The 144,179-nt window shown below is 43.1% G+C and overlaps 5 protein-coding genes across 6 annotated transcripts; 3 read left to right on the plus strand and 2 right to left on the minus strand.

Moving 5' to 3' along the window:
* Positions 1 to 10,030: 10,030 nt before the first annotated feature.
* On the plus strand, positions 10,031 to 25,163 carry LOC106567693 (uncharacterized). Of its 2 annotated transcripts, none has more exons than XM_014137281.3 (13): positions 10,031 to 10,647; positions 11,347 to 11,562; positions 11,773 to 11,934; positions 12,067 to 12,147; positions 12,345 to 12,510; positions 14,524 to 14,615; positions 14,734 to 14,813; positions 14,952 to 15,073; positions 15,168 to 15,267; positions 15,353 to 15,625; positions 15,776 to 17,431; positions 17,627 to 17,734; positions 21,650 to 25,163. In XM_014137281.3, the coding sequence occupies exons 1-13, from the start codon at positions 10,076 to 10,078 to the stop codon at positions 21,748 to 21,750; spliced, it is 3,729 nt and encodes a 1,242-aa protein (XP_013992756.3). In that variant the 5' UTR covers positions 10,031 to 10,075; the 3' UTR covers positions 21,751 to 25,163. The 2 variants fall into 2 exon arrangements, with proteins under 2 accessions (XP_013992756.3, XP_013992757.3); XM_014137282.3 differs by having other exon boundaries at positions 15,779 to 17,431.
* Positions 25,164 to 25,217: 54 nt separating this feature from the next.
* On the minus strand, positions 25,218 to 32,479 carry nsun5 (NOP2/Sun RNA methyltransferase 5). The gene is made up of 10 exons (NM_001139799.1): positions 32,341 to 32,479; positions 32,023 to 32,142; positions 31,624 to 31,795; positions 30,498 to 30,606; positions 30,266 to 30,401; positions 29,973 to 30,088; positions 29,058 to 29,236; positions 28,649 to 28,859; positions 25,933 to 26,091; positions 25,218 to 25,808 (listed from the first exon to the last, which is right to left on the minus strand). Exons 1-10 carry the CDS (start codon positions 32,431 to 32,433, stop codon positions 25,529 to 25,531), a joined length of 1,575 nt encoding a protein of 524 aa, NP_001133271.1. The 5' UTR covers positions 32,434 to 32,479; the 3' UTR covers positions 25,218 to 25,528.
* A 185-nt stretch (positions 32,480 to 32,664) lies between these two features.
* Positions 32,665 to 37,989, plus strand: LOC106567694 (transducin beta-like protein 2). Its single transcript, XM_014137284.3, has 7 exons — positions 32,665 to 32,952; positions 34,205 to 34,323; positions 34,546 to 34,730; positions 36,406 to 36,557; positions 36,720 to 36,846; positions 36,939 to 37,091; positions 37,204 to 37,989. Exons 1-7 carry the CDS (start codon positions 32,823 to 32,825, stop codon positions 37,661 to 37,663), a joined length of 1,326 nt encoding a protein of 441 aa, XP_013992759.1. The 5' UTR covers positions 32,665 to 32,822; the 3' UTR covers positions 37,664 to 37,989.
* Positions 37,990 to 38,841: 852 nt separating this feature from the next.
* On the plus strand, positions 38,842 to 42,656 carry LOC106567692 (B-cell CLL/lymphoma 7 protein family member B-A). The gene is made up of 6 exons (XM_014137280.3): positions 38,842 to 39,024; positions 39,462 to 39,537; positions 39,634 to 39,739; positions 39,841 to 40,005; positions 40,138 to 40,214; positions 40,407 to 42,656. The coding sequence occupies exons 1-6, from the start codon at positions 38,933 to 38,935 to the stop codon at positions 40,509 to 40,511; spliced, it is 621 nt and encodes a 206-aa protein (XP_013992755.1). The 5' UTR covers positions 38,842 to 38,932; the 3' UTR covers positions 40,512 to 42,656.
* A 1,382-nt stretch (positions 42,657 to 44,038) lies between these two features.
* On the minus strand, positions 44,039 to 118,937 carry LOC106567691 (uncharacterized). Its single transcript, XM_045693528.2, has 22 exons — positions 118,642 to 118,937; positions 117,414 to 117,504; positions 105,786 to 106,363; positions 86,623 to 90,052; positions 86,460 to 86,504; positions 85,128 to 85,243; positions 80,849 to 81,008; positions 80,161 to 80,300; positions 71,332 to 71,458; positions 61,028 to 61,063; positions 60,747 to 60,868; positions 60,149 to 60,278; positions 55,042 to 55,187; positions 54,678 to 54,804; positions 53,895 to 53,927; positions 53,661 to 53,770; positions 53,212 to 53,338; positions 52,705 to 52,832; positions 52,368 to 52,491; positions 46,023 to 46,181; positions 45,387 to 45,546; positions 44,039 to 45,026 (listed from the first exon to the last, which is right to left on the minus strand). Exons 1-22 carry the CDS (start codon positions 118,755 to 118,757, stop codon positions 44,938 to 44,940), a joined length of 6,294 nt encoding a protein of 2,097 aa, XP_045549484.2. The 5' UTR covers positions 118,758 to 118,937; the 3' UTR covers positions 44,039 to 44,937.
* Positions 118,938 to 144,179: the final 25,242 nt, after the last annotated feature.

Raw genomic sequence — 144,179 nt, forward strand, 5'->3', positions numbered from 1 at the left:
CCAGTGGGTCAGAGGTTTACATACACTAAGTTGACTGTGCATTTAAACAGCTTGGAAAATACCAGAAAATGATGTCATGGCTTTAAAAGCTTCTGATAGGCCAATTGACATAATTTGAGTCAATTGGAGGTGCACCTGTGGCTGTATTTCAAGGCCTACCTTCAAACTCAGTGCCTCTTTGCTTGACATCATGGTAAAATCAAAAGAAATCAGCCAAGACCTCAGAAAAAAATTTGTAGAGCTCCACAGGTCTGGTTCATCCTTGGGAGCAATTTCCAAACGCCTGAAGGAACCACGTTCATCTGTACAAACAATAGTATGCAAGTATAAACACCATGGACCATGCAGTCATTATACCGCTCAGGAAGGAGACGTGTTCTGTCTCCTAGAGAGACAGTACTTTGATGCGAAAAGTGTAAATCAATCCCAGAACAACAGCAAAGGACCTTGTGAAGATGCTGGAGGAAACAGGTACAAAAGTATCTATATTCACAGGAAAACAAGTCCTATATCGACATAACCTGAAAGGCCGCTCAGCAAGGAAGAAGCCACTGCTCCAAAACCGCCATAAAAACGCCAGACTACGGTTTGCAACTGCACATGGGGGTAAAGATTGTACTTTTTGGAGAAATGTCCTCTGGTCTGATGAAACAAAAATAGAACTGTTTGGCTATAATGACCGTTGTTATGTTTGGAGGAAAAAGGGGAGGCTTGCAAGCCGAAGAACACCATCCCAACTGTGAATCACGGGGGTGGCAGCATCATGCTGTGGGGGTGCTTTGCTGCAGGAGGGACTGGTGCACTTCACAAAATAGATGGCATCATAAGGAAGGAAAATTATGTGGATATATTGAAGCAACATCTCAAGACATCAGTCAGGATGGTTGGGTCTTCCAAATGGACAATGACCCCAAGCATACTTCCAAAGTTGTGGCAAAATGGCTTAAGGACAGCAAAGTCAAGGTATTGGAGTGGCCATCACAAAGCCCTGACCTCAGTCCTATAGAAAATCTGTGGGCAGAACTGAAAAAACACATGCGAGCAAGGAGGCCTACAAACCTGACTCAGTTACACCAGCTCTGTCAGGAGGAATGGGCCAAAATTCACCCAACTTATTGTGGGAAGCTTGTGGAAGGCTACCCAAAACGTTTGACCCAAGTTAAACAATTTGAAGGCAATGCTACCAAATACTAATTGAGTGTATGTAAACTTCTGACCCACTGGGAATGTGATGAAAGAAATAAAAGCTGAAATAACTCATTCTCTCTACTATTATTCTGACATTTCACATTCTTAACATAAAGTGGTGATCCTAACTGACCTAAGACAGGGAATTCTTGCTAGGATTAAATGTCAGGAATTGTGAAAAACTGAGTTATATACAGTTGAAGCCGGAAGTTTACATACACCTTAGCCAAATACATTTAAACTCAGTATATATACACACACACAGTACCAGTCAAAAGTTTTGACACACCTACTCATTCCAGGGTTTTTCTTTATTTTGACTATTTTCTACATTGTAGAATAATAGTGAAGACATCAGAACTATGAAATAACACATATGGAATCATGTAGTAACCAAAAAAGTGTTTGTCACGACTTCTCCCGAAGTCGATGCCTTTCCTTGTTCGGGCGGTGTTCAGCGGTCGAAGTCGCCGGTCTTCTAGCCCTCACCGATCCATTTTTCATTTTCCATTTGTTTTGTCTCGTTTTTCCACACACCTGGTTCTCATTTCCCTCATTATGTGTTGTGTATTTAACCCTCTGTTTTCCCCATGTCTTTGTGTGGTATTGGTAATCTGTTCATGTATGCGCACGTTAGGCTGGTTAAGTTGGGTTATGTTATGTTAAACCATTATTTGTATTTTGTGTTAGTTTGTGCCGTGTGCTTTTGGGTCACCAAATAAAAGGCTTCGTTTTGCTACCAACTATCTACTCTCCTGCGCCTGACTTCCTACAGCCCTTCACACATACCCTGACAGTGTTGAACAAATCAAAATATATTTTATATTTGACTTTCTTCAAAGTAGCCACCCTTTGCCTTGATGACAGTTTTGCACACTCTTGGCATTCTCTCAACCAGCTTCATGGGGTAGTTACCTGGAATGCATTTCAATTAACAGGTGTGCCTTGTTAACAGTTAATTTGTGGAATTTCTTTCCTTCTTATTGCATTTGATCCAATCAGTTGTGTTGTGACAAGGTAGGGTTGGTATACAGAAGATAGCCCTATTTGGTAAAAGACCAAGTCCATATTATGGCAAGAACAGCTCAAATAAGCAAAGAGAAATGACAGTCCATCATTACTTTAAGACATGAAGGTCAGTCAATCTGGAACATTTCAAGAACTTTGAAAGTTTCTTCAAGTGCTGTCACAAAAACCATCAAGCGCTATGATGAAACTAGCTCTCATGAGGACCGCCACAGGAAAGGAAGACCGAGTTACCTCTGCTGCAGAGGAAAGGTTCATCAGAGTTAACAACTCAGATTGCAGCCCAAATAAATGCTTCACAGAGTTCAAGTAACAGACACATCTCAACACAGGTGGGCTGTCATTGTAAATAAGAATTTGTTCTTAACTGACTTGTCTAGTTAAATAAAGGTTAAATAAAAAATAAACAACTGTTCAGAGGAGATTGCGTGAATCAGGCCTTCATGGTCAAATTGCTGAAAGGGAACCACTACTAAAGGTGTGTGCTTACTGGTAGCGAAGTCAGGTGCAGGAGGGCAGAGATTTGTGAACAGGCACACACTTTATTGAGGCAAAAGTGCAAAACGCGCAAAAACAATTCCAAGAATTATGTTTAACAATAAACATCTTCGTGAAATACCACGGAAAAACAAACCAGTCTGGCGCGTCAACAATAAACACGTAACACAAACAATCTTTCACAAAGACATGATGGGGAACAGAGGAATAAATACATGTAGATTGATTGGGGAATGAAAACCAGGTGTGCAGGGAACAAGAAAAAACAAATGGATTCATGAAAAATGGAGCGGCGATGGCTAGAAAGCCGGTGACGTCGACTGCCGAACGTCGCCCGAACAAGGAGAGGAGCCGACTTCGGCGGAAGTCGTGACAACACCAATCAGGAGAAGAGATTTGCTTGGGCCAAGAAACACGAGCAATGGACATTAGACCGGTGGAAATCTGTCCTTTGGTCTGATGAGTTCAAATATGGGATTTTTGGTTCCAACCGCCATGTGTTTGTGAGACGCAGAGTAGGTGAACGGATGATCTCTGCATGTTTGGTTCCCACGTGAAGCAAAGAGGAGGAGGTGTGATGGTGTGGGGGTGCTTTGCTGGTGACACTGTCAGTGATTTATTTTGAATTCAAGGAACACTTAACCAGCATGGCTACCACAGCTTTCTGAAGCGATACACCATCCCATCTGGTTTGCGCTTAGTGGGACTATCATTTGTTTTTCAACAGGACAATGACCCAAAACACACTTCCATGCTGGGTAAGGGCTATTTGACCTGGGATGATGGTGTTCATGTGAGCCATGACCAGCCTTTCAAAGCATTTAATGCCTACAGATGTGAGTGCTACGGGGCAATAGCCATTTAGAGAGGTTACCTTGGCGCACAGGGACTATGGTGATCTGCTTGAAACATCGTCAATGCACTTATTGATGAAGCCGGTGACTGAGGTGGTAAACTCCTCAATGCCATCGGATGAATCCCGGAACATATTCCAGTCTGTGCTAGCAAAACGGTCCTGTAACTTAGCATCAGCTTTATCAGAACACTTCCGTATTGTTCGCGTCACTGGTACTTCCTTTTTGAGTTTTTGCTTGTAAGCAGGAATCAGGAGGATAGAGTTATGGTCAGATTTGCCAAATGGAGGGTGAGGGAGAGCTTTGTATGCGTCTCTGTGTGTAGAGTAAAGGTGATCTTGAGATTTTTTTCCCCTCTAGTTGCGCAGGTGACATGTAGGTAGAAATTAGGTAGAATGGATTTCAGTTTTCCTGCATTAAAGTCACCGACCACTATGAGTGCCACCTCTGGGTGAGCATTTTCTTGTTTGCTTCTGGCCCAATACAGTTTGTCGAGTGCTGTCTTAGTGCCAGCATCGGTTTGTGGTGGGAAATAGACAGTTACGAAAAATATAGATGAAAAATCTCTTGGTAAATAGTATGGTCTACAGCTTATCATGAGGTATTCTAACTCAGGCGAGTTCCTTAATATTAAAGATATAACCGTGTGTTAGTGAGTGTTTTCTGTGAATTCATGTAAATTCCGAAGCTAATCTACATTTCCTGCAGTATAAGAAAATTCTCAGCAACAAAATAGTGATCAAATTAAGATCCTACATCTGTTCCGTTTTTTTCAGTCGCTTTGGTGCTATTTTCACAAGTATGTGGTGAATTTGAAAAACTAAGTACCAAACTCTAAACTGATAACACTTGTAATATCCCCTATCTTATGTTCCGATTCAGACCCTTTGATTGTGCATTCATTGGGGTTTCACACATCTTTCACCCCTGAGTTGTTAATACAAATTCAATGTTTTAGACCATGACAATATTTTGTTTAGTCACCATTTAGTCATTTTAACTACCATTAAATCCAATAGCGAAAAGATTCAAGATACAAATGTCAAAACTGTTCTTTTTGAAGTGCTGAATAGAATGAACAGTAGATAGTAAATATAACTTTACATTCAGTATTTGACTATAACTTGACATGCACCATTTTTTTTATCATTTGTATCCACTGGCAGGTTGTGAGCATGTTGAGAAATATGTCAGTCTTACAGTTGAATTATTCTTATACAATACATACCTAGGACAAATCATCAGAAATTCTGTATTGTGAAGCAGTTAGCTATTGTAAAAATGTAGCGCAGTATTGTATTCCATTTCTGCCCAATGCAACATTGTACAAGATCACTTTTATGTGACGTGTCAACTGATACAGTAATCCGGTATATCTGCTTGAAATTCATCAGCTTACAGTGTATCAATGACATTCATATAATTAGTGGAATATATTGTTATGTACTGAACATCCCAGATATTTCAGCAGTGCATTGTACACTACACTATAATTCCAAATGGTAGCACATGGAGTGAATCTTTCCACTTTGTCCTATTGAAGCACACTGGCTGATGGAGAATGATGATGTAGTATTTACAGCCACATTCATATATGATTTGATACATTTATGAGGTAAAAATATAAAATGTGTCAGTGTTCAGCAGTTATCAATATATGTTAACTATACACTGGGCACAGATGTCAGTTTCACGTCTAGTTTTGATTTACATTTGGTTGAATTCAAAGTGAAATCAATCAAAAATGTCACCCGTCATTGGATTTAGGTCAAAAGTTAAATGAAAAAAATACGAAATTCCATGAGGTTGAGGACTTTTTGCAAATCCAATCAGTGTTCCACCTTGATTCAATGTCATCACATTGAATTTTTGGGTTGAAATTACGTGGAAACAATGTTGATTCAACCAGTTTGGCCCAGTGGTGTAACGTCTGCTTCCAACTCACACCCTCAAACATGTAGGTCCCCTGAACGCAGCTCACTTTCCAGCCAACTTTCCAACTCACACTCTCAACCTAGATCCCCTGCACGCAGCTCACTCTCCAGATCCCAATCACCTGAATTCTAATCACCTGTTCACACACCTGTATGTCATTATCACACACTATTTAGTTGAGCTCTTTGCACCCCCCCTCCCCCCATCACTGTGAGGTATTGTTTGTTTTGTGACACATGGCTTTCAGTGTGCTGGGGTTTCCTGTGAGTTACTCCTGTGTATGGTAGTTTTTCCTCCCTCACTAAAGACACTGATTCTCTGCCTGTACTTTTGCCTATTGTATTTCCTGTTATCTACCTATTGCCTGATCTCCCGGACTATGTTACGAGCCTTTTCCCTGCCTGTACTGTTGCCGTTTTGGAACCCATGTGTATGACCTTCTGCCTGCCCCTGGACCCAGCTACCTGCCTCCTGTGGTCCTTTGCAATAAACACCTGCTGCACTTGAAACCAGCGCTCTGTCTCCCCTCGTTCATTACAAGCAGGTAGGCACTACATTTTGATTCAGTAGTTAGCAGTTTGATTAGGTGATAGTTAATTGTATTGTTAACAAGTGTCAAGAGAATCCATATCAGAAGTGAATATTGCAAAGCAGATACTGCTTTTGAAAAGCAGATACTTAGACTGAATATGATTGTGATTTGGTGCAGTGAATAACTGGCTTTGAATTTGTTTGTAGTAATCTAAATATTTGAAATCTAAACATTCATCTAAAAATAGCAGGTCATGTGTGAATGAAATGTAGGCATATGTGAGTCCTTGTATGAGTTCTAATGTGCAAGTCCTTGTTTGTTCTGTCCTACTGGCATTGAAATGGAAAAGCAAAACCCATCAGTGATTTAGTACAGTGTTTTCTCCCTGGATTAGACATGTAATCTCTACATTGGTTTCAGATTATACTGACTGATTCAGCTGTGAGAATTTTTGTGTGTCTGTATGTGAAAGACAGTTTTTGTGTGTGACTCTTCTGGCTCGTGCCAGGCTTCTCAGTGGTGGAGTTTAAAGAAGGCCTGGCGTTGGAGGGGAGAAGCATGAAAGGTGGCCGTTGTTAAACACTGTAACCATAACTAAGAGGCCCATCAGGCTGCCACGTGAGCTATCACACAGTACATTAAAGTACTGGTTCATATATATATATATATATATATATGTGTGTATGTATGTATCTATGTGTGTGGCGCATAGCTGTAGCAGTTTGTTAGCTGCACGCCATAGGGATTGGACTGAGGTGTAGGCTACAGGTTGCTAGTGCCACAAACACCCTTAATGTAAATACAAAGTATGTGTTATAAGTGGACAGAGCTGCTGATATTTGAGAGAATACTCTATATTCATACAGACTGAAGTTTCCGTGTTTCTAATGCTTTGTGTGGTAATACACTGAACAAATACAGGAAAAGTCCTTTCCTGCACTGCACATTCCATGGCGGGCTGAGTGTCTGCGGGTTTTCACTCCTCCCTTGTACTTGATTGATGAATTAAGGTCACTAATTAGTAAAGAACTCCCCTCACCTGGTTGTCTAGGTGTTATTTGAAAGGAGAAGCCACAAACCCGCAGACACTAGGCCCTCCATGTAATGAGTGACACCACTGCTGTTTGGGCTTGTTGAATGCTAAACCATACCATATAGTGAAGATTATTGTCTTGGTTGAGGCTGTCAAATTATGACTAGAACATCTTGCTTTTGTGTAACATGCACCAAGGACATACAGTAAGTCCTCTTCATATTATCAACATCTGTTTATACAAACACATGACTAAACCTTACTCTCATCACTGGACCAATATAAGTGGATGACTATTGAAATATTTACTGCACTGTAAAACTGTCACCATAGTGGAGGTCTTCTACAATTATCATAGCTTGTCCCCCATAATGGCTCTGCCTGGGTGTTCAGTTTCTTCCTAATCAGTTGGTTCCTGCACTGGCCCACTTTAGGAGAATGGATCCACAGGACGTAAATACGTCTAATTATGACTGACAGTCACCGTTGACTCGGTTCACATGCAATGGCCCTGGCCGACACTAAGCTGATCAGTCTGCTCAGGATGCACTAAAGCCATCTGTGTGTGCACACACATGTACCTATGGCATACGTGTGCGTGCACCACACACACAGTGATTTGAGGTGTCCAGCTGGCAGAATGACAAATGTGTCAGCATAAAGATTGGCGGGTCCCATTTCCATGGCATTAATTCCAGGGAAGGTCGGGGGAGGAGGTTTGGCCTTTATTTGCACCTGCAACTTCCCAAAGCCATTACAGATGTCCTGGGCTGTATCGAAGAAGACTGTTTGTGATGTCATTGGATGGTACATCATGGGTCAAATCAATGACATTTTCATTGGTATACATACAACTGAGTTTACTCAGTTGTGCTCCCGAGTGGCGCAGCGGTTTGACACTGCATCTCAGTGCTAGTCGTCACTACAGACCCTGGTTTGATTACAGGCTGTATCACAACCGGCCGTGATTGGGAGTCCCATAGGGTGGTGTGCAATTGGCCCAGCGTCGTCCAGGTTTGACTGGGGTAGGCCGTCATTGTAAATAAGAATTTGTTCTTAACTGGCTTGCGTAGTTAAATATAATTACAAAAATGACTCAGCTGGACTGGAGTGTTTTCTTCAATGACTACATTACCTGGTTCCTCTTGACTGTTTCTTCCTAGGTTCCCGCCTTTCTAGGGAGTTTCTCCTAGCCAGCGTGCTTCTGCATTGCTTGCTGTTTGGGGTTTTAGGCTGGGTTCCTGTACAGCACTTTGACATTGGCTGATGTAAAAAGGGCTTTATAAATCCATTTGATTATAATTAATTGAAAAGCCCTGTTTCCCTATCCCAATATCAATAACTCCTTTATCATCCTTTATCAAGAGGGGGGTAGTGAAGGTTGGGTGGTTAGAATGGGGGCCCATCAAAGTCAAGAGGGGTAGCTGCTTGGGTGGGGATGGTCGGTGTTTTGTAATTACCCTTCACTTTAGCAGATGGTGTTTGGGGGGGGGGGGGGGTCGACATAAGTACCAGAGACACAGCTGGGTAGAGGGCAGGGAAACTGACCATGGTAACGCTGCTTTTAGTTTACGACCCCCTTAAATATGACTCTTAGCAATGACTCTTACAACAGACAGTGAGGAAAAATACAAATTGACAGCAGCACAGAACTGAGGATGTTGAGAAAGAGAGAAACAACAGAATGTTGCCTATAATTCACAGATCTACATATTCCTTCCACAAAAAAAAACAGACACAAAGACTTACGTTTTCAGGCCCAAAACACCAGCACCACCCGATACAACATAAATAAGGTTCTTTGCAGACCATGTGTTGACTATGGTAATTGGTAAGTCAGACAGCGGGAATGACACAGACAGTAAATCGATGAAAGAGGGTGACCGAGTACCAGGGGTGTCCCCCTCACCCCACCAGGCACAGCCCGCATTTACAGCCCGCAATTACCAACCCAGATTAGGGTTGGTAATTGGCCCGGCCGGCCCCTCCTGTGGATGCTGGCTGGGGGTCTGGCAGCAGAATGCTAATCCAAGAAGTGCCAAGTTAAAGCCATTAGCTGAGCGGTTAGCCCAGCGCCATCTGCACAGAGTTGATTATGGCTAGTGAGAGCCTTGCCAATTGGGGTGTCTTTGTTCTCTGAAAGTACCAGAACTGGAGAGGGGGGGTTACAGGACAACAGTCTCGCTCAGAGGCAGCATCACCCCCATAATGTCTCATGTTGTCTCAGTCCCCTAGCGACACAAGCCTGATTTAGGGGGTGACCTCTGACCTGTGCATTAATAAAGATGAGCTTTGGGGAGAGAAAATGGATGGAGGGGCGTTACACACCTGCCCCTAAACCTGTAATGGGACAGCTGGTCCTCCATTAACCCTTAGACAAATCTCTTTCTATGAAGACACACACTCAGATGCACACACAGTGTACAATACAATGAACAGAGAAACTTTCACTCCTTTGAAAAAGAATAGACGTCACATGAACACTATACTGAGAGCTTGCTGATAAATGTGTGAATTAGACAATTTTTCTGTCCTGCTAAGCATTCAAAATATGAGTACTTTTGTGTGTCAGGGAAAATGTATGGAGTAAAAAGTACATTTTCTTTAGGAGTGAATTAAAAGCTGTCAAATAAACAGTAAAGTACAGATACCCCAAAATACTACTTAAGTACTACCTTAAAGTAATTTACACCACTGGAATGTGCATAATGTTGTAGGTGCAGGGCTATGGCTCTCATCATAGACTTCATTGTTTCTTCAGTCATACCTCAGAAGGCACATCTGTATGATTGACTAAGGAATCATGTTTTTTTTTTAAAATCCGGTGCGATACCCAAGTTAGAGCAATTACATTTCTGATTCTTGGGTGTATTTTTTAAAAAATATTGTAAACAGTAAAACATTATTTTACGAATCTGCGTTTATCGGGGCTCGCGAATAAATTATATTAGCTATGTTGACGCGCGGCATCATGGGATATCAAAGTCCTCCCGGCGGCGCGGCGCCGCCATGTCTTCAAGAGAGAAGCGGTTAATAGCGCTTATCTCTCTCGTGTTCTGTGCTACCGCAATATTCTCTCTAGTTCTCTATTATATTCCAACATTGCTTTACATAGCTTTCATTCTTGGAGTTTGTTGCGTCGCCTGTTATTATCACAGCGGAGAATCTCTCTACGTTAGGTTAGGCCCTCATCCACGCCGTGGTCTGACAATTCCACCCGTGCTGCGACGCTGGTTGCCAGGGATTGCAAACGGAGTACCCACAGCGGGAAGAGTTAGAAGTCGCACCGCCAAGGATTATGTTCGGGAATCAGTAGTATTTACTGACCAACGACGTTTCGAGAGCGCTATTTGTCGGAAAGACGCGGGACACAGTGACTCATTTCTTCTCAGTCCTCGGGATATACTCATGGGAAGTTACATTGGGAAGGCAGAAAGTCCTCCCTCAGTTGTGGGGAGGCCGCGAGCGGGTGCAAGTTCGGGTGCTAACCCCAACGCACGAGAACAACTAACTTTACGCGAAAGATTGGCTCGACCCAACCAGGCTGTCATTACTCCAAACAGAGGACTGTCAATCGGGGGGTGAGTACTGAAATAATATTTACTTAGCTAGCTAACATAACATTTCGCTGATCAGCTAACAGTGGCTAGTTATCCTAACACATCAGCTAACGTAGCTAGTTAACGTTAGCAGGTTTGCCAATGCAACGTGCTAAATTCTGAAGAAAATGTTTCGATTGCGGATCATGTTGCACACATGGTGCAGTTAAACGATTTTAAACGTTAGGAAAGTTATCATCGTAGTTAGTTATCAGTAAATATAAAAACATTTGTTTTGAAATGTATTGAGAAGACTTGCGGCTTCGCCGCAACGCGTCCTAGCATTCCCTCCAAGATTTGAAAATGTGGGAGTTGCTATCGGCTCCATTCCTTGCAAGGCAGGGAGTGTTCCTTCCCACTCAATTCCTGATTGAGACCATACGGTACTTTGGACTGTATGGCACTAACATGCGTTAACTAGTTACTAGAGTAATACACTTTTCTGTTGTAATGATCACTGCAGTTACAACTTTTACAGTCATTTTCAAAACATTGATATGGTTATGAGAGTCGATATGTAAATAAATGGTTGGTCAGAGCTCCCTCTTGACAGAGAAAATGTCCCTATTTTGCTACTTAAAGTCCTTGTGTGGCATATGAAATCAGCTTAGCAATGATCTATGCCAGACAGTTTCTTGTATAGAATGCATTGACCTAAACCTGTGGCCACTCTGTGTACAGGGAGCCCCTTGGCACTATGGGCAGGTTTACCATCACTCCCCTGCGCCACTACCCCCTCCAGCAGACGGGCACCTCCTCTGTGGGCATCCTGCCCCCAACCCAGTGGGACGGCTTCAGAAAGAAGAATATTCTCACCCCTCGCAACTCTCCGGCAGTCCACAGTCCAGTCACAGTGAAGATCGCTAGGCCAGATCACAACACCACTCGATCCCAGTTGTAAGTCATATTGTCTCTGTCTTGCCTCATTTTAATTCTTATATCAAACTTTTTGAAGATCTGTTAGTGATAATGCAAGCAGCTTTATCTTACACTTGTCATCGTTCTGTGGCACATTATTTTAGTGTGTGTGAAGCTTGAAAACATCCTTAGCTGTTGGATGGCCCCACTGACATTTGTTCTGTAATTGCTGCTGTTATGTGTGTGCAGATTTGATCATTTGAACTCCCCGGGAGTCCTTGGCTCTCCAGGCCTGGGGGCCCCTGCAGACCCCTGCTCCAGGGAGACTGTTCTGAGCGTGCTCAAAGAGAGTCGCAAAAGAGTGGTGGAAGATGACAGGAGCTTCACTGCAGGGCAAAAGAGCAAAAGGAGGTATGTGACTACCACAGGATTAAATGCTGTTGTATGGAATGTACCATTGTTCTTCTCACACTTTAGTGTCTTAGTCTTCAAGAGCCACACAATACCATGTCTACACCGTACACCTGCTCTTTGTTCACTTAGGCGCCATGACAGCAGTGGGAGTGCTCACTTGGCATTTGAGCCACTACTGCCCAATGGAGCTCCATCACAGCTGGTGCTGAAGTGAGTAGGAGCAATGCCTGTACAAAAAGTTGTCCGTCTCAGTGATTCAAGTCCTGATACTAAATTTGAATACAAATGTGCTTTCATTCAGTGGCTTCTTAATGTTAGGTGTGTGTGTATATATATATATCTCATACAAATACTGTATCCTCTCCAATCACTCCTGAAATCCTGTTTCCTCTCCTGTGTCGGCCCAGTTCTCTGAAGCGAGGGCTGACTGCTATGGTGGAGGAGTCAACAATGAAGAGATCACGCACCTCCTCCATCAGCTCTGTGAGCTGTGGCCTGACCCCCAGCGGCACCCTGGGCTCGGTCCGCAACTCCATCCGCAGCTCCCTAAGCTCGTCACAAGGCGTTACTCAGGTACCTTTTTATAATTAGGATGGGCAGTACACCTCTGATCGGATTCCTCTGTTTGGGATCAACAGCCATGAGTTCAGTTGAGAGCTCACCAGGGTTTCCATTAGCCATTAAGTGCAGTTTTTAGGAATAAAATAAACAAGCTAATAAATAAAATAGTTTCAGGCCAAATTGACCTGGAGAAAAAAAACAATCCCACTGCAAAATAATGATTTTAATCGACAATACCAGTCGATGGAAATACATTTGACAGTCATGCTTATCGATATATAGGTTAATATGCATAATTTAGTGGAATTGGCTTGTTTGCATTTTCATTACTCATGGTGTGTGCTATTTATCACACACGACAAACAGTAAATTTTGACCGGAATATCACCTCAGACAGCACTAGAGCGGTTTCTCATGTGGCTTCTTTAGCCATACCCCAAGACTCATATGGATGATTGATTTTTAAAAGCCGACTGGTTTAAAACCCAAGTTAGAGCAATTCATTTTCTGAATCGTTTTTTTTACAATTAACTACTGTAAACAGAAACATTTTTCCGCAAAATCTTTGCTCATAGGGGCTCGCAAATCAATTATATTGGCTATGTTGGGGTGGCAGGTAGCCTAGTGGTTAGAGCGTTGGGCAAGTAACCAAAAGGTTGCTAGATTAACTCCCTGAGCTGACAAGGTTAAACTCTGTCCTTCTGCCCCTGAACCACTGTTCCTAGGTCATCATTGTAAATAAGAATTTGTTCTTAATTCTTAACTGACTTGCCTAGTTAAATAAAGGTTAAATTAAAAAAATTTATGGGAGGCATCATGGGAAATCAGTCTTCCGGCGGTGCTACCATGTCTCCAAGAGCGAAGCGGTTCGTAGCACATAACACGAGAAAGATGAGCGCTATCGCAATACTTTGTCTAGTTCTCTATTATATTCCAACCTTTTATATAGCTTTCATTCTTGGAGTTTATTGCATTGCCTGTTATCGCAACTATACTCTACTCATCTAATACATTTGACCTTCATGCTATAAGTTAATTTGCGTAATTTAGTGGAATGAAATTGTCTTGTATGCGTTTTTGTCATTTATCTTATTTATCACACGTGCACAACAGACACCCTATTTTCAGCGGAACATCACCCGAGACACAGCAGCTGCAACTCCTCAGCTCATTGCTGCTGGAGTGAAATGTGCAGTCATTGTGCAGCAATTCTAAATGCAATCACATGTTAAGTTGTTTTGATGGCCACGATTAAAAGGAGTTATATTTTTTTTCTTAACTGATAACTGAAGCGAGCTTCCCATTCACCTTTCAAGTGCGACGGTAGGCAGGATATCAGCATGTCACCCACCACTTTGCAATGTTAGCTTGGAGGCAGTAGGCTATTTTGAAAACATAGATATTGAGGCATGTCTTACCTTGCTTCAAAGAATAGGCAAAATCAAACCAAACATGTGGAGGCAATTATTTTATAAAGACTTCCTTATATGCCATTGAAACCAGTTTCTCTCCTGTTCTATTTGGTTATCATAACTTTCTTTTGTTGTCCAGGAGCCAAAGGCACAATCCTACCGTAGTCATATTAACAACCCATCATAGTTATATCTTTAGAGTCCCCCTGTTTTTAAGTTTCTAACAGATTTTCATCTCTATCACATATGGAACCGCTTGCATCAGGTGCACTGTTTAGAACGGTGTTTTCCTGCAAATTGCATTTTGGGAAGTGTTTGAAAAGGATGTTTTATTGGCTGCTTCATTACAGGAGTTGCATGTTCTGTTAAGATGAATTACCATAATGTAACTGTGATTTGTCATTCTGAACACTGGGTGGACACCCTAATGGGTTACGCACCCAATGGATCTGGTATATTTCTCAAATGGCCGGTAAATTTATATCTTCCCTGTCACGTTGTTCGCCGCCACAATTTCCTAATGGAAACCCTGGAGCTGACCTACACTGATGTATTTTGTCAGAAAACTGGGGTGAGTGCCAACCTAAACCTAATTTTCACGTTTGTTTTAAAGTGGAAAAAAGCCTCTACCCGCAGTCTCTCCCCGCTCTCCAGCCCTGGGTCGTCCCGGTCCCAGACCCCAGAGAGAGCCTCTAAAAAGCCCAGGTATTCACCCTCTCCTCCTAGACAACATTTCTAGGTTCACACGTGTCCTGTGATGAAATGAGAACTGCCATGGCCGCTAGCAGTGTGACATATTTATTTTTTTCCCCCTGTATGTCAGGGAAGAGGACGCTCGCTCACCCAGCTCTGTGTCCTTGGAGAGGTCTGACAAGACGTTGACAGACCCAGCACCAACCACTGGTTAGAACATGTTTATGATGCGTTTTCCACTTCAGATCAGGTTCAGGGCTTTAGTCACGTCCCAAAAGAGACTTAAGTTTTGATTCAAAATAACGGTAGCCACCACATTAAGTCAATGCACTGTATGTCCTGTTACAGGGAAGCTGGCTCCGGCCCCTGAAGTCCCTGTGGCTTCAGCCTCGTCAGGCTCTGCCGGTAGTGGGAAACGGAAACGTAAGATTCCGCTGGTGTCCAGCCGTAGAGGAGACCTAATCTCTTTGGTGAGAAATACTGCATAATAGAACATGTCCTCAAATGGGACATGTAGCTAATCATCTGACAAACAGGAAGTCTTAACATTGATGTTGTCTGCAGCCTCCACCTCCTGAGTTGGGCTACACCATCACGGTGAAAGACCTGGATCAGGAGAAGAAAGCTGCTCTCAGCCAGATCAACACAGTCCTCAAAGAGCCCGGTGAATATTGCCAATTCCCAACTTTTCTAAACCAGTGTCCCAAAAAATATAAGATATTGATTTTGGGCCATTTCTTTTGTTCCAGAGCCAGAGAAGCCTGCTCCAGTAGTGACCACATCTTCTAAGCCTCCTGTGTCAGGCAACCCCACACCCACCCTGCAGGCCAGCCATCTTACCGTATCAATGCCTGCTAGTGTGGCGGCTCCTATCCCCGTCATCAACCTGGACCCCGTCCCCTCAAGCACTGTCACCATGGCCCCAACCTCCACAGCCTCCCCCGTCACCAACCCCCTCCTGGAGTCTCTGAAAATGATGAGGAACAACCCCCTCACCAGTGCTGCTGCTGACAATACTACAGGTCTGTTAATCACATAGCAATAATTTAAAGTTGAGAGCCACTTTTGTTTGGTAGTTGCCGTTGAGTGACGGTTCGTTTATCTGAGTTGTTACTCAAAAGTCTATTTTTCTCTTGTTTTCCCTCCCGCTCCGGCTGTCTCCTTGGTGACAGCAGTGACACCCCCTGCACCACTGGTGCCTGCAGAGCAGAAGTCGAAGACCAGCTTGTCTGCTCCCCAGCCTGCACTACCCTCCCTCTCCCAGCCTGCACTACCCTCCCTCTCCCAGCCTGCACTACCCTCCCTCTCCCAGCCTGCACTACCCTCCCTCTCCCAGCCTGCACTACCCTCCCTCTCCCAGCCTGCACTACCCTCCCTCTCCCAGCCTGCACTACCCTCCCTCTCCCAGCCTGCACTACCCTCCCTCTCCCAGCCTGCACTACCCTCCCTCTCCCAGCCTGCACTACCCTCCCTCTCCCAGCCTGCACTACCCTCCCTCTCCCAGCCTGCACTACCCTCCCTCTCCCAGCCTGCACTACCCTCCCTCTCCCAGCCTGCCAGCACCATGCCCTCTGCCTTCACCCAGGCGCTGAGCCAAGTCACCAAGGCCCCCAGCAGTGTCCCCATCCTGGGTGGAGCAAGCCTGTTTGGAATGGCCAATCCACTGACTGCCCCGTCCTCCTCACCGGCCCCCACCACAACCACAACCGCCACCACAGAAACAACCAGTAGTAATAATCCCCTCCTGGCCTCGGTGTTCAAGCCCATCTTCGGGGCCACGGCCCCAGCCTCAGAGGGCACACCTGCTCTTCCCACCTTTAAACCCATATTTGGAAGTGCCACAGCCACCAGTGCTTTCGGACAGCCAGCCTCCACCTCAGCCCCCTCCAATGCCAGTGCATCTGCCACAGTGTTCAGCAGGCTAACCAACAGTAGTACAGTGGCCCCAGCCGCCTCCCTGTTCACTGGGCTGTCTAATAGCACCGCCCCCTCCACCAACCCAGCCGCCCCGCCATCTGTCAAGTCTCTGTTTGGAAACTGGAGTGCGCTGCCTGCAACGACTGCTGCCACAACCACTGCCCCTGCCACAGGAAGTACCTTCCAGTTCGGCACCGCCTCCACCACAGCTCCTGGACCCACCCTCAGCTCCACCACAGCCGCCACCACTAGCAACAGCGGCTTTTCGTTTGGTGCGATGACCACCACCTCTGGCGCCACTCAACCTGCCCCCTCAGCCACCGCCCAGGGGGGATTCACCTTTGGCCAGCCTGTAGCCACCCAGAACTCTACCACCGCATCCTTCGGTGGCTTTGGCATGGCCACTGCAGCCGCAGCCACTGCTACTGCTTCTGCACCTGCAAACCAGTCCACTTTCACGTTTGGGAAGTCGTCGTTCGAAGCTCCGGCGGCATCGGCGTTCCCCAGTGCGATTCAGGCCCCGGCTGCTACTGCGGCAGCTAATCCTTTCACATTTGGGTCACCTGCCACTGGGGCCACCCCTGCTCCTTTTGCTTTTGGCGCGGCTGCCACTACGGCGGCCTCTACCTTTGGGACCACCACTAAGCTGGCATTTGGAGCAAACTCCACAGGTTTTGCATTTGGCAACACCACGGGCACCCCAGCAGCCCCGGCCTTTGGCTCTGCCACCCAGACTGTCGGCATACTCCCAGCCTCCGCCCCAACTTTCTCGTTTGGTGGTGTGTCCACACAGCAGGCCCCTGCTACCCCTGCCCAGCCAGCCACTGGAGGATTCAACTTCGGCGCAGCCATTTCAGGCACTCAGTTTGGAACCTCTAACCCCACAACACAGACGCCAGGCTTCAACTTTGGTTAGTAGATCTAGTATAATATAAGACCCACTCTTTTACTGATTATGATTTCAGGAATTCACAAATTTTTATCAATTCTGCATTTGGTGGCAGAAGTAGTACTTTACATTTTTGGCCAATTCATAGGACCAGTTCAAACAAGTTTGTATTTTATTTTAATCCCTAATTGTTCATTTATTGCTGTCACATGTACAGGGATGGCTACCCCTGCTTTTGGCCAGAGCACAGCTGCAGGTCCTGTCCCCTTTGGAAGCCCAGGAACTCCAGTCCAAGGATTCAGTGCTATGGGATCCTCATCATTCGGTAAGAAAATAACCGGGGGGGGGGGGTGTTATTATTATTATTATTATTATTATTATTCAGGTTATTACTTATAAATATTCATCAACAAATGAAGAAATGCCAGGTTGGAGAGGATCTGTTGCATTGTCATATTGACGCAACATTAATGGAGTCAAATAAAGATGTATGCTGTCCTTGTCTGTTGGCTTTCCTGTATATCATTTTGTTTAAATACAGATCCTATTTCGATGCAGAAAACCATTCAAATGAGGTTCGATGGGTTTCTCCCAGTTTTCCCGAAATATTCGCAAAAGTCACAACCCTGCTGCTGTGGTTATCTGGTGGCATTGACATATTCTTCAGAGAAGATGCTGTAATAATGTAGTCTAAGCTACTGAAAACAGGCCTTTTGACAAGTTACATCATGACGGGACTGTTTGAATTTTATTATAGAGATGGAGTCCAGGCAGGCTACTTTAGGAAGCTTTTTGAGTGGACATACACAGCGTGACCAAAAGTATGTGGACACCTGCTTGCCAAAGATTGAATTCCAAAATCATGGGCATTAACATGGAGTTGGTCCCCCCCCCCCCACCCTTTGCTGCTATAACAGCCTCCACTCTTCTGGGACGGCTTTGCACTAGATGTGGGAGCATTGCTGTGGGGACTTGCTTCCATTCAGCCACAAGCATTAGTGAGGTCGGGCACTGATGTTGGGCGATTAGGTCTGGCTCGCAGTCGGCGTTTCAATTCATCTCAGTTGCTTGATGGGGTTGAGGTCGGGGCTCTGTGCAGGCCAGTCAAGTTCTTCCACACCGATCTCGACAAACCATTTCTGTATGGACCCCGCTTTGTGCACGAAGGCATTGTCATGCTGAAACAGGAAAGCGCCTTCCACAAGCAGAATTGTCTAGAATGTAGTTGTATGCTGTAGCGTTAAGATTTCCCTTCACTGGAACTAGGGAGCCCGAACCATGAAAAACAGCCCCAGACCATTATTCCCCCACCTCCGAACTTTACAGTTGACACTATGCATTGGGGCAGGTAGCGTTCTATTGGCATCCGCCAAACCCAGATTCGTCTGCCAGATGAAGTGGGATTCATCACTCCAGAGGACGTGTTTCCAGAGTCCAATGGCGGCATGCTTTACACCACTCCAGCCCATGCTTGGCATTGCGCATGGTGATCTTAGGCTTGTGTGCGGCTGCTTGGCCATGGAAACCCATTTCATGATGGAAACCCATTTCATGAAGCTCCTGACAAACAGTTATTGTGATGACGTTGCTTCCAGAGGCAGTTTGGAACTCAGTAGTGAGTGTTGCAACCGAGGACAGATGATTTTTACATGATTCAGTGCTCGGCGGTCCTGTTCTGTGAGCTTGTGGCCTACCACTTTGCTCCTAGATGTTATCACTTCATAATGGCAGCACTTACAGTTGACCAGGGCAGAAATTTGACGAACTGACTTGTTGGAAAGGTGGCATCCTGTGACAGTGCCACCTTGAAAGTCACTGAGCTCTTCAGTAAGGCCATTCTACTGCCAATGTTTGTCTATGGAGATTACATGGCTGTGGGCTCGTTTTTTTATACACCTATCAGCAACGGGTGTGGCTGAAATAGAGTAATCGACTAATTTGAAGGCATGTCCACATACTTTTGTGTGTGTATATATCTCAGCAAAAAAAGAAACGTCCTGTCAGTGTCAATTGTGTTTATTTTCAGAACTTAACGTGTAAATATTTGTATGAACAAAATAAGATTCAACAACAGACATACTGAACAAGTTCCACAGACATGTGACTAACAGAAATTGAATGTGTCCCTGAACAAAGGGGGTGTCAAAAGTAAGTCAGTATCTGGTGTGGCCACCAGCTGCATTAAGTACTGCAGTGCATCTCCTCCTCATGGACTGCACCAGATTTGCCAGTTCTTGCTGTGAGATTTTACCCCACTCTTCCACCAAGGCACCTGCAAGTTCCCGGACATTTCTGGGGGGAATGGCCCTAGCCTTCACCCTCCGATCCAGCAGGTCCCAGACTTGCTCATTGGGATTGATCTGGGCTCTTCGCTGGCCATGGCAGAACACTGACATTCCTGTCTTGCAGGAAATTGTGCCCAGAACGAGCAGTATGGCTGGTGGCGTTGTCATGCTGAAGGGTCATGTCAGGATGAGCCTGCAGGAAGGGCACCACATGAGGGAGGCGAATGTCTTCCCTGTAACGCACAGCGTTGAGATTGCCTGCTATGACAACAAGCTCAGTCCGATGATGCTGTGACACACCGTCCCAGACCATGATGGACCCTCCACCTCCAAATCGATCCCGCTCCAGAGTACAGGCCTCTAACACTCATTCATTTGACTATAAATGCGAATCGCCCCTGGTGAGACAAAACCGCGACTCGTCAGTGAAGAGCACTTTTTGCCAGTCCTGTCTGGTCCAGCGACGGTGGGCTTGTGCCCATAGGTGACGTTGTTGCCAGTGTTGTCTGGTGAGGACCTGCCTTACAACAGGCCTAAAAGCCCTCAGTCCAGCCTCTCTCAGCCTATTGCGGACAGTCTAACTCGGGGCAGTTGTTGCCATCCTGTACCTGTCCCGCAGGTGTGACGTACCGATCCTGTGCAGGTGTTACACGTGGTCTGCCACTGCGAGGATGATCAGCTGTCTGTTCTGTCTCCCTGTAGCGCTGGCTTAGCCGTCTCTTAGTACGGACATTACTAGTATGGGCATCTTTCTTTTGGTGTTTTTCAGTCAGTAGAAAGACCTCTTTACTGTCCTATGTTTTCATAACTGTGACGTTAATTGCGTACCATCTGTAAGCTGTTAGTGTCTTAACGACTGTTCTACAGGTGCATGTTAATCAATTGTTTATGGTTCATTTAACAAGCATGGGAAACAGTGTTAATCCTTTTTACAATGAAGATCTGTGAAGTTATTTGGATTTTTACAAATGATCTTTGAAAGATCAAGTCCTGAAAAGGGGACGTTTCTTTTTTTTGCTGTGTGTATACACAAACACGTATAGGCCTATAGAGAATCAGCGAACATGCACGAATTTGTCAGTCAAAGCCACCAGTGTATGTCAGACACAAAAAATATTTGTCCTTCAAAGTAATAAAAAAAACCTAGGCCTACCTTAGGCTTTCCGAAAGTAGGCTATAAGATAATTTATTGACAAGGAAAGTAAAATGGGGACAGACATGCATGTAACCAAATGACAGGGATTAATGATAAATTGCCTGTTTTACAAACGGTAGGCTACCACTTGGGCATACACAAGTGCATTGCCGGCCGACACTATAGCCTAGGCTACTATTCTACTTTGCGTGGATTGGAGGGCAGCAGTTTTTTTGGTGTCGCCTAGGTTGGCATAGCGGCCGGGCCTGATCAGTCTAGAAATGTAAAAGATTCCGTATCAGACTATATCATGACAGGTTGGAAAGGATTGGCGCATTATCCATTTGACACATTAGCGCATTATAGGCCTCATAGAATGAATAATGAATGAATAGTCACACATCCAACCTTAAAAAATATATATATATATATATATTTACTAGCAAGCAATGAAAACCTGCATTGTATAAGAAGTCTACATGTCAAACAATTTTTATACTGAAGTGCCACAGCCCGTAGCGTTCTACAGCCCCGATCATCTAGTGGATTAGCTGCTCCAGCATCAAAGGAAAGAGGCGGCGACGTAGAAAGTTTAATAGATTGTGTAAACTCCCACTATTAGGCAAAGTTCATCTACATGAAAATAAAGTTCAGAATTTGAATTGACAGTTATTTTGTTTTCATGGTCTTCCATAAGTTACAGTAATTCAATTACCATCATCCTTATTTCTTTTTGACTCTGATAAACTGTGGTGGTTCTAGTCAACAGCCAGGTGCATTTTTGTGTTGACATGCTAACTCTCTTGTTCTTTGTGACCAGGCTCTCCATCAGCTCCTTCGTTCTCCATCGGCGCTGGCTCCAAAACATCAGGGGCACGCCAGAGGCTACAGGCCCGAAGGCAGCACCCCAGGAAGAAGTAGCCTAACCAGGTGTGGTAGCATCTGGCATAGCCTGGAAGCCCTTACCCATTCAGCACTGCCATGACATCCTCCAGAGGAGCTGAACTGATACTTCCATTGCTAACACATTGTAACCCCAGTCAGACCAACAGCCCTCCCTAGCCTTCTGTTCCCCTGGCCGGGCTGGCCCCCTTTGTGGTACAGGGTTAGCAGAGGAGCACACACTCCTACTAGGCTGTCTACCGCTCTACTGACAGTGTAGCCACTCTCACAGTGACGAAAAGAAAGGGGGATATGAGGCAAAACGATAGTCTGTTAAACTTGAAAGAGAAAAGACTTTGAGGGAAGCATATCCAATTAAAACAACTTTCTGTCCCGGCTTTAGGATTTCCCCTACTACGCCTGTTTCATGACACATTTTTGACAGTCGAATCGAGACGCGTGCTTACACTTGTTAATGTATGAAATTCTAAGCAGGGCTGTGTTAATGGCTATAGAAGAGCTGAACGTGTTTTTCTGACATGTGCCCATGGTCAAGATGGGGCTCACATACAGTATGATCTGTGTGGATTTATCCAGCTGTACATGGTAACCATACTATATAGGAGATGTTGACAGTTTAGAGATAATGAATTGTTTATTTTACATTTGAAAGACATTTTTTATTTGGGTTAATTTAGACGTATGTGGCATCTCTGCACTAGTTAGGCCTTAGCTGTTTTGAATGAGTGCTTGGTGTATTGGTCCCAGATATGCCCTTTTTATTATTGTACAGTATCACAGACACTGGGAAGCATTCCTGCAATGTAGTTTTTATACTTGTTTGATCCTGAATGACAGAATAAGGTGAACAATAAAATCCTTTATCAGAATGCCATCATGGGATCAGTTAAACATAACACATGTATACATAATGTGGAGTCCCAGGGTAGTAGTCATTAATGGGTCACCATTGTGTTGGTGTAAATAGGTTACCCTGGACTTGTGCTGAAAACCAAAGCCAATACTTAAGGTTTGACCTACAAAATAATCTCTTCTACCACTTAGACCTTTCATGGGTCCTTTTTGTACTAGACTATCTCTCCTTTTCCCCACTACTCCTGCTCTCACCATAATGATGGGAGGTGGGGGCATTCAAAACAGATCTGGGGACTGGTTGAGAATCTTAACAAATCCTTCCTTTTTTTCCTTGAAGTAACTTCTGAGCATTGTATTACATTGGCTGGGTAAAAGCAAGCTACTGTACTTTCCTCCTAACCTAGGTATTACTACAAGGAAGTAAGGATGCATTTTAAACGCGGTTATTAAGAGCAGGTGTGTGCTATGGGAGGGATGGGTAACGTGGTCCTGGAGAGCCATAGGGGATGGAGTCTTCCCCAGCACTGAACACAGATTCAACTAGTCACAGTCTTGATTGATGAAGACCCTGCTTGATCAGTGAAAGCCAGTGTTGTAAGTGTTCCTCACAATGACATGGCACAGAACAATTTCTATCTTCAATGCCAGCCCCACTTTCATCTGACTGGCAATGATAGAAACTACAAACATCTGGGCACTGTACCACAAGACCCCTGCATCTGTATACTATCAAGACAAAGACGAGTGCATTTATAAGAGAATTGAATTTGGAGTTTACATGCTCCCCTCTTAAGGGTTGCAGGTAGACATACTTTACGTGCGCCTTCAGCAGTCAAACCGCTTTCCCCTCCCCTGTATGATTCCCCTCAAGTCTTTTCTGGTGATTTTAGCTTGTTACTATTTTTGCCTCGGTGAGTCTGGCTTGGAGGAAGTAATGTGGTGAATGGCGGCATATTGCTAGTGCCGGACGTGGTTTTACCCGCATGCTCAATGGGTGAGGTTCTGAGTTTTGTTGGGACTGTAACAGTTTATTGATGAATGTGTTTGAGTGTGACAGTACAACTGGATTCACTAATGTGCACAGCAGGAGAGGTGTTCTTTTCATTAATGCTGGATCAAAACTCAGGACTAAAGGAACTGGAGGGGAATTGTCTTTCAAGTCAAACCTAACCTCTTTGTGCGCTAACCATGACTAACCATGTAGGTTACAAAAATTACCTCGGGTGTTGAATCGGTTCTTAATTGGTCCGCCCCTCTTGAGACAGAACTAGGATTTTTGAATACTAATTTTTAATCGGAACCTCTCCTGGTCGAGCCAATTAGGCTAGTTATTGTGAGGGGTGTATGAGTGTGTGTGGGGGGCATGATTTGGCTAAATAGTGTCAAAGTACACAAACTTTATTTTTGTATTAAGGCAGGTTGCCTTTTAGAATTCCTTCAAGCTTGGCTCACTGAGACAATTGGTCTAGTTTATAGAATTTTTCTAGTTCGTTAAGGTTTCCTCAACCGTAATGAAATTGTGGAATAAAAGCGTCTAAAAGTTTCCCTTTGTAAGAGCTCCACTTTTTTATAGGAGGGCATACTGGGTCTGCTACTGTATGGGTACTGTAAAGGAATGCTGTCTGTCTGATCATTGTGTATAGTACAAGCCTGACAAATGTGAATTGTGTTGCTTTAGACTTGAATGAGACTTGTGGCTTTGTGTGTTACTGTGTGAGGTGTGTGTGTATAGAAAGACTGACTTAAATGTGAGTTTATTTTTGATGGGACTAAAGTCCCCTGTTCATTCTTTTAAATTATATTTTAAAATGCATCATTCCAAGATGTAACTATGTATGATACCCATGTTATACTTAAATCCCTTTAACAATTGATAGCACCCCACCTCAGTTATCAGGAAGTGAAGTGAGATCAATGAAGTCTGCCCTGTGGTCATTTTTGACTGATAGCTTTTGAAAGAAGGCTGTTTTGTTTTGCTCAGTTAACTACTTGTTTTTACATCTTGTGATATCTGCTTATGACAGATGGGTGGACAATGTGCTGAAGGTCAACTCAAACCATATTTAATGTCCTGGCCACCTTGTTTGTTCCCATAGACAGGACTTTATCATTGTCTTAGCTTGTTGGTCCATATCTTGCGTATGCAGAATTTGTAAAGCACAAAACATTGAATGTAGTATATTTAACCACACTGTCACATTTTTGGGTTCATAATCCATTCACACTTTTGTGCTTTACCCATTTGTAAATTGAACAGTCATTTACCCTTGTGCAGAGCTGTGTAAATAAGTCATGATTAACATTTGGACCTATGGCTGTACATAACTATGGATTTAATCAAGGGCCAAAGCTTTTCCTTGTGTTTTTATTTTGTTGAAGCTTCAAATGACAATGTTGACTTTAAAACATGTAAAGTGTTAGAGGTATATTACTGTGAATGGGAACGCAAACATCTGCTCACAATGGGCAATTCGAGAGAGTGAATGTGCAGACATGGGCAGCGTATTATAACATTCTCCCCTCTGCTCATGTCTTAGATGTACTGGTTTTAAATAAAATATGATAAAGATATCTTAGTGACTGGTCTGTCTGAACATCTCTACATTTTGAACCGATCAAAAAAACCAAGATTGGATGTGTGTGTTTATTTGAGGAATACACATATGGTCAAGGGTACAAGTGACTGCCCGACTCTGGCAAATGGCAGTAACGGACAAATACAAAGGTGTGTTATAAGATTCAGAACTTGACTGGGTAGAAAAATGCCATGTCTAGATTGTCACAATGCTGGATTATAGGTACCCAGTCATTGTCACCAAGACTAAGCTTTCCAAACGTGGCACAGCCTAGCTTCGATGTCGACTGGAGTTAGGGCAAAAATATAGCTCGTCTAAATGACCGCCAAGGCACCCAAAGCCAGTGTTCCTTTGAAAGGTCAGTCTCATTCCACTTTAGCATTCTTTTTTTTCTTTGCTCTTCCTGAGGTATTTGTCTGTTCCTCAGTGGTTTTGTGCTCCAGAGCCTCTTTATCTCCATCTTTCTTTTTCTTCCTCTTCTTCATTCCTGAGGTTTCTGTATTTTCCTCAGTGGGGTTGGCTTCCTCAGCCATGTCCATATCCTTGGTGGTGCTAATCGGCTCCTGAACCTCATCTCCACCTTCTGTGATATCGGCCTCATGTATGTCCTTACTGGTAGAAGGACTCATCTCAGCGATCGGATTGCTACAACAGTGAAGACAAGCATTAACAATGTTGCATTTCTGTTGGTTAACTTCACACAGCAACGGTATAATCTAGACTTTCTCTAAGTTGCCTTGCTTCCATTGAATGTATAACTGCTACTCACAGTGTTTCGGAGGCTTGCTCTTCTAGCCTCTGTGCTGTGTGTCGCTCCAGCAGGGCCACAAAGAAGCCATGGGTGAGGGTTTTGGTGGTGCTGGCTCGGAGACACTTTGTGAGGGGAGCCAGGCCACGCTCGGGCCACTGCTGGAGCAGTGGAACCAGCCTGCAGAAACAGCCAGTGTCTCATAAGTTTACGTCAGTTTCCACAATGCTATACTGTTCTTATGATCATAAACACAGGTCACATACTTAGTCGGTTCCATGATAGATCACTAGGGGTTAAGCAGCAAAGCTGGTGAAACCCTAATGTATTTGTTGGCGTTGATTATTTTCTGCCAATTTGTGAGAATGCTAATTCTTGTGAGATGGTAAGGCCTAGGTTGCAACAATGCGTGACGGTAAGGGGCCACACCCTCTCATCCATTACTGTGCATATTGACCAGATGGTGGCACTATAACAAGCAAGTGAAAAGTCACACCCCTCACCCAGTGTGACCTAGAGTCCTGAAATCCAGTACATAGATTCCTCTCCTCACAAGGAACAAATGTGCTTCAACGACCCATGAAGTCCCATGATGGGTTTTCCACCATTTTTTATTTTGTTAACACTTGAAACGCTACTCCTCTGGGACCGATATTCATTTGCAACAAAATTTGGTACACATGTACCAAATACTGTCAAGACTCGACATATCTAAGCACATTCAAATCGACCACACGGTGGCGCTATACCAGGCATGTTTTTATCTCTTGATCGGTTTGACTCCGTGATTAAATTTGGTACACATGCTCAAGGATATGCGTCTAGCTAATCTGTAAAATATGGTTCAGTTTGGTCGCATGGTGGTGCTGTGGACAAGAGAAAAATAATTAATGCAAGCTGATAGCGGCCAAATTGTTTGAGCGAGAGTCTTGGAAAATTGTGTTTGAAGATGTGCATCTATAGATAGTACAGTCGTGGCCAAAAGGTTTGAGAATGACACAAATATTAATTTACAAAGTTTGCTGCTTCGGGTCTTTAGATATTTTTGTCAGATGTTACTATGGAATACTGAAGTATAACTACAAGCATTTCATAAGTGTCAAAGGCTTTTATTGACAATTACATTCAGTTGATGCAGAGTCAATATTTGCAGTGTTGACCCTTCTTTTTCAAGACCTCTGCAATCTGCCCTGGCATGCTGTCAATTCACTTCTGGGCCACATCCTGACTGACGGCAGCCCATTTTTGTATAATCAATGCTTGGAGTTTGTCAGAATTTGTGGGTTTTTGTTTGTCCACCTGCCTCTTGAGGATTGATCACAAGTTCTCAATGGGATTAAGGTCTGGATAGTTTCCTGGCCATGGACCCAAAATATCGATGTTTTGTTCCCCGAGCCACTTAGTTATCACTTTTGCCTTATGGCAAGGTGCTCCATCATGCTGGAAAAGGCATTGTTCGTCACCAAACTGTTCCTGGATGGTTGGGAGTAGTTGCTCTCGGAGGATGTGTTGGTACCATTCTTTATTCATGGCTGTGTTCTTAGGCAAAATTGTGAGTGAGCTCACTCCCTTGGCTGAGAAGCAACCCCACACATGAATGGTCTCGGGATGCTTTACTGTTGTCATGACACAGGACTGATGGTAGCGCTCACCTTGTCTTCTCCGGATGCCCCAAACAATCGGAAAAGGGATTCATCAGAGAAAATGCCTTTACCCCAGTCCTCAGCAGTCCAATCCCTGTACCTTTTGCAGAATATCAGTCTGTCCCTGATGTTTTTCCTGGAGAGAAGTGTCTTCTTTGAGGATGGCCTGGTGTCAAGAAGGGCAGCAAAGTCTTCGCCTCACTGTGCATGCAGATGCACTCACACTTGCCTGCTGCCATTCCTGAGCAAGCTCTGTACTGGTGGTGCCCCGATCCCGCAGCTGAATCAACTTTAGGAGACGGTCCTGGCGCTTGCTGGACTTTCTTGGGCTCCTTGAAGCCTTCTTCACAACAATTGAACCGCTCTCCTTGAAGTTCTTTATAATCCGATAAATGGTTGATTTAGGTGCAATCTTACTGGCAGCAATATCCTTGCCTGTGAAGCCCTTTTTGTGCAAAGAAATGATGACGTGTTTCCTTGCAGGTCACCATGGTTGACAGAGGAAGAACAATGATTCCAAGCACCACCCTCCTTTTGAAGCTTCCAGTCTGTTATTCTCACTCAATCAGCATGACCAAGTGATCTCCAGCCTTGTCAACACTCACACCTGCGTTAACGAGAGAATCACTGACATGATGTCAGCTGGTCATTTTGTGGCAGGGCTGAAATGCAATGGAAATGTTTGGGGGATTCAGTTCATTTGCATGGCAAAGAGGGACTTTGCAATTAATTGCAATTCATCTGATCACTCTTCATAACATTCTGGAGTATATGCAAATTGCCATCATACAAACTGAGGCAGCAGACTGAAAATTAATATTTGTGTCATTCTCAAAACTTTTGGCCACAACTGTATATACCAAATTTGGTGCCTATCAGTCCAGCGGTTCTGTAGAGGAATACGTTTTAAAATAGTCAACATCATAAAAAAATAGTAAAATACATTAATGTGTTGGATTTTGAGTTCTGATATTTGGTAAACAGTACAGAAATAGCTCATCCTAGGGCAATTTGTCCTGATGGTGGCACAGTGGGCACACAGCTGAAACCCAGCAAAGCTACTTGCAGCTTTAATATACATTTCTGTTCCCTACCTGAAACCTGGGTTCTGCAGCAGGCAGGCGGCCACCACTTGCTCATTCTCCTCGGTATGGATGGAGCAAGTGGAGTACACCAGGCGTTGCAGACGGGGGAAGCGCAGGGCATGGTTGAGACAGTGCAGCTGGAACGCTGCCAGGGCCTGCAGACGACGCTTGTCCTGCTCCTTTTGGGAGGGCGAGGCCTCGTCCCGCAGACACACCATCCCTGAGAGAGAAACACACATTATTTTGAATCAACAATGACATTGAGAGTACAAAGAAGGTACTTGTTTTAGAGGTCATACAGATACTTTGACTTGAGTCCTTCTGGGTCATTGAGGTACATCTTTCTGGAGTAATAAACAAGCGTCTAAACATCTATATTTTGTTTTGATGACACCAGGGAGACCGGTTGTGTTGTTACCTGATCCGCTGCACGACGGGTCCAGTAGGATGTACTCCACATCTTTATACTGCGGCCCGTCCGGGTCCACCTTTAGGAAGTCCTGATTGGCCAGCTGCTGACATGTGACTCCGGCGCGGAGCAGGAGAGTGGACATGGTGGAGAGACGCTTGGCATCCAGGTCGAAGGCAAACAGCCTCCTTCAACATGGGCCAGAGAAAAGAGGTTTGGGTATAAGGTGAGGCAAGTAACCTCTACAATGTGCTTTGAAATTTCATCAAAATAGCCATCCTTTTGTAACCTACTCTTTTTTTCAGGATTAACATCACAAAATTGTTAATACCCTATTCCTACTAGACAATAGTTTCCCAGAACCATAAAAAGTACAGTGTACAAAACATTAAGAACACCTTCCTAATATTGAGTTGCAACCCCCCCGCCTTCAGAACAGCCTCAATTCATCAGGCATGGACTCCACAAGGTGTCAAGCGTTCCACAGAGATGCTGGCCCATGTTGACTCCAATGCTTCCCACAGTTGTCAAGTTGGCTGAATGTCCTTTGGGTGGTGGACCATTCTTGATACACACGGGAAACTTAAGTGTGAAAAACCCAGCAGTGTTGCAATTCTTGACACAAACTGGTGCGCCTGGCACTATATCCTGTTCAAAGGCACTTACATCTTTTGTCTTGCCCATTCACCCTCAATGGCACACACAATCCATGTCTCAATTGGCTAAAAAAATATCATTTAAACTGTTTCCTCTCCGGATTTAACAAGTGACATCAATAAGGGATCATAGTTTTCACGTGGCTTGACCTGGTCAGTCTCTGTCATGGAAAGAGAAAGTGTCCTTCATTTTTGTACATGGTATTTAGTCCAGGAGTAGGCTTAACCTGGGTCTGGGACCTCTATTTTTATTTCAATCAAGTTTTACCCTTTGTTTTTCATGATGGCAGCGAGGTGGCTGGTTTTGTTCCCTGGTGCTGCACAAGCGTCCAGGACGTGGCTGCCTGTAGGAGGGTTCAGGAGGTACGCAGGGAGACAGCTGGCCTGTTGGGATATAAGGTAAACAGTAGTACACAGGCAAATCCATAGGCCCTTTTAGAATACCTTCAAATTATTCTGAGATTAATATCTATCAGAATAGATCTGACAAGGTAATCTCATCCAATCATGCACAGGTCAGTGATGACCTCAAGGATGGGCGGACGCATTGAAAATCCTCACCTTGTCTTGTAGAATGATGTGGCCAGCCTTGTACAGATTGTGGTCATGGAAGTCTGTCTTTGGAGAGAAAACCAGCAGGTCTGAAAGGTGCAGGTCACCCACAAAGGATTTCCCCTTCAGATTCAGGTCATCGAGCCTGGACATCAGAAACACGCATTCCATTTACCTCATGTCAACCTCAGTCAATAGAATAAACAGGGAAGGAAGAAACAAAGGCCTGTCCCTGACTGACCTGTAGGCTTGTCCCAAGTAGGAGAAGCCCTCTCTCTTGAAGTAATCGATGGCGTCCTCCACCGTGGTCTTTAACGTGTTCACACGCACATACCTTGGGAGCTGATCGCCTGGGGAAGGAGAAAATGTCTATTCTTTAACAAAAAGGAGAGTAACATTTAAAGCAACTACCCCTAAAAAAACAACTTCTAGTTTAGAAAACAGCCTGTGTGGCATCAATATGACTCAAACATTTATTCTGTCAAAATTGACTACAAAGTGTAAAAAGTATAATTTTGCTCATTAATTCAGTCTCGTCCAAAACCGAGTTTTATGAGATTTGTGGTTGACTGCATCACAACGTAAATGAAGGTTGTGTTTGTTTCAATACTGCCCACAGCTGGCAGCACACAAGTAATCATAAATTCTGGGTGCAGCTGCAGATGACCTGTGGTAAATTTGGGTTGACTTGGAAATCCCTATGGGGCTAGTTAGGCGGCCATCGGTAAAATACACAATGTACATGGGACAATATGTTAATTCTAATAGCTCCAAATGTGTATTACCTCCAACTATAAATTGTAGAAATTCATATTCAAATATTAAAATCCTTTAATGAGAACTAAAAAGGTGTGCAACATGAAACAATTATTGACGGTCCCTAACAAAGCTATTCAAAGTCAAAACAACTTTGCCATGGTTACACACCAGCACGCTGAAGCTACACTGAACAAAAATAAACGCAACATGTAAAGTGTTGGTCCCACATTTCATGAGCTGAAATAAAAGATTTCCACACGAACAAAAGCTTATTTCTCCCATATTTTGTGCACAAATTTGTTTCCATCCCTGTTAGTGAGCATTTCTCCTTTGCCAAGAATCCATCCAGCATATCAAGAAGCTGATTAAATTGCATGATCATTATAAAGGTGCATCTTGTGCTGGGGACAATAAAATGCCACTCTAAAATATGCAGTTTTGTCACAACACAATGCAACAGATGTCTCAAGTTTTGAGGAAGCGGGCAATTGGCATGCTGACTGCAGGAATATCCACCAGAGCTGTTGCTAGAGAATTTAATATTCAATTCTCTACCATAAGCTGCCTCTTGTTTTCTAACAGGAGTAATAGGGATCAATCAATATAACCTTCAGGGTGCTGGAGACTGGAGGAGAGCAGGTCCTGGTTGCGGCTGACCTTCTGCTTGATCTTCATGCGGGCCAGGGCAGCCTGCAGTCTAGAGCGGTGCTTCATCATCAGTGCCTTCCAGGCCCCGCCACACTTCAGCCCCTTACCGATGACCAGGTCATACACCAGAACCTGCGTATTGTGGACAGGACCAAACAAGAGGTAAGCTACCAGCCAAAGTGTTGGAGTAGTGTTCTTCATTCCTGGTCCTGGGAATCTGAACCACAGGGTGTGCAGGCTTTATTATGACCTTTGGGTTCCCAGAACCAGGCTTGAAATACTCTGTTGGAGGGACTGAATGGACTTTGTTCAAAAAGGCATGATGGGGAAGAGAATTGTATCCATGTGTTTCACATTACCTTGGCCAGATTAATTTTTATCTTGGTCTGTTTGAGGAGCTTGGTGGACTCAATGATCTCTTGAAGGATGGATGAAAACTTCTGTGTCTCACACACCAGGGCAAAAAGCTGCTTGATATTCTGGTGAGGTGAGAACATTATAACAATATTAACACACTACTGTTAGTATTTTTACACACAGGATTTTTAGCTTCTAGGCATGACCGGCAAGTTATTGCCTATGTGATGTGTACGGGTTAGCTACATGGTAAATGTTGACAAAGCAAGGAGTTAGCTAGCTAATAATAGCTAACGCTACTCAGTAAACTAGTAATTTACCTGAAATTTACTATCGTAAACCAAAGTCTTTACAGTAGCCTGCTTCCGCTCCACTTTCTCGAGAATCTCGGCAGCTTTCGCGTACAAAGCCATTGCTACAAAACTAATTTAACGTATTTTTTTTTTAAATAGAATGTATTATCATTAGCTATGTACATGAATATATCCACGACACCCACGTTTCCGGAAGTGGGCAATATACTTTACGGCCTGCTGAAAAAAAGGTTTACGTTAGAACTCAAAGTTCTCTGCTGCTGACTAAAGTAACAGATTTTTTATGCATGTGTAAAGCAAGTTAGATTAGTCGTTATCATACAGTTATTAATAACGACAACAACAGTATTGTTACTATTTAAATACAACGATATTGCTAGCTGAGCAAAGCTGCAGCAAGTAGCTAAACTGCCTCTTGTGTCAAAGGAGTTTGCTAGCTGCTGCGCTGTTAGAATAGCTAGTGCTAACGTGGCACAAACTCGGCGAAGATGGAGTTTGCGGCTCTTTTTGTCTTGACCTTATTAATAGGAATGCTAATACTTTTGGTCGCCGTCGCAGTGGGAAAGCAGAAAGGAGAAATAAGTGAACAACTAGAGCAGAATGAAGAAGACTCAGTTGGTAAGTTGCTCTCTTAACTTGTTTGCATATTATGTCTTCTTGTTGCGATGGATTGCTATTCTATTAATTTATCTAGCTGTGAATGTGTCAAACAGGTGCAACTTACACACACTGTAATATAAGCCCTTTACGATAGTAACAATATATTTACTCATTTAAAAGTATTGGCTCCAGGTCCAAAAAGTTTAAATGTAGCCAGCCATAAACTTGTTGCTGGAGGAAAAGTTATGGAAGAAAGTTTGAATGAAATGGTGACAAACATTGTATTATTGTTACAGAATTGTATGTTTTATGAATCAACATCTTACTGTTCCGAGAGGAGAAATCAACCTGAACATTTTGATAATGAGAAACAAGGTATAGGCTACCTACACTATAAATACAAAAGTATGTGGACACACCTTCAAATTAGTGGATTTGGCTATTTCAGCAGCTGCACACAAGCCTAAATTCATCATGCGCAATGCCAAGCGTCGGCTGGACTGGTGTAAATCTCACCACCATTGGACTCTTCAGCAGTGGAAACGCGTTCTCTGGAGTGATGAATCACGCTTAACCATCTAGCAGTCCGATGGACGGATCTGGGTTTGGCGGATGCCAGGAGAACGCTACCTGCCCGAATGCGTAGTGCCAACTGTAAAGTTTGGTGAAGGAGGAACAATGGTCTGGGGCTGTTTTTCATGGTTTGGACAATGCCCCTTAGTTCCAGTGAATGGAAATCTTATCCCTACAGCATACAATGACATTCTAGATGACTCTGTGCTTTGAACTTTGTGGCAACAGTTTGGGGAAGGCCCTTTCCTTTATCAGCATGACAATGCTGCACAAAGTGAGGTACATACAGAAATGGTTTGTCGAGATCGGTGTGGAAGAACTTGACTGGCCTTGAGTCCAGACCTGAACCCCATCAAACACCTTTGGGATGAATTGGAACACCGACTGTGAGCCAGGCCTAATCGCCCAACATCAGTGCCCGACCTCACTAATGCTCTTGTGGCTGAATGGAAGAAAGTCCCCGCAGCAATGTTCCAACATCTAGTGGAAATCTGTCCCAGAAGAGTGGAGGCTGTTATAGCATCAAAAGGGGGACCAACTCCAAATGAAGGCCCATGATTTTGGAATGATATGTTCGACGAGCAGGTGTCCACATACTTTTGGTCATGTAGTGTATCTTGGTTAGCCTCTATGGAAGGTACTAGAAGGTGTCTGCTTGAACGTCTTGTGTAATGTGATGCCAATTCATCCCCTGCAGCAGAGAGAAATGCACTGAAGGCTCCCACTGCCAAGAAACAGAAACAACAACAGCGTCCTCGCAAGGAGAAAGCCCAGCAGCACACCTTCAGCCACCCTCTCCTAGCATCATCCTTGAAGGTGGGCCACGCGTTACATACTGTGAACTTTATATTTGCCATATTTAGGCATACTCTGCCTATCTAATCAATTCTAAAAACCATCCCACAGGCCACAGTCTTGTGTAGTGCTCATCCAACAAGGCTCACAGAATATAATGTAATGACAGTGGTGTGTGACGACGTTGCAGAATTATCGGATGCGTGATCATTGCTTGGCTCACTCGTCTCTCTCTCTCCCCAGAGTCACAGTGGAAATGTGACGTCCCTGGACTTCAGCAGCAACGGAAAGTACCTAGCCACCTGTGCTGACGACCGCACTGTTAGGATATGGAGCACCAAGGAATTCCTGGACAGAGACCACAAATGTCTGAGGGCCAATGTAGAGCTGGACCACGCCACACTGGTCCGTTTCAGCCCTAATTCAAGGTATATAGATGTGTGTGTGTGTGTGTGTGTGTGTGTGTGTGTGTGTGTGTGTGTGTGTGTGTGTGTGTACACACACTCTCCTGTCCATAACAAAGGGTACAGTTGAAGTCGGAAGTTTACATACACCTTAGCCATATACATTTAAACTCAGTTTTTCACAATTCCTTACATTTAATCTGAGTAAAAATTCCCTGTCTTAGGTCAGTTAGGATCACCACTTTATTTTAAGAATGTGAAATGTCAGAATAATAGTAGAGAGAATGACTTATTTCAGCTTTTATTTCTTTCATCACATTCCCAGTGGTTTAGAAGTTTACATACACTCAATTAGTATTTGGTAGCATTGCCTTTAAATTGTTTAACTTGGGTCAAACATTTTGTGTAGCCTTCCACAATAAGTTGGGTGAATTTTGGCCCATTCCTCCTGACAGAGCTGGTGTAACTGAGTCAGGTATGTAGGCCTCTTTGCTTGCACGTGCTTTTTCAGTTCTGCCTTGTTCTGATGGCCACTCTAATACCTTGACTTTGTTGTCCTTAAGCCATTTTGCCACAACTTTGGAAGTATGCTTGGGGTCATTGTCCATTTGGAAGACCCATTTGCGACCAAGCTTTAACTTCCTGACTGATGTCTTGAGCTGTTGCTTCAATATATCCACATAATTGTCCTCTCTCATGATGCCATCTATTTTGTGAAGTGCACTAGTCCCTCCTGCAGCAAAGCACCCCCACAACATGATGCTGCCACCCCCGTGCTTCACGGTTGGGATGGGTGTTCTTCGGCATGCAAGCCTCCCCCTTTTCCCTCCAAACATAACGATGGTTATTATGGCCAAACAGTTATATTTTTGTTTCATCAGACCAGGGGACATTTCTCCAAAAAGTACGATCTTTGTTCCCATGTGCCGTTGCAAACCGTAGTCTGGCTTTTTTATGGTGGTTTTGGAGCAGTGGCGTCTTCCTTGCTGAGCAGCCTTTCAGGTTATGTCGATATAGGACTTGTTTTACTGTGGATATAGATACTTTTGTACCTGTTTTCTCCAGCATCTTCATAAGGTCCTTTGCTGTTGTTCTGGGATTGATTTGCACTTTTCGCACTGAAGTACGTTCATCTCTAGGAGACAGAATGCGTCTCCTTCCTGAGCGGTAGGACAGCTGTGTGGTCTCATGGTGTTTATACTTGCGTACTATTGTATGTACTGATGAACGTGGTACCTTCAGGCGTTGCTCCCAAGGACGAACCAGACTTGTGGAGGTCTTGGCTGATTTCTTTTGATTTTCCCATGATGTCAAGCAAAGAGGCACTGAGTTTGAAGGTAGACTTTGAAATACATCCACAGGTACACCTCCAATTGACTGAAATTATGTCATTTAGCCTATCAGAAGCTTTTCCCAAGCTGTTTAAATGCACAGTCAAATTAGTGTATGTAAACTTCTGATACAGTGAAATAATGTCAGTAAACAATTGTTGGAAAAATCACTTGTGTCATGCACATAGTAGATGTCCTAAACGACTTGCCAAAACTATAGTTTGTTAACAAGAAATTTGTGGAGTGGTTGAAAAACGAGTTTTAATGACTCCAACCTAAGTGTATGTAAACTTCCGACTTCAACTGTATATATAGATAGGTGGATAGAGCCTCTTGTCTTTCTATACTTGCTCTGTCTTGGTATGAAGGGCCTTCATTGCTTGGCTGGCTAACGGAGATACCATTCGCATCTTCAAGATGACCAAGAAGGATGATGGGAGCTTCACTTTCAAAGCTGCCCCTGAAGACTTCCCACAGAAACACAAGGCCAATGTCATCAATATCGGCATCGCAGAGACAGGTATGATGGCTAAATGTATTCAGGCTGAATGATTAAAAGGCAGGAAGACGTGACTGCGTGATATGCAATTATTTTTAAGTTATGAATGTTAGAAGTTATGGAAGTGACCCTTGTTGTTGTCTAAATTCTCATCTCTCCCTTTTTTTGTTTTCTGTGTTCCAGGCAAGTTCATCATGAGTGCCTCCACCGACACCAACATCCTCATCTGGGACCTGAAAGGAGAGGTACTGGCCTCTATCATCACCAACCAGATGACCAACTCCTACGCTGCCATTTCACCCTGTGGAAGGTCAGTACAGTCCCCTAAGTGGGTGTGTGGGGGGGTACAGCTAATGTAATAGTGCTCTCAGGTAAATACATTTTGGATGGTTCTGTCTTCAGGTTTGTGGCTTCCTGTGGCTTCACTCCTGACGTGAAAGTATGGGAGGTGTGCTTCGGGAAGGGTGGCGACTTCAAAGAGGTGACCCGCGCCTTCGACCTGAAGGGCCATTCAGCAGGGGTCCACTCCTTTGCCTTCTCTAACGACTCACGCAGGTAAGGCATGCATTGTGTGGGATCCTATCGAAACATCAATGGTTGATTTCCATGAATGACATTATGATTACATTCCCCATTGATATTTGAAACTGTCTCCGATTTCCACCAGAATGGCCACCGTCTCCAAGGACGGCACTTGGCGGCTGTGGGACACAGATGTGGAGTATAAGAAGCAACAAGACCCTTACCTCCTGAAGTCGGTGCCTTGCCAGTCGTCGGAAGGCAGCCGGGTGGCCCTGTCGCCAGACGCCCGCGTGGTGGCTATCTCCAACGGCTGCAGCGTGGCCATGTACAGCACATCCACTGGTCAGCTGGAGGAGGAGTTCCACGGAGTCCACAGCGAGGAGATCACCGAGCTGAGGTTTGACATTAACAGCCGCTACCTGGTGTGCAGCGGGGACCGGGCGGTACGTGTGTTCCACAATGCGCCGGGCTACCGTGCAGCCATCCAGGACATGCAGGCCATGCTGAAGAACGCCCAGAATGAGGGTATGAAACAAAGGCTGCAGCAGCAGATACAGGAGGCGCAGAGCACGCTAGACTCTGTGCTCACGGCACCCAAGGACTAAAGACCCCCCCCCCCCCCCCCGGGCTGGCTGTGTAGATACCTCTTTCTATCTCTCTCCCTCCCTTTCTCTCACACACTGCCTCTTCACAGAATGGCCTGCAATTTGACTCCTGTCAGGGATGTGGCATTTGCATGCTGGTTTTAATAAATCATGTGTTTCTACAGAAATATGGCTCTGTTTTGTTTTCTGAATGCTCTGCCTGCCTCCAAAAATCAGGAATACTATTTGTTACCTCTATTTGGACCAGTAATACTACTATAGGAGAATTTGCTTTGATTCTGGTGGTCTTTGTACCTTTAAAAAATAAAACAAAAATGTTCTACCTACATGTACCCCGCTCATTTACTCGGTACTGGAAACCCCTGTATATAGCCTCATTATTGTTATTTTATTGTTGCTCTTTAAAAAAAAAAAATTACTTTCATTTATTAAATATTTTATTAACTCTTATTTTTCTTAGCTGCATTGCTAGTTCAGGGCTAGTAAGTAAGTATTTCACGGTATTTGGTGCATGTGACAAATACAATTTAATTTGATAATAGGACCAGAATCCTGCTGGTGTGTCTTGTCTGTCTACGGTTCCTAAACTAATAATAAAGCTCAGGGAAGACACAGTGTAACTACAATGTAACAAGTGACCCCAGCTGGTAACTTCACGTAACACATGCAAATTTAGGAAGGGCGTTCTATGAGAACATGAAGTGAATGGATCCCGAAAGCTCGCGAGAGTCAATGGGCAGGACGGAGAGCTTAAAAGCTAAACCAAAGTACTTATAACTAACCCAAGATAGTTCATCTGTGTCGTTTTCGGTGAGAGCAAATTAAGCATTGTGGGCAGAATTGGCAAGGAGGTGGGCAAAGCCAAGCACTAGCTAGCGTGATCCTATTGGCGCGTTGTAGCTTATATTTGCATATTTACTGAAGTGCACAAACTCAACACGACCTTGCACTCCTAAACAACGCAAGTGTCAAGTCTACAACTTAGTTCACTGTATTCGTAACAGATTGTAGTTTTTGGAACATAAAAATGTTTTGAGATCAGATGTTTCATCGATGAGAAAATTAGCAGAATGCCGGCTCAGTTTCACCTAGTTCCATACTTTCCCACTACCCGTGACTGGACTTCCTCTCACTACCATATTTGGTGGTGAGAAAACGTTTTAAACGGATGCTTCAGCTTTATAGCCACTATGACGTGTCTGGGTTACCCCTTCTGTCTGTGGCTTAACAGTCTGTCGGAGGCAAATCAAACTAAAACCAAGCACAAACATGTCTGGACGCTCGGTTCGCGCTGAGACACGAAGCCGTGCTAAAGATGACATGAAGAAGGTCATGGCGGTCATTGAGAGGGTCAGAAGATGGTAAGCACAACACTGTTTATTTGTGTGAAAGATCGTAAAAGATTGCATATACAAAGTTCAGCGACAGGGAGGCGTGGTTTGAGACGAAATGACAGTGAAAGACCGAGAGCACAGCCAATGAGAATCACTGTGAAGCTTTCTCCCTCAAGACAAGTGGCTTTTCATCAAGAGCCGGACCCAAAAGTAGGACTTGAGTAAACCTAGTTAGCTAGCTTTCTAATATGAATGGACAGACGGACTAGGAAACAAGTATGCAGTGACAGTCATGTAGTAATCAATAAGATGCTAGCCAACCATAGCCAGTGAGGTGTAGCATCGCTCATTTGTAGCAGCTTTCACTAATAGCATCTCACTCTATGGAAGGGAAATTTAAACAGGTGCACTTGACCCTTGCACCATTTGAATGTAATGGAGCGCAATCACATTGTTTTCTACAGGGAGAAGAAATGGGTGACTGTCGGGGACACATCTTTGAGGATATTCAAATGGGTGCCAGTGGTGGATACAAAGGAAGCAAGTTATTTTCTTATTTAATAAGCTAGCTATGTCAGTTTTTAATGTGTTGCTACCTAAAAATGCAGTGTCTGAATTTCATTTCTCTTCTTGTAGAAGGAGAAGAGTAAGGCAGTCCCGGTTGGGGCAGTCAGGGAGCTGAATCGCTTCTCCACGGATCCAGCCTCAGAAAACCCACACTCAAGTCTTCTGGATTTTCATGGTAAGGATGTAAAACCGTTTTGAGTGACATATGACCTCACCATATCCTGGCCTTGAGCTTTCTCCATTTCCTCTTATTTCCTGTACTCTCTTCCTCCCCAGATGAGAACAGTAACCAGAGCTCCTTGTCTGATGCGTACCAGCCCAAAGTGGACAGCAGCAGTAACTCCAGCCCCCAGCTCAGTGAACCTCTTAGCCCGAAGAATCTGTGTGACTTCCGCAGAGACGACTCCCAGCCCCCCACTCTGGGCCAGGAGATCATGGAGGGTGAGATAGGCGGACAGACCGACAGATACGCACATGCAAATGTGCACACTTATTCAATTTTTCTGATTTCAATAAGATCAAATATCTTCAGATTATTTAGAGGTTAAGTAAATATTCATTTTTGGTTTTCAGATTCGTCATTGCCAAGTGAATTGGCTGACGAACCTCCATTGCTGATTAAAGAGGACCTGTTGCCCCTCACTGCTCAGGTAAAGCACATCTAACATCTCAATGATCATTCCACTTTGACACCACAGCTTTGTCACTCAACTGATTTACTTTCAAGACTGTTTAATACACCACATCAGACTCCTAGGTTGTCCAACAATATACTCAGAACAGCATACATTAAACTGATAAAACATGGATTCAAACAAACCTGGCTGTATTTCCCCACACAGGAGGAAGAGGAGTGTTCTGGAGCACCACCACTGAAGAGAGTGTGTTTTGAGCAGAACTCAGTCCTGCAGAGCTCCCCCATGATGAGCTCCTCCATGATGACCTAACACACACTGCACTTAGCATCCGGGTCAGGCCCAATTCACTTAAGGCATTTTGTTGAATCTCGTTTTGTGATTTGGAAAAATTATCGTTTTCAATGAGGACACTTCTGGTTCACGAATTGAACTCTCAACAAACTTCCTGAATTTGAATTGATTTGAACCCGGCCCTGCTTAGCTTTTAGTCAGCGAGTTGCACGACCACCAGTCAGTCTATCCTCCGATGACTGCAATAGACACCATTTTAAGGACCAGACATATTTGGTTAAATTAAGGACCACCATACTTGTTATGATGATATATTGAATTAAGTTTCTCCCTCAAAGGATTCATGAATATGTAGTTTAGTTTGGCCTATTTTGTTTTGAATGGATTAACAGCCAAATACAAAATCAAAGCACCCTACCACAGATAGAACAATGAGACAGATATTTCACTGGATGTATAACTGTGAAGCATCCAGTTGGCGTTTCCACTCACTACCCAATATGGTAGTGAGAGGAAGCCGAGTGGCCGGCAGTGGGAGAACATGCAACAAGATAGATTTTGGCTGACATTCTGCATATTTTCTCATCAATGAAACATTTGATCTCAATACAATTTTCTGTTCCCAAATCTAGAATCTGTTATGAACAGTGGACTATGTTTTGTAGACTTTAATCTTTGCCATAGTTGTAAAAAATGGCATTGTTTAGGAGTGCAAAGGCGAATGAAGTTATTGCACACGTGCACTTCAGAGTATGCGTTCCCTAAAATAAATATGCAGATGTTTGCTAGAACGGGCTAATAGGATCTCGCTAGCTTGTGCTTGGCTGCCTACCTCCTTGCTTGTTCTTCCCACTATGACTCATTTGTTCCCATTGGAAACGACAGACTATGGTCTATCTTGGTTTAGTTATACAAATCTTTGACTCTAGTACAGCACTCTCCCGAAGTAGTGCAGTCAGGTAGGTTAGATGTCTGTCCTTTTATTTTCTTTGATTTGGGAAATACCGTTTTCTGTCTCCAAAATGTAACTTTTCGCGTAAACTATTTTAATGCAAAACAATGATGGGCTATTTATGAAGTAATAGGTGAATTCAGCTATGGTTAGTGTTGAATGGTTCAAGTAGGATTGGCTTTATTGTGAGTACAGTTTCATATTGTGCCATTGACACTTGTTACTCAATGCTAGCTGTCAGGATCTTTGTCACAGCAACAGTGAAAGATAAAGTTGACAATCGGCACTGCCAATTTCTAAATGAAGTGTCAACTCCGTCCATCCGGGACACACTTTTGAGAAAATCAAACACACTCAGTGCCTAAATCTAAGTTTAACATTGGATAATGTTTCAACATTACAAGTACTGTATGTGCTGTTATTGGTATGAACATCACATTCACTGAATGAAGAGTTCATTTAAATTACTAGGTCCTTATGTTTTGTAATTTATCTCTTAAAGATGTTGACTTAGTAGTTATTTAAGTTAGGGTTCATTTGTAAAATGAACACCCATTGTTTTCCTGTCTAAAATGGTGTGTCTTGAGCTATTGTCCCTAGTAACCCAAGGAAGCGCTTGTATTTCTCAGATATTGTTTTATGTCATGTTTTACTTGAGTGAAATTAGGAAATTATTTTATCAGGTTAGCGTGTACACTGAAAATGTGATGTTATTTGGGAGTGACTATAATACTTAAATAGTAACCAATTATATTTATTACATAAAATATATTTTTTCTCTCGCTGACAATCTAAAACAATTGCACACATTTGGTAACTGGGGCACACTCAGTGGTTTGCCATTTCTGAAAGAAATGCTGTCAAATTTGGGATGCAAAAAGGTAACTCCCACGATGTCAGTAGTTATTACCAATTTATAACAATTACAATTTTCAGTCTTATTATTTCATAGTACTGTCAGTCTCTTGATAAGACATGATTATTTGCAGGGATGCCAGTATGTTGAATGGGCCACTAAAATGAAGGCATTTACAATGTGATGACTTCTGTATCCACATTTTAATGACCACCTTGCAGATTAATTTGGAGATGGTAGGCTTATTCTGCTAATGCATTATTTTATTTTTCAAGAAGGTAGTTTGGAGAAGAGTTTGTAAAAAGTACTTTGTATTTTATTGTAATTTTCCAAGTAAAAATGATTTTATAAAGGAGTATGGATTTGGAAGTCTTTTGTGCACGTTATTTTGTTTGAATTCTTTTTGAAAACGTGCCATAGTTTAAAGGGTCAATCAGCAGCTGCTACATAATTTCTTTGATTTATAAATTGATATGTACCCATTGATTCTTGAACATAATGTATAAATGCTTAGTTTAACTCTTGTACCCCATCAGAACCCCAAAATATACTATTTATCAATTCAAATGTTTGTAAACAATGTATAACACTGCATAGCCTCCAGAACATGGTTAAAACTATAATTTGGATGTCCTAGCATCCATAGCTCTGTCTATGAATTTAAGTGATTACATTTCTCCAGCCCCATCCCTGAGCTTTTTACCAAAACAGCGGCAGGGAAAAGGGATTGTTATTGTTTCAATAGCTGATTGACCTTTTAGTGAATGGGTGTTATATCATGTTCCTTAAAAAAATTGTTCAACCAGTGTGAAGTAGGCCAGAAACAGATCTTGTCAGTAGATGGAGCTAGAGGAGTGCAAACCCAGCACTCAGCCAATTCTAGCAGTTGACAGTCTACCTTGCCCTGGCACTCTGGAGCGTGTACTTCATTTATTTAAACATTGTTTAATTACTGGTACATGTGTTTATGTGTGTGTAATCTTGGCGACCCAGAACCAAATCTTGCATGAAGGCTCTGTTTTTGTCAGTCACGAAAAAACAAGTGTGTGGGAGTTAGATATTTGAGAACATGATGTTATCACACATTACAAATGACAATTGAATCTCCAGGCTTACAGATCAGATATTACTGTAAATCTAATAATGTGACATTTCAACTGGTGCCACGTCTCAAAATTGATCATGATAAATGTGCCTGTGTGTACACAATTTATTAAATAAACAAACCTTTCAGTTAGATGGCACATGGTTGGTCTGATATACAGTGACAGTATTTTTCCATTACAAGGCCTGCTATTGTTCAGTAGTGTCCCATGTGAGGAGAACAGAGGTACACAGTTGGATCAGCCCAGGCAAACGTCTGTACTGTATTGTGACTACTGTGGAAGTTAGCGTTAGTCATCCAGGCAAACTGGACTACTGACTCACACTGGCAAACGATCGGTCTCCATCAGAAACATGAATAGCCTGTGTGTATACCATGCACTGCCACTGCAGACAAACATTTACAGAAATCATTTTTCATGCTTGGAATGTGTGACTCAAAAAAAGGGCACAAAAGATGTATGCAGCAAGGGCACAGTTGATCATGAATTAAGATCATTTAATGACTTCGAAAATCTTGCATTTCTTCTGAGTGTATCCTGTGAAAATGTACTGAATGCAATTACCTGTCAATCGCTTACTCCCAATCAGCTGTAGTTCTCAGAACCTTTGAATAACAACCCACAGCCAGTGAACAGATATGACATTAACCTTTAATGTTATTCACAGATTTAAAAACATAAACATCTTCATTATTAATCATCAGCTTGCCTCAACTGTACACTGTCATCCTATCTTTATGGACATCAATTATTTTAGAAATATTTGATTACATCTATTCCTGAATATCATACATATATTAAGGTTCTGCACCTTTTGCTCCAGTGAAATAACCAGACGCTCTTTTAAAACACTCCTGCTGAACACATTTGTAGAGGGCCGGTGACTATTTTAGCTTGGGCTAGTGGCAGTTAGTGGTGACATGATATTTTAAGGACGAGGGTAGCTTACAGGAGCAAATTCCTTGACATCATCGAGAAAAAAAACAAGATGTTGGCCGCATTTCACGTGAAAATCTTGGTAGTGCAAATGTGCTTGAGAAAAGATATCAGAAATAGAAGCTAAGAAGCTACATTATATTGCCTCAGACAGAGCAGTAAGCCCATTAAGTTAAAGACTGGCTGGCTGACTTCCATTCTATTTCAATGGTGTAGTAGTGGTAGTTATCATAACCTTTATGTGATTGCTCAACTGCCTTGATCCTGTAGTTTTGGCTTTAAATTCCCCTGTCAGTTCTTAACTGTCGACACATTAGCTTTAGACTTAAGTGCCACACTGACATGTTCAAGTAGAGAAAGACGATTGGATTCTGTATCGCTACTCTGTGTGTCAGCGCCGCTGCAATGGTTTCTGGGTCCTGAGATCAAGCAAAAAAAGACACAGGAAATGAACGCGATGCTTCTTGCTCGTTTGTCATGGACACGTGGGCCAGATGGCTGGGAGAAGTGCTCTGCCAGGATAGAAACAAACACCACAACAAACATCTCCCATACTGCACTGGGATGCCTCATGGCTTTGGCAGGAGTTTTCTTCTAGACCAACTCCATGTCCCAGAACTGTGTGGCCTGATCAGCAGTGAATTCATTGACAACCAGGTGGTCCCTCTCGAAACTTGTTCTACCTGAAAGACATGACACAAATTGTTCCTTTTAGGGGACAATCTTTCTTTTACTGTGTCTAATAGACAACTGAAAATAAGTTATGTCCATGTTTTTTTTCTAAAGATTTGTGTTTGCAGAAGAACTGGAAAGCAAACAGCATTTCATGATGGTTCCCCCAATAACTAATTCTATACAATATGATATCTAGCTCTTTTCTGAGACAACTCACTGAAAATGGTTGTTATGATCTCAAAATAGATCCTCCACTATGTATAGCATACGGTAGTTGAGTTCAGCAATAGTACACAACAGAAACCTGATCTCCACTATGTCAGTGTTTATCAACGACCATAAATTATAGTGGATCTCTATTGTCTCACCTCTGAAGTCCAGTACTAGTTTGTGATTGAGATGGGAAGAGATGGTTCCGTTGTGGTTCAGGCTCCATCTCTGGTGTGTGCGTCCATGCTCTGCCCACAGGGCCACTCTGGCCCCCACTGTGGCCTTCCCTCCGATCACTGACAGACACGCCTTACTAGCCTACAGGCAACACACAACAGGTCAATATCACACAAATACTGTACAGTGGACAGGTTCAAATCCCAGAGCAGACTAGGTGAAACATCTGTCTATGTGCTCTTGAGCAAGGCACTTAACCTGAATTGCTCCAGGGTCACCGTCAATAATGGCTGATCCCTGGCTCTGACCCCACTCTCAGAGGGAGTTGGTTAGGCAAACAAAAAATTATTTCCAATTCACACATGCGCTTGTACATGTGTAAAATATGACAAATGTAACCACCCACTTAATTACTATAATTAGCAGCAGCTAATGTACAGTTGGGAGACACCATGACAAACTGTGGAGTGATCACTGGCTGGCTGCAGACCTCAGCTTGGAGGAAACAGTCAATCCATATTGTAGATGAATGATTTCACTTTTATTTGCATATTTCCCAGAATATTCCCATGTTAGTTTTGCTTAAAGGTTGACAAAACTTGACCACACGCACACACCTTGCAACAGAGCAGCCCTCCGGTGAAGAGCCAGCGCTGGGTGTCCAGAGAGCAGGCCGGGGACAGGGACACTCTGGCCAGGGACAAGTCATCCTGGACACTCTCAGAGGTCAGCACTGAACCCAGAGCACGGCTCCTTACCTGTACATACAGCCTGGGCTGGAGGGAGACCACACACAGTACAGACAATTAGGGTCATCAACTTTCACAGAACTTTATATAGACCCTAGACATTGATGCAGGGAAAATACATTGTTCACAAAAGGGAAAAACATTTATCTAACTTAAAATAACATAGGTGGTTACAGAATACTGGGTGTGCAGTGTTAACCAGTTGTATTGTACTCCAATTGCACTGAACAAAAATATGAACGCAACATGTAAAGTGTAGTTTCATGTTCCATGAGCTGAAATAAAAGATCCCAGAAATGTTCCATTCGCACAAAAAACCTATTTGTTTACAAATTTGTTTACATCCCTGTTAGTGAGCATTTCTCTTTTGCCAAGACGTCGTCCCCACAGTGACTGTACGTACATACCCCAACCAGAAGCCATGGATTACAGGTAACATTCGCACTGAGCTAAAGGGCAGAGCTGCCGCTTTCAAGGTGCAGGACTCTAACCCGGAAGCTTACAAGAAATCCTGCTATGCCCTGCGACGAACCATCAAACAGGCAAAGCGTCAATACAGAGCTAAGATTGAATCATACTACACCGGCTCCGACGCTCGTCTTATGTGGCAGGGCTTGCAAACTATTAAAGACTACAAAGGGAAGCACAGCCGCGAGCAGCCTGACACGAGCCTACCATACGAGCTAAATCACTATGCTCGCATCGAGGCAAGAAACACTGATGTATGCATGAGAGCATCAGCTGTTCCGGACGACTCTGTGATCACGCTCTCCGTAGCCGATGTAAACAGGTCAACATACACAAGGCTGCGGGGCTAGACGGATTACCAGGACGTGTGCTCCAGGCATGTGCTGACCAACTGGCAGGTGTCTTCACTGACATTTTCAACATGTCCCTGATTGAGTCTGTAATACCAATATGTTTCAAGCAGACCACCATAGTCCCTGTGCCCAAGACCACAAAGGCAACCTGCCAAAATTACTACAAACCCGTAGCACTCACATCCGTAGCCATGAAGTGCTTTGAAAGGCTTGTAATGGCTCAAATCAACTCCATTATCCCAGAAACCCTAGACCCACTCCAATTTGCATACCGCCCAAACAGATCCACAGATGATGCAATCTCTATTGCACTCCACACTGACCTTTCCCACCTGGACAAAAGGAAGACTTATGTGAGAATGCTATTCATTGACTACAGCTCAGTGTTCAACACCATAGTACCCTCAAAGCTCATCACTAAGCTAAGGATCCTGGGACTAAACACCTCCCTCTGCAACTGGATCCTGGACTTCCTGACGGGCCGCCCCCAGGTGGTGAGGGTAGGTAAGAACACATCTTCCACGCTGATCCTCAACACTGGAGCCCTTCAGGGGTGCGTGCTCAGTCCCCTCCTGTACTCCCTGTTCACCCACGACTGCATGGCCGGGCACGACTCCAACACCATCATTAAGTTTGCAGATGACACAACAGTGGTGGGCCTGATCACCGACAACGACAAGACAGCCTATAGGGAGGAGGTCAGAGACCTGGCCGGGTGGTGCCAGAAAAACAACCTATCCCTCAACATAACCAAGACTAAGGAGATGATTGTGGACTACAGGAAAAGGAGGACCGATTCGCCCCCATTCTCATTGATGGGGCTGTAGTGGAGCAGGTTGAGAGCTTCAAGTTCCTTGGTGTCCACATCACCAACAAACTAGAATGGTCCAAATGCACCAAGGCAGTCGTGAAGAGGGCATGACAAAGCCTATTCCCCCTCAGGAAACTAAAAAGATTTGGCATGGGTCCTGAGATCCTCAAAAGGTTCTACAGCTGCAACATCTTGAGCATCCTGACTGGTTGCATCACTGCCTGGTACGGCAATTGCTCGGCCTCCGACCGCAAGGCACTACAGAGGGTAGTGCGTACGGCCCAGTACATCACTGGGGCTAAGCTGCCTGCCATCCAGGACCTCTACACCAGGCGGTGTCAGAGGAAGGCCCTAAAAATTGTCAAAGACCCCAGCCACCCCAGTCATAGACTGTTCTCTCTACTACCGCATGGCAAGCGGTACCGGAGTGCCAAGTCTAGGACAAAAAGGCTTCTCAACAGTTTTTACCCCCAAGCCATAAGACTCCTGAACAGGTAATCAAATGGCTACCCAGACTATTTGCATTGTGTGCCCCCCATTTTTGTGCAATTTGAATACCGATCCACAAAATACCGATCCTGAGGCCCATTGTGATGCCCATTTTTTTGAAAGGTATCTTTGACCAACAGATGCATATCTGCATTCCCAGTTGTGTGAAATGTATAGATTAGGGCCTAATGAATTTATTTCAATTGACTAATTTCCTCATATGAACTGCAACTCAGTAAAATCAATGAAATTGTTGCATGTTGCGTTTATATTTTTGTTCACAATACATACTTTTGCAACAATTAGATAATTACAGGGACTATCCTATTATCTGGTAGTTTCTCTAAGGGTTGTGTAATGTAAGAAACCCTGCTATATAACACGTCAGGCTAACGTAAGCCAGTCTAGAACTCTATGTACAGTGCTTTCAGAAAGTATTCACACCCTTTACTTTTTCCACACTTTGTTGTCCTACAGGCTGAATTTAAAATGTATTACATTGAGATTTTGTGTCACTGGCCTACACAAAATACCCCATAATGTCAAAGAGGAACTATGTTTTTAGACATTCTTACAAATTAAGTAAAAACAAAAAGCTGAAATGTCTTGAGTCAATACGTATTCAACTCTTTGATATGTCAAGCCTAAATAAGTTCAGGAGTAAAAATTTGCTTAAGTCAGATAATAAGTTGCATGGACTCACTCTGTGTGCAATGATAGTGTTTAACATAATTTTTGAATGACGACATCAGTCATCTCTGTACCCCACACTGTCACACCCTGGTCAGTTTCACCTGTCCTCATTATTGTCTCCACCCCCTCCAGGTGTCGCTTGTTTTCCCCAGTGTATTTATCCCTGTGTTTCCTGTCTGTGCCAGTTCGTCTTGTATGTTTCCAAGTCAACCAGCGGTTTTCCCGTTCTCCTGCTTTTTGCATTCTCCTTTTTCTAGTCCTCCCGGTTTTGACCCTTGCCTGTTTCTGGACTTCGTACCCGCCTGCCTGACCATTTTGCCTGCCTTGACCACGAGCCTGTCTGCCACTCTGTACCTCCTGGACTCTGATCTGGTTTTGACCTTTTTGCCTGTCCACGACCATTCTCTTGCCTACCCCTCTGGGTTAATACACATTGTAAGACTCCATCCATCTGTCTCCTGTGTCTGCATTTGGGTATCGCCTTGTGCCTTGATATACACATACATTATCTGTAAGGTCCCTCAGTCGAGCTGTGAATTTCAAACACAGATTCAACCACTAAGACCAGGGAGGTTTTCCAATGCCTCACAAAGAAGGGCACCTATTGGTAGATAGGTTAAAAAAAAAGAAGTAGAAATTGAATATTGCTTGGTGAAGTCATTAATTACACGTTGGATGGTGTATCAAATACACTCAGTCACCACAAAGATACAGGAGTGCTTCCTCTCAGTTGCTGGAGAGGAAGGAAACAGGGATTTCACCATGAGGCCAATTGTGACATTAAAACAGTTACAGAGTTTAATGGCTGTGATAGGAGATGAAGATGGATTAACAACATTGTAGTTACTCAACAATACTAACCTAATTGACAGAGTGAAAAGAAGAAAGCATGTACAGAATAAAAATATTCCAAAACATGCATCCTGTTTGCAACAAGTCACTTAAGTAATACTGCAAAAAATGTGGTAAAGGAATTCACTTTTTGCCCTGAATACAAAGTGTTATGTTTGGGGAAAATCCAATACAACATATTACTGAGTACCACTCTCCATATTTTCAAGCATTGATGTGGCTGCATCATGTTATGAGTTTGCTTGTAATCGCTAAGGACTGGGGAGTTTTTCAGGATAAAAAAGAAACGGAATGGAGCTAAGCACAGGCAAAATACTAGAGGAAAACCTGGTTCAGTCTTCTTTCCACCAGACACTGGGAGATGAATTCACCTTTCAGCAGGACAATAACCAAAAAAATCAAGGCCTCCCTTCAGTTTATTTTAATACACTGGAGTCACTTACCAAGATGACATTGAATGTTCCTGAGTGGCTTAGTTATAGTTTTGATTTAAAATCAAATTGAAAATCTAAGGCAAGACTTGAAAATGACTGTCTAGCAATGATTAACAACCAACTTGACAGAGCTTGAAGAATTTTAAAAAGAATAATGTGCAAATATTGTACAATCCAGGTGTGCAAAGCTCTTAAGAGACTTACCCAGAAAGACTCACAGCTGTAATCGCTCCCAAAGGGGATTATAACGTGTTGACTCAGCGGGTGTGAATACTTACGTAAATTAGATATTTCTGTATTGCATTTCCAAAACATTTGCAAAAAATTCTAAAAACATGTTTTCACTTTGCCATTATGGGGTATTGTGTGTAGATTGGTGAGAAAAACATCTATTTAATCAATTTTGAATTCAGACTGTAACACAACAAAATGTGGAATAAGTCAAGAGGTATGAATACTTTCTGTAAGGCACTGTGGTACTGAATCACCAGTAACATAGCACTAGGCTTGGGCGGTTATACCGTATACCGAGCTATTTTGAAACAGAAACATTAGTATCATGTTATACTGCACAGACGAGAGTGCTGCACTCATAGAGGTCAATGGGAAACGTGACCCATGCCACATCATGGAATATGAGCAAGAGGAAGAACTTATATAGCTGCATATGGCTTCAGTCAAATCAGCTTGAGTGAGAAACGGGTATAAATCACCACGACCCCTTTCACATCCTGTCTTGTCAACAAACAGGGTGAGAGTAGCGCTCCGCCACACACACACACACACACACACACACACACACACACACACACACACACACACACACACACACACACACACACACACACACACACACACACACACACACACACACACACACACACACGTGTCAGTGCTAAGCCTTGTCTGTCTCTCACAGGGTATAAATAACTTTCTGGGAAGTGGGTTTTATCAGGACCCAGCAGGCTTCAGGCTCAAAGTCCCAAGCATGGAGCTTCTGTTTGTTGACTGCATGCTAGAATTCAACAACAACCCTATACGCAGAACACTCTCTCTCTTCTAAAAACACGCACCCACGCATGCATGCACATACACACCTAAAATAATAATACTGTGCCAGTCACACAATCCCCTAACACAGTTACACTACATCACCACCACACACATGCATAACCCCCAATGGAATGTGAACATACAGGTAAAGCCGGTTGGACACTACACAACTGTAAACATCCTAACATCGCTGAGCCTCTCACATTAAACAACCGTCTTGCAGGTAGTTTATTTTGTGTTGCCAACATAGTGGTGTGCACACTAAACGATGTGGCACAGACGGGGTCACACACTACAAGACTCTTCACTTGGTCGTGAGGATTCTCGATACCACTCTGTCTCGCTTAAACAATGTGATTAGATTTAACGTAGCTACGAGTTGTGGCTCAAAGCAGCCTCATAAATATTCAGTCAGATATTCACGCTTGCCATACAGAGTTGACATATCTAGCCAATATTTTAAATTGAATAACATCGCTTGTGAACATCAGAGTTGTAACGATTTGACACTTTGGCTTTGGTTAAAGGCAAGTACAAACGCATTCTAGTAGTAGTCATCGCTCCTGCTCCAGAGTCTACACATTCTGGGTGATGCGAAACAACATCATCTCATTGGCTTCTTCTCTGGCGAACTCACGTTGGCTATTGCTCATCACCATTCTCAAAACTTGCCGTTGCACATCTCATGCTGCATGAGCATTGCAGATCTTGTGCCGATATAATCAAACAAAAATATCGGGACGTCTGGGACTGCTCAAAGACGAGATCGATAGCCCTAAGATTGCGTCTTTGACCCGCTCACATTAAATGAGCGTCGGTGACGGCCGTGCGCCCCGAGTAGGCAACGACATTCGGATTTTGTTTACGATCTCAAAAATGTGTCTGGGACAGCTAAATCGGGGCCAAAATCGTGTAGTGTACACCCGGCTTAAACCAGTCAGTTGAATCTTATGCAGTAACAAAGGACACTTTGATGAGAGCGACTCAAATGTCAGTTTTGTGTGTGTGTGTGTGTGTGTGTGTGTGTGTGTGTGTGTGTGTGTGTGTGTGTGTATTTTACCTGTTTGAGGGGCCGTAAGGAGGCAATGGTGTCCCAGCTGCTGTGCTCTCCCCACACAGGAAGCTCCCCTGGCTGCAGCAGCATCTGACGGCCCTTATAGTGACTATATTCATACACCACCCACCTGCCAAAGACACACATATTCATTAGTGCACAACGTAGAGAAACGTCTTGAAACAAGTTTGGGTAGTACCTCCCTGTTTCACTTGTTTTCTTACTGAACATGACACAGGTCTGAGGCCAAAAAAACTGCGTTCCTTCTCTATGTACTGTATAGTGCCTGGCAGTAATGTTAGCTGTTTAGTGACAGGAGATGGCAGGCTCTCTCTCTACTCACAGTCCACTGTCAACCCGCAGAGACTGAGTGAAGAAGTCCTTCATGTGCTCTATCGGTGTTACGGCAACCATCTTCAGGCCCTCTAAGTAATCCAGGGAGAACAGGCTGATGGACGGGTCGGAGAAACTCTACAGACACAACAGGAAGGGAGAGCAGCCATCTTAGATGAGAACGCCATTGGATGTACTGTACGTATGTTCTATCCTTTTTCAAAGTGCCTGTGTTGAACTATATTAGGGCAAAATACAAAAAAAACGTATATTCGTAAAGCAGTCCACTGTTTTTGGCCAGCAGTACGAAAACTTGTCTCTGGTCAAAGGTAGTGCATTATGGGGAATAGGTTGTCGTTAATGGCACTGCAATGGTGGATGAACTGAATCTACCTTAATCTATTTATCATGGCATATAATACGGTTAAACTGCATGTGTGCTCACGTGTCTCATCTAGCTTGTTGTGCTACCTAAAGATAGCAGTAAATGGGCTGAGGTCATGCCAGGTACACTCACATAGGGAATGGGCCTCAGTGATTTGACAGAAGTGTCCACACAGCCACAGGAAATGAGGTCAGGATAAAGACCCTCTCCCAGGACATACTGGTTTCCACAGTAACCATCCTCATCAAAGAGCAGCCAGCTGGAAAGGGGCAGGAAGAGCAGTAAGTGTGATTTAGACATAAATAAGCATCACAGACACATGTTCTCTGCCTCCTATGGCAACTACAGTGAAATATACATTGTGGCATGCCTACAGTAGGGTACTGACAAGCCTTAATAAGCAACAAGCTATAAGGGAAATTGTGAAGTTCAAATTTGCATTGACCCATAATAATTGATTGGATTTATATAGCACTTTTACAGTGCTCAAAGCGTTTTACACAGTAAGGGGAGACATAACTCCACCTCTAGGATCAGTACAGATCCAATAGTACAATGGTAGGTAGTCCTCCAGTACTCACTTTCCCCTGATGACTCTGAAGGACATGGGGGAGGGAGATCCACAGTATCCTGCCTCCCCCTCGTACTCCTCACTCACTCCCTCGTAGTGGGGCTGGCTGTAGGCCCGCAGCTGGAGACACAAAAGCACAACTCAGTACACACTTCACAGCTGAAACTAATTACAAAAAAATTGCCCCTTTCACTAGTCACCTTTTGACAGGTGAAAATAATGTGGTGGAATTCCATATACATACCAAGACCTTTGGTTCTCCGGTGCCACAAAGTTCCTGCAATAATAAAAAGAAGACTTCTTGACATATTTCCCAAGTCATATGTTCCAACATCTATAGCATACACTGAGTGTACAAAGCATCAGGGACACCTGCACTTTACATGACATAGACTGACCAGGTGAAAGCTATGATCCCTTATTGATGTTACTTTTAAATCCACTTCAATCAGTGTTGATGAAGGGGAGGGATTTTTAAGCCTCGAGACAATTGAGACATGGATTGTGTATGTGCGCCACTCAGAGGGTAAACGGGCAAGACAAAATATTTAAGTGCCTTAGAATGGGGTATGGTAGTACGTGCCAGGCGCACTGCTTTGAGTGTGTCAAGAACTGCAACACTGCTGGGTTTTTCATGCTCAACAGTTTCCCGTGTGGATCAAGAATGGTCCACCACCTAAAGGACATCCAGCCAACTTGACACAACCGTGGGAAGCATTGGAGTCAACACAGGCCAGCATCCCTGTGGAAACGCTTTCGATCCCTTGTAGAGTCCATGCCCCGACAAATTGAGGCTGTTCTGAGAGCAAAATGGGGTGCAACTCTATATTAGGAAGGTGTTCCTAATGTTTTTTACACTGTCTATATTTTTCATTGCGCCACAGAGCTACATTGGAGAGACATAGGAGGCATATCATCTGCTTATGTCACCCCTTTGTCACTCGTATGACACTCTTATGACACTCCTATTTGTACAAACACAAATATGTAGATCTATTCCTCTAATAGGTTATGAAACAGAGCTCACCAATCGTATGGGTCTGATAGACTTAGCTGCTCCATAGTTGCCTCCCCAGTGCAGAGTGGCAGGATGTTTGCCTTTTTCCAGTATGCACTGCTCTCCGCTGAAGCATCGCTCGCTATACGCCACCCATCTGAAACCCAGCAAAGCCCAGAGACCATTAGCACGACAGAGGCACAGTGAGAAGTGAACGACAAAGTCATATGAAACTATGTGAACTTTAGATTGTTGGGATGCACATCTATTGAGATGCTATTGTAACTGGTCTTCTGCAGGATTGGGGTCAATTCCATTTAAATTCAGTAAGTAAACATAATTTCAATTTACTTCCTGAATTGACCCCAACCTTGGTCATCTGATTGATACTCACATTCCACTTTTCACAGAGATGGCAGTGGTCTTCTCAGTGGCTCCAGCTTTCTCCAGATCAGGGACGTCCAGATCCAAAATGATCCTCCCCCCGTCTCCAGGACAGCCAGTTTCCTCCTGCAGTGACACTGAGGGCTCTATGAAGTCCTGGCAATGGGAAACATGCAGAAGAGCTCAATGAGTAAGACTGCTTTATAAAATAGCTGCAACAACTTTTACACTGACATAGCCCCGTGTTTAAACAGAGTTAATATGAAGAAATGTGGGCTGGTTAACTGTATATAAACAAACGCAACTGTTCATGTTCAAGTAGCCTCAAACAGAAAAACTCTACAAGCTGCATTTACATAGCTGCTGCATTTAGCTTAGGTAGTTCATTGTGAACCCCTCTGTAAGCACTATTCATGGTGGGAGCTTTACAAAATGGCTGCTGTCGACTACACGTCAGTGTAGAGTTGATCAAAAGAGTGGTGCCGCTAACAGCCACAGGGCACGAGGAGGAGAGGGAACTGGAATGCTAATGAACCTGCCATATGATAAAACAGCTAGCAATTAGCTCTACCTGTTTAATCCCATTAGGAGCATAGCCTTGCCTATCCTAGCCAGGAGTTAGCTGTAAGAGTGCTTCTACTAGCTAGCGCTTCTGACTGATACTTGGAGGCTAAAATAGACACTTAGCCCCCGTTCAGTGGCGAGGTGATTGAAAGGGAGTGGACTAGAGGTTGGATGGCTGACAAACTGGGACACACAAATGGCCAATTTAAAGAATTTGGCCTGGTTTCAGACAAATGCCTGTGACATTGAGGGTTGGAAAACACACAGATGCACACACATTCACAACCCCCAACACCAGGGTTTCCTTTAGCCGGTAACAGCCAAAAGCTGATAAAAAAAATGAAAAGCCGATTTAAAAAATTGGCGCCAGCCAATTGTCCCCAAAAAATGATTATCCCATTGCAAAATAATGCATTTTGGCCTATTAGTTTATTTAAATACCAGTCGATGTAGCACTAGAGCAGCTGCTTCAGCTCATCAAACAGCTGTTGGTTGCTGCTAGAGTGAAACGCACTTAAAAAAAGAGCTACTATTTTTATTTCTCAACAGTTTTTTATTTTTATGAACCCATCACCTTTCTATATGGCACATCTGCCCTGGCAGTCTCAGCAAGTAGAGCTCTTGGGGGAGTTATAGGAAAAACAAAAACACTCAAAGATATTGGTTATTCTACTTATTCCAAACTGTATCAGATATGCGTGTGTCCTGTTCTGGACTATTCAGCAGGAGTGTGGGGTGCTAAGAAGTATCTCAAAAACGAACATGTCCATAACAGAGCAGTACGCAATTTTTTAGGTATGCACAAGTTTGCACCTATACTGGCAATAACTGGGGACATGGGCTGGGAACCCTGTGAGGTGAAATGGAAGGTGTGTATGGTGAGACCTTGGAATACAGTGTTGGATTGTAAGGTTCTGTATTTATCTTCTTAGTAAACCTTGCGTTCTGTTTCGTTGTGTTCTTGAATGTAGCCCTGTCTTTCATTTTTGTTCATTGACTTCACCTGTGTTAGTTACTCACCTGGTCTCATCAGCTCCTTATTTAGTTCAGTTCATTCTGTTTGTGCCTTTGTGAGGTATTGTTCGTTTTGACTCAACTAAGCATTGTCCTAGCTCGATTGTGAGAACCAGTTATAGCCTTCAGTCCTAGTTTTGATTCAATTGCCTATTTGCCTACCTGTGTATGACCAACGCCTGCCTGTGACCACGATTCCTGCCTTCTGTGAAGGCGAAATAAACACCTGTCGCGCTCTGAGTGTGAATCTACACCTTTGTCTCCCTGAGTATTCATTACATGGATAATAGCCAGCTATTACTTGCCATAATAGCCAGCCAAGTTTTTCAATGGGATCTCTCCATAGGGGGGGCCTGGGCAACTAAAATGTCTGACCTTTTCCAATAGTCTGACTGTGGAGAGTTGTACAAAAATCAAATTAAGGGAGACATAGACATTATTAAAAAACAACTGATGATGCAATATGAAAATAAATGGGTGGAGGAGATTAATCATGAACCCAAATTGAGAACCTTTTGTTTGATTAAGGGTGAATTCGGTAGTGAGAGATATATTATGTACAACCTACCTAAAAGCAAGAGATCGCTATGTGGACAGGTAAGATCAGGGATATTGACTCTGGGTATTGAAACAGGTCGGTATACTAGTGAAATGGAAGAAGAAAGACTAAGTAATTAATGTGACCTCGAAAAAATTGAGAATTACATTTTATCCTCTATTTTCCTTTCTACCACGATATATGCTTGTCCTTATTCCAGAAAGCACACCAGATATACCCTGTCATTAGATTTCTGAGCGATGAGGAGAAACAGATTTTTTTTTGTCTATTGTGTATTTCCGTTGGCAGAATTGTTAGAGAAAGCCTGGAATAAAAAAAATATTTTGCCCTTAAATAGCAAATGGCACATATGTATAGATTGTGTGTAGGCCTGTCTTACACTTGAATCTTACACTCTTTGTGACAGACTTGGTTCAAATGCCTTCCATTTCATTTTTAAGTATTTATTTATCTGTATTTATACAATGGGTGAGTCTAATCCAGAATGCTGATTGGTTAAAACCACATTCCAGCGGTGTCTATTCCACAAATGACCACCGGCTAAATCTATGACGTTGAAATGCCTCTGAAATTCATCTGATTGCGCAATCCACTGTCACATCAGCCCAGCCAGGCAATTTATAAAAGGCAATCTATAAAAGAATCTAGATGTTATCTCACATTTATTTTACACTAACATTTAGTTTTCAACAGTGGAGTTTGGTATAAACCTTGCTCTCTGTCTCTCTGACATTTGTAACATTGTTTCAATATTCAAATTTGATCTCCAGCTGTCCCATAGTAATGAACATGTCGGGAGTCGGGAGTAGGGATGGGGCAGACAGACAGGCAGTTTTTCTCAGCCAATCAAAATCATGAATCAGCATCATTTTTATGGATATATACAAAGAACTATCAATAGAAAACAGGTAAAACAAAACAAAGTACAGCTAGTTTACAGTCTTTCCAACTTCAGTTTGAAGTCATTGTGTTAGCTGTGTTGTTGGCTAGCTCCTCTGAACAACAGTGTCCTGAAGAGAGAGCACATTTTCTACAACAGGCGAAATAGCGCATCATTGGCTCATTGTTATGGATGTATCCAAATGAATGTCACTAGAAAACAGCTTAAACAAATGCAAATGCAAATGCAGCTACTTTGCTGTTATTCTGTCTGCAATGTTTGACATGACTCTAAGTTAGCCGCAGTTGGTTAGCTAGCAAGCAAGGGATAAGAACATTGCCAGCCAGTATGGCAATGGAAGATTTAGACTGAACGACTGGGTCGCATCTTTAGCAACCAAACCGATAGAACGAACGACCAGCCGGCTTGGGTAGCAACCCCAGATTTGTGTCGGGTCTATATCGTGGGAAGGATGAAATAGGATGAATAATGAAAATATGTAAATCATTTTTTGAATATGTTGGTAACCCGTTATATTAAAGTGAATGCCCTCGAAGCCGGTGTTTGGAGGATATATTGGCACGGTTTGCCGGCCCTCGACTTCTTCTCGGGCCTAACAAAACCCGTGCCAATATATCCTCCAAACACCGGCTTCTCTGGCATTATCACTTAAATATATATTTTGGTCTAATTATTTTTACTGCTCTAGAGACATAACTATTGCTTGGATAACCTTATTTACTATTATGTATTGATTTATCTTTCAGTCTTTATGTGGTGCGCACTGCACAGAACACTGGAGGAATTATCACTGAATTTGACACGAAAATAAAACGTCATTCATTCATTCATCATTCATTCACTGAAGCGCGCTTCCTATTTGCCAGTCAAGTGCATAGGCAACTAGGCAGTCTTCAGCACGTCACAAACCACTTTGCAATGAGCTGGAGGCAGTATGCATTTAGAAAACATATACTTAATTGTTTGAAACGGAATGTTTTAGTAAATATTATGAGCCATATCTTACCTTGCTTCAAAGTAGCATAGCCAAAATGCAACCAAACGTGCAGGCAATTATTTTATGATTAATCTCCTCCACCCATTGAAACCAGTTTCCTATTTCTCTCATGTTCTATTGGTTTTCAAATCAACTGTCTTTCATTGCCCAGCAGCCAAAGGTACAATCCTAATCATATTAACAACCCAGGCTAGTTGTCTTTAGATCGCCCCTCTCTAAACATTTCTAAAGGATATTTTCATCTCTGTCTCGTGAAACAGCTCGCTAGTGCAGTGCGCTTTTGACAACAGTGTTTTCCTGCTAATTGCATTATGGAACAAACATTTGAGCGTAGTCTACTGCCTTGTGTGCATTGCTGCCCTTATCATGTGAATAAATAATATTTTAGCAACATTTTAAGCTAAACGTTCTGATCTGTTTCATGGGCCTCATTGCTTTTTAATGTTTTTTCTCTCCAGGATGTAGCCTAGACCTGTATGAATGTGGGATCTATCATGCCACAACTGTCCCAGAGTCTGTTTGGAATAGGCTATTTATTTCCTCACACAGAACGACAAGCTGACCAATAGAATAGGTGAGCTTTTCTACTATGGTGGATAGTAGATTGACATTTACTAGCGATTTTACTGTTCATTACTCCTCTTGTTGCCTGAGGAAAAGTAAACGTAGACAGCTATTCTAACATCTTCAAATTGCGCATCAGAATTTAGTAAGAAGTACGCACACTGTTGCATCCTGGCGTTGCATGTTCTGTTAAGATGAATTACCATAAACAAAATGTGATTTCTGTCATTCTAAGCACAGTGGGTGGACACCCTATTGAAGTTAAGCACCCAATACATATGGGTCCGGTAAATTTCTTAAATGTCTGGTAAATTAAAATGCTGCCAGTCAAATGTCCGGAGCCACATTTTCCTAACGGAAACCCTGCCCAACACATTTAATTGACTTCCCTCGTTCTTTCAAATCAAGTGTCGGCTTCCAGGATTGGCTTTGCACAGGTACACATTCCCACATAGGCCACATATACTGAATACATGTTAAACTGTAAATAACCATATCGTTAAAACCCAGTAACTTACTGCCTGTAAGAAGCGGAAGGAGAGCAGCAGAGGGTGATCAGCTCCACCCAGATCTGCGCAGTCACTGTATTCTCCCTCCTCCAGTAAGTACTGCCATCCTGTGTAGTCCTCTCCAGTGTAGCCCACCCATCTGTCAAACACATAGGTCACAGGTCAAACCACAGCTAAATACTTCCACCCACACAGCTTGAATAGGAGCCTGGGTGTCAATGATACAGTGATGCTGATAACAGTGTCTTAGAGGTGGATATTCCACTTGAGGTACTGCAAAGGAATGCCTTGGACAAAAAGCCGTGATATCTTTATTGTTTGGTTGATCGTGATGTTTTTTGTTGTTGTTGAGATTTTACAATTGAAATGTTATCCCCTGTAACACACCACACCAAAGCATGCACACGCGCACGAACGCACACTTACCTCCAGTTCTGCATGGCTCATGTTTGCACAGGGAGGTGAGCTACATTTGCTCTATATGACAGTAAACTACAATAGAGGTAGAGTTCCAGAGTAATCACATGACCAGCAGATTGTGAAACTGTTTTCAGCAGAAAGACACACCTTATAAAAACCTTAAATCAAGTATGTAGCTTGGACTCACACTCCACCAATGACCCGTAGCGACAACGCCCCCTTCAGCCCAGCCACAGCGCCCAGACTGGGGGTGTGGCCTCTCAGCTCTCCGCCCTGCCCCTGGAAGTGGGGCTGCTCGAACACCAACAGCTATAAAAAACCCAAACTATATTTCATGCACTTTTTTAATTCATTTACTTCCATTATCATTATAATTCCTCATCATCATCGGGCAAAGTGATGTGATTATTTAACTGCAGGGTATAGGGTTTTTTGATGTACTTTCACTTTTGATAATGTCTTGCTTACCTTAGGATCCAGAGGTCTCCTCACTCTGAGTCCACTCTATCAGAGAGACACAGAACACAATGAAACCTAACCTTGATGAGAACAAGGCTCAGTCATATACAGTGCCTTTGAAAAGTATTCAGACCCCTTGGATTTATTCACATTTTATTGTGTTACAGTGGGATTAAAATTACTCATGTCAAAATGGAAGATTTAAAAAATATTTTTTAAAGATAAATTAAACATTTTGAACTAAAATATAGTCGTTGCATAAATATTCAGCCCTTTGTTTAGGCACGGCTAAATTAGCTCAGGAGTAAAATGTGGCTTAACAAATCACATAATAAGTTACATGGACTCACCCTGTGTGAAATATTTGGGGTTGAAATTGTTTTTGAATGACTAACCCTTCCTCTGTCACCCATACATACAACATCTCTAAGGTCCCTCAGTCAAGTATTGAATTTCAAACAGATTCAACTACAAAGACCAGGGAGCTTTTCGAAACCCTAGTAAATAACGGCAGTGATAGGCAGATGGGTAACAATAACAAATCAGACATTGAATATCTCTTGAAGCATTGTCAAGTTAATAATGATGCTGTGGATTATGTATTAAACCCCCCAGACACATCAAAGATACAGTCGTTCTTCTGAATTGGGCTGCAGGACAGGAATGAAACTGCTCAGAGATGTTACGATGAGGCCATTGGTGACTTTAAAACAGCTACAGAGTTCAATGGCTATGATGGGAGAAAACTGAGGATGGATTTACAACATGGTAGTGACTCCACAATAATGACCTAAATGACAGTGAAAAGAAGAATACAAATATACAGAATACAAATATTCCAAAACATGCATATTGTATGCAACAGGGAACTACAGTAATACTGCAAACAAAACTAAGGATTACAATTTTTGTCCTAAATGCAAAGCCTTATGTTTGGGGCAAATCCCACACAATGAGTAACTGCTTCTTTATTTTCAAGCATGATGGTGGCTGCATCATGGTAAGGGTATGCTTGACATCGGCAAATACTGGAGAGTTTTTCAGGATAAAAATAAATGGGATGGAACTAAGCACAGGCAAAATCCTAGAAGAAAAACTTATTCAGCCTACTTTACACAAGAGACTAAGAGAGGAATTCACTTTTCAGCAGGACAATAACCCACAACACAAGGCCAAATATACACTGGAGTTTCTTACCAAAATGACGGTGAATGTTCCTGAGTGGACAAATTACAGTTGACTTAAATCTGCTTGAAGATCTATGTCAAGACTTGGAAATTGCTGTCAAACGATTATCCCAAACATCTTTACAGAGCTTGAAGAATTTTAAAAAGAATAATAGGCAAATATTGCACAATACACTTACCCAAAAGACTCACAGCTGTAATAGATGTCAAATGTGTTTCTACCATGTATTGAATCAGGGAATTGAATACTTATGCAACCAATATATGTTAGTTATTTGATGTTTATTAATCTTTAAAAAATATTATAATTTTTCTTCCACTATGACATAATATTTTGAGTAGATTGTTGACAAAAAAAGACATCAATTTTAATCCCACTTTGTAACATAAGAAAATGTGATGAAATCCAAGGGGTCTGAATACTTTTGCAAGTGCCTTCAGAAAGTTTTCATACCCCTTGACTTAATCCACATTTTGTTGTGTTACAGCCTGAATTCAAAATGTATTAAAAAAAAATGTTCTTCTCACCAATCTACACACAACAGCCCATACTGACAAAGTCAAAACATGTTTTTAGCTATGTTTGCAAATGTATTGAAAATCATATTCAGAGACCTAATTTACATAAGGATTTACACCCCATGAGTCAATACATGTTAGAATCTCCTTTGGCAGTGATTACAGCGTTCTGGGTAAGTCTCTAAGAGCTTTCCACACCTGGATTGTACAATATTTGCAAATTCGTCTTAAAAACATTCTTCATGCTGTGCCAAATTGGTTGTTGATCATTGCTAAATAGCCATTTTCAAGTCTTGCAATATATTTTTTTCAAGAGGATTTAAGTCAAAACTGTAACTAGGACACTCAGGAACATTCAATGTCATCTTGGTAAGCAACTCCAGTGTATATTTGTATTTATTATGGATCCCAATTAGCTGCTACCTTAAGGCAGTTTATACAATTTTAAAAACATTACAATACATTCACAAAAGATTTCACAAAACATTAAGTGTGTGCCCTCAGGCCACTACTCTACTACCACATGTCTACAACACAAAATCCATGTGTACATGCGTGTATAGTGCGTATGTTATTGTGTGTGTGTGTGTATGCATGTCCCTGTGCTTGTCTCTTCACAGTCCCCGCTGTTCCATAAGGTGTATTTTTATCATTTAAAAAAAATCTGATTCTACTGCTTGCATCAGTTACTTGATGTGGAATTGAGTTCCATGTAGTCATGGCTCTATGTAGTACTGTGTGCCTCCCATAGTATGTTCTGGACTTGGGGACTGTGAAGAAACCTCTGGAGGAATGTCTTGTGGGGTATGCATGGGTGTCTGAGCCGTGTGCCAGTAGTTCAAACAGACAGCTCGGTGCATTTAGCATGTCAATACCTCTCATAAATACAAGTAGTGAAGAAGTCAATCTCTCCTCCACTTTGAGCCAGGAGAGATTGACATGCATATTATTAATTTTAGCTCTCTGTGTACATCCAAGGGCCAGCCGTGCTGCCCTGTTCTGAGCCAATTGCAATTTTCCTAAATCCCTCTTTGTGGCATCTGACCACACAACTGAACAGTAGTTCAGGTGCTACAAAACTAGGGCCTGTAGGACCTGCCTTGTTGATAGTGTTGTTAAGAAGGTATAGCAGCGCTTTATTATGGACATACTTCTCCCCATTTTAGCTACTGTTGTATCAATGTTTTCACCATGACAGTTTACAATCCAGGGTTATTCCAAAAAGTTTAGTCAATTTGCTCAATCTCCACATTATTCATTACGAGACATAGCTGAGGTTTAGGGTTTAGTGAATGATATGTCCCAAATACAATGTTTTTTATATTTTTATATTTAGGACTAACTTATTCCTTACCACCCACTCTGAAACTAACTGCAGCTCTTTATTAAGTGTTATAGTCATTTCAGTCACTGTAGTAGCCGACGTGAATAGTGTTGAGCCAGTGGCATGTCGGTAGTAAAGGTCGAAAAAAGTAAGGGGTCTAGAACAGCTGCCCTGGGAAATTCCAGATTCTACCTGGATTATGTTGGAGAGGCTTCCATTAAAGAACACTCTCTGTGTTCTGTTAGACAAGTAACTCTTTATCCACAATATAGCAGCGGGTGTGAAGCCATAACACATAGTTCATTCGGAAAGTATTCAGACCCCTTGACTTTTTCCACATTTTGTTACGTTACAGCCTTATTCTAAAATTGATGAAAAAATGTTTTCCCCTCGTCAATCTACACACAATACCCCATAATCAGCTGTTCTGAGCTGCCCTTCATAATGTCATTGAATCTGACATGAACTATGATAGACTCAATTTCCTGATGCTTGTTTAAAATGTTTTGGAGCCGCATATTGATGTCCTGTACTCATACTCTTGGATTGCACAAGGTTTTTGCTCCAGGGACGGAGACATCTCACCATTGAACTGCCCAATACAATGGCTGGAGAAGGGAATGGAGAAATCCGCCCATTCCTACCCCTCATACAATTTGTTGAACCTTTCACGGGTCCACAAGAAGCAGGATAGCGTACGCCCGCTGCTCCTGACGACAGGTCCAGACCTCCCACAGCAGGCAGTACCCTGTCAGATCCCGAGAGAAGGAAAGGAGCCGAACTTGACAACGAAGCAGCTGCTGGAGTCAGCGGCAGGCAATCCCAGCGATGAAGGCGGAATTTGTCTTCCAGAGTCTGTTGGAAAGCAGACTGAACCAAGTTTTCCTCTAGGAATTGCTTGTGTTTAGCGCTATTCTGTTTTTTTATCCAAAAAACTGCCTAATCCTTGCCGATGAAAAGTATGCCCATAACATGATGCAGCCACCACCATGCTTGAAAATATGAAGAGTGGTACTCAGTGATGTGTTGTATTTGCTCCAAACATAATGCTTTGAATTCAGGTCATACGGTTAATTTCTCTGCCACATTGTTTGCAGTTTTACATTAGTGCCTTATTGCAAACAGGGTGCATGTTTTGGAATAAACTCAGAAAAAAAAATGTCCTCTCACTGTCAATTGCAAACTTAAGTTAACATGCAAACTTAATGTGTAAATATTTCTATGAACATAACAAGATTCAACAACTGAGACATAAACTGAACAAGTTCCACAGACATGTGACTAACAGAAATGGAATAATAATAATAATAATAATAACCTACACTCGATCCCTCCGATGTCAACAACTACAGACCAGTATCCCTTCTTTCTTTTCTCTCCAAAACTCTTGAACGTGCCGTCCTTGGCCAGCTCTCCTGCTATCTCTCTCAGAATGACCTTCTTGATCCTAATCAGTCAGGTTTCAAGACTGGGCATTCAACTGAGACTGCTCTTCTCTGTGTCACGGAGGCTCTCCGCACTGCTAAAGCTAACTCTCTCTCCTCTGCTCTCATCCTTCTAGACCTATCTGCTGCCTTTGATACTGTGAACCATCAGATCCTCCTCTCCACCCTCTCCGAGTTGGGCATCTCCGGCGCGGCCCACGCTTGGATTGCGTCCTACCTGACAGGTCGCTCCTACCAGGTGGCGTGGCGAGAATCTGTCTCCGCACCATGCGCTCTCACCACTGGTGTCCCCCAGGGCTCTGTTCTAGGCCCTCTCCTATTCTCGCTATACACCAAGTCACTTGGCTCTGTCATATCCTCACATGGTCTCTCCTATCATTGCTATGCAGACGACACACAATTAATCTTCTCCTTTCCCCCTTCTGATAACCAGGCGGCGAATCGCATCTCTGCATGTCTGTCAGACATATCAGTGTGGATGACGGATCACCAGCTCAAGCTGAACCTCGGCAAGACGGAGCTGCTCTTCCTCCCGGGGAAGGACTGCCCGTTCCATGATCTCGCCATCACGGTTGACAACTCCCTTGTGTCCTCCTCCCAGAGTGCTAAGAACCTTGGCGTGATCCTGGACAACACCCTGTCGTTCTCCACTAACATCAAGGCGGTGACCCGATCCTGTAGGTTCATGCTCTACAACATTCGCAGAGTACGACCCTGCCTCACACAGGAAGCGGCGCAGGTCCTAATCCAGGCACTTGTCATCTCCCGTCTGGATTACTGCAACTCGCTGTTGGCTGGGCTCCCTGCCTGTGCCATTAAACCCCTACAACTCATCCAGAACGCCGCAGCCCGTCTGGTGTTCAACCTTCCCAAGTTCTCTCACGTCACCCCGCTCCTCCGCTCTCTCCACTGGCTTCCAGTTGAAGCTCGCATCCGCTACAAGACCATGGTGATTGCCTACGGAGCTGTGAAGGGAACGGCACCTCCATACCTTCAGGCTCTGATCAGGCCCTACACCCAAACAAGGGCACTGCGTTCATCCACCACTGGCCTGCTGGCCCCCCTACCTCTGAGGAAGCACAGTTCCCGCTCAGCCCAGTCAAAACTGTTCGCTGCTCTGGCACCCCAATGGTGGAACAAGCTCCCTCACGACGCCAGGACAGCGGAGTCAATCACCACCTTCCGGAGACACCTGAAACCCCACCTCTTTAAGGAATACCTAGGATAGGATAAAGTAATCCTTCTAACCCCCCCCCCCCCCCCCTTAAAAGATTTAGATGCACTATTGTAAAGTGGTTGTTCCACTGGATATCATAAGGTGAATGCACCATTTTGTAAGTCGCTCTGGATAAGAGCGTCTGCTAAATGACTTAAATGTAAATGTAAATGAATAATGTGTCCCTGAACAAAGGGGGGGACAAAATCAAAAGTAACAGTCAGTATCTGGTGTGGCCACCAGCTGCATTAAGTACTGCAGTGCATCTCCTCCTCATGGACTGCACCAGATTTGCCAGTTCTTTCTGTGAGATGTTACCCCATTCTTCCACCAAGGAACCTGCAAGCTCCCAGACATTTCTGGGGGGAATGGCCCTAGCCCTCACCCTCCGATCCAACAGGTCCCAGACGTGCTCAATGGGATTGAGATCTGGGCCCTTTCGCTGGCCATGGCAGAACACTGCCATTCCTGTCTTGCAGGAAATAACGCACAGGACGAGCAGTATGCATGGTGGCATTGTCATGCTGGAGGGTCACGTCAGGATGTGCCTGCAGGAAGGGTACTACATGAGGGAGGAGGATGTCTTCCCTGTAATGCACAGCGTTGAGATTGCCTGCAATGACAACAAGTTCAGTCCGATGATGCTGTGATACACCGTCCCAGACCATGACGGACCCTCCACCTCCAAATCGATCCCGCTCCAGAGTACAGGTCTCGGTGTAATGCTCATTCCTTCGACAATAAACGCGAATTCGACCATCACCCCTGGTGAGACAAAACCGAGACTCGTCAGTGAAGAGCACTTTTTGCCAGTCCTGTCGGGTCCAGCTACGGTGGGTTTGTGCCCATAGGCGACGTTGTTGCCGGTGATGTCTCGTGAGGACCTGCCTTACAACAGGCCTAAAAGCCCTCAGTCCAGCCTCTCTTAGCTTATTGCGGACAGTCTGAGCACTGATGGAGGGATTGTGCATTCCTGGTGTAACTCGGGCAGTTGTTGTTGCCATCCTGTACCTGTCCCGCAGGTGTGATGTTCGGATGTAGCGATCCTGTGCAGGTGTTGTTACACGTGGTCTGCCACTGCAAGGGCGATCAGCTGTCCATCCTGTTTCCCTGTTGCGCTGTCTTAGGCATCTCACAGTACGGACATCGCAATTTATTGCCCTGGCCACATCTGCAGTCCTCATGCCTCCTTGCAGCATGCCTAAGGCACGTTCACGCAGATGAGCAGGGACCATGGGCATCTTTCTTTTGGTGTTTTTCCGAGTCAGTAGAAAGGCCTCTTTACTGTCCTAAGTTTTCATAACTTTCACTTTAATTGCCTACTGTCTGTAAGCTGTTAATGTTTTAACAACCGTTCCACAGGTGCATGTTCATTCATTGTTTATGGTTCATTGAACATGCATGGGAAACAGTATTTAAACCCTTTACAATGAAGATCTGTGAAGTTATTTAGATTTTTACGAATTATCTTTGAAAGATAGGGTCCTGAAAAAGGGACGTTTTTTTTTTTTGCTGAGCTTGTATGATCCATCCTCAGTTTGCTTCTATCAAAGCCATTAAACTCTGTAACTGTGTAACGTCTGCTTCCAAGTCACACACTCAAACCCCTAGATCCCCTAACGCAACTCCCTCTCCAGATCCCAATCACCTGAATTCTAATCACCTGTTCACACACCTGTATGTCATTATCACATACTATTTAGTTCAGTTCTTTGCACCCCATCACTGTGAGGTATTGTTTGTTTTGTGAAACACGTCTTTCGGAACGCTGTGGTTCCCCGTGATTTACTCCCGTGTATGATAGTTTGCCTGCCTCACTAATGATGCCTTTTGCCTATTCCCTGCCTGTACTTTAGCCCATCGGATTTCCTGTTATCTACAGTTGAAGTCGGAAGTTTACATACACCTTAGCCAAATACATTTAAACTCAGTTTTCACAAGTCCTGACATTTATTTCTAGTAAAAATTCCCTATCTTAGGTCAGTTAGGATCACCACTTGATTGTAAGAACGTGAAATGTCAGAATAATAGTAGAAAGAATGATTTATTTCAGCTTTTATATCTTTCATCACATTCCCAGTGGGCCAGAAGTTTACATACACTCAATTAGTATTTGGTAGCATTGCCTTGAAATTGTTTAACTTGGGTCAAACGTTTCAGGTAGCCTTCCACAAGCTTCCCACAATAAATTGGGTGAATTTTGGCCCATTCCTCTGGTGTAACAGAGTTATGAGTCATTTCTATGAGACTGAGGTCAGGGCTTTGTGATGGTCACTCCAATACCTTGACTTTATTGTCCTTAAGCCATTTTTCCACAACTTTGGAAATATGCTTGGGGTCATTGGAAGACCCTTTTGTGACCAAGCTTTAACTTCCTGACTGATGTCTTGAGATGTTGCTTCAATATATCCACATCATTTTCCTCCCTCATGATGCCATCTATTTTGTAAAGTGCACCAGTCCCTCCTGCAGCAAAGCACCCCCACAACATTTTTTAATTGTACCTTTATTTAACTAGGTATGTCAGTTAAGAACAAATTCTTATTTACAATGACAGCCTAAGAACAGTGGGTTAACTGCCTTGTTCAGGGGCAGAATGACAGATTTTTACCTTCTCAGGTCGGGGATTCGATCTACCAACCTTTCAGTTACTGGCCCAACGCTCTAACCACTAGGCTACCTGCCGCCCCACTGATGATGCTGCCACCCCTGTGCTTCACAGTTGGGATGGTGTTCTTCAGCTTGCAAGCATACCCCTTTTTCCTCCAAACATAACGATGGTCATTATGGCCAAGCAGTTCTATTTTTGTTTCATCAGACCAGAGGACATTTCTCTGAAAAGTACGATCTTTGTCCCCATGTGCAGTTGCAAACCGTAGTCCGCATTTGTTATGGGGTTTTGGAGCAGTGGCTTCTTCCTTGCTGAGCTGCCTTTCAGGTTATGTCGATATAGGACTCGTTTTACTGTGGATATAGATACTTTGTACATGTTTCCTCCAGCATCTTCACAAGGTCCTTTGCTGTTGTTCTGGGATTGATTTGAACTTTTCACACCAAAGTACATTCATCTCTAGGAGACAGAATGCGTCTCCTTCCTGAGCGGTATAACAGCTGCGTGGTCCCATGGTGTTTATAATAGCGTTCTATTGTTTGTACAGATGAACGTGGTACCTTCAGGCGTTTGGAAATTGCTCCCAAGGATGAACCAGACTTCTGGAGGTCTACAATTTATTCTGAGGTCTTGGCTGATCTCTTTTGATTTTCCCATGATGTCAAGCAAAGAGGTACTGAGTTTGAAGGTAGGCCTTGAAATACATCCACAGGTACACCTCCAATTGACTCAAATGATGTCAATTAGCCTATCAGAAGCTTCTAAAGCCATGACATCATTTTCTGGAATATTCCAAACTGTTTAAAGGCACAGTCAACTTAGTGTATGTAAACTTCTGACCCACTGGAATTGTGATACAGTGAATTATAAGTAAAATAATCTGTCTGTAAACAATTGTTGGAAAAATTACTTGTGTCATGCACAAAATAGATGTCCTAACCAACTTGCCAAAACTATAGTTTGTTAACAAGAAATTTGTGGAGTGGTTAAAAAACAAGTTTTAATGACTCCAACCTAAGTGTATGTAAACTTCCAACTTCAACTGTACCTATTGCCTGATCTCCCGGACTACTGTACATTACTAGCCTTTTCCCTGCCTGTACTGTTGCCGTTTTGGACCCCCTGTGTATGATGACCTTCTGCCTGCCCCTGGATCCAGCTACCTGCCTCCTCCTGTGGTCCTTTGCAATAAACACCTGCTGCACACTGTGCTTGAAACCAGCTCTCTGTCTCCCCTCGTGTTCATTACAAACGGTTTTAAAGTCATCATTGGCCTCATGGTAAAATCCCTGGATGTTTGCCTTCCTTTCCAGCAACTGAGTTAGGAAGGATGCCTGTACCTTTGCAGTGACTGGGCGTATTGATACACCACCCAAAGTGTAATTAATAACTTCACCATGCTCAAAGGGATATTCAATGTCTGCTTTAGGTGCCTTTCTTTGTGAGGCATTGGAAAACTTTCCTAGTCTTTGTGGTTGAATCTGTATTTGAAATTCACTGCTCAACTGAGGGACCTGACAGATAATTGTATGTGTGCAGTGGTAGTCATTAAAAAATCATATTAAACACTATTATTGCACACAGAGTGAGTCCATGCAATTTATTATGTGACTTGTTAAGCAGAATTTTACTCCTGAACTTATTTAGGCTTGTCATTCTTGAATACTTATTGACTCAGGACATTTTCATTTTTATGGGGTAGGCCAGTGACACAAAATATCCATTTTATCCTTTTTAAATTCAGGTTGTAACACAAAAAAATGTGGAAAACGTCAGGGGGAGTGAATACTTTCTGAAGGCACTTTATATTTCTGAGAGACATTGAAACATAGCCTATTACATTGAAGAAATCCTATGGGCCAATTTTATCGGCTAAAACTGTACCAATTTCAAAATAAAATATAAATTCCTTTCCGGCATGGATAGCATTAAGGTGGAATTGAGCCCAACCCCGACCACAGCCAAGCAATGTCAGCTGACTCGGAGTGATGTCACCTTGGTCAAACCTTACCATTCTGAGGGGTCTCAGTGACCTCACAGCAGCGACCTGGGGATGACCTGCGCCAGGTGTTGGGGAGACACCTGCTTCCATAACAGCATAGTTCCCATGGAAACCAGGGTTGTCATAGGCAAGCCAACTAAGGTGGAAAAACAAGATTAAGACATTATAAATGAGAGGTCCAGGTAATCTAATCTCTCTTGTTTTCTAAGCAGATGCTTTTGTTACAAGCATCTGGTGTCATTGTTTTCAAGTTACAGGTAAACATGATCCATTTATGTCAGTGGAGGCTCCTCAGAAGAGCTACTCAGTGAATTTTAGAAAAATGTAAAATAATGAAACATTCAAAAAGTTATCCTTTTTCGATAAAACTACACTAAATATATTCACATCACCAAATACCTGATTAAAACACAATGTTTTGCAATGAAGGTCAACAGTAGTCTCAACAACACACTCTAGGCTAGCACCATTGTGTAGCCAAAGGACAGCTATTTCTGTCCTCTTCTGGCTACATTGACTTCAATACAAAACCTAGTAGGCTACTTCCATAGACCTACATGGTAATTATGACCACTTCCAGAGGGGGTCCTCCAACCAATCATAGCTTTTGCAATATGAACTGACATGTTGTCCATCCAGTCATAGGATTAGGATCAGAGAACGAACCTAGTGTGGTGTATTGGGGTTGTGCCACAGAGCATTTTGGGGGTTCTATGTGTTGAGAAGCTTGGTGAGTTGGTGACATGTTGGATAGAGATTGAGAGTGAAGCATCTACTGTATTATTGACTGTATGTTTTGTTTATTCTATGTGTAACTCTGTGTTGTTGTATGTGTCGAATGGCTATGCTTTATCTTGGCCAGGTCGCAGTTGCAAATGAGAACTTGTTCTCAACTAGCCTACCTGGTTAAATAATGGTGAAATAAATAAATACAAATAAAAATAAAAGTTGGCAGTTGAGCATTTTTAGTATATCATTCAATTCAAATGAGCTTCTTCAAACTAGAGGAGATGGAGGAGGTAGATTATATAATGTTTAATTGGTTTTCGAACTTCATTTTTGTGTGGAGTTAGCAAGGCAAATTGAAATAAAACAAAAATTGTTTTACCCCTTTTTCTCCCGAATTGGTAGTTACAGTCTTGTCCCATCGCTGCAACTCCTGTACGGACTCGGGGGAGAGGCGAAGGTCAAGAGCCGTGCGTCCTCGGAAACACAACCCAGCCGAGCCGCTTCTTGACATAGTGCCTGCTTATAATGCCAGCCGCACCAATGTGTCGGAGGAAACACCGTATACCTGCTGACCATGTCAGCGTGCATTGCGCTCATCCTGCCACAGGAGTCACTAGAGCGCGATGGGACAAGAACATCCCTGCCGGCCAAACCCTCCCCTAACCCGGACGACACTTGTGCGGCGCCCCATAGGTCTCCCTGTCACGGCCGGCTGCGACAGAGCCTGAGCTCAAACCAGGATCTCTAGTGGCACAGCTAGCACTGCGATGCAGTGCCTTAGACCACTGCGCCACTCGGGAGGCCCCAAATTGAAATAAATTGAACTGACTTTAGTTTCAAGTAGCTCTCTACCAGAGTGCAGTTTTCTCAGCCAGAATGGCTAGCTAATGCTAACAACAATGTTGTGGATTAATTGTTGAAGAACCCTTTTCATTTCTATCTCAAGGCCATCAGACTGTTAAATAGCCATCACTAGCACAGAGAGGCTACTGCCTACATACAGACTTGAAATCATTGGCCACTTTAGTAAATGGATCACTAGTCACTTTGGTAATGTCACTTTAATAATGTTTACATATCTTGCATTACTCATCTCATATGTATATACTGCATTCTATACTATCTATTGCATCTTAGCCTATGCCGCTCTGACATTGCTCATCCAGATATTTATATATTCTTATTCCATTCCTTTACTTAGATTTATGTGTATTAGGTATTTGTTGTGAAATTGTTAGATATTACTTGTTAGGATATAGAAACTAGAAGCACAAGCATTTCGCTACACTCGCAATAACATCTGCTAAATACGTGTATGTGACCAATAACATTTGATTTGATCAGATTTAAGCTCCTTGGAAAATGGACGGACGTTTGCATATTCAAACTGCGCAACAACAACAAGAAGGTAAGAAGAAACAAGGTCACAAGCAGCTAATCGGCAAGAGTTGGCTTTTACTGAAGCTTGCAGAGGTAATTGCTCATTACGATGCTTTACCTGCTGAGCATATGGAAGTTCTTATTGTCTTGTCTGGGGTGTCGAAATCAATTCAGAATGAGTTGATCGCTTCAATCGCATCATCCAATAAAAGTCAGATTAAAAAGAGAGCTTGACTCCGAACAGACACAAGCAAAAACTCTTTACAGAAATGTTGCAGCAGCCTAGGCTAGACCTAAACATTAGAAATCTGACATGCTGTATGGGATGAAAACGAGACGATTTTTCAGTCTGATCAACTTTAGGCCACTAATAATAGAAGCTGCATACAGCCTATGTGCCCTGTCCATCTGGTCAGGGTAAACTAATTGGTAACGTTATGTATTAATAGTCTATTTGTTTGTCAGGAGAAAATGTGAATGTGATCAAATTTAGTATATATAATCACAATTGGGCTGGCTAGGCTGCCTATACGTTTTTAATACAAAATTATTAACTGGAATTAATCAATCAACATAATAGTGATGACAGATGTGAGTTCATTTTTTGTAAGGCCAACAGTTGCATAGGCCTGCATAATGCAAACATGCATAAGGCAAGCTCAGCCCTGTGATTTCTACTGTACGTCCGTTGTAGTCTTTCTGTCTGGGTAGAGGAAAGTCCCCTATTAGTCTAGTCTAAATGTATAAGGTTGCTGCAGTTTGACGGTTTTCATCCTCCCCAGGGTCAGGAGTTTTTTACAGGAGTTTTTTTAAACCATGTGATCTGAAAAACTGGTCCCATAGCCCGTATAAAACATTTTTACAACTGGTTAATCACTGTCATCCCCTATTAGGGTCCGGAATTTTCCTGGTTAGGTTACAAGATGAGGAAGAACTCCCCACCTCTATTGCGCCACCAGTCTGCTTGCAGTTGTCAGTTATCGTCAGGTATGTGGATGATCAGGGCTTTATTCAGGAACGTTTCTTGGGCTACTTTGATGTGTCAAGTGAGCGAGATGCGCAGTCTGTGTTCGACTTTGTGAATTCTGAGATGTCAGAGTTTAACTTCAGGGAGAAACTTGTTGCCCACACCTATGATGTATCTGGTATTTGTATTTACAAGTCCCCTCCTGTTCCCTGATTAAGAGGTGATGACCTCTCCACTCCATTACCACGGTCAACTCTCTCCTGACATTAACTGAAGCCACGTCTCATGTGCCGTCTTATCCACTGGCACATTGAATGTTTCCACTGTGAGCAGACCTGTCAATTTTGTGTCATTACTGTATGTTGAGTCAATCACGTACACAATCATATTAATACACATCAATGATTGCTTGGACAAACTCAATCCCTGAGCTGACAAGGTAAAAATCTGTCATTCTGCCTGAGCAAAGCAGTTAATCCACTGTTCCCCGGCCCCGAAGACGTGGATGCTGATTAAGGCAGCCCCCCGCACCTCTCTGATTCAGAGGGGTTGGGTTAAATGTGGAAGACACATTTCAGTTGAATACATTCAGTTGGACAACAGACTAGGTATCCCCCTTTCCATGATGGGCCTGTCCTGCACTGAAGCCAAGCCTCTGAACACCTCAACTCATGCCTCATACCCTCATTCAATCACTGCTGTGATCCCTTCCCAACACTGTATAAGTAGCCCTCTTATTCACAACAATATTGTACTATAAATGTCTTTATTAAACGCTTTAAGTTAAAATAATTAGTCCGATGGTTTTTTAAACACGGCTTGTTGTCTCCATGCAGTCCGCATCTATAACGTGTCTCCCATCCTCCTCAATTTTCCAAGTCACCAGCCTCCACTGATTTATGTGGCACCGCATTTATGGAGGCTTCTAAGTTCATTGTTTTATGCATGAACTGTATGAATGCATGATCAAACACCAATAATTGGGATATACAATGAGTATACAAAACATTAAGAACACATGCTCTTTCCATGACATAGACTGACCAGGTGAATCCAGGTGAAAGCTATGATCCCTTATTGATGTCACTTGTTAAATTCACTTCAATCAGTGTTGATGAAGGGGAGGAGACAGGTTAAAGAAGGATTTTTAAGCCTTGAGACAACTGAGACATGAATTGTGTATGTGAGCCATTCAGAGGGTGAATGGGCAAGACAAAAGATTTAAGTGCCTTTGAATGGGGTAAGGTAGTAGGTGCCAGGCGCACCGGTTTGTGTCAAGAACAGCACTGCTACTGGGTTTTTTACGTTCAACAGTTTCCCATGTGTATCAAGAATGGTCCACCACCCAAGGACATCCAGCCAACTTCACACAACTGTGGGAAGCATTGGAGTGAACATGGCCAGCATCCCTGTGGAACGCTTTTGACATCTTGTAGAGTCCATGACCCTGACAAATTGAGGATGTTCTGAGGGCAAAAGGGGGGTTGCAATTCAATATTAGGAAGGTGTTCCTAATGTTTGGTATACTCAGTGTACATTGAGAACTCTCACACTGTATATACAGTGCATTCGGAAAGTATTCAGACCCCTTCACCTTTTCTACATTTTGTTATGTTGCAGCCTTGTTCTAAAATTGATGAAAAAATGTTTTCCCCTCATCAATCTACACACAATACCCCATAATGACAAAGCAAAAAAAAAGTTTTTTGATATTTTTGCAAATGTATTAAAAATAAAAACAGAAATAGCTTATTTACATTAGTTTTCAGTCCCTTTGCTATGATCCTCAAAATTTAGCTCAGGTGCATCCTATTTCCATTGATCATCCTTGAGATGTTTCTACATCTTGATTGGAGTTCACCTGTGGTAAATTCAATTGATTGGACATGATTTGGAAAGGCACACACTTGTCTATATTAGGATCTATATAAGCAAAAACCAAGCCGAGACAGGATTGTGTCAAGGCACAGATCTGGGGAACAGTACCAAAACATTTATGCAGCATTGAAGGTCCCCAATAACACAGTGGGCCCCATCATTCTTAAATGGAATTAGTTTGGAACCACCAAGACTCTTCCTAGAGCAGGCCGCCTGGCCAAACTGAGCAATCGGGGGAGATGAGCCTTGGTCAGGGAGGTGACCAAGAGCCTGATGGTCACTCTGACAGTCACTTCTGGAGGAAACCAGGCACCGCTCATCACCTTGCCAATACCATCCCTACAATGAAGCATGGTGGTGGCAGCATCATGCTGTGGGGATCTTTTTCAGCAGCAGGGACTGGGAGACTAGTTAGGATCGAGGGAAAGATGAACGGAGCAAAGTACAGAGAGATCCTTGATGAAAACCTGCTCCAGAGCACTCAGGACCTCAGACAGGGGTGAAAGTTCACCTTCCAACAGGACAACGACCCTAAGCACTGTCATGACTTTCCCTCCTGGGTGAGGATCAAAGAGAGCCCCCCCTCTCTCCCACCAGAGAGGAGAAGGGGGGGGGGAGGGGCGGTTTTATGACTTTAATGACCGGTTGTAGACTTTCTCTCTCTGGACCTGCAGTATTGCACAAAGGAATCTGATGTGTGTAGAGAGAGAATCTGCAGCCAAAACTCCAACATCCAAACGTGGATAATGAAACAATGTTTCTAACATAAAGAATGTGGGAAATGGTTGGTGAGGATCCAAACAATAATCATGTCATATCATTTGTTGTTTTGTGATGTCATTAAAGATGGTATAGCAAGATAATGGTAACTCTACAAATGTATACATCCCAGTTATCAGATTTATATCTAAATGTTGTGAAACTTATATGATTAAATATGAAACGAAAAGATAGCAATATGATTCTAGCCTTCTAAATTAGATAATTGATGTCATTCAAAGTTTTACCCAGTCAGTAACCACGCCCACGTGAGCATAGACATTATGCCAAAAGGATGGAACGCCCCCTTTTCCAGAGTTCTTATAAAGGACTCCTAATGAAATTTACAACAGACCAGCGTGACCGACAGCATGAGCTGAATGTTACGAAATGGTTAGAAACTCTCAACACAAGTGAAGAAAAAAATCTCTAGAGAACAAAACAAGCCGGGTTGCTGCAAGTGTGTAAAGTGGTCCTAGCTGTACCCTGAATAATGAACCATTGAGACCAGAGAACGTGAGAATCATCCACATATTGAAATGGTTTAAAACTACCAGACCAGAAAACGGTAAGACTCTGAAACTCTCGAGTGAAGAAGATAAAGACTACATCGGAACATTCAGTCTTTAGTCTAGTAAACTCTACCACAGACCACTGCATGGGTAATATTTGAAGGATCCAGTCTAACGAAGACAAGAGGGGAAGAACATTTTCCTCTCACCACCGTGTGGTACATGTGAAGGATCGAATCTAACGAACACTCCGAGACAAAGTAGCCTATTACAACTATAAAGGACATTTCGACCACTGTTGGACAAACCAGAGACTTCTGTCGAACGACTCCCCATAGACGGACCGGGCGATTTTAACAGAGAGAAACGACAAAGACATACAAGCGTAAATATATACATTGCAATTATTTTCGAATGAGCGGTCGTTCATGTGCAAAGTATTCACATTCCCATGAGTATAGTTTTCCAACTGTATGTACGGTGGGTCCCTCTCTGTCTCTCCCGCTATTTCTTTCCCCACCCTTTCCATCGTGTAACAAGCAGTCATATCGGGTTAGTCCACTAGGGACTTTTCATTGCATTATGTTAGTAATCAATTCAACCTGTGTGTGTTTATGTATTTCTGTGTGATTATTTAGTTAGTTAGTAAATAAATAATTAAGCCAATTTGTGTATCGCTGAATCATCATTTAGACTAGGGTTCGTGCAGATTTATGAGGTCAACGACGTCAGTATGAGACTGATATGAGGTAATAATAATTAATAATTGACTGTTATTGATGTAAGAGATATTTATATTTTTTGAGTTTAAGTTGGGAGATAGTAACTCGTTTAAATAACTTTTTCCTTGGTGCCCCAAGATTGCTAATTAGTTAATTGTTACATTATTAATTTAATCACGTAATAACTAAACATAGTTAATTGATTTGATGAAACAGTCATCACATTAATGATAGTCACGTCATGACAGCACACAGCCAAGACAATGCAGGAGTGGCTGCAGGACAAGTCTCTGAATGTCCTTGAGTGGCCAAGCCAGAGCCCGGACTTGAACCCGATCTAACATATCTGGAGAGACCTGAAAATAGCTGTGCAGCGAAGGTCCCCATCCACCCTTAGAGAGCTTGAGAGGATCTGCAGAGATGGGAGAAACTCCCCAAAAACAGGTGTGCCAAGATTGTAACGTCATATCCAAGAAGACTCAAGGCGGTAATCGCTGCCAAAGGTGCTTCAACAAAGTACTGAGTAAAGGGTCTGAATAATTATGCAAATGTATATTTCTGTGAAAAAAAGTGATATTTCAGTTATTTATGTGTAATACATTTGCAAAAATATATAAAAACCTGTTTTTGCTTTGTCATTATGGGGTATTGTGTGTAGATTGATGAGTGGGAAAAAATATTTACTGCATTTCAGAATAAGGCTGCAACGTAACAAAATGTGGAAAAAGTCAAGGGGTCTGAATACTTTCCGAATGCACTGTATACAGTACATTTCCTCGGGAGCTCTGCCGGCTATCTTTGTTGTCTTTTGTGGGTTGCAGTGACGGCTGCGCAGAGATTGTGCCTCGTGTTGTCATTTTTTGTGTGCTTTGTGTATATGTTGTATTGTGTTATGCTGTTGTTGGTGATTGTGTGTGTTTTGTTGTTGTTGTTGGTGACTGTGATATATTTAAAATATAAAATAACATGATTAAAAGAAACAACAATACTTTGTCCAAAAGTCATACAGTCAGTGTCACTAATCTCCACTACAATAGAAATCACTTTATCTTCTCTGTGAGAGGAAAAATATTGTATTGAAAATCTGTTACTATGGAACAACCAAGATGCCTTCACCTTGAAATATTTCAATCTGCTTCAATGCAGACCGTGCAGTAGGTGGTAGTTGAACAATATATAACTATTTTAATGGACGCCAGACAATGTTGACAAAGGCGTATGATCTTGTAAAAACGGCTAATGACCTGGAGTAAATCCTGGCATGCTTCCAAAACATTTAATGTTTGCTGTTGTTGGTTCATCAATCAGTCAGAATGATCAGAGGCTGCGGCATCATACTACGGCAGTGATATTCCGATCCTAAATGTGCCTTTCTTCTACCGTAAATGCGGGTGTGTTTGTGAAGTTTTACAGAGTCTTTATTGAGGAATTACCTCAATAACTAGGCTACCCCACTACCTCCACCCTGAAGTGGGTCGTGCGAAAACTTCATTTCGAAGTGTTCATTCCTGAACTGGACAGGGCGTCACTTCTACTTGTATATTAGTACCCTATTCTCTTAAACATTCCTGTAATACCCAATGTTTGTGCTTTACAAACACTTTGAGCAGGAAATTGACTTTCCTAACAGGTGCATGCTAACAGCTGCAGCTCAATGACCCAGCAGAGAACATTCCACCCAAATTCAGTAGAAACAATATAGACGCCGGTTGGCAAGGACACGTCTTCTCAATGAGTCAGTTCCCCTGTTGTTTTAGCAATGATGGCGCTTCCTATTTGAGTCTATATAGCCTGTAGCTACTGAAGCTCTCTCTCTCACACAATGGCAGTGAGTTCAGCTACACAGTTACAGATACCACTAACAGGCTAGGAATAGGATAGGGCTCCTCACCAGCCAGACTTGACAGTCAGGTTTGACAGGTGGATAGGTCCGCCATGTGTTCCCAAGATGTCCGCTTTCGAGTGGAGATGCTCCGTGGCTCCTCCTGGCGCTCCGTCCGGAAGCAGATGAATTTCTGGAGTGCCGTCATCCTGAACGGTGAGAGAGACACAACAGCATTCCCTCAACATGTGGAGACATTCCTCCACACACCGCTCTATCAATCCTACTCTATCAGGCCCCACTATAATGCCTAAGGCTGAGAGAGGGGAAGATAGAGAGGACGAAAGAGAGTGTGTGAGAGAGAGAGAGAGAGAGAGAGAAAGTCAGAGAAGTAGAGGAGAGAATGAAAGAAGGAGGGATAGAGAGACCCTGGCCCTCTACCAGATCTTCAGTGTCCTTCCAGCTCTGTGCTTTTCGGCACTTCCCCCCGTTGTATCCTTTGAGACGACAGCTTGGCTACACTGTTCACTTTACGCCTCTCTTCTATTTGTAACAGTGACAGGTTAGTTGAAAACTACAGAAAATCATATTCAAGCCATGCCATTTAGATGGAGAGGATTAATTAATACAATTTATGATTGACTGTGGCCGGAGGCTACTGGGAGGTGTAAATAATGGAACCATTGTCTCCCAATAGTTGGAGGGAAATCACTAATGGCACTTGATACTGTAATTTAATGGTAATAAATATACCCACCTTTACTAGTCTTCTGATGGAACCGATGGTGATGCTGGTGGGCTTGTTCTTTATCCCCTGGCTGGCATGTTGCTGGCCTGGTTGGTGGCTCAGTACCGTCTCCCCTTCCTCCAGTAGCACCCAGGGGCCCTGGAACCCCGGTTCCAGGTACAGCAGCCAGCTACGACACACACACACACACACTGTGTGAGCACCCACTTCAATCTCACTCTCTCTCTCCCTCACACACACACACGCACTCACACTCTCATTCTCTCTCACCCACTAAGCACAAAAAGAGATGCCAGCCACCAACTGACCACACAGAGCACACACAAACAGAGCAGGGGCATTGCCATGGAAACCTTGGTGACAGGACCTAGAATTCACACCGTACCAGTACAGACACACACCCAACACAACAACAGCTGGTGATTAAAGTTACACGTCGAAGAGAAGGATACAGCACTGGGCTGACAGTAATGGAAATCAATCTGGCAATCACAAATGTTTTTTTTCTTCTGTTGAAATATTAAAAGCTGCTTACTCATGCCCCTGAACGACAGGCCCACAGCTCACAGTAGGGGGCATGGGGAAACCAAGCAGAGTCCTTCAATAGTTCAATATCCCTGCTGAGACTTGACCAGAACACTGCCTTTTATCTGGGGTTAAACTTGCCAAGTCAACAAATATTGTGGATTCTGAAAATAACACAGCGGTGTGATGTGTGCAGTGTAAACAACACTATTGTGTGTTTGTGTGTGTTTGTGTCGCCAGTAGCCCATAAACAAGTATTTTCAGGGACTTTTTCCCATGTTAATCATGGTCTCCTTCCATAAATAATCTATGTGGATGGTCAGGAACGGCTTTGAAGCTGTAGGAATCTGTCTATATTGACTCAGACAGACAGGGTTCTCCCAAAAGGCTTAGGCTGCTTTCACTGATTACACATCCACCATGAGAGACAGAGATCAATAGCTCCTGATAGGATAGGCTGCTGGGTTGAAGCCCAAGGAGGGAGGAAGCATCTCATGAGAAAGTCAAATCCCTCATAACTAGCATGCAGGAGAAACCATTTGTGGCTCACGCCTTCACTGATGAACTTGAACTGAATTCAAAACTTTGAATGACCAACAATCTGGGTGTCCAGAACCACTAGGAGTTTGCTGAGTCAGGTAGTTGAAAATCTGTTGAACTTGAATAAGTCAACCTGTAAAGTAGCTCTTGTACGGCAAATCAAAACTAGTTGGGGAAGAACAAAGCGGTGGTACACATGACTTCCTCTGTGGACCGTAGAGGGAACAATGGAACGCCAGTTGGTTGGTTAACCTGAGAAGTGGATGGGGGAGAACACACACAAGCACAACAACGTGACTCGCTTTCTTTCTCTCCACCGCTCTTGTGGACAGGGGAGAGAGCTCCCAGTCACATGGTCTGAAAGCTGCTTTGCCTTTCCCACTTTATGTTCGGGAATGACGGTTTGGTGTAAATAATACAACAGGACTAGGGAAAGGGGGGCCGAGCCAACGTACTAGTACACAAATGGAAGGTGGGCCCATCCATTAAGAATGAGATGTTGCGTAAGGCAGCAAACTTTCACTAGTGATGGCGTGCAGAGTCGAGTGAGCCTGCCTTTGCGTGAGTCGTTTGACAAAAAGCACACGGCGGCAGAACATGTTCGCAAGACTGAAGGTTTCTGGTTCGGCACCCATTAAATATGAGAGCAGTCTTACAGCATAGCACACATCTACCAGGCTTCTCTGGATGTAAACCTGCTCTGCCTCTGGCAGAGAGGCACAGAGACATACTGTCATGTGCATTAGTTAAACCTAGTGCGGCATGATATGAATATTAACAACTAAACGTATTGCTAGTATACAGTGCCTTCGGAAAGTATTCAGACCCATTTACTTTTTCCACATTTAGTTACGTTTCAGCCTTATTCTAAAATGGATTAAATAAAAAAAAATCCTCAGCAATCTACACACAATACCCCATAAAGACAAAGTGAAAACCTTTTTTTTTTTTTTGCAAATGTATTAAAATGTATAAACAGAAATACCTTACTTAAATAAGTACTCAGACCCTTTCCTATGAGACTCGAAATTGAGCTCAGGTGCATCCTGTTTCCATTGATCATATTTGAAATGTTTCTACAACTTGATTGGAGTTCAACTGTGGTAAATTAAATTGATTGGATATGATTTGGAAAAGCACACACATATCTATATAAGGTTCCACAGTTGACAGTGCATGTCAGAGCAAAACCAAGCCATGAGGTTGAAGGAATTGTCCGTAGAGCTCTGAGACAGGATTGTGCCGAGGCACTGATCTAGGGAAGGGTACCAAAACATTTCTGCAGAATTGAAGGTCCCCAAGAACACAGTGGCCTCCATCATTCTTAAATGAAAGAAGTTGGGAACCACCGAGGATCTTCCTAGAGCTGGCAGCCCGGCCAAGCTGAGCAATCAGGGGAGAAGGGCCTTGGTCCGGGAGGTGACCTAGAACTCGATGGTTACTCTGACAGAGCTCTAGAGTTCTTCTGTGGAGATGGGAGAAACTTCCAGAAGGACAACCATCTCTGCAGCACTCCACCAATCAGGCCTTTATGGTAGAGTGGCCAGACGGAAGCCGCTCCTCCGTAAAAGGCACATGACAGCCCGCTTGGAGTTTGCCAAAAGGCACCTAAAGACTCTCAGACCATGAGAAACAAGATTCTCTGGACTGATGAAACCAAGATTGAACTCTTTGGCCTGAATGCCACGTCTGGAGGAAACCTGGCACCATCTCTACGGTGAAGCATGGTGGAGACAGCATCACGCTGTGGGGATGTTTTTCAACAGCAGGAACTGGAAGACTAGTCAGGATCGAGGGAAAGATGAACGGAACAAAGTACAGAGAGATACTTGATGAAAATCTGCACCAGAGCGCTCAAGACCTCAGACTGGGGGCGAAGGTTCACCTTCCAACAAGACAACGACCCTAAGCACACAGCCAAGACAGCGCAGGAGTGGCTTCGGGACAAGTCTCTGAATGTCCTTGAGTGGCCCAGCCAGAGCCAGGACTTGAACCCAATCTAACATCTCTGGAGAGACCTGAAAATAGCTGTGCAGCGACGCTGCCCATCCAACCTGACAGTGTTTGAAAGGATCTGCAAAAAAGAATGGGAGAAACTCCCCAAATACAGGTGTGCCAAGATTGTAGTGTCATACCCAAGAAGACTCAATGCTGTAATCACTGCCAAAGGTGCTTCAACAAAGTACTGAGTAAAGGGTCTGAATACTTATGCAAATGTAATATTTCTGTTTTTTATTGGTAATACATTTGCAAAAATTTCTAAAAACCTGTTTTTGCTTAGTCATTATGGGGTATTATGTGTAGATTGATGAGGGGAAAAAGCAATTTAATCAATTTTAAAATAAGGCTGTAACGTAACAAAATGTGGAAAAAGTCAAGGGGTCTGAATACTTTCCGAAGGCACCGTACAGGAATGCTTTTTAGCTTTTCCATCATGAAATATAAATGGAAGCACCGTCTTTTTCCAACTGCAGTAGTAAGATGATATGGAGCTGATAGTACATTGATGTACAGTGTTTTTCCTATATTAAATTTAGCATCGGCGCACGACCGCACCAGTTCAGTGACGGCAGTGTTTGTGTGGCTTATTACGCAACCCTTATGATTAACAGTACCGCCTCACAATGTGATTGGCTTGTGGCATGATGTTGGAACACGTATCACATTAAAAGAAGGTCTTGCGAGGACAGATTCATCAACAGACAGGTCTATCAATGGGAGCGAAAAGCGATAAATTAGCCAATCACCATCTGTCACCACCAGCCCAGGAGATTACCCCCCCCCCCCCCCACACACAGTGGGAAGGAACATATGGGGGCTCAGAGGAATCAATCACGATTTAAACTAAATGTTCTGATTTGACATAAGCTACACTTCCTAAGCCTCATGTTCAGTAATAATAAGGCTATTTTTCAGTGAGAGTGCATGAGTCAGGCAGGGAATGGATGAGACAGGGGTATTAGTCCAAAGCAGAGAATGATGCTAAAGAAGTGCTGGCTCCTTCTGAACCAGGTGGGCTATTTTACAGGGGACTTATACAAGTTTGACAGATTTTCAACTACCTGCTTCACCAAACTCTAGGCCTTGATCCGACAGAAACACTTCTCGAAGCCTAGACTTTTGGTCATTCAAAGATGTATATACAACTTCATAAAGAGCATCCTTCCTGTTTTAGGAGTGAGCAACCTTAAAACAAGTCCACTTGCTCTAAAGGTCCTCTTACCATCCTCCCAAGACTCGCACAGAGGCACCCTGTGGAAACACCATCCCAGAATCCTCCTGGTCTGTGTGGATCGTCCGCCTCTCTCCAGAGAATGTCACACCATCATAGATGTTCATCTGAAGAAACAGAGAGGAAGTCATTCGGAAAATGTAGAGAGCAACATGTGGGCTATATTGTAAAATAGACGCAGTCTGACAGTCAACCTCCGCAAATGATCTTTAAACAGAGTTTGACTTACTGACTCAATACAGGGGAAACAAAAGTCGTGCTTTTTCAAAGTTTCATCATATTTGAGTGACAACTGAACTGTGGCAGTTTGGTGTTGTTTTCATGATAAGCTGGGTGTGTGTCAACACAGTAAGGTTTCAAAAGCTTGAGGGGAAGGGTTTCCAGAATGGAGCCCGGTGCTGAGTGACTACGCCTGAGACCACTAGACTTAGTTCTGATGTGGAACAGGGAGAGAGGAGGGGGGCCCTTAATCCTCCAACCAGCCCACGAGCTACCCCAAGCAGTCATTATAAAACAGTGCCTCTTCTAGAATTAACACGCTGTGTTTCTTCATCCGTTAATCGCACCAGCCTACAAGACCCTGCCTGCTTAATACTGCTTCATTCCAAGTCTTGATAGTTTGCTCCCTTTGTTTCATCCTTAAAAACAAATACTTTCTCACCACGGATAACAGAACAGAAAAGCTTGGTTGTGTGGTTGCAAGGCAATTCCATTAGTGATTGTGTGAAACAACAATGCAGACCAAATCCTTGGCACCCAGTGCTTCGTTCACTGCCTGTGTTGTGAGCCTATAAACGTCATAATCTATGTAAAACTGCATACAAGTTGTTTTGTGGAGAAAACCCATTCCTGATTTGTTTTATTTGGATGAAACAATCCACATATACATTGCTAGACCACAGGAATGCAGACTGGCATTGCAGGTGGTTTTTACTTGTCATTAGAGTGCTATAGACGAGATCCTCACTCCTTTTGTACAGATCCTGAGAAACTACAGCCCTCATCAGTAGATGGGATAGCGTTTTACAGCAATGAATAGGCAGTTGCATAATTGAGATCTCATTTCCATTTATGACAGGCCTTAGGAAGAGATTAAAGTTAAAAAAAAGAAGAGCTGCTGCCCTACTTTCTATAGCCTGAGGTATCATTAGCTAATGGAAGAGAAATGTTCTGTCCAGCTCAAAGGCCGTCTGGCATCTCCAATCTATTCAGCACAGTGATTAGGAGGCAGACTGCCTCAAACAATAAGACAGTCATTAAGATGCGATCAGAAATGAGCGTGACAGTGAGAAAGTACTAGTCATGTAAAAGATGGAAACTCACCAGAGTAGGCCTTGGGATGACCTTTCCACAACTCCAATTTTCCCCCTAAAATGATATAAACAGGAGTCAAATATTAGCATATATTACTTCTTAATGTCAGGCTGCATAATGAGCTTTTCATATAACATTGTTGAATAGAAATGTCAGTTGCTGTTGAACCTACCATGTCGGTTGCTGTGGATGGACACTTGTTATCACGGAGGCACGGAATGAGTTTGTCATCATCAGGCTCTGGCAACACTGGCTGCGCTGATTTCAAGTACTGATTCATGGGCGAATCTGCAGGCTTTTGGGTGGGCAGATTGTTCACGTCCTCCGTTGGACCCTCTTCTCGAGGTCCCATAGTGAATGGATCAGTAGGAAGTGTCAGAGAGCCTGGGCCCTCCTGCTTGCTACTTTGGTCTCCATCCATTCCCTGGCCATCCCCCTCCTCACCCTCCGCCTGGCCCCTGTTAAAGAAGTCCCATAGGGGCCGCCGTAGAGGAGGGGTGGAGGGCTCCTCTGAGTCTGCATCCGTGTCGGAGTAGCCACTGGACTGCAGGCGCTCGCTGACCGACTGCAGCAGGGACAGGATGGACAGAGAGGAGGACGAGGCCAGCTGCTCCATCCCCACACCTCCGCTCAGACTCCTCAGCTCCTCTGTGGCTGGTGGCACCATGAGTCCCCTGTCATCCCGTGACAGGCCCCCCTCCACCGCTTCCTCGCCGCGGAGACTGTCTTCCTCCATGATGGGCGACAGAGAGAAGGGGTAGGCCTTGGCCCGCCGCGCCGTGGGGCTCAGCATGGGGCCTGTATCATTGACAAACACGGCATCAGTCTCCTCTTCCTCATCGATAATGGAGAAACCGCTCGCCTCCATGTCGTGGAAGGCAAGCTGGGGGACTGGGAGGAGGGGGAGGAGAGGTTCCAGGGCTGGGGCTCTCCGGCCTCCCGTAGCCCCTGTAGCATGGAGCCCAGCTAGCCTGCTGCTCAGGTCCTGGTGAAACCCTGCCATAGCTGCAGCTGCTGAACCTGCACCACTGTATCCTGGTGTCTCTGAGTCCTGACTCTGCTGCTGTGGAGAGACATCGCAGCGATACGCTCTAACCGAGCTCCTCTGTGGCATGTCCTCGTTACCGGAGCCAGGGGCTGAATTAGACACAAGGCCCTCTGAGGTGCTCAGGTCCTTGGGGAGTCTCCTTGAGGAAGAAGGGTCCATGCAGATGGTGCCTGTGGGTCTGCTGCTGGCCCCATCCTCCTCACCTCCAGAGTCAGAGCCCTCTGAGACTACAGAGGCTAAGTAAGTCTCAACCAGGGCAAAGCCTTGATCCCCACTGACCATAGTGCCATTCGGCCCATTGGTCTCAGTCTGAGGAACATTCAGTGTTATTTCAGGACCGCTTTCTTGGCCTTCATCATGAAGAGTTATACAGGCAATAGGCCTCAGCCCTTTAGCATGTCTGACTTGAGATGGTTGTAGTGAGTTTTGGGCGTGTTTTGGTCTGACTGACATAAGGTCTGTCTCAGAATTGCCCTTAGCTTCAGGTTTGGAACCTTTCCTAAACAGATCAGTCTCAGGAAATGCTGTTTGGTTTCTGAAGGAAGTATTGTCATTCAGAGTGCTGTTGAGCTTATTGGGACTTTCAGAGTTATTGGACACAGAAACAGGACCATATTGAGCCTCACCATCTTGTTTAGGACTATGTCTATTGCTTTCGATATCATCTTTGGCTACGTGGACTACTCTGTCTCCTACCTGTGTTTCTTTAACGCCTAGCACCTCGTTACAACCATTGTCCCCTGAAGTGCCGAGCACCTGATCTTTGTTTTCATTTGTTTTCCCTGAGACAGACTCATACTCATTACTCGCTCTCGTTATTTTAATAATATCCCCACCATCGCCATGGATACCTGGTTTCTCGTGGGACACTCCACCGCTCAAGCGAGGCAACACATCTCCCTGGTGCTTATTGCCACTGTATTCAGACGTGATAGCATCGTTTGGCTGGGAATCCTCTTCCCCTTGTGGATGCTCATTAGCATTAGCATCCCTTAGCTGTTGACCTTTGACCTGTAACTGGTGACTGGTGCCTGGGGCCCCCTCGGCACAGTGTTCTCCCTGCCTGTGGTCTGAGACACAGATGGTGGGTGCACTGCTCTCACAGGCCGGCCCAGGGCTGCTCCTGATGTCAGTGTCCGAGCCTGCGATAGACTCGTACCCCGAGGAGGGGGTAGACCTGGGGCCCTCCGCCAGAGGGTTAGGGTTCAACAAGAGGGTCTGTTCTGCTGGGAAGACTGAGGGGTGTTTGTCATCATCTCTCACTGAAGGCCTTACCTCCAGGAGCTTATCCTTCTCGAAGGACTGCTCCATGCTCTCCTCCTCTCGTCCTGCGGGTAGGACCAGGTAAATCTCCTCACTGGCCTTCTGGAGCGCTTCGTCCCCCTCCAACTCAGAGGATTCTATTCTCTCTAGGGCCGCTAGAGCATTCCTCAGAATGTTATCCACCATCATTTTAGACTCCAAATGAAGGGCCTCGTCAAACAGATCGTCTGAAGGACCAACGTCCCCCTCCTCCCCTGACTCAAATCCGTGCAGTCCAGCACCAGTGCCTGAATCCAGTACATCCCCAGAATCGGAGTGCCTAGTTGCTGGCATGGGTCCCTGGCTTTCGTCCGCTGATGCAAGCGAGGCGGACGGTGAAATGGGATGCGGAGCCAGCTGGCCTCCATCGACATCGGAAACAGCAGCAGGCAGATGAGTGTGCTGCGCAGTCCCCTCGGTGCCTGGCGGCTCGCTGAGCCACGCAGCAGCTAATGAAGGTGACCCAGTCTGGACACAGTGTGTAGATAAGGTTTCTGTCTGCTCACTCAGCCCTGTGTCTCTGTCCCTGTCTGTGTCCCTGTGTGTATCCTCGCTGGCCATCTCCGCATGAGTGATTCTATCCCGGGGGCTCTGCTCCCCACTGTGGGTCTCACTGCCTGCTGTACTAGTCCTGGCATCAACAAAGTCCTCTGTGGGTGCGGGAGGGGGGACTGTGACTGAGCCAGCCCCAGAGAGAAAGTCCTTGAACTGAGCTCCTACAGTAGGCAGGCCTGCCTCCCTGTGTAAAGGGAAGGTGCTTTGACTCCCAGCCCTTTCTGCTGTCTGCGTTGTTAGTGGAATGTGACTAGAGCCAAGTCCAGTTGGACCCAAAACAGCAGAGTCTGTTTCGGAAGTCCAAGCCCCTCTCTCATTGGTCTCTGAGGTTGGAGCGCTAATCTGATTGGTCGATATGGTCTGAATGTCACTCCGCTTTGAAATGGTGAGTTCTAAAGCGGAGGGTGTCACCCCACCCAAGGGGCTGCCCTCCCGCCCTGAGGTTGAACCCCTCCCATGCAGGGCCTCATCCCCCTCTGAGATGGGGAAGTCCACCTGCACCTGGTGCATCATCCTGCGTCTGTCTCTCTGGCCACGGTACGTCCCGTACGTCACCACAGGCGGACAGGCCAGGGCCAGCCGCCGCTGACGCTCATCCACCTCCGCCTCACCTTCGCGCAACGGGCCGCTGTCTGCCGCTGCTTCGCCCTCTCCGCATCCTTCCCTGTGGCCTTCCGTCTGCGTCTCCTCTAAGGCTCTATTAATAATGCACAGAGAGACAAGGTGCATAACAATACTGACAAGGACACACATATCACCCAGTGCTGCTTTGGGTGAGGAGAGGGGGGGGGGGGTTGGGTGATTCATGCATATAAGCAGTGTTGTGTAAAAAGCAGCCACTCATACAGCAGTTCAAGAACATCCTCATCAAATATTAATCGGCAGCTACTGGACAAAGATATAGCATGCCCCAGGGCAATGCATAGATCTACCAGCTTTCACACACCTACAACCAGCACCGTTTCTGTTCCCTTCACCTCCCCCATCTTAATCCTTCAAAGGGCTTGATGAGAAATCAAATAGTACAATGCTTCAAAAAAGATAATAATGGTGTTCAGGGGGAAAAGGCATTTTTCAAGGCTTTTACCTTCCAAACACAATTGTGCTCAGTGTTTTCAATTAGCTTCCCTGCCTGGAAACACACATCAAATAATTACAGCCTTTACAATGACCTCCCCAGCCTCTTTAGCACAAAGTAGCTCACAGCTGGTCCTCACCCCAACCCCAACTCGCCCAGATGGTGTTCAACTGATACAATAACATTAGCGCTTGGCTTTGTTGTTTTTTAATTGATTGCTGCCTGTGTTGGTGTGAGAGAAGAATACTACTGGGGAGACGGATGCAGGTATCCCCCACAAAGTAAACTAGTCATCTCATAAGGAGTGACAGTGGCTTGGATAATACAAAATGTATCTGAGATTAACTATATAATCAATGTCAACAAAAACAGCACGCTGGTATTACGTTTTAGAGTTCAACTTAATGGATGAGTCAGCCTGAGTCATGAGGTGATTTTGGTTGATTTGAGTCATGTTCTCATGATGTTACCCCCGCAACAAAACAAAAAAAATGAATGAGGCTTATGGCCACAAAGATCTTGTCACAATAAAGCACTTCAGTGGGTCCTTCTACAGAATGAAAATAAGAAATCCCATTGCAGCGAGTTCGAATAAATATCTTATTATTTATAGATAATTATTTATGGATATTTCCGTGTAGCTCTATTCTTCACTATCAGTTCTTCTCCAGCTCAATAAAAAGCCTTTGGTATAACAACAACAAGGTCTGATTGGATTCCCAAGAGGACTATAAATACAGTACATTGATGAGTAGCTGATTGTTTGTCTGTAGCGTTGTCTTGATGGCTGTCAGCTTTCAGACTCCAAGGCCCCAGGGGCAGCAGTGTATCGTGACAGCTCCCCACGGGACACCGTGTACAAACTGTGGCTTTGTTTGACGCATCATAGACAGGAGCCCAGATAGATTACTCTCCTAGACGTTGTATTAAGTCACGGTGTGTAGGATGAGTTGTGTGGCATGGGAGGAGTGGATACTTTGGGCCAAAAACATGACACTGTCTTTATTTGACCAGCACTAAATTACATGTAAAATTCTACCATGTACATTTACTTTTCCTTTTGGAAAATGACAGTTGTCACACTTGTTAAAGGGCGTGAACCGCTCAAGCCACTAGACTGCAACACGTTTTCCAATGACTGTGCGACTTCACATTGAAATGGATCTGTGGTCTGTAGAGTGCAGAGGGATATCGAAGGGCTAATCAGTGATCGAGAAGGGAAACCAGGCTGGCTCATTCGTGCAAATGAGCCATGCTCACACTTCCTGCTCCCCAGCCAAATGGCTGAAACCATTCCAACCAGTGATGCTCTTCCTGCCCTGCCAGCATCTCGGACGCACAGGGACGAATCATTACAAACATTTCCCCTCTACATGCTGTGCTGTATGAATCAGTCTGACGACAGCGTGTGTGTGTGAGCACGTAAGCACGCTCTAGTGTCAAAGGATCAAGATTCCTGTGTTTCCATGCATAGCCTCCCCACCCTGACTTAGCACCAGTAACTGACTGGCTGCCAGGAGGGCTTAGCTAGAGCCAGACTCCCCCACCCACCCACCCACCCACACAATAACCAGGCACCCTAGCCTGCACTGGACAATTATCCTACTCTCTCTGGCTTCCTGAACACACACCCAGCCTACATATTACCATGACTCAATGACAGAACTGGCGGAATCACAAGAAACCATTGTCAAAGAATGTAGCCCTGTAAGATTTGTGCTCTAAAATAAGCTACTAGTTAATCTCCTACGGTAACAAGACTTTCAAAGTCATGCTCAACTTTCAGAAGTTAACTGCTCTTGTGTTTTGAGTCGTGAGGTGACACAAAACATTCATATTCAATCAAAAGTCAGCATCGACAACATGTATAGCATAGCATAGTTGCCAGAATGAGTTTGAAACATTGCAATGAAATGTTTCCCCCTCAGTGTCAGTGATTTTCAGCTCACAAATATGGCATACTTTGTAGGAATGTTGGAATGACATTCAGTAGCAGCTAGATAAGGTTAACATGCCTTCATGGCACAAGTATACATGAGTGTCCTTCATGGTGTGTCGTGTCTGTGGATTCAATGGTGTATGGACTGTGGTGTGAATGTCTGGTATGCTGTCTGTGGACTCAATGCTGCATGTCCTTTGGTGTGTGCGTCCTTTGTGTACACTGTGGGTTCTCTGGTCTGCTGTGGTCTGTCTTTAGTTATCGGCCGGTGGCTTATCTCAAACAGCAGCTCCCCCTCCGAGAAAAACAATGTCTCTTCCTCTCTCTCTCTTTCCCTCTCGCTCGCTCCCACTCTCTCCCTTTCATCTCTCATTCTATTTCTAGCTCATGGACATTGCGTATGTGCGATGAGGAGAATCCACTGGTGTTTGATAACTATTGGCCCAGACAGTGCTTTCCAATCCCGTATTTAATCAAATGGCGTTCTTTATTTCCTTGTTGCACTCAGATGTTTCCCTCCTCTGCAAACCTTGATGTTACAGTTCCCTTCTTACATCCCTGCAGGACAAAACTCGACATACTCCATTTCATTTATTTTCATTTCATTTGGTTCCCCAGCGTCAGCCCCAGCCGTCTGAGTGGCTACTCCACTCTCCTGTTGTTAATTGCTGTGCTATGAATATAATTGTTGTTTGGCCTACTTCTTCACCCAGTGAGTGAAAAGCAGCTACACCTTCAATGACAATTCTGCCGGTCTATCTCGTCCCTCTCTCATTCTACACACCTCTTTCTTTTTCTCTTCCTCCTCTCCTGCTTCCCTGACCCTTCTATGGGGATGCAGGGACGGTCCGTCTAATATTTGTTCGGTGCGTGCAGCAAACTGTGAGTAGCATTTTTTAGTTACTTGTATAACTTTAAGAGCTGGGATGTCTGTCCTGCAAATACTTTAGGTCAGAGACTGTATAAAAAGTTCGCAATGCACTTGCTAGCATTTAGTTAGCATTTTCTATGGGACTTTACATGTACTATTTAGTATTGATAACCTTCGGATTAAAAAGGCTCAGTGGGGTTTGAAAATAGCGCCCCTTGTGTTCAGTGCCGGTATTACCGAATATCCTTGTATGGCACAAGGTCGGTATAAAGGTATGACAATCTGGATACCGCCCAAGCCTAAAGCTATATGCAAAATGTAGCTCAAGAGAAAGTGCAAGTGTACGCTCTCATCCTTATTGCTGCTTCAAGTTCCGTAGCCTACCTCTCCTCTCCTAGTTGGGCGTGCAAGAATACGTATGAGGTATCAATGAAATAGAGTAGGCTATAGGCCAGGGTTTCCCAACTCGAGGCCCAAATTTGGCCCGCAGGTGGTTTTATTTGGCCCCCCAAGTATTCTGATCAACAACAAAAAATATTACATAGGAAAAAAACTGTAAAAACACCAGGAAATAGCTCCAAGAGATTTTAATTTGGGAAATCTGTTCAAGTTTTTCCACACATATTAGAGAGACACACGATCATATCTAAATGTAAGCAAGGTTTGAAATGATTATGTTTTAGTCAAATATTATATCTGTTTGGGCTTCTTGCGGTCAATTTGCAGTCTACAAATGATTTGTAAATATGTTTCGGACCCGTGATCATCTGCTCAAGAAAAGAAATTGGCCCGCGGCTGAATCTAGTTGATGATCCCTGTTCTAGGCTATGGTTGGGCGGTGCACTTATCTTTTTAAGGAAATGAAATTCCTAGATATGATTAGGCTATAGTTTACTACATTGCCTTGAAATACATATTGATCACCCATTTTTGTCTCAGTCAGAAAATCATCCCGCTCCTAAAATGTAGGCTATATGCAAAACGTAGCTCAAAAGAAAGTACAAGTGTCTGCTCTCTTCAAACTAAGTCTAGCCTATTGGCTGATATAGCCTAGTAATATTGACAGCGGGCAGGCAGTATGAAGAAATCAGTCCTGTGCAGACCTCTACATCAGTTTATCAGCTGCACATGCAGAAACTAGAGCCACTGGGGTAACTTACGAAGATAGTTGTGAATGTATTTATTGACATCAATAGAGTTGCAAATGATATTAAGAAATGAAACTGATAGTTTAGTTGATAGTGAGCATCTACAGATCATCTAGGGAGTATCCTAATCAAGTGGGTCTCACCCAGGAAGCCAAATGTCCTGACTCCACAGTTTGTTTGTTATTTCAAATGTATTTTCTTAACATGACTCTCGTATTCCTCTGTGATTTTTCCCTCACTCTCTCCCAGCTCCCTGCGCACACTCCTTCTCTTCTTCACTCCACTTCCCACACTCCTTCTTTTCTTCACTCCACTTCCCACACTCCTTCTCTTCTTCACTCCACTTCCCACACTCCTTCTCTTCTTCACTCCACTTCCCACACTCCTTCTCTTCTTCACTCCATTTCCCACACTCCTTCTCTTCTGCAGAGGTCATGGTGTCTTTCTGCTTATTCCTTACTGTCAGAGTCAGACTACTGCTTTCACCTCTATTCCATAACAGGGGGCAGAACCGAACAGAACTGCCTGTGGACCGCAGGGCCTCTGTGTCTCACTGTCTCCCATTACACACCATCTGCGGAGGATACAGTATCTCAGACCATCCATCTGCCTTGCTGTCCATCCATATTGAAATCAACAGGCTAATGCATTTCAATGGGCACCTAATGCCTGGATTTGTTCAATATGCGATAAGCCGTCACTTTCACACATACTGTGTGGAAAATGTAATAGTGCAGTGGTTGGCGGTATAGTTTTGCATACCTAATAGTGTTTGATAACGAGCTTAGGGGCCAGGTGTGTGTGTGTGTTTGTGTGTGTGTGTGTGTGTGTGTCAGGGTGACCGGGAAATTTTAAATTTACCGGCCACTTGAGAAATATACCGGATCCATATTCATTGGGTGCGTAAACCATTAAGGTGTCCACCCACAGTGTTCAGAATGACAGAAATCACATTTACATTATGGTAATTCATCTTAACAGAACATGCAACTCCTGTAATGAAGCAGCCAATAAAATGTTATTTTAAAACATTTGCCAAAATGCAATTCGCGGGAAAACACCAATCCTAAACAGTGCACCTGATGTGAGTGGTACAAATAAAAATGTCTTTAGAAATGTAGAAAGAGGGTGAATCTAAAGATGCCACAACTAGGATGGGTTGCTAATATGACTAGGATTGTGAACAACGAAAGAAAATGTATATGAAAACCAACAGAACAGGAGAGAAAGTCTTTCATAGGCAGCGTGTGGCAAAAGGACTAGCTGATTATTGAGTTGCGGCTGTCAGTGAAAAGCAACTCAAATATGTGTGAAGATAATGTGTCTTGAGTATAATTTTAAATGTTGAGACAAGAAGAAGGGGAGGGGTGATTGGCGAAGATAGCCTATAGCGTTCTCTCTCCAAAATGCATGCGCTCAGCTGTCTCCTGCCCTTCTTGCGCATTCATTGTTTCATTTGGGGCTCCCGAGTGGCGCAGCGGTCTAAGGCACTGCGTCTCAGTGCTAGAGGCGTCACTACAGACCCTGGTTTGATCCCGGGCTGTATCACACAACCAGCCGTGATCGGGAGTCCCATAGGGCGGCGCACAATTGGCCCAGTGTCGTCCGGGTTAGGGGAGGGTTTTGCCGGGGTAGGCCATCATTGTAAAATAAGAATTTCTTCTTAACTGACTTGCCTAGGTAAATAAAGGTTAAATAAAAAATGTATTGTGTATATTGTTTGCCCTTTGATTGATTCTTTGTATCAATTCCCCATTACATAGGTTACCAGTAGTAAATGTACCGTTAATCCCCGTCATTTGGATACATTCATTTCTGTAAATTAATTGTATTATTAATTAGGCCTACACTCATTTACCGTTTTTATTCTCGGAGTGGAAACGTTGTTTGGAGAGTTCACAACCTGCTACACTAGTAGGAAACAAGTTTTGGTTTATTTCATAACGATCATTTACGAGTTGTCATTTACACACATAAAAATATAAATACAAAATGCAAGCAGAAAGAAAGAAAAACAAGGTCAGAAAAACGAACACATGTATCAGTAATAAGGTCCTCAATCAGCTTTCTGAATTGCCCTAGAGCAGGGGCCAACAACTAGATTCAGTCACCGGCCGTTTTCTTCTTTGAGTGGATGGTCGGGGCCTGAACATAATTACAAATCATTTGGGGACTGCAAATTGACCACAAGCCTGAGGGAGCATGCACGCCTGAACACGCATTGAAGTAGACTACCTGGCCTGCTGCGCACAAATGTAGGAAAGTGCCAATTTGGGGATGTTTGATTTCTGACTGTTTTAACTCACCATGTCCACCACTAATAAGCTGAGCTTCTCAGTAATTCTTTCTTCAATTCACACAGTAAGTCAACGAAGTCTGTTTTTTGTGAATGATAGCCTAATAGTTCCTCAAAGTAGGCCTATTTGAAAAATCTTTCCAACAATCTCCCCCTCGATAATCACCAAGCCTTGGTGTGAAAAAGCAAACTATCATCATCTGATGATCCCATATATCCAGTTGACAAGTCATACAATACCTTTCCCCTTGCTCAAAAACAGCTGTCTGTCCCAAGCTCACTGACATGGTGAACTCTGAGTGCTCGGAATAGGCTGGTTGATACAATCTTGCAAGTTGGCTAGAGATGCTTCAGCTGGATCCAGTTGGTTGATTTGATACAATGTTGCACTTCACCTGCGAAAGCTCAAGTCATGACAGATCGAAAGGTAGGCAGGCTGGCTGAGTAGAGAGATGAATGTGATTGAATTTTCATCAGTATATTTTCTAGTGTTTTTATTTGTAGGATTGATGTATTTTTACTTAGTTAACAATGGAAGTTATAGGCCAGCGGCTGCATCTCAGAGTTCCATGCGCTCATTTAGGCTATTTAGCCGGCAATTATCACAGTGCATCAATATGTCCATATGGCAGAGGCTGCTGCTCTCTCATTAGTTGAATTTCAACTTTTATATTTGTATCATTTTAATTACGATTTTTATGATTAACCACGTGACAATGATTTGAGAAATGAAACTCTTCCACAAGAATGTGCATATGAAAATAATAATTGGCACGCAGATTGGTAGAAATGGTAGGATTGCCCAAACTTGAAACTCACGTGCTGCCTATGAAGTCTATATAAAATAACTGCATCAACGTTTCTATGGTCGGATTTTCAAGCATGGTAAGACATGCCTCATAATATGAAGTAAAACATTCAGATTTCTAACAATTAAGTATATTTTCAAAAGGCATACTGCCTCCAGCTCACATTGTAAAGTGGTTGGTGACGCACTGATAGCCTGCCTACCAGTGTTTCTCCCTGTCAATTTGGTAGCAACAATTTTATTTATAGGCTTTTCATTTTTTGGGGGTGCCAAATGCCGGCAATTACAGTGCCTTGCAAAAGTATTCATCCCCTTGGCATTTTTCCTATTTTGTTGCATTACAACCTGTCATTTAAATTGATTTTTATTTGGATTTCATGTAATGGACATACACAAAATAGTCCAAATTGGTGAAGTGAAAAAAAAAAAAACTTGTTTCAAGAAATGTGAAAAAATAACAAGCGGAAAAGTGGTGCGTGCATATGTATTCACCCCCTTTGCTATGAAGCCCCTAAATAAGATCTGGTGCAACTAATTACCTTCAGAAGTCACATAATTAGTTAAATAATGTCCACCTGTGTGTAATCTACAGTAAGTGTCACATGATCTGTCACATATATATATATATATATATACATATATATACATACACCTGTTCTGAAAGGCCCCAGAATCTGCAACACTACTAAGCAAGGGGCACCACCAAGCAAGCTGCACCATGAAGACCAAGGAGCTCTCCAAACAGGTCAGGGACAAAGTTGTGGAGAAGTACAGATCAGGGTTGGGTTATAAAAAAATATCAGAAACTTTGAACATCCCACTGAGCAACATTAAATCCATTATTAAAAAATGAAAAGAATATGGCACCACAACAAACCTGCCAAGAGAGGGCTGCCCGGCAAAACTCACAGACCAGGCAAGGAGGGCATTAATCAGAGAGGCAACAAAGAGACCAAAGATAACCCTGAAGGAGCTGCAAAACTCCACCGCGGAGATTTGAGTATCTGTCCATAGGACTTTAAACCATACACTCCACAGAGCTGGGCTTTACGGAAGAGTGACCAGAAAAAAGCCATTGCTTAAAGAGAAAAATAAACAAACACGTTTGGTGTTTGCCAAAAGGCATGTGAGCAGGGGCGAAAATCTGATATCAACTTTGGAGGGGACAATTACATGAAATTTTCTCAAAAGCAATTCCTGAGGGGGACACCAAAAGTAGTGCTGTAACACATAGCCTACATTGTAATATGGTAAATGTATATTGAGGAACCAAAGAAATAAGGTGTTTGCCGTACTCCTAACTACCAGTACCCAAAACTACACAACTAATCACAACAGCAATACCATTGCCTTTAACAAATCTTAGTTCAGCCACCAGTTTAAGTTGAGAGTGGGGTTATCCATGGCATTTTCCAATTATGTTCCTATTTTACAAGTAAAAAAAATTGAGAACCTTTCATAAAGTTGCCAAACAAAGACTCAACAAACTTACCTGAGACTCCCTGTCTCTGCCATTAGATTTCCATTTCCATTAGAATTTCATTTCTTTCTTATGAACATTTTATCAACTAGTCTTTGAGATATTAGGCTACTAGGGTTCTTACTATGCGTTTTGGTGTATTGAAAAATACTCTGATGTCCGTCTTTTATTTTCTGCCATTTTTCTACCTGGCTGGCTGGCTGGTTACACACACAGTGTGTAGGTTATTTACAGTAGGAGATGGGCTTCTATCATCTTCTATCCTTCTATTTGGGCTTCGATCTAAAAGGTAGCTAGAAAATGTGAAACGGATTAAAATGACAAGAGTTGACAGCTGTATGAGTTCACCATTTACACAACATATGCTGCAACCTTTTGTAATTTAAATAGTTTGTTTCATATTGGCTGGCTTCCAACAATAGCTGAATTTGCAAAGCTAGCGAGCACCAATTCAGTTTCAGTGGTGTTTGCTATAATCTTTGCTACCCGGGTTAAATAAAGTTGAAATAAAATAAATAAATAAAAGTTCCCTTGCGACAATTTAGCTTTTGCAACGAGACCATTAAATATATTTAAGACAATGGTAGAAGAGAGTGTAGTTCTGTTCAGTTTGGACTTCAGTTTATCGCTAACCTTATCACAATGACTTTGAAGCACTAACTTACATCATCTGCATGCTGATCTTGGAATAAATTGACGATAGCAAAGATTCCATCTTTGACGACGCCACATAAATGGAATAGGTACTAGCTAGCTTAATCGTTAATATTTGCGTGCTAGCTCTGCATATTCAGCTAGTGTGTGTGCGCGATTGACTAGATTAACCTCACGTCAGTTACGTTCATTGAGTGCCTTTCAGACAGTAGATACGACCCCTCTGTTACCTTGCCAACTAAGGAACTGGCAGTGGATCAAACCATTGTGAGGCAAAGGGTGGGGGGGTCGCAATCTTTTGAAACTTAAAAACGCGCTATTAAGTGTCTATAATCAGCACAATTGCTTTCATTGCGTATTATTAATATTATTTAAATTACATAGTTATGTTTCAGTGATATATTGGGGGGGACAAATCATATCTTTCCCAGGATGGGGGGGTCGTGTCCCCCCCGTCCCCCCCGGGATTTCCGCCCCTGCATGTGAGAGACTCCCCAAACATATGGAAGAAGGTACTCTGGTCAGATGAGACTAAAATTGAGCTTTTTGGCCATCAAGGAAAATGTCTGGCGCAAACCCAACACCTCTCATCCCCCCGAGAACACCATCCCCAGACTGAAGCATTGTGGCGGCAGCATCATGCGGTGGGGATGTTTTTCATCGGCAGGGACTGGGAAACTGGTCAGAATTGAAGGAATGATGGATGGCGCTAAATACAGGGAAATTCTTGAGGGAAACCGGTTTCAGTCTCCCAGAGATTTGAGACTGGGACTGAGGTTCACCTTCCAGCAGGACAATGACCCTAAGCATACTGCTAAAGCAACACTCGAGTGATTTAAGGGGAAACATTTAAATGTCTTGGAATGGCCTAGTCAAAGCCCAGACCTCAATCCAATTGAGAATCTGTGGTATGACTTAAAGATTGACGTACACCACCGGAACCCATCCAACTTGAAGGAGCTGGAGCAGTTTTGCCTTAAAGAATGGGCAAAAATTCAAGTGGCTAGATGTGCCAAGCTTATAGAAACAAACCCCAAGAGACTTGCAGCTGTAATTGCTGCAAAAGGTGGCTCTACAAAGTATTGACTTTGGGGGGGTGAATAGCTTTTTTTCTCTTATTTATTGTTTGTTTCACAAGAAAAAATATTTTGGATCTTTAAAGTGGTAAGCATTTTGTGTAAATCAGATGATACAAACCGCCCAAAAAAATCAATTTTAATTCCAGGTTGTAAGGCAACAAAATAGGAAAAATGTCAAGCGGGGGTGAATACTTTCGCAAGCCACTGTACCAGCTAACGGAAACCCTGGTGTGTGTGTGTGTGTGTGTGTGTGTGTGTGTGTGTGTGTGTGTGTGTGTGTGTGTGTGTGTGTGTGTGTGGTGCATAGTCATGGTCACCTCTCAGTGCTGACACACACGTGCACATCAGTGTAATCTGAGCTGATGGGCAGAGGGTAGAGATGCACTACAGGGTCCAGGGACAACTCTGTCTGTCCACCTTTGTGCCAACCTAAATAACCACAGGCTGAAAACCCTAACAGGCACTGAATACAGCATGTAAGAGGAACATTTCAAGTCCAACATAATCTGTAAAGTTACTCCAAACTCAATCCTCAGAGAAACCGAACATCAGGAGAGAATCTGCCTCTACCTCAACACTCCCCAGTTCTTGTTGTGGCCTGGTATATTTGGAGACATGGGACAAATCACTCCTGGCTGATATTGGCATGGGCAGGGTGTTAAAACAGCCCAGAGGCCACAGACAGAGATAGGGAGAGAGGGAGCACGAGAGAGAGAGAGTCCCACGTGTGACACCCTAGCATACGCAGCCCCACACTGCCACTGTCTGTCACAGCTGTTCCTCTAAGACCCAGGCTACCAATGTGGGCAAAACACACACATGTACACACACCATAATGAACGGCGGGGACTGTGAGGGGACAAACAAACACACTATCACACCATTTTTGTTGTTATATTGTTTGTACATTGTTTGTTTTTTACATTTGTGTGACTGTGCTTGTCTATTAGTGTATCAGTGTTTTGTTGCGTATGTTGCTTTTTGTGGACCCCAGGAAGAGTAGCTGCTGCTTCTGCAAAAGTTAATGAGGAACCAAAAAAATCAAAATAAACTGCTTCTTTCGGTCACTGACCAACAGTATTCAGGTTTGAGAAGAGTCTCCAGGAAGACTTAGGAAGAATAGTGGTCTCTTCTGAGTACTAGCTTGATTTGTGTTCAATGGTGTAGTGTCAGCTCATTGTCTACGGCTAAATAGCACGTACCTGCTGTCCATGCATTAGCCTCTCTTATCTATACTGCTCCCATCAGCTACTGTACCCGTGAAGCACATCCAACTGACCTTGGTAACCTATCCCTCTGAATGCAATGTGTCCATTGTTTAGACAAAGCCATATGGATGACCGGTTAGCTACACAAATGAGTGGTTTTCTCCATGGGGGGAACCTGAGGTAACTGAGGAGGATTTGATCTAAGTGAAAGGCTCCTTCCTCTTTTAACTGGCTGTGGGTTTACATAAAGCTGCCTGCTAATCTGTTAGCATTATCCTGATATGATCCCAGAGCCCATCTCATTTCCTTCGAGTGTAGCAGCAACCATGGGAATGCCCTAGATTTCCCAACTTCTTCATAGGTACAGATCTAGGATCAGTTTACCATACCCCCAAATACTAACTTTAACCATTAGGGAGGAAATGCTAAACTGATTGTAGATCAGTATCTAGTGGGACTTTGTCCTACTTCTGGTTTGGTAGCCACATGAAAGGCAGCACTGTCAAACAGTATGGGTGTCACAACACAGGCCTGTTGTATCCCAAACATTCTGTGAGGCCTCGAGGGTTCATTCATCCCACCATGTGATGGTGTAAGGATTCATATCGGGATGGTGCCCGTCCGCAAGCCCCTGCCCACGCGGTGCCCATCACTTGTGCCAAGGTGTGCTAACACCCATGCCAAGGGCCACCTCAGACCTCTGGAATACAGTGCATTCGGAAAGTATTCAGACGCCTTGATTTTTTCCACATTTTGTTACATTACAGCCTTATTCCAAAATTAATTAAATTGTTTCTTAACCTCATCAATAACTCATAATGACAATACCTCATAATCACATTTACAGTGGGCTCCAAATTACTGGCACCCCTGACTGCACAAACAATACTTAAAAAAATATAAACAATATAATTACAGAGATAAACTCAAAATACCAACATGTGAGAAATACTGTACTTTATTAATGTTTCAATGGAACCAACCAAAATCATACAATTATTTAATACAAAATACATTTCACCAAAATCAAGGTTTCATAATTATTGGCACTCCTCATTTAGTACTTAGTGCCACCACCTCTGGCAAGGATAACAACATGGAGTATTTTCCTGTAATGTTTGACAAGGTTAAGGAACACATTTGGAGGGATTTTGGACCATTCCTCTATGCAGATCCTTTCAAGATCCTTCACATTCTTGGGTTTGCCCTCTTCAACAGCCCACAGGTTTTCGATTGGATTGAGGTCGGGCGACTGAGATGGCCATGGCAGAACATTGATTTTGTTGTCACAGAACCATTTCTGTGTGGGTCTTGAGGTATGTTTTGGGTCATTGTCTTGTTGGAAAGTCCCAGCCTTCTGGCAGAGGCAACCAGATTGTCAGCCAAAATTGCCTGATACTTGGTGGAATTCATGAATTAAAACAGCCCAAAAACATCACTGACCCACCACCATATTTCACCATGGGTATGAGGTGCCTCTCCTTGTATGCATCTCTGTCTCGACGCCAAACATGCCGATGCTGTATCTGACCACAGCACCTTCTTCCAGTCATAATTTAAATGACATTTGGCAAACTCCAAGCGCTTGCGTCTGTGCCTTGGGGTCAGAAAGGGCTTTCTTCTGGCAACCCTTCCAAAGAGCCTGTGGTTGTGGAGGTGGCATCTGATGGTGCTTTTTGAAACCTGGTCACCCCAAGACACCACCAAAGCCTGCAAATCTTTCACAGTGATTCTTGGGGATTTTGTTGATTCTCTCACCATCCTCCTCCCTATCCTGGGGGACAAAATGCATTTGCGTCCTCTGCCCTGACAGTGCTCAGTGGCATATTCAATCGTTTGTGGATCTTCTTGTAGCCATTACCAGATTTATGAAGGTCTATGGCTATCTGTCTCTTTTGAACTGCCAGTTCTTTTGTTTTCTTCATGGTGTTTGATGACAAAGGGATATTGCATGTGTGTTACCTAATTTTTATACCCTAGTGAAACAGGAAGTGATGTAATGGCTCAATATAGTTCCTTAAGACTTAAATAAACTTAAATAAGTGGAATTTAACACCTGGTTTAATTTTGGTAGATGTTATTTACAAAAATCTTTAAGGGTGCCATTAATTGTAAAACATTGATTTGGAGGACATAGATTTTTTATTAAATCAAATGATTTTGGTGGGTTCCATTGAAACATTAATAAAGTACAGTATTTCTCACATTTTGGTATTTCGAGTTTATCTCTTTAATTATATTGTTTATATATTTTTAAGTATTGTTTGTGCATTGTCAGTTAGGGGAGCCAGTAATTTTGGAGTCCACTGTACATAAGTATTCAGACCCTTTACTCAGTACTTTGTTGAAACACCTTTGGCAGCAATTACAGCCTTGAGTCTTCCAGGGTATGACGCTTCAAGCTTGGCACACTTGTATTCTTCCCTACAGATCCTCTCAAGCTCGATCGGGTTCAAGTCCGGGCTCTGGCTGGGCCACTCAAGGACATTCAGAGACTTGTCCCGAAGCCACTTCTGCGTTGTCTTGGCTGTGTGCTTAGGGTCGTTGTCCTGTTAAACCTTTGCCCCAGTCTGAGGTCCTGAACACTCTGGAGCAGGTATTCATCAAGGATTTCTCTATACTCTGCTTTGTTCATCTTTCCCTCGATCCTGACTAGTCTCCCAGTCCCTGCTGCTGAAAAACATCCCCACAGCAGGATGCTACCATCACCATGTTTCTCTGCAGGGATGGTGCCAGGTTTCCTGATTGGTGGAGTGCTGCAGATGGTTGTCCTTCTGAAAGGTTCTCCCATCTCTTCAGAGGAACTCTGGAACTCTGTCAGTGTGACCATCGGGTTCTAGGTCACCTCCCTGACCAAGGCCCTTCTCCCCCAATTGCTCAGTTTGGCCAGGGGGCCAGCTCTAGGAAGAATCTTGGTGGTTCCATTTAAGAATGATGGAGGCCACTGTGTTCTTGGGGACCTTCAATGCTGCAGAAATGTTTTGGTACCCTTCCCCAGATCTGTGCCTCGACACAATCCTGTCTCTGAGCTCTAAGGACAATTTCTTTGACCTAATGGCTTGGTTTTTGCTCTGACATGCACTGTCAACTGTGGAACCATATATAGACAGGTGTGTGCTTTTCCAAATTATGTCCAATCAATTGAATTTACCACAGGTGGACTCCAATCAAGTTGTAGAAACATCTCAAGGATGATCAATGGAAATAGGATGCACCTGAGCTCAAGTTTGAGTCTCATAGCAAAGGGTCTGAATAATTATGTAAATAAGGTGTGTAAATAAGTAAAATTATGTAAATACGTTTTTTTATCATTATTTGCACAAATGTCTAAAAACCTTTTTCACCTTTGTCATTATGGGGTATTGTGTGTAGATTGATGAGGGAAAAAATGTATTTAATCAATTTTAGAATAAGGCTGTAACGTAACAAAATGTAGAAAAAGGGAAGGGGTCTGAATACTTTCCGAATGCACTGTAGATTCCAGGCCGGGCACCACTAGTGCTAATTACTAGCAGATCCGCTAAGGTTGCCTTTGAAGTTTATACCTCTTTAAGCTCAGGCTACAATGGTAGGTTTGTCCACGGTCTTTACACTTCCTGGCTGTTGTTGTTGTTGTTATTGTCCCAAATCTGCTTTAAGCCGTTCAAGCTATTCGTATTACTACACTGGACCTTAGGGAACTCAAAGTGCCGCTCCAGAAACAACCCAGGAAAGGGTGAGAAACTGAGGCTTGGGATTAACAAAAATATGGCTTGTTTGTTGTTCACATACATTGACAATTACATAGATAAACATTGAAGGGAGTTGTCTCTTTGTCTCGCACACATACATGCACGCACACACATATGTGAAGGAAGTACAGTACTCACGGTTTCTCCAGGTCTGTGTGCGTTTGACTCCGTGTGGACGTCGCTACACCAGGTAAGCCAGACTCTCCCTCTCTCCTGTCCTCTGTCTCTGTGTGCCGAGTGTCCTTGTTTCCCGCCAGCCTCCCGGCAGAGTCACGGTGGTCCTGGTCCACCTCTGCACCACATGTCATTCCTGAGAGGTCTGGCTCAATAGACACCACTGCTAATGCTGTCTTCTCCTCCTCCTCCTCCTCTTGTCCTCCTTCCTCCTCTGCCTGCTGCTGTTCCTCCTGCGGCTGGGCTCCTCTGGTTGGTTCAGCCTTGAAGTGGAACAAACTCCCTAGTCTCCTGAAGAAGGCATCTAAAGGGGGAGGAGGCGTGGGAGTGCCGGGCCCCAGGGGGCTCGCCGGAGAGCAAGGAGAGTCCACTGAGGGGGGCGGGACGAGGGGCTGGTCCTCGGAGTACCCCCCGGCATCCTCCAATATGCTGCTGCTGCCCTCTCCTCCTTTCTCCTTTCTCTCTCTCTCTTCGTCCTCCAGTGCCTCTCCTGGCACTCCTTCCTCTCTTCCGTCTCCCTTTTCTTCCGTGCCTTGGAATGCCTGGAACCACAAGAGAATGACACAGAAAGAGAGAGGGGTGTGTGAGAGCAAATCAGATTAACTTTCTTAGCAGCAGGCTTGCCACTGACACAGCATTGCACAGCAGCACCCTGGCAAACGGGTAGAACAGGGGACGAGAGAGGAGTAAGATTCCCATGAAATTCTTTCTCCCTCTTCTCTTTCTCGTTCCACCGGCTGTGCCCTCTATAGCAAAAGCAGCTAAGAGGCAGCAGCGGCACTCTAATGCAAATGTGTCTATGGAGCACACATCGCTCCCCTCCCCCATAGCCCTGCCCACAATGCGGTTAACTCTCTCAGCACCGCAGCAGCCAGCCAGGGTCGTAAATGAGATAGAGCCCTTGTTTACAGCTTGTTGCACAAACGTATGTCCCCGCAGATAGCCATGTGAACCGATGAGTCATACAGAGGGAAAAGAGCACCACATGCATTTGGGCAATTCCACAGTAACAGAGTGACGCTGAGACTAACATTTTCACTTAAAAAATGTATGCCAAGCAAAAACTATGGATTGCAAAGTTTAATAAACCACACACCTATATGCAGAAGTCTACTTTTAACAATTGCCACTGACAATTTTACTAAAACACATTTACTTGAGGAACAGTGCAGATGCAAAGTTTAGTAACAGAATGACAGTAAAATCTCCTCAAGTTTTTTTTATGTGATAACATTTTCCATAAATTCTTAAATATCTACTCCAAATTAAGATTCAAAGATGTCTGCAGAAAGAATGGGGTGTCAGCTACGACATGAGACCTGGAGTTTGAAAAAATCTATTTTGGTTATTGAACTAGAGTAAGTGAAGCGGATCAACACCCGATAACAGAATGAAGGTAACAGAATGACATCATGGGTCCTTGATCTGTACTATACAGAAATGTGTAATATGAACGCCATTCACTTCATGGTGATGTATCCTGAATAGGTACACAAAGGTAGAAAAATGTAATATCCTCCTTTGCATGTTTGGGTGTTATTCTACACACTGGCTATTATTCTAATGAACTCCACCCCCAAACAAGCATGCATCAAAACTTTGTTAACTTGCACAATTTCTCTCGTTCACTTTAGCTTGTAAATGTCCACACTAATCGAAAATGACATTCAGTAACTACTAGCTATGCTTGTATAACTTTATGAGCTGGATTTGCCAGACTTTGCAATTTGTTTTGTTCGTTTTTGCCTGTTAGCATTTAGCTAACTGGGTCAACATTATTTCACTATTATTTTGTGCTAGTTTTGTTAGCAGTTGTACTAATTTTGTTAGCGTTCTGGTAAATGGTCCTATCTTGCGTTTTTAGCGCCCCTTGTGCGCTATGCCGGGAATAGCATACATCTCGGGATGAGAGAAGAACGGTATGACGATATAAAAATCTGGATACAAAAAAAATATTATTTCTGGTGCTCCTAAAATTTTAGCAGCTTTCTAATTAGCTTTGTAGGGCTGTTTTAAGCACAATCCATACAGAATTGTAATTTTATTCTAGCTACAATGATTAAAATTTCGGCAGATATCGGTTATCATGAATATTTCCGCTCTAAAATCGGAAGTCGATATTGGTCGGGCTCTAAAATGTTCTTCAGAAGCAATGAATAATCTAGACTCAAAACAAAAGGAGTTTGAGTAACATATTCAGGATTCATTTATCTAAAAAAAACAGAGAAATCTTTAACTCACCAAAGGTCATTATGAATGACGAAGCTAAATATATATATATTTTTTTACAAATGTTTCATTATCAAGTTCCTCCAACCACAGTCACTCAATTAGCCCATGTCAGCTAACATATTTTAGATTGCTAACTAAACATGTAGTAATCATGGTTGAAATGCCGACCGGGTGGCCCCAATTGATTTTGTTAGTCAATCTCACTCAGCTATCACATTAAAAACTGAAAACATTTCTCTCCACCCTATGACAAAATATGTAGAATTGCAGGAAATTAGCTATAGAATTGAAAATGTTTCTCTACGTAAAATGAGAAGAATTCCATAAAAGTTGTCATAAAATTGCAGGCAGTGTCAGAGGAAAGCCCTAAAAATTGTCAAAGACTGCAGCCACCCAAGTCAGACTGTTTTCTCTGCTACCGCACTGCAAGCAGCACCAAGTCTGGGACCAAAAGGCTCCTGAACAGCTTCTACCCCCATGCCATAAGACTGCTGAACAATTCATCAAATGGCTACCCTGACTATTTGCATTGAGCCCATTTTTATTTTTACTGACTCTCTTGCACCGGCTCTATGCACACTCACTGTGCTCACACATACTACACTGACACGCCAACACACACACACACACACACACACACACACACACACACACACACACACACACACACACACACACACACACACACACACACACACACACACACACACACACACACACACACACACACATTGATGCCACACACAGACAAACACTCACACAGACACACTTTCACATAAGTTGCTGCTACTCTGTTTATTATCTTTCCTGATTGCCTGGTTACTTTTACCCTTACCTACATGTACATATTACCTCAGTTACCTCATACCCCTGCAGATTGACTCGGTACCGGTACTCTTTGTATATAGTTTTGGTATTGTTATTTTTAGGACATTTTTCTTACTTTTTAACTCTACATTGTTGGGAAAGGGCTCGTAAGTAAGCTATTCACAGTAAAGTCTACACACTGTTGTATTCGGCGCATGTGACAAATACAATTTGATATGTCTAAACTCCAATGTACTGATAAAGGAACAACAAATTTTCTTTAAAAAACTTTTACAAGGAAGGTATCATGTTTATGAATGACACTGTAAATAAGGATGGAAAAATTATGTCACACTAGCAATTAAAGGCCTATGGAGATGCGTTCGGAAAGTATTCAGACCCCTTCCCTTTTTCCACATTGCTTCATTACAGCCTTATTCTAAAATGGATTAAATACATGTTTTTCCACGTCAATCTACACACAATACCCCATAATGACAAAGTAAAAACGGGTTTTAATAAATGTTTGAAAATGTATTAAAAATAAAAAACAAATATACATTATTTACATAAGTATTCAGACCCTTTGCTATGAGACTTGAAATCTGTCCATATAAGGTCCCACAGTTGACAGTGCATGTCAGAGCAAAAACAAAGCCATGAGGTCGAAGGAATTGTCTGTAGAGCTCCGGGACAGGATTGTGCTGAGGCACAGAACTGGGGAAGGGCACCAAAACATTTCTGCAGCATTGAAGGTCCCCAAGAACACAGTGGCCTCAATCATTCTCAAATGGAAGAAGTTTGGAACCACCAAGACTCTTCCTAGAGCTGGTCGACCGGCCAAACTGAGCAATGGGGGAGAAGTGCCTTGGTCAGGGAGGTGACCAAGACCTGACGGTCACCTGACAGAGTTCCAGAGTTCCTCTGTGGAGATGGGAGAACCTTCCAGAAGGACAACCATCTCTGCAGCCCTCCACCAATCAAGCCTTTATGGTAGAGTGGCCAGACGGAAGTCACTCCTCAGTAAAAGGCAAATGACAGCCTGCTTGGAGTTTGCCAAAAGGTGCCTAAAGGACTCTCAGACCATGAGAAACAAGGTCTGATGAACCAAAAATTTAACTCTTTGGCCTCAATGCCAAGCGTCACTTTTGGAGGAAACCTGGCACCATCCCTACGGTGAAGCATGGTGGTGGCAGCATCATGCTGTGGGGATGTTTTTCAGCGGCAGGGACTGGAAGACTAGTTAAGATCGAGGAAAAGATTAACGGAAAAAAGTACAGAGAGATCCTTGATGAAAATCTGCTGCAGAGCGCTCAGGACCTCAGACTGGGGGCGAAGGTTCACCTTCCAACAGAACGACCCTAAATGTGATATTTCCGTTGTTTTTATTTTTATATACATTTCTAAAAACCTGTTTTTGCTTTTGTCATTATGGAGTATTGTGTGTAGATTGATGAGGGGTAAAAAATAATTTAATCACTGTATAAAACGCTATGGACTCACCAGCTACACTTTCTCCCGTTGTGCTCTTTACATGAACACGTGACTGGATCAACTGACCTAGGGAACTACGGTAATTTTCATAATGTAAAATAATGTGACAGGTGAAATGAAGAACGCAATCTGCTTTATCACCTAATGTAGTACACAAGTTGTCTGCAGAAATTAACTGAAAAAGTAGCTACAAATATTCGAGTCTATTGAAAAACTTAAAAGAAACAGTTTTGCCAGTATTAATGGCATTGAAAAACCATACAATTGCTTTTTCAAATACACCGGTATACGGTATACCACTCAAGCAAACCCTGCATAGAATGTACGAATCAAGGCAATCTCATTGAACCATTCCCAGCGGGCAAAACTGGTGGAAATTATGTCATCTTGTTTTGAACCCCCCCTTCACCCATCTACACACAATACCCCATAACGACAAAGTGAAAACATGTTTTTTTACAGATGTTTGAAAGTGTATTAAAAATTAAAGACAGAAATATCTAATTTACATACGTTTTCACACCCCTGAGTAAATACTTTGTAGAAGCACCTTTGGCAGTGATTACAGCTGTGAGTCTTTCTGGGTAAGTCTCTAAGAGCTTTCCACACCTGGATTGTGCAACATTTGCCCAATATTCTTTTCAAATGTCTTCAAGCTCTGTCAAATTAGTTGATGATCATTGCTAGACAACCATTTTCAGGTATTTCCATAGATTTTCAAGTAGATATAAATCAAAACTATAACTTGGCCACTCAGGAACATTCACTGTTTTCTTGGTAAGCATCTCGTGTAGATTTGGCAGTGTGTTTTAGGTTATTGTCCTGCTGAAAGGTGAATTCATCTCCCAGTGTCTGGTGGAAAGCAGACTGAACCAGGTATTCCTTTAGGATTTTGCATGTACTTTGCTACATTTCGTTTCTTTTTCATCATGAAAAACTCCCCAGTCCTTAACGATTACAACAAGCATACCTATAACATGATACAGCCACCATTATGCTTGAAAATATGGTACTCAGTAATGTGTTGTATTGGATTTGCCCCAAACATAACACTTTGTATTCAGGACAAAGTGTTAATTGCTTTGTCACATCTTTTGCAGTTTTACTTTAGTGCCTTGTTGCAAACAGGATGCGTGTTTTGGAATATTTTGATTCTGTACAGGCTTTCTTCTTTTCACTCTGTCAATTAGGTTAGTATTGTTGAGTAACTACAATGTTGTTAATCCATCTTCATCTCCTATCACAGCCATTAAACTCTGTAACTGTTTTAATGTCACAATTGGCCTCATGGTGAAATCCCTGTTTCCTTCCTCTCCAGCAACTGAGAGGAAGCACTCCTGTATCTTTGTGGTGACTGAGTGTATTTGATACACCATCCAACGTGTAATTAATGACTTCACCAAGCAATATTCAATTTCTACTTCTTTTTTTTTAACCTATCTACCAATAGGTGCCCTTCTTTGTGAGGCATTGGAAAACCTCCCTGGTCTTGGTTGAATCACCAGGGCCAAGCTTCCTGCCATCCAGAACCTCTATACCAGGCGGTGTCAGAGGAAGGCCCTAAAAATTGTCAAAGACTCTAGCCACTCTAGTCATAGACTGTTCTCTTAGCTACTGCATGGCAAGCGGTATCGGAGCGCCAAGTCTAGGTCCAAGAGGCTTCTAAACAGCTTCTACCATTCTTGCCATAAGACTCCTGAACAGCTAATCAAATGGCTACCCAGACTATTTGCATTGCCCCCCTTCTCTGTTATTATCTATGCATAGTCACTTTAATAACTCTACCTAGATGTACATATTACCTCAATTATCTCGACAGCCTTGCTGCTCTTTAATTATTTGTTATTCTTATCGCTTCCTTTTTTTTTTGTATTTTCTTAAAACTGCATTGTTGGTTAAGAGCTTGTAAGTAAACATTTCAGTGTAAGGTTTGATTTGATAAATTTGATTTGATGTGTGTGATGAGAGAGTCATGAAAACATAATGTTAAAACACTATTGGGCCAGTAACCAAAAGGTTGCTGGATCTAATCCCCGAGCTGACAAGGTAAATATCTGTCATTCTGCCCCGTGCAAGGCAGTTGACCCTCTGTTCCCCAGGAAGACGTGGATGTTGATTAAGGCAGCCCCCCACACCTCTCTGATTCAGAGGGGTTGGGTTAAATGCGGAAAACACATTTCAGTTGAATGCATTCAGTTGTACAACTGACTAGGTACCCCCCTTTCCCTTTATTGCACACAGTGTAACGCCCTGATCTGTTTCACCTGTTCCTGTGATTGTCTCCAACCCCTCCAGGTGTCGCTTATTTTCCCCAGTGTATTTATCCCTGTGTTTCCTGTCTCTCTGTGCCAGTTCGTCTTGTATGTTAGTCAAGTCAACCAGCGTGTACTTTCTTTTGCTATTCTCTTTTTGATACTCTTCCCAGTTTTGACCCCTGCCTGACTACTTTCCCGCCTGCCTGATCATCCTGCCTGCCCTTTGGTACCTTTTGGACTCTGAACTGGTTTTGACCCTTTTGCCTGTCTACGACCATTCATTTGCCTTACCCTACTGGATTAATAAATATTGTAAGACTCCAACCATCTGCCTCCTGTGTCTGCATCTGGGTCTCGCCTTGTCTCATGAAACAGAGTGAGTCCATGCAACTTAATATGTGACTTGTTAAGCAAATTCTTACTCCTGAACTTATTTAGGCTTGCCATAACAAAGGGGTTGAATCTTATTGACTTAAGAAATTTCAGCTTTTTTTTTATTAATTTGTAAATAAAAAAATAAAAAAAACATGATTCCACTTTGACATACCTGCCTGTGTGTAGGCCAGTGACAAAGAATCTCAATTACATGCATTTTAAATTCAGGCTGTAACACAACAAAATGAAGAAAAATACAAGTGGTGTGAATACTTTCTGAAGGCACTGTGTATGGACATCCTGCACTCCTTGTCCATTAGCAATCAGCAACCAGAGCATTCTCTTACGTTGTGGTTTCTCTTACTTCCTCAGCTACTCCCTTCCTGCCTTGAGATGACAATATCCACAAGAAGACAAAGTAATGTGCTACCAGACTAGATTTTAACATGACAAATCTTAAGAAGTGGGGGCTGGGGGGGGGGTAAGGGGGCAGAATTAGGGTCACCAAATCAATCAGACAGCTGCTGTCAAGGTCCAGACACAATAGATTACGGAGTGGTCGGAGGCTGTATCTGAAGACAGGGGGCTGTATCACAATACTCCTCAACAGCATGCTCCTCTCTTCATTTGCTTTTCCTTCAAGAACACTAGTAGGATAAGGATTGGATATGTTTTCACCATCTAGTTCTCTGAGAACATTATGAAAGAAGATCATTTAAATCTATTTATATCATTTAAATATTTTTATATTAAATATAATATTTGAATTATTAGAACATAAAGCCCATGATCCTTTAGCACAATGCCTCTCCTGGAACAGCTTCAACCAGTAAACGAGCTCTGGTATCACTGTGTTTGCCTCACCCTTCACAGGGAGGCCTCAACTGAACCCCTCCTCATTAAATGATCCTCCAGCTCATCACAAAGGATGAGCACAGACAGACAGGCAGGCAGGCAGGCAGGCAGGCAGGCAGGCAGGCAGGCAGGCAGGCAGGCAGGCAGGCAGGCAGGCAGGCAGGCAGACAGACAGAGAATGTCTCTCTCTCACTTGGTTGGGATAGGATTAAGCACTGCACCATGACTCACAAACTTACATCAAATGAATATTAAATGGTTATCCGGCGCATAACGTATATTTTTTATACTCCCAAAAAGTATTCTTAAAATAGGCTTTGACCATGACCTGGCCTTCTCGAAGTCAAAAACATTGCCAGCCATGCTCACTTTATAGAAATAAAACTTATTTAATAAGTAATCAGGGGTCCAAATTATTGACAACCCTAAAGATTCTTATGAATAAAATGGTCTAAAGGTAAGTATTTGGTCCCATATTCCTATCATGCAATGACAAGCTTGTGACTCTAGACACTTGTTGGATGCATTTGCAGTTAGTTTTGGTTGTGTTCAAAGATCATACCCCCAAGACATGCTAACCTCTCACCATTACCAATAACAGGGGATGTTATTATATCTGGGGGTGTGATCTTTGACCCTCTAACTTTCTCACTCATTCTTCACAATTCATCCAGGATTATCTGTAACCATAGTTGCATTCACATGAATGTAGAAGTGTTTAGAAACATATTCTACTCTTACTTACAGTAAAAGTGACTCCAAAACTACACAATACATTATTTACCATTCATTTCTATTGGGCACAACATAATCTGAAACCAAACCAGAACGGACTGCAAATGCATCCAATAAGTTTGTAGAGTCATTACATGATAGGAATATGGAACCAAATACTACACTTTTGACTACTTCATTTATAAGAATCTTCAGGGGTGTCAATCATTTTGACCCATACATTTGTAAAAATAAATTATTACTAGTTAAACAAAATCTCTTCTGTGAGCAATTGTAATAAAATAATATCATTTCCTATTTATTTTTAGTATACAATATAGCACATTTCTTGAATTATTTATTTTATAGTCATTATTGCTCATCTTTATCAAGGGTGTCAATAACTTCGGACCTTAATGTATATCCTGCACCCAGACATCACACTCAGACAGATACCTGCCTCCCTCCCTTCCTCTCTACCTCTGTTTCTGTGGCGAGACGCTCCGCAGGAGGGCCGGGAGGGTGGCCGGCCGCGAGGTGGGGGAACGTGTTTTGATGAGCCCATTCTTTGCTTTTTTTGCCCGCCAACAAAGCCAAGAAACTGACAGAGAAAAGCAGCTTCCTATTTTCTATTGCTGCCGTTGACCTACTTAATGTTTCCAACAACAGCCTTTACACAGGAAGAGGGTGACAAGCCAAGGAAAACTCAGCATGCTATAGCTAAGATCTAACACAGAGGAAATAGAAAATAAGGAAAGATGCCAATGTTGCTTTTCTGTTTGAGAGAGGGGTATGTAACACTTTATTTCAAGGGTACCTACATAATGATGTCATGACACCTTCATAACCCATACATAACACATTCACAAGAAAAACGTAGGCATTTCATAAAAGTCAGCCACCCAACGCTGGTCATTGCAGTATACCTACTATAGGTGACATAACGGAAATGTCAACTCGCGAGTGTAGACATGAGTGTAAACATTTGTAAAATACTTATGCACCGCTTATGAATGTGTATGAATATGTTATGATGTCCTTACAGTAAGTACCCTTCATAGAAGCGTCTGCTAAATGACTCAAATGTAAAATGTAAATAGAGAGGTGTTTATTATTGGTTAGGTTCTAGTCACAATGCTGCTGGTTCTCAGTCTTTACAGCAATTGTTAGCATTTTTCACCCTCTGTAGGCTAAGCATGTGTGAGACACACAATATGTTTGACTGCCAGGGATAGATACTTTACTTAACACAACATCAACAACAGAGTTCTAAGCAAAGCCAATAAGCACATGACTAAAGGGGTATTTTCAGTCCAGACAGAGAGGCTAGCAGCTAATGTGGAACCATGTGAGGGAGGAGGACGGCTTGAAGGGAGGAAAAAGGGGAACAAGAGGAGGAGGAGATGAAGAGGTAAAGAGAATACTCAAGGCTATGAATGCAATTTGGTTGTTCATATTTTGACATTTTAACATTTTGACCTTCCACTGCGCATGAGGGATTGTATTGCTCGACAAGCCACGGTAGCAAGACTTCTCAGCATTCCCAAACTCTGGAGTCTTTATAGAGTGCTCCTAATATAGCTCCTCCTGACCATGAGTCATGCGAGTGCACACACACACATCCTTCTACTTAATATACTGTTTACTCATACATGAGCAACCCCCCCCCCCCCCCCCCACACACACACACACACACTTTCATAGGCACATCGACAGAGAGCTTCGGCACATGTAGGCACGTGCAAACATAGTCACATGACATTGTTGATGTAAGCTGAGGTCAGGGCAGGTGGAGTCACTTGCACAAAGACACTTATTTCAGGTAATGATAAACTCACCAATTCACTCAAAATGTCTGTTTAGCAAGACCAACCCAAGTCAATACTATTAACAGTAGAGAGAGAGAGCAAGGGAGAGAGATTCAGCAGAAGAAATATGAGCTCCTTCCCTCTCTCAACTGGGCAGCACATACTGTATAGCCTGACATAATTCTCCATTTGATTGATGGCCTAACGAGCCCAGTAGACTGTGTATTTATTTTCCAAGAAACTTGTAAGCAAGTATTTGTAGGCTGGAGGATGTCTGGAGAACGGTGGCTACAGAAATGGTATTCAATTCAGACCTACTATAAAGGGGACCACTTGAGTCAGGGGCAAATCCTGTTGTTAAGCTGGCTTTAAAAGCTATGCTAGAACTATTTCTGCTTACGTGCAAATAGTATACTGCTATGGTCAGCATTATAGTTTGCCAGGAGTAGGCTATGGAAAATGTAAGCCCACAGCCCTGACTGCAAAACCAAACCGCTCTGGTTGATGGTTAGATCCCTTACTGTCCTTAACGCTACTGTACTAAACAAATGCGTGTGTGCATGCACCACACACACACACACAAGCAGCCTGAGGGCAAGAGCTTCAAGACAGCCCTTGGGCCGCTTCTTCTTGTTTCCCTGCAATCATCCTCATACAACTTTCAGCATATGCCACGTTTTCAACTGTTCTACTCAGCATTCGACAGCAGCTCTGTTAGTGTTACAGGTTCTCTCTGTGCAAGTCTTGTTTACTTGTACACCGTTATGGGTGTAACCGGTGTGAAATGGCTAGCTAGTTAGCGATGCACGCTAGTAGCGTTTGAATCGGTGACTTCACTCGCTCTGAAACCTTGAAGTATTTGTTTCCCTTGCTCTGCAAGGGCTGCGATTTTTGTTGAGCGATAGGTACCGATGCTTCGTGGGTGACTGTTGTCGATGTGCGCAGAGGGTCCCTGGTCGAGCCCAGGATGGGGAAAGGAGAGGGACTGAAGCAATACTGCTACATGGGCACAAGGTATGAATTGACCAGTCAGCTCTGCTTAACCTCCATACCTTGGACAGCTCCAGGTCTTCTTGGTGGAGAGATGGTTCACCTTCATTGGTCTCACTGCTGAGGCTGCTGCTGACTGAATTCTCCTGGCCACTGGTGATGGGAGAAAAAAAATAGGTCAGAAGAATAAACCAGAGGTGCACATTAGTTTTATACTGCAGAAGACCTGTTGGATTTTTGGTTCTCTCCCACACTGAATTTTTTTTTAACCTTAATTTAACTAGGCAAATCAGTTAAGAACAAATTATTATTTTCAATGAAGGACTAGGAACAGTGGGTTAACTGCCTTGTTCAGGGGCAGAACGACTGATTTTTACCTTGTCAGTTCGGGGATTCGCTCTTGCAACCTTTTGGTTATTGGCCCAACGCTCTAACCATTAGGCAACATGCCGCTTAATTGATATTACTAAACACTGAATGAAAAGGCAAGGATGAAAAGTGGTGTACATTGCAGCATTGTAAACTGACCACGTGAACTACAATTCCGATGCTGAAAAGTCAATAATAACCGCTTGCAAAACGGGTTTCAGAACACATGGCCCTTATCTTTCATATCAGCTAGAAATAATCTTTCAAATAAAACATATGCAATTACTGTATCTGATTTGCACAGATCCATAAGCTGTGTGCCTCCAGTTGACTTTCCTCCCCAGTTACGTTTTCACACAGGTGTTCAGAGCATGCTAGATAGCTAATCGCACAGGTGGTCACCTCTGTCTTCTTAGTCTTAAACAAGCGCTGTAACATGGCCGTGGGAACACCAACCCAATAAAGGTGTGTAGAATGTAACCTTAAATTGTTCTTATTTTCATAGCTGATGTGAAATATACGTTTCTTATGTTTCCAAAACCATACATCTAGCGATGAGTGTCAACGTTTAGAGCAAGCTTCGGGCCTCTTAACAAAAATCCCTCGGGAAGATACCTCCATCAATAGGCGCTAAAGATAGTTAGAGTCTATGAATGGGCTATGTAGTTAATAGATATATAAAACAGCGAAGTAGATAGCCTACATAGAAACAGAATGATAATGTTAGATTTCGAGAGAAGTTACAATGTAGATGGAAAATGTAACAGATTGCGACCACTGTCTGTCGTTCGGGCAAAAACTCTCGTCCTCGTGCCTCACATCATATTCAAGCACGGTTTTGTTGCCAAAACTAGAAGCTGGAAAGCCACTACAATAAAGTAGGATTGTTATTTGTTACAATGTTAACTTTGTGGTTCAAACCTGATGTTGCTTTCCTCTGTTTTCTCAGGTTCTTGAGATCTAGTTCTTTGAAATAGTCTGGAAAAGTTTCGGGCGATATCCTCCTGCCATGAACTTTGTCTTTTCATGTTTGACATAACAGTTCTGAAACAGTCACATCTGGACAAGGAGTTGAATAGCTCGAGTCCCTGAAGTGACCCACGATATTATTTTTGGAAAACTACAGTTTCGTACATTCTTTCATGTCTCGACTCATTATGGACGTAATGTGCTCTACTCCAGTCCAACCCCTACAACGCTGTAGCAATAGGAAATGGAGGAGGAGCTATTTGGCATATTCAAATGATATGTCATACAGTAGAAGTATGGTAGCGTGGGCATGCTTGCTTGCCCCAGTATCTGTGCGGTATGCCGCGTTCATATACTAGTCGGAACTAGGAAACTGACATTTCCGACTTTCTTTTTCATTCAAACGTGGCACGCTTGTAACTACAACCAGGTTCAAGTCAGAAATGTTTGAGATTCCAAGTTCCGACTAGCAGTTGAACAAGGCATTAACGATGTCGACGATGAGTAAGTATAACGCGCCTCCTCTACTGTCGTGTTCAAAACAACTGAGAATTGGAATCTCGGAAATCTCCGAGTTCAGGAAGTTCAAGACAACTGGGAACTCAGGAAGAAAACAAGCTCTGACTAGGAAAACTAATGGTCATCCAACTCGGAACTCCAAGTCGGAAACTCTAGCATCTTTAGAGCTCTGACTTTCCGACCTGAAGATCACTGAAGTCATTATAGCCTATGACCTCGTTTTTTTCTGAGTTTTCATGGTGCTTTCAAGACAAATGGGAACTCAGAAAAGAACGAGGTCAAATCATGACGTCGGTAATCTTCAGATTGGAGCTCTAGAAAGATGCCAGAGTTTCCGACTCGGAATTCCAAGTTGGATGATCGTTGAAAAATATTTTTCCCAGTCTGAGCTTGTTTTTTTCCGAGTTCTCTGTTGTCTTGAACGCACTGAAGTCGGAAATTTCCGAGTTCTCAGTTGTTTTGAACGGTGCACCAGTTGTATTGAAAGCGCCATAACGCCCAGGAAGCTCCAATTCAAACGTCCATTCAACAGGGAAAGGGCTTTAAGGACAGACCTGATACCCAACCCGATAACAAACACATTAGCTCAGGGTTAATGGTTTGGTAAAGGTAAGATTCACTTTTAGGTTTTGGCAATTCAGGTTACGCGGCAGCTGTGTCCTTATATGCTAGTCTCTCCCATTAAAGGAGGCAGGTAGCCTAGTGGTTAGAGCGTTGGGCCAATAACCGAAAGGTTGGTGAATCGAATCCCCGAGCTGACAAGGTAAACATCTGTCGTTCTGCTCCTAAACAAGGCAGTTAACCCAATGTTCCTAGACTGTCATTGTAAATAATAATTTGTTTTTAACTGACTTGCCTAGTTAAATAAAAAAATTCGTTACATGGTCAATCTGTTGCCGTGCAGTGATGCGGCCTCTGCAGAAATCAATGCATTCATACTTCTTGCGCTTCGCGGTGCTGCGCAGAGCTGTTGTCAAGGAAGTGAGTTTGTGTTTATACAGGATCTCCTGCCCCACCTACGATCAACCAATCATGTCATTACGGAGCTATACGGAACCCTCCGCATTGTTACAACATTTGGGAGTCGGACCGCGATGCAGTTGGAGCTCAATTTGGCCTCTGCATACTTCTGGAGTCTGCGATTGCGTCACACCCGTCATACGGAGCCTCTGACCACATTTTCAGACAAAGCATACATTGTTTGTATGGACGTCAATGAGAGTGTGTCGAATTTAGTTAACAAAAAATGTAATGGCTTATTTGCTAGTGTGGCTTATTTGATCGAATATAAGTGTCGTAATGCTTAAGCTGTTACGAGTGTACTGATATAAGTAGGACACGTGACATCCCTGCAACTTTGAGAAAAAACATCTTATATTGGAATTGTGCCTGGTCTTCACACTCGTATCTGCCCTCTCATTGGCTAGAATGGTCCCACCTGATATTGCCTCCTCCCGACTGCCTTCCAATTTTGAAGACATTTCTTTTCATTGTTTGAGCAGCATCTTGAGTATCTGATCAATATAATTGATCATCTGTGGCACTATGTACTTCCAAAATAGTATCTAAATAAAAATGTACAAGCAACTGATAAAATGCCTCTTTGCACCTCCAATGTATTGAGCTTTTGTAGACTTCCGACCTGTGCAATGAGTTATTGATTGTTTGGAGGTGCCGATTAGGCATTTATTCGCTTGCTTGTACATTTTTATTAAATCCTATTTTGGAAGTACACACCGTCTGTAAAATTTAGTAAATTAAGATAGTCGCTCAGCAAAACTCCATGTTTTGGTGAATAACAAACATATTTTTACATTATAACGCTTGCAGAGCTGTAATGGAAGTTTGAATAAGAGCTTCCTGGGTGTTAGAGAGGAGACACGTAATACTCATCGTCGACATGTCTATCGCACAGATACTGGGGCAGGACAGGCTATGCCCCATTTGAGTATTACATACATATGTCAATATTCCCAACATACTCCCAGACAATCCTCTAGTGATTATTAGTGACTGACTAGGCCTACATGTGGTTATAGGCACAAAACGTGGCGATGCCTTCAAATTATTTAGGCAACGCCATGCACATTTATGTAAAGAAAATCCAAACAGTCCCTTTACAAGTCAGAATGTTGAATAAACTTAATTTGAACTTGCTCTGCCGATTGTCTGTTGTGTTGGTTCTTCAGTTGGTCAACATTTTAGACCAAATATCCACAGGAAAGTGTTATTAATCAACTTTAAAATGCGGATCTATGTGTGACAATAAAGATTTGTTTGCTTGGGACCAAAGGCACGTGCACAAGACTGAAGTACGGTACATGCAGGCAATGTCTGCATGTAACCGAAGTCTGCAGGTGTTTACATCCCACTGGGGACAGACATCAATTCAACGTCTATTACACATTGGTTCAACGTCATTTCATTGAAATGATGTGGAAACAACATTGATTCAACCATTGTGTGCCCAGTGGGATGATTTTGCGCATGTGCCAGGTGATATAAATTTCAATGGCAGTACCGGTGCTCTAAACAGTTGGGTAAATAATACTTTCCTGTGGATATTTTGTCTAAAATTTCAAGTAGCTGAAAGACCTACCACACAAACAAGTTCAAATGTCATTTTATTAAACTTTCTGGCTTGCATGGAAAACTTCTTGGCCTTTCTCTGCATTTTGTTTGTGTTAAAACTGACATATTTAGCATGCAAACTTTTGTTCCCTTCTTTGTATAATTCTTTTGATTTTATATTTTTATATACACTACTGGTCAAATGTTTTAGAACACCTACTCATTCCAGGGTTTTTCTTTTATTTTTAAACTATTTTCTATATTGTAGAGTAATAGTGAAGAAATCATAACTATGAAATAACAAATATGGAATCATGTAGTAACCAAAAAAGTGTTAAACAATCAAAATATATTTTATATTTGAGATTCTTCAAATAGCCACCCTTTGCCTTGATGACAGCTTTGCACACTCTTGGCATTCTCTCAACCAGCTTCATGAGGTAGTCACCTGGAATGCATTTCAATTAACAGGTGTGCCTTCCTAAAAGTTAATTTGTGGAATTTCCATTTTCCATTATTATCTCAAGAACAGCTCAAATAAGCAAAGAGAAATGACAGTCCATCATTAATTTAAGACATGAACGTCAGTCAATCCAGAAAATTTCAAGAACTTTGAAAGTTTCTTCAAGTGCAGTCGCAAAAACCATCAAGCACTATGATGAAACTAGCTCTCATGAGGACCACCACAGGAATGGAAGACCCAGAGTTACCTCTGCTGCAGAGGATAAGTTCATTAGAGTTACCATCCTCAGAAATTGCAGCCCAAATAAATGCTTCACAGAGTTCAAGTAACAGACACATCTCAACATCAACTGTTCAGAGGAGACTGCGTGAACCAGGCCTTCATGGTCGAATTGCTGCAAAGAAACCACTTCTAAATGACACCAATAAGAAGAAGAGACTTGCTTGGGCCAAGAAACACGAGCAATGGATATTAGACTGGTGGAAATTTGTCCTTTGCTCCTGAGTCCAAATTGGAGGTTTTTGGTTCCAACCTCTGTGTATTTGTGAGACGCGTTGTGGGTGAACGGATGATCTCCGCATGTGTATTTCCCACCGTAAAGCATGGAGGAGGCGGTGTTATGGTATGGGGGTGCTTAGCTGGTGACACTGTCTGTGATTTATTTAGAATTCAAGGCACACTTAACCAGCATGGCTACCACAGCACTCTGCAGTGATACGCCATTCCAACTGGTTTGCGCTTAGTGGGACTATCATTTGTTTTTCAACAGGACAATGACCCAACACACCTCCAGGCGGTGTAAGGGCTATTTTACCAAGAAGGAGAGTGATGGAGTGCTACATCAGGTGACCTGGCCTCCACAATCCCCCAACCTCAACCAAATTGAGATGGTTTGGGATGAGTCAGACCAAAAGAGTGAAGGAAAAGCAGCCAATAAGTGCTCAGCATACGTGGGAACCCCTTCAAGACTGTTGGAAAAGCATTCCAGGTGAAGCTGGTTGAGAGAATGGCTGTTTTAAGAATCTCAAATATAAAATGTATTTTGATTTGTTTAACACTTTTTTGGTTTCTACGTGATTCCATATGTGTTATTTCATAGTTTTGATGTCTTCATTAATATTCTACAATGTAAATAAAAGTCCTTGAATGAGTAGGTGTTTTAAAACTTATTTTTTTACTTATTTATATTACCCCCTTTATCGGCCCAATTTCGATCTTGTCTCCATGCTGCAACTCCCCAACTGGCTCGGGAGGAAAAGGTCGAGTCATGCATCCCCCGAAACATGACCCGCCAAACCACGCTTCTTAACACCCACCTGCTTAACCCGCCGCACCAATGTGTCGGAACACCGTTCACCTGACAACCGTGGTCAGCATGCAGGCGCCCGGCCCACCACAAGGAGTCACTAGAGGGCGATGAGCCAAGTAAAGCCCCCCGGCCAAACGCTCCCCTAACCCATACAACGCTCGGCCAATTGTGCGCCCCCCTATGGGACTCCCAATCACGGACAGTTGTGATACAGCCAAGGATCAAATCAGGGTCTGTAGTGACGCCTCTAGCACTGAGATGCAGTGCCTAGACCTCTGCGCCACTCTGGAGCCCGTGTATATTTATTTTTGTCACAAATATATTACCTGAACTGCTTAGGCTGGACAACCCTGGAATCTCGCTGGAGCTGACCCTGGACCAAGGTACATTTGCTATTTTGGGACACATGCATACAACAAGGCCTACTAATGTATTGAATATAGGATACCCTCTAGAATATATTTCTATCAAGCCAAGTATTTTTCATAACAGGTAGCGTTATGTAGTTTACGATGGTTCAATCAGTAAGGCTGGTCTGAATGGCTAGCTCGCTTTATGCTAATACAGTAAGCATAATATAATTAACATAGTTTCCTATTCTACAGGCATAGTGGGAATGTATATATTAGTGATTACAAAAGTTATCATAATCATCATTGCGTAATGTTTTTCCTCTTTTCTATTAGCAACGCGTGGAATGTCATTCACCTATTTACCTTATAGCCTATCAGCACGGCACAATAATGCATATTCCTCACGCTTGCTGTTTAACCTATGGGCACACTCTTGCAGTTATCTCCTTCCCCTCTTTCAACCAATGGGCATAAGTCTTGGGATGCATTTATATGTTACCCATGATCTCTTACTTGCTGTGTTACGGAAAAAGGTACCGACAACCCTCAACCTCCCCACTGGCTAAGGTCCGCCATTGGAATTCCTTTCTCTCAGCATGGGGTTTCTATGCCAGCTGTCCCATATATGGCTGGCTACCTGCCATCAAAGCATCTGGCCTTGAGGATCATCCCTCAGAGATGTGGCCATTCCCCAAACTATACTGAATAAAAATATATACGCAAAATGAAACAATTTCAACTATTTTACTGAGTTAGAGTTCATATCAGGAAATCAGACAATTTAAATTAATTCATTAGGCCCTAATCTATGGATTTCACATAACTGGGCAGTGGTGCACCCATGGGTAGGCATGGGAGGGCATAGGCCCACCCACTGGGGAGCCAGTCCCAGCCAATCAGAATGAGTTTTCCCCCTCAAAAGGGCTTTATTAGAGACAGAAATACCCCTCAGTTTCATCGGCTGTCCGGGTGGCTGGTCTCAGACGATCCCACAGGTGAAGAAGCCGGATGTGGAGGTCCTGGGCTAGCGTGGTTACACGTGGTCTGTGGTTGTGAGTTGTGGTTGTTGGACGTACTGCCAAATTCTCTAAAACGACGTTGGAGGTGGCTTATGGTAGGAAAATTAACATTCAATTCTCTGGCAACAGCTCTGGTGGACATTCCTGAAGTCAACATGCCAGTTGCACGCTCCCTCGAAACTTGAGACATCTATGGCATTGTGTTGTGTGACAAAACTGCACATTTTGGAGTGGCCTTTTATTGTCCCCAGCGAAGGTGCACATGTGTAATGATCATGCTGTTGAATCCCGAAAGCCTGGAAGGGATGAGAGAGCTAAACCTATGGGTTCGTAGCCTCAACCCCTCGGCACACACACACACACTTACACACGCCAACTGATTAATGGACTGCTGAATGTATAGTGTTTTCTTTTGCTTTTTTTGCTCTTTTCCATATTATGTCTATCTCAGATAAGCTACCCAGGAAAGGGCTGAAAATAGCCCATATTAATATATGTGGCCTTAGAAATAATGTTAATGAAATCAATAACTTGCTAACATCAAATAATATTATAATATTAGCCATTTCTGAGACTCACTTATTTCATTATTTTGATGATACAGGAGTAGCAATACAAGGATATAACATCTATAGAAGAGACAGGAATGCTTATGAGGGAGGTGTTGCTGTATGTATTCAGAGCCATATACTTGTAATGCTTAGAGAAGATCTTATGTCCAGTGTTATTGAAGTGTTGTGGTTGGCGGTTCACTTGGCACATCTAAAGCCTTTTTTTATTTTGGGGTGTTACTATAGGCAACCAAGTTTAACAGTCAGTATCTAAATAATATGTGTGAAATACGTTATAGTGTATGTGATGTAAACAGAGAGGTCTAATTTATTGGGGACCTGAATATTGACTGGTTTTCATCAAGCTGTCCACTCAAGAGGAAGCTTCTCACTGTAACCAGTGCCTGTAACCTGGTTCAGGTTATTAATTAACCTACCAGGATGTTTACAATTTGTAAGTCGCTCTGGATAAGAGCGTCTGCTAAATGACTTAAATGTAAATGTACAAACACTACAGGAACAAGATCATCCACATGTATTGATCACATTTTTACTAATGCTGTAGAACTTTGTTCTAAAGCTGTATCTGTACCCATTGGATGCAGTGATCACAATATAGTGGCTATATCCAGGAAAGCCAAAGTTCCTAAAGCTGGGCCTAAAATAGTGTATAAGATATCATACAAAAGATTTTGCTGTGACTCTTATGTGGATGATGTTAAAAATATTTGTTGGTCTGATTAATGAGGAGCATCCAGATGCTGCACTTGATGAATTTATGAAATTGCTTCTTTCAATTATTGATAAACATTCACCTGTTAAGAAACTGACTATTAGAACTGTTAAGGCTCCATATATTGATGAGGAATTGAAAACTGTATGGTTGAAGGAGAAGGGGCAAAATAGTGGCTAATAAGTCTGGCTGCACATCTGACTGGCTGATTTACTGCAAATTGATAAATGATGTGACTAAACTCAACAAAAATAAGAATAAACTAGTATGAAGACAAGATCAATGATATAAAGAATGATGGGGAAAAAACGTTGTACTACTTTAAATGAAATTATGGGCAGAAAGACAAATTAAACTCCATCTTTCATAATAATTCATCACAAAACCATTTGATATTGCCAATTATATTAATGACTACTTCATTGGCAAAGTGAGCAGCAAATGCCAGCAACAAACAGTGAGCCATAGTACTCATGCATAAAAAAACTAATAATGAAAGAAAAGCATTGCAAGTTTCAATTTTCTAAAGTTAGTGTGGGAGAGGTGGAAAAATGTATTGTTATCGATCAATAATGACAAACCTCCTGGCATTGACAACTTAGATGGAAAGCTAGTGTGGATGGTAGCTGACTATAGCCACTCCTATGTGTCATATCTTTAATCTGAGCCTAGAGGAAGGTCATTGTCCTGAGGCCTGGAGGGAAGCCAAAGTCATTCTGCTACCCAAGAGTGGTAAAGCAGCCTTTACTGGTTCTAACAGCAGACCTATCAGCAAGCTGTTGGAAAAAATAGTGTTTGACCAAATACAATGCTATTTTTCTGTAAACAAATTAATAACAGACTTTCAGCATGCTTATAGGGAAGGGCACTCAACATCTACTGCACTGACACAAATGTTTGATGATTGGTTGAAAGAAATTGTTAAAAAGAAGATTGAGAGATTTTTTATTTTTAAAATTTTTATTTCACCTTTATTTAACCAGGTAGGCAATTTGAGAACAAGTTCTCATTTACAATTGCGACCTGGCCAAGATAAAGCAAAGCAGTTCAACACATACAACAACACAGAGTTACACATGGAGTAAAACAAACATACAGTCAATAATACAGTAGAAAAATAAGTCTACATACAATGTGAGCAAATGAGGTGAGATAAGGGAGGTAAAGGCAAAAAAGGCCATGGTGGCGAAGTAAATACAATATAGCAGGTAAAACACTAGAATGGTAGATTTGTAGTGGAAGAAAGTGCAAAGTAGAAATATAAATAATGGGGTGCAAAGGAGCAAAATAAATACAGTAGGGGAAGAGGTAGTTGTTTGGGCTAAATTATAGATGGGCTATGTACAGGTGCAGTGATCTGTGAGCTGCTCTGACAGTTGGTGCTTAAAGCTAGTGAGGGAGATACATTTTTCCAGTATCGGAGATTTTTGTAGTTCGTTCCAGTCATTGGCAGCAGAGAACTGGAAGGAGAGACGGCCAAAGGAGGAATTGGCTTTGGGGGTGACCAGAGAGATATACCTGCTGGAGCGCGTGCTACAGGTGGGTGCTGCTACGGTGACCAGTGAGCTGAGATAAGGGGGGACTTTACCTAGCAGGGTCTTGTAGATGACCTGGAGCCAGTGGGTTTGACGACGAGTATGAAGCGAGGGCCAGCCAACGAGAGCGTACAGGTCGCAGTGGTGGGTAGTATATGGGGCTTTGGTGACAAAACGGATGCCACTGTGATAGACTGCATCCAGTTTATTGAGTACTGTACTGTAATGTACTGTTAGATTTCAGTGCAGCCTTTGACATTAGTGACCATAACCTGTTGTTGAAAAAACTTGTGTTATGGCTTTTCAACCTCTGCCATATCGTTGATTCAACGCAATCTATCTAATAGAACTCAGAGGGTTTTCTTTAATGGAAGTTTCTATAATGTCAAACATGTAAAGTGTGATGTACCGCAGGGCAGCTCTCGAGGCCCTCTATTTGTTTCTATTTTTATCAATGACCTGCCACTGGCATTAAACAAAGCATGTGTGTCCATGTTCTATTAGATAGATGCTGATGATTCAACCATATACGCATCAACAACCACAGCTAATGAAGTCACTGAAACCCTTAATAAAGAGTCACAGTCTGTTTTGGAATGGGTGGCCAATAATAAACTGGTCCTGAACATCTCTAAAACTAAGAGCATTGTATTTGGTATAAATCATTCCCTCAGTTCTAGACCTCAGCTGAATCTGGTAATGAATGGTGTGGCTGTTGAACAAGTTGAGGAGACTAACTTACTTGGTGTTAACTTATAGTGTAAACCGCTCATGGTCAAAACATATAGATTAAATTGTTGTAACGATGAGGAGAGGTCCCCAAGGGTCTGAATACTTATGTAAATAAGGTATTTCTGTTTTTTATTTTTAATTAATGTTCATACATTTCTAAAATCGGTGTTCACTTTGTCATTATGGGGTATTGTGTGTAGATTGATGAGGGAAATGTTTTATTGAATACATTTTAGAATAAGGTGTGACGTTCGTCGTAAAGGGTAGACCAAGGCGCAGCGTGTGTTGGGTTCATCATATTTTATTTAACGGTGAACCAGCAAAAAACAAAACAATAAACAACACAACGAATGAAAAGTCTTGCAGGCTACTAACAGCAATACAAAAACAACTGAAAGGGATACAACTGAAAGTGGGAAAAAGGGCTGCCTAAGTATGATTTCCAACACGAGACAACGATAGACAGCTGCCTCTGATTGGAAACCATACTAGGTCAATCAAAGGAAAAAAAATACAACATAGAAATATAACACATAGAATGCCACACCCATGTCACACCCTGACCTAACCAAACAGAGAAACACGGCTCTCTCAGGTCAGGGCGTGACATAAGGCTGTATTGTAATTTTTTGGGAAAAGGTCAAGGGGTCTGAATACTTTCTGAAGGCACTGTAAATACTATGCATGCCTGTCTTTCTTGGCTTGAGGAGAGACTGACTGCATCACTTCTTTTTTTTATAAGAAACATTTATGTGTTGAAAATTCCAAAATGTTTGCATAGTCAACTTACACACAGCTCTGACACACACACTTAGCCCACCAGACATGCCACCAGGGGTCTTTTCACATTCTCCAAATCCAGAACAAATTCAAGAAAGTCTACAGTATTATATAGAGCCATTATTGCATGGAACTCCCTTTCATATCATATTGCTCACGGCACAAGGCCTCTCCTTCCCCTCTTTCAACCAATGGGCATAAGTCTTGGGATGCATTTATATGTTACCCATGTTCTCTTACTTGCTGTGTTACGAAAAAAGGTACCGACAACCGTCCGCCTCCCCACCACCACCGGCTAAGGTCCATCATTGGAACTCCTTTCTCTCAGCGGGGGGTTTCTATGACAGCTGCCCCGCATATGGCTACTTGCCATCAAGTAGACATATGCAGATAGTTTGTGTATGTATTGATGTGTAGGCTACGTGTGCCATTTTGAAATGGATGTAGGTATGTCCTTGGGCTGTTCTTGTCTATTAATGTGTCATGTTGGTATGAAGGGTCGGGAGACAGGCGCACGAATGCGTAATATATTTTTTTATCTCTTACCCAAATTATGGCGTGATGTGTAAAGGCACGGGGATGAAGACCAAACAAACACTATACAAAACACAGGGTTGAAACCCAAACAAAAGAGCGAGGAGTACCTCGAATAAATAACACAAACGCACAATGATTAACACACGGGACGAGACCCGTAATCACTTTCGCAATCCACAATGGCACGAAAGCCAAAACACACAGCACAGGTACTCACACGAACCAACTGACATTGTAACAATAATCGACAGGACAATGGTAAACCAAGGACACACTTATACAATTACTAATCACTGGGAATAGGGGCCCAGTGTGCATAATGAAAGTTCCGGAGGGATCCGTGACATAATGTTCTGTATTATGTAATGTTTCATGTTTTGTGTGGACCCCAGGAAGAGTTGCAGTTGCTTTCGCAACAGCTAATGGGGATTCTAATAAAATACCAAATCAGCTTCTTGATATGCCACACATGTCAGGTGTATGGATTATCTTGGCAAAGGAGAAATGCTCATTAACAGGAATGTAAAAAAATATGTGCACAAAATTTGAGAGAAGTACGTTTTTTGTGCATATGGAAAATTTCTGGGATCTTTTATTTTTTTTTATTTTTTAAATTTTATTTCACCTTTATTTAACCAGGTAGGCAAGTTGAGAACAAGTTCTCATTTACAATTGCGACCTGGCCAAGATAAAGCAAAGCAGTTCGACAACATACAAAAACACAGAGTTACACATGGAGTAAAACAACATACAATCAATGATACAGTAGACAAAAATAAGACTACATACAATGTGAGCAAATGATGTGAGATAAGGGAGGTAAAGGCAAAAAAAGGCCATGGTGGCAAAGTAAATAAAGTATCGCAAGTAAAACACTGGAATGGTAGAATTATAATTTGAAGAAAGTTCAAAGTTCAAATATAAATAATATGGTGCAAAGGAGCAAAATAATAAATAAAATAAATAAATACAGTAGGGGAAGAGGTAGTAGTTTGGGCTAAATTATAGATGGGCTATGTACAGGTGCAGTGATCTGGGAGCTGCTCTGATAGCTGGTGCTTAAAGCTAGTGAGGGAGATAAGTGTTTCCAGTTTCAGAGATTTCTTGTAGTTCGTTCCAGTCATTGGCAGCAGAGAACTGGAAGGAGAGACGACCAAAGGAGGAGTTGGCTTTAGGGGTGACCAGAGAGATATACCTGCTGGAGCGCGTGCTACAGGTGGGTGCTGCTATGGTGACCAGTGAGCGGAGATAAGGGGGGACTTTACCTAGCAGGGTCTTGTAGATGACCTGGAGCCAATGTGTTTGGCGACGATTATGAAGCGAAGGCCAGCCAACGAGAGCGTACAGGTCGCAGTGGTGGGTAGTATATGGGGCTTTGGTGACAAAACGGATGGCACTGTGATAGACTGCATCCAGCTTGTTGAGTAGGGTATTGGAGGCTATTTTGTAAATGACATCGCCGAAGTCGAGGATTGGTAGGATGGTCAGTTTTACGAGGGTATGTTTGGCAGCATGAGTGAAGGATGCTTTGATGCGAAATAGGAAGCCAATTCTAGATTTAACTTTGGATTGGAGATGATTGATGTGAGTCTGGAAGGAGAGTTTACAGTCTAACCAGACACCTAGGTATTTGTAGTTATCCACAAATTCTAAGTCAGAAGCGTCCAGAGAAGTGATGCTGGACAGGCGGGCAGGTGCAGGCAGCGATCGGTTGAAGAGCATGCATTTAGTTTTACTTGTATTTAGGAGCAGTTGGAGACCACGGAAGGAGAGTTGTATGGCATTGAAGCTCGTCTGGAGGGTTGTTAACACAGTGTCCAAAGAAGGGCCAGAAGTATACAGAATGGTGTCGTCTGCGTAGAGGTGGATCAGAGATTCACCAGCAGCAAGAGCGACATCATTGATGTATACAGAGAAAAGAGTTGGCCCAATTGAACCCTGTGGTACCCCCATAGAAACTGCCAGAGGTCCGGACAGCAGGCCCTCCGATTTGACACACTGAACTCTATCAGAGAAGTAGTTGGTGAACCAGGCGACGCAATCGTTTGAGAAACCAAGGCTACTGAGTCTGCCGATGAGGATGTGGTGATTAACAGAGTCAAAAGCTTTGGCCAGGTCAATGAATACGGCAGCACAGTATTGTTTCTTATCGATGGCGGTTACGATGTCGTTTAGAACCTTGAGCGTGGCTGAGGTGCACCCATGACCAGCTCTGAAACCAGATTGCATAGCGGAGAGGGTGCGGTGGGATTCGAAATGGTCGGTAATCTGTTTGTTGACTTGGCTTTCGAAGACCTTAGAAAGGCAGGGTAGGATGGATATAGGTCTGTAGCAATTTGGGTCAAGAGTGTCACCTCCTTTGAAGAGGGGGATGACAGCAGCTGCTTTCCAATCTATGGGAATCTCAGACGACACGAAAGAGAGGTTGAACAGGCTAGTAATGGGGGTTGCAATAATTTCGGCAGATCATTTTAGAAAGAAAGGGTCCAGATTGTCAAGCCCAGCTGATTTGTAGCTGGTCCAGATTTTGCAGCTCTTTCAGAACATCAGCTGAATGGATTTGGGAGAAGGAGAAATGGGGGAGGCTTGGGCGAGTAGCTGTGGGGGGTGCAGTGCTGTTGAATGCAGTAGGGTAGTTAGGTGGAAAGCATGGCCAGCCATAGAAAAATGCTTATTGAAATTTTCAATTATAGTGGGCTTATCGGTGGTGACAGAGTTTCCTATCCTCAGTGCAGTGGGCAGTTGGGAGGAGGTGTTCTTATTCTCCATGGACTTTACAGTGTCCCAGAACTTTTTAGAGTTTGAGTTGCAGGAAGCAAATTTCTGTTTGAAAAAGCTAGCCTTGGCGTTTCTAACTGCCTGTGTGTATTGGTTTCTAACTTCTCTGAAAAGTTGCATATCGCGGGGGCAGTTCGATGCTAATGCAGAACGCCACAGGATATTTTTGTGTTGGTTAAGGGCAGTCAGGTCTGGGGAGAACCAAGGGCTATATCTGTTCCTGGTTCTAAATTTCTTGAAAGGGGCATACTTATTTAAGATGGTGAGGAAGGCATTTAAAAAAAATAACCAGGCATCCTCTACTGACGGGATGTGGTCAATATCTTTCCAGGATACCAGGGCCAGGTCGATTAGAAAGGCTTGCTCGTTGAAATGTTTCAGGGAGCGTTTGACAGTGATGAGTGGAGGGCGTTTGACCTCTGAACCATTACGGGTGCAGGCAATGAGGCAGTGATCGCTGAGATCTTGGTTGAAAACAGCAGAGGTGTATTTAGAGGGCACGTTGGTTAGGATGATATCTATGAGGGTGCCAGTGTTTGCGGCTTTGGGGTTGTACCTGGTGGGTTCATTAATAATTTGTGTGAGATTGAGGGCATCAAGCTTGGATTGTAGGATGGCTGGGGTGTTAAGCATGTCCCAGTTTAGGTCACCTAGTAGCATGAGCTCTGAAGATAGATGGGGGGCAATCAGTTCACATATGGTGTCCAGAGCATAGCTAGGGGCCGAGGGGGGTCTATAGCAGGCGGCGACGGTGAGAGACTTGTTTTTGGAGAGGTGGATTTTTAAAAGTAGAAGTTCAAATTGTTTGGGTACAGACCTGGATAGCAGGACAGAGCTCTGCAGGCTATCTCTGCAGTAGATTGCAACACCGCCCCCTTTGGTCGTTCTATCTTGTCTGAAAACGTTGTCGTTAGGGATGAAGATTTCAGAGTTTTTGGTGGACTTCCTAAGCCAAGATTCAGACACAGCTAGGACATCCGGGTTGGCAGAGTGTGCTAAAGCAGTGAATAAAACAAACTTAGGGAGGAGGCTTCTAATGTTAACATGCATGAAACCAAGGCTATTACGGTTACAGAAGTCATCAAAAGAGAACGCCTGGGGAGTAGGAGTGGAGCCAGGCACTGCAGGGCCTGGATTCACCTCTACATCCCCAGAGGAGCAGAGAAGAATGAGTATAAGGGTACGGCTAAAAGCTATAAGAATTGGTCGTCTGTGACGTCCAGAATAGAGAGAAAAAGGAGCAGGTTTCTGGGGGCGATAAAATAGCTTCAAGGTATAATGTACAGACAAAGGTATGGTGGGATGTGAATACAGAGGAGGTAAACCTAGGCATTTAGTGATGATGAGAGAGATATTGTCTCTAGAAACATCATTGAAACCAGAAGATGTCATAGCATGTGTGGGTGGAGGAACTGAGAGGTTGGATAAGGTATAATGAGCAGGGCTAGAGGCTCTACAGTGAAATAAGCCAATAAACACTAACCAGAACAGCAATGGACATTGCATATTGACATTGAGGAGAGGCATGCTTAGCCGAGTGATCAAAGGGTCCAGTGAGATTCAGACAGCTAGCTGGGCCATAGGTAGCAAGCTGGTGGAAGATGGAGGGAGGTCTGTTTTTAGTCACCTCGTGCGTTTCCGTCTGTGGGTTAGTGGGGTTCCGTGTGGAAGGGGGGACCAGTCCAAGTTGGCAAAATAGTTAGTTATAGTGGCCCAAGAAAAGTGTCCGATAGACCTATTCAGATCGCAGCCGATAAGACAGCTAACGATTAACGATTAGTGGGCCGCAGATGGGCGATCAGGTTACGTCGCGACGGAGGGGCCAGTTGGATAACTCCCTCGGGCAGATAACGTCGGTGGTCCAGTCGTGAGGGCCCGATGGGGCTCCGCATCGGCAGTAAAGCGGGTCAGGATAGGTGATTGTAGCCCAGGGGACACTTCAGCTGGCTAGCTCAGGAAAAGCCCACGAGTGGCTGACGGAACTCTTCAGCTGGCTAGCTCCGGGATAATGTGTGTTAATTCCGGGACCGACGTTGCCAATAGTCACTCAGGTAGCAGCTAGTTAGCTGCAAGATCCAGGTGTAAATGTCCAGAGCCTGCGGTAGAAATCGGGGAAAGGAGAGAGAAATAGGTCCGGTGTGCTCTGGTCTGAGTCACGCTGTACAAAAACTGGCGATAGCTTTTCGATAGCTTTTCGAGCTAATGGATAGCTGAGGACAGCTAACCGTGGCTAGCTGAACTCCAACGTTAGCCAGTGAAAATGGCTAACCTCTGGCTAGCTTCTGTTGTGGATTTTCGGAATTGAGGTAAATAATACTTTCTTTTTTAAATTGGTGAGGCGGGTTGTAGGAGAGTGCTTTGAGGTTGAGTTTTAGAAGAAAAAATGTAAAAGGATAATGCGAAGAAAAATATGTAAATATATATATTCACGGGACACAACAAGAGGAGGGTAAAGGACGTCTGAACTGCTACGCCATCTTGGATAGTATTTCTAGCTCAAGACAACATGGGAACAACACTTTACATGTTGCGTTTACATTTTTGTTCAGTATATTTAATGTGTTTGTACTTGCATGTTGTCTATGTTGGTATTGGTATTAGGTATGTATTGATATTTATTAGGATCACCATTAGCCGCTAAAAAAGCATGAGCTACTCTTCCTGGGGTCCACATGAAAATGACATAATACATAATACAACAAATTATTAGTCTAGGACTGAAATACATACATTTAAAAAGTCACACCTAGACTACATATCAGTACATACACACAATATAGGTCTAATACACATTTGTGCAGTAAGGTGTTCTTTTATCTGTTTTTTTTAAACAGATTGGATTTATTGCTAGGTTGAGTTACCTGGGGTGGCAGAGAGTTCCATGTAGTCATGGCTCTATTTAATACTGTGTGTTTCCCAGTCTCTGTTCTGGACCTGGGGACTGTGAAGAGACCTCTGGTTGCATGTCTTGTGTTGTACCGATGAGTGTCGAACTGTGTGCCAACTGCTTGAACAGACAGTTCGGTACCTTCAACACATCAACACCTCATGCAAAGACCAATAGTGATGCAGTCAATCTCTCCTCAACTTTGAGCCAGGAGGGACTGACATGCATGTTACTGAAACTTTCCCTCTGTGTACATCTAAGTGTGATACGTGCTGCTTTGTTCTGGACCAACTGCAATTTACCTATGTCCTTCTTTGACGCACATGACCACACAGCTGGGAAGTAGTCCAGGTGCAACAAAATTAAGGCCCGTAGGACCTGTCTGGTTGACTGAGATGTCAGGAAGGCAGAGCAACGCCCTATCATGGACAGACCTCTTCCCATTTTAGCAACCATTGAGTCTACATGTTTTGACCATGACAGCTTGCTATCTAGGGTTACACCCAGCAGGTTAGTCTCCTCATCTTGCTCAATAGCTACATTATTCAATAATAGATCTAAACGAGGTTTAGCGTTGAGCGAGTGATTTACTAGTTACACATTCTAAAACTGACTGGAGTTCTATGTTAAGTGTCTCAGTTATTGATTTTACTGTTTTAGCCGACGTGTATACTGTTGAGTCGTCAGCGTACATGGACACACAGGCTTTATTCAAGGTCAGTGGAAGGTCATTTGTAAAAACAGAAAACAATAATGGCCCTAGCCGGCTGCCCTGCGGTAAATCACAGTCAACTGCTTCCATTAACGAAAACACTCTGTGTTCTATTAGATAAGTAGCTCTCAATCCGTAATAAGGCAGAGGATGCAAATCCATAACGCCTATGTTTTTTCAGCAATAGGTTATGATCAATGACATTAAAAGCTGCACTGAAGTCTGACAAAGCATGTCCCACAATCTTCTTACTATCAATTTCTTTCAGCCAGTCATCAGTCGTTTGTGTCAGTGCCGAGCATGTCAAGTGTCCTTCCCAATAAGCATGCTGAAAGTCTGTTTGTCTGTAAAATAACATTATATTTGATCAAACACAATTTTGTTCATTCAGTTAAATTAATTCAGTTAAGCCTTAAATTTGATTGAAATTAAATCCATTTGCATTCTGCTCCATTTACAGTGCCTTCGGAAAGTACTCAGACCCCTTGACTTTACAGCCTTATTCTAAAATGGATTAAATAAATGTTTTTCCTCATCAATCTACACATAATACCCCATAATGACAAAGTGAAAACAGGTTTTTAGACATTTTTGCAAATGTATTCAAAATTAAAAACAGATATTACATTTACGTAACTATTCAGACCCTTTGCTCTGAGACTCGAAATTGAGTTCAGGTGCATCCTGTTTCCATTCATCATCCTTGAGATGTTTCTACTACTTGATTGGAGTACACCTGTGGTAAATTCAATTGATTGGACATGATTTGGAAAGGCACACACCTGTCCATATAAGGTCCCACAGTTGACAGTGCATGTCAGAGCAAAAACCAAGCCATGAGGTCTAGGGACTTGTCCGTAGAGCTCCAAGAAAGGATTGTGTCGAGGGGAAGAATCTGAATCTGCAGCATTAAAGGTCCCCAAGAACACACTGGCCTCCATCATTCTTAACTGGAAGAAGTTTGGAACCACCAAGACTCTTCCAAGAGCTGGCCGCCTGGCCAAACTGATCAATGGAGGTAAAAGGGCCTTGGTCAGGGAGGTGACCATGAACCCGATGGTTGCTCTGAGAGAGCTCCAGAGATCTTCTATGGAGATGGGAGAACCTTCCAGAAGGACAACCATCTCTGCAGTACTCCACCAATCAGGCTTTTATGGTAGAGTGGACAGACCTCTTGGAGTTTGCCAACAGGCACCTAAACATTCTCAGAACATGAGAAACAAGACTCTCTGGTCTGATGAAACCAAAATTGAACTCTTTGGCCTGAATGCCAAGCGCCACATCTGCAGTAAACCTGACACCATCCATACGGTGAAGAATGGTGGTGGCCGCATCATGCTGTGGGGATGTTTTTCAGCGGCAGGGACTGGGAGACTAGTCAGATCGAGGGAAAGATGAATGAAACAAAGTACAGCGAGATCCTTGATGAAAATCTGCTCCCCTAAGCACACAGCCAAGACAACGCACACCATAGTGCCCTCAAAGCTCATCACTAAGCTAAGGACCCTGGAACTAAACACCTCCCTTTGCAACTGGATCCTGGTCTTCCTGACGGGCCGCCCCCAGGTGATAAGGGTAGGTAACATCCGCCACGCTGATCCTCAACACGGGGGCCCCTCAGGGGTGCGTGCTCAGTCCTCTCCTGTACTCCTTGTTCACTCATGACTGCACGACTCCAACACCATCATTAAGTTTGCTGACGACACAACAGTGGTAGGCCTGATCACCGACAACGATGAGACAGCCTATAGGGAGGAGGTCAGAGAACTGACCTTGTGGTGCAAGGACAACAACCTCTCCCTCAACAACAACCTCCCTCAAAATTCTCATCGACGGAGCTGTAGTGGAACTGGTTGAGAGCTTCAAGTTCCTTGGCGTCCACATCACCAACACACTAACATGGTCCAAGCACACCAAGACAGTTGTGAAGAGGGCACAACAAAACCTTTTCCCCTCAGGAGACTAAAAAGATTTGGCATGGGTCCTCAGATCCTAAAAAGGTTTTACAGCTGCACCATCGAGAGCATCCTGACTGGTTGCATCACTGCCTGGTATGAACTGCTTGGCCGCCGACCGCAAGGCACTGCAGAGGGTAGTGCGTATGGCCCAGTACATCCCCGGGGCCAAGCTTCCTGCCATCCAGGACCTCTATACAAGGCAGTGTCAAAGGAAGGTCCTAAAAATGTTCAAAGACTCCAGCCAACCCAGTCATAGATTGTTCTCTCTGCTACCGCATGGGAAGCGATACTGGAGCACCAAGTCTAGGTCCAAGAGGCTTCTAAACCGCTTCTACCCCCAATCCATAAGACTGCTACTCTCTGTTATTATCTATGCATAGTCACTTTAATAACTCTACCTACATGTACATATTACCTCAATTACCTCGACACAGGTGCCCCCACACATTGACTCTGTACCGGTACCCCCTGTATATAGCCCCGCTACTGTTATTTACTGCTCCTCTTTAACTATTTGTTATTCTTATCTCTTACTTTTTTAGGCATTTTCTTAGAACTGCATTGTTGGTTAAGGGCTTGTAAGTAAGCATTTCACTGTAAGGTCTGTTGTATTCGGCGCATGTGACAAATACAATTAGATTTTCTAATGTCACAACGGCTATTAATAACCTCCATACTGCATCACGCTCCATCATTATCCAGTAGCAAAGTGAGGCCTTCTGCTGTACCCACCACTTGGTAGGGTAATTTAACCCTTTTCGGAGAGCGGCGTAGGCCTATGAGTCAGCAAATGATGTCTTTATCTTTGCCATTAAATAGAGTGGATGATGACTGTCATGAGTTACTGGGTAGACCACCTTGTGTTGTTTGGTCTTTACTTCTGAAGTGACTGACACTTGAACACAAATGTAAGCTGCTGATCACTTTTCAGTTCCAAGAATGGTATATGAGCAGCATAATCCTTTCTCTCACCCCTGTCAGATGGTACAGAATTACATAATGTGCAACATTAGAGGGGAAAGTGGTATTGTTGAATAGTGTCTTATGAACGGTAAAGTATCGGGACAAGAGAGAGGATTATTCCTGCAAGTCATCATTTAATAGAAGGCGGTTATTGATCAAGATCTCTTACAGCCTTTTAATAAGGCCCGGCTAGCCTGTAGCAATGCATTCTCTCATTAGCACTGGCCCTGCATAGTGCATACCGTCAGTTAGTGATATCACTGCTATCGGGGTAATATGAATTTGCTCCTACTGCACATTCATTTTAAAGGCAGTCTGTATTCCCCCCACTCCACCTAACGGTTAATGTTATGCATTGGGGAGGGTAAACAAATCCTAATTTTGGAGGAAACTGCAGTCTGACTGTTGCTTTTCAAGCTATGGTGTTGACTAGAAACATATTTTAGAGAAGAGCTCCCTCTGCTGCCTTCCATGCAGACTTACAATTGATATGGCAATACTTAAAGAAAGTGTTCCACAGGGATGCGTCCCATGTTGACTCCAATGCTTCCCACAGTTGTGTCAAGTTGGCTGGATGTCCTTTGGGTGGTGGACCATTCTTGATACACACTGGAAACTGTTGAGTGTGATAAACCCAGAACCATTGCAGTTCTTGATACAAACCGGTGCTCTTGGCACCTACAACCATACCCCGTTCAAAGGCACTTAAATATTTTTTCTTGGCCATTCAGCCCCTGAATGGCACACATACACAATCCATGTCTCAATTGTCTCAAGCCTTAAAAATCCTTCTTTAACCTGTCTCCTCCCCTTCATCTACACTGATTGAAGTGGATTTAATAGGTGGCATTAATAAGGGATCATAGCTTTCACCGTAGATTCACCTGGTCAGTCTATATAATGTAACATTAAACCTTTAACCTAACTCCTAACCTTAACCCTAACCTTAACGCTAGCCCCTAGCAGAGCTAACGTTAGCCACCTAGCTAACATTAGCCACAACAAATTGGAATTCGTAACATATTATACGGTTCTCACATTCTATGTTTTGCAAATTTGTAACATATCATATGAATTGTTATTCGTAAAATATATTAAATGTATAATGGACATCCACAAATTAATACATACGAAACGTAACATATCACACTAAATGGAGTGTCTCGGATTTACGTACGGAATAATACTAAATGCACTGAGACCAGGTTGAGTTAGATGGCAAAATGCCCTAGACTTGGCTGTTGAACAGGTCAAGTCACAGTGAATAACCAGGGCTGAAATACTACACAGATTCTATGCAGATAATCACTGTAATTTCTTGCAGACATTCTTTTTAATTGGCGTCAATGTTTCCAAAAAATAAAGTCGGTTTTGGACAGTTTTGAACAGCGTGTAATTGGACTCACATTTATTAATAGGAACCAGAAAATGAGCCTGACAGCTATATCCCCCCCCACTTATGGCTATAGGAAATAGATCTGGTGTAATTTAATGATCTGTTTATTTTAACCTTAATAAATCTTAATGGCGGGGCTTGTTCTCTAATCTGGGAGGCTGAGCAGCAGGCACTGTGTGTTTATTGTAAGTGGGCGAGAGGGCCCAAATTAGGGCGAGAGCTAGTGCAGCTGAGAGGAGGGTGGAGAGGGCTTGAGTACGGCCATAGACCTGTTATTGTTATCTTTACCTGTTGGGGGTCTAGTCTGAGCAATGGCAAATCCCTCCATCTGGACCTCTGCTTTGTGCTAGGAGTCTTCTGACAGATAATACACTGTTGGTCTTCATCAGTGCTAACCCAAAGTACTATTTGCAGGTGGTCGAAATGAGAAGCAAAACAAGTGAGGTAAAGAAGGAATGGAATAATTCTATTCCTAACACACGTTACAAAGAATTTTCTGTACAGTACAAGTTTCATGGCCAAATCAACTGACTTAATTAAAGCTGAATTTAGAAAAAAATGTTTTGATTGCATGGCTACGCAAATCACTTCCATTTATTTTTTAGCTAGCTGTGGCTAAATTAAACTGGTTGAATCAGTGTTGTCTCAACGTAATTTGTCAATGTATTGTGACGTGGAACTACGTGGAAAATACATTGGATTTGAAAAAAGTATCAAAATGTTGTTTTGAGGGTGAAATTTCAACCACAGGATTATGTCATCACTATAACCATTTTTTTTAACATAGCCAAACCTTGTATAAAATGTTTTCAATTCGATACCTTTGAAACAATGTCAGATACTCAACTTTATATCCACTATCAGAAAAAAGATATACACTACCGTTCAAAAGTTTGGGGTCACTTAGAAATGTCGTTGTTAGAAAATAAAAAAAATTGTCAATTTAAAATAACATCAAATTGATCAGAAATACAGTGTAGACATTGTTAATATTGTAAATGACTATTGTAGCTGGAAACAGCAGATTTTTTTGTGGAATATCTACATAGGCGTACAGAGGCCCATTATCAGCAACCATCACTCCTGTGTTCCAATGGCACGATGTGTTAGCTAATCCAAGCTTATCATTTTAAAAGGCTAATTGATCATTAGAAAACACCTTAGCAATTATGTTAGCACAACTGAAAACTGTTGTTCTGATTAAAGAAGCAATAAAACTGGCCTTCTTTAGACTAGTTGAGTAAATGGAGCATCAGAATTTGTGGGTTCGATTAAAGGCTGAAAATGGCCAGAAACAAAGTCATTTCTAAGTGACCCCAAACTTTGGAACAGTGGTGTATATATCAACAAGCATGGTAGCACCTCCTCCTGGAGAGTAGATCTAGCTACAGTTATCCATTTGGTTTCCCATCCAGGGTTTTAAACAAGCCCAACTCTGCTTAGCTTCAACATTCATCACTGACTGCTACCAATGTACTATCTTAAGAATGACTTTTGAGAGATCTCTTTAAATAACTAAATAGATTCACTGTTGCTATTGAAGTCATTCCAAAGGGTAGGTTTAACAGCTAAAATTAAATGTAACCATACTTTATAAGTCATACATTATCAATGATACTATAGGCCTATATAGCTTTTGCGAAGTGATCAACAGCTATTGTGTCAATTCAACCCAGAATTCAACAAAAAATAGACAATAACTATAGGCCTAGGGTTTCAAGCTTTGGTTGATCTAAAATGTAATCTTCAAGTTAATAATTAACATGTTGCCTGATGACATCCTACTCACACTTAGTAACCCTGCTATCTCCCTAACCAGCAGTCTTAAAGCAAATTTACTCGATTGGCTCCGTCTCAGCATACAAGATACAACTAGAGGAAGATATACAACTAGAGGAAGAGTGAGCCTATGCCCACACACATTTCAGGCTGACAGCGGGTTCCCTCTTTGTTTGGAAGACTAGTGGCATGAAGTATCTAGGAATGAATATAGTATCCCCATAACTAAGATATGCAGCCTAAAAGGCCTAGAGTTGTCCAGGTCATCAGGGAAGATATTAAAAGATGGACAACTCTCCCACTATCTTTATGGGGCAGAGCTGAAATTTTGAAGATTCATGTATTACCTAAACTAGCCTATGTCCTTTCTTCCATCCTTCTCCAGTTCCCACTGTCATGGTTTAAGGAGGTATAAACTCTCTCCTTGCAGTTCTTATGGAACAATCAGAAACCCAGGATAGGGTATAGAACACTGACTGTCCCTAGATTCAAAGGTGGACTGGGTGTCCCAGATGTATTCTTCTACTACTTGTTATATAATTAAGCAATAAGGCCCGAGGAGGTGTGGTATACGACTAATACAGTGGGGCAAAAAAGTTTTTAGTCAGCCACCAATTGTGCAAGTTCTCCCACTTAAAAAGATGAGAGAGGCCTGTAATTTTCATCATAGGTACACTTCAACTATGACAGACAAAATGAGAAAAAAAGAATCCAGAAAATCACATTGTACAATTTATTTGCAAATTATGGTGGAAAATAAGTATTTGGTCAATAACAAAAGTTTCTCAATACTTTGTTATATACCCTTTGTTGGCAATGACACAGGTCAAACATTTTCTGTAAGTCTTCACAAGGTTTTCACACACTGTTGCTGGTATTTTGGCCCATTCCTCCATGCAGATCTCCTCTAGAGCAGTGATGTTTTGGGGCTGTCGCTGGGCAACACGGACTTTCAACTCCCTCCAAAGATTTTCTATGGGGTTGAGATCTGGAGACTGGCTAGGCCACTCCAGGACCTTCAAATGCTTCTTACGAAGCCACTCCTTCGATGCCCGGGCGGTGTGTTTGTGATCATTGTCATGCTGAAAGACCCAGCCACGTTTCATCTTCAATGCCCTTGCTGATGGAAGGAGGTTTTCACTCAAAATCTCACGATACATGGCCCCATTCATTCTTTCCTTTACACGGATCAGTCGTCCTCGTCCCTTTGCAGAAAAACAGCCCCAAAGCATGATGTTTCCACCCCCATGCTTCACAGTAGGTATGGTGTTCTTTGGATGCAACTCAGCATTCTTTGTCCTCCAAACACAAGTTTTTACCAAAAAGTTATATTTTGGTTTCATCTGACCATATGACATTCTCCCAATCCTCTTCTGGATCATCCAAATGCTCTCTAGAAAACTTCAGACGGGCCTGGACATGTACTGGCTTAAGCAGGGGGACACGTCTGGCACTGCAGGATTTGAATCCCTGGCGGCGTAGTGTGTTACTGATGGTAGGCTTTGTTACTTTGGTCCCAGCTCTCTGCAGGTCATTCACTAGGTCCCCCCGTGTGGTTCTGGGATTTTTGCTCACCGTTCTTGTGATCATTTTGACCCCACGGGGTGAGATCTTGCGTGGAGCCCCAGATCGAGGGAGATTATCAGTGGTCTTGTATGTCTTCCATTTCCTAATAATTGCTCCCACAGTTGATTTCTTCAAACCAAGCTGCTTACCTATTGCAGATTCAGTCTTCCCAGCCTGGTGCAGGTCTACAATTTTGTTTCTGGTGTCCTTTGACAGCTCTTTGGTCGTGGCCATAGTGGAGTTTGGTGTGTGACTGTTTGAGGTTGTGGACAGGTGTCTTTTATACTGATAACAAGTTCAAACAGGTGCCGTTAATACAGGTAACGAGTGGAGGACAGAGGAGCCTCTT

Source organism: Salmo salar, chromosome 13 (assembly GCF_965601325.2).
Source record: "Salmo salar chromosome 13, fSalSal1, whole genome shotgun sequence".
Lineage (NCBI taxonomy): Eukaryota > Metazoa > Chordata > Actinopteri > Salmoniformes > Salmonidae > Salmo > Salmo salar.

Excerpts from the sequence above, each read along its gene's own strand:
- LOC106567693 (XM_014137281.3), top strand. The coding sequence starts at position 10,076 with ATGTCTTCAAGAGAGAAGCGGTTAATAGCGCTTATCTCTCTCGTGTTC. Across the intron at positions 10,648-11,346 it reads AGAGGACTGTCAATCGGGGG|GGAGCCCCTTGGCACTATGG; the intron begins GTGAGTACTGAA and ends CTCTGTGTACAG. Across the intron at positions 17,432-17,626 it reads GACGCCAGGCTTCAACTTTG|GGATGGCTACCCCTGCTTTT; the intron begins GTTAGTAGATCT and ends TCACATGTACAG.
- nsun5 (NM_001139799.1), bottom strand. The coding sequence starts at position 32,433 with ATGGCTTTGTACGCGAAAGCTGCCGAGATTCTCGAGAAAGTGGAGCGG. Across the intron at positions 30,607-31,623 it reads CAGTCTCCAGCACCCTGAAG|GCGATCAGCTCCCAAGGTAT; the intron begins GTTATATTGATT and ends CTCCTTCCCCAG. Across the intron at positions 28,860-29,057 it reads CCCGTCGTGCAGCGGATCAG|GGATGGTGTGTCTGCGGGAC; the intron begins GTAACAACACAA and ends TTTCTCTCTCAG.
- LOC106567694 (XM_014137284.3), top strand. The coding sequence starts at position 32,823 with ATGGAGTTTGCGGCTCTTTTTGTCTTGACCTTATTAATAGGAATGCTA. Across the intron at positions 34,731-36,405 it reads CGTTTCAGCCCTAATTCAAG|GGCCTTCATTGCTTGGCTGG; the intron begins GTATATAGATGT and ends CTTGGTATGAAG. Across the intron at positions 36,847-36,938 it reads GCCATTTCACCCTGTGGAAG|GTTTGTGGCTTCCTGTGGCT; the intron begins GTCAGTACAGTC and ends TTCTGTCTTCAG.
- LOC106567692 (XM_014137280.3), top strand. The coding sequence starts at position 38,933 with ATGTCTGGACGCTCGGTTCGCGCTGAGACACGAAGCCGTGCTAAAGAT. Across the intron at positions 39,740-39,840 it reads AAGTCTTCTGGATTTTCATG|ATGAGAACAGTAACCAGAGC; the intron begins GTAAGGATGTAA and ends CTTCCTCCCCAG. Across the intron at positions 40,006-40,137 it reads GGGCCAGGAGATCATGGAGG|ATTCGTCATTGCCAAGTGAA; the intron begins GTGAGATAGGCG and ends TTTGGTTTTCAG.
- LOC106567691 (XM_045693528.2), bottom strand. The coding sequence starts at position 118,757 with ATGTCAAACATGAAAAGACAAAGTTCATGGCAGGAGGATATCGCCCGA. Across the intron at positions 53,771-53,894 it reads CCGGAGAACCAAAGGTCTTG|CTGCGGGCCTACAGCCAGCC; the intron begins GTATGTATATGG and ends TTGTGTCTCCAG. Across the intron at positions 45,027-45,386 it reads ACTAGTACTGGACTTCAGAG|GTAGAACAAGTTTCGAGAGG; the intron begins GTGAGACAATAG and ends CATGTCTTTCAG.